This window comes from Bombyx mori, chromosome 16 (assembly GCF_030269925.1).
Source record: "Bombyx mori chromosome 16, ASM3026992v2".
Lineage (NCBI taxonomy): Eukaryota > Metazoa > Arthropoda > Insecta > Lepidoptera > Bombycidae > Bombyx > Bombyx mori.
The window spans coordinates 3,766,566-3,910,744 of NC_085122.1; the positions used below are offsets into that span (position 1 = coordinate 3,766,566).

At 39.7% G+C, this 144,179-nt stretch overlaps 4 protein-coding genes and 2 long non-coding RNA genes across 7 annotated transcripts; 3 read left to right on the forward strand and 3 right to left on the reverse strand.

Moving 5' to 3' along the window:
- Positions 1-4,333: 4,333 nt before the first annotated feature.
- LOC101741819 (nose resistant to fluoxetine protein 6) lies at positions 4,334-40,078 on the reverse strand. The gene is made up of 12 exons (XM_012692674.4): positions 40,008-40,078; positions 35,617-35,759; positions 32,649-32,958; positions 31,069-31,180; positions 30,437-30,524; positions 26,388-26,554; positions 24,835-25,020; positions 21,428-21,604; positions 15,594-15,744; positions 14,141-14,318; positions 6,999-7,138; positions 4,334-4,598 (listed from the first exon to the last, which is right to left on the reverse strand). The coding sequence occupies exons 1-12, from the start codon at positions 40,069-40,071 to the stop codon at positions 4,494-4,496; spliced, it is 1,821 nt and encodes a 606-aa protein (XP_012548128.1). The 5' UTR covers positions 40,072-40,078; the 3' UTR covers positions 4,334-4,493.
- A 3,022-nt stretch (positions 40,079-43,100) lies between these two features.
- Positions 43,101-56,912, forward strand: LOC101741676 (uncharacterized protein F58A4.6). Its single transcript, XM_012692803.4, has 3 exons — positions 43,101-43,667; positions 51,325-51,439; positions 52,173-56,912. Exons 1-3 carry the CDS (start codon positions 43,318-43,320, stop codon positions 52,455-52,457), a joined length of 750 nt encoding a protein of 249 aa, XP_012548257.2. The 5' UTR covers positions 43,101-43,317; the 3' UTR covers positions 52,458-56,912.
- A 6,946-nt stretch (positions 56,913-63,858) lies between these two features.
- Positions 63,859-80,995, reverse strand: LOC101743988 (bleomycin hydrolase). 2 transcript variants are annotated; one of them, XM_004928880.5, is made up of 12 exons: positions 80,760-80,995; positions 79,846-80,003; positions 79,079-79,209; positions 77,292-77,406; positions 76,746-76,883; positions 76,368-76,488; positions 74,734-74,861; positions 72,330-72,457; positions 70,643-70,741; positions 68,950-69,070; positions 67,763-67,873; positions 63,859-65,635 (listed from the first exon to the last, which is right to left on the reverse strand). In XM_004928880.5, the coding sequence occupies exons 1-12, from the start codon at positions 80,770-80,772 to the stop codon at positions 65,513-65,515; spliced, it is 1,386 nt and encodes a 461-aa protein (XP_004928937.2). In that variant the 5' UTR covers positions 80,773-80,995; the 3' UTR covers positions 63,859-65,512. The 2 variants fall into 2 exon arrangements, with proteins under 2 accessions (XP_004928937.2, XP_037872345.1); XM_038016417.2 differs by lacking the exon at positions 80,760-80,995 and adding an exon at positions 80,390-80,496.
- Positions 80,996-82,834: 1,839 nt separating this feature from the next.
- Positions 82,835-88,387, forward strand: LOC101743839 (uncharacterized). Its single transcript, XM_012692802.4, has 3 exons — positions 82,835-83,540; positions 84,825-84,926; positions 86,133-88,387. The coding sequence occupies exons 1-3, from the start codon at positions 83,190-83,192 to the stop codon at positions 86,550-86,552; spliced, it is 873 nt and encodes a 290-aa protein (XP_012548256.2). The 5' UTR covers positions 82,835-83,189; the 3' UTR covers positions 86,553-88,387.
- Positions 88,388-101,448: 13,061 nt separating this feature from the next.
- On the reverse strand, positions 101,449-103,357 carry LOC119629727 (uncharacterized). The gene is made up of 3 exons (XR_005245632.2): positions 103,185-103,357; positions 102,157-102,340; positions 101,449-101,620 (listed from the first exon to the last, which is right to left on the reverse strand). It is a non-coding gene; the product is annotated as an uncharacterized LOC119629727 (long non-coding RNA).
- Positions 103,358-116,353: 12,996 nt separating this feature from the next.
- On the forward strand, positions 116,354-117,773 carry LOC119629712 (uncharacterized). Its single transcript, XR_005245630.2, has 2 exons — positions 116,354-116,548; positions 116,859-117,773. It is a non-coding gene; the product is annotated as an uncharacterized LOC119629712 (long non-coding RNA).
- Positions 117,774-144,179: the final 26,406 nt, after the last annotated feature.

Genomic DNA, 144,179 nt, shown 5'->3' on the forward strand with positions numbered 1-144,179 from the left:
AAATTTGATTAAGCTATAAAATTTGCGGCACACGACGTCTGACTCCTTCATTATCGAAGCCATTCTTATGCCATTCTAAATGTGCGTAGTTTCTAATGAGCTTATTTTTTTTTTTTCCTACCTATTCGCTGATAGCTTATGAGGCTATTCCAGCTACGGAGTCAACCTGAGATAATTTTCTAACACTAGCCCTAGCAAGAGCAGTGCTTCGCAGAATCTACCACAGGATCGGAATCGCGACCCACTTTGAAGGTCCGCCGCGAAACTCAGTGGGCTGTGTCTGTGAGTTAGTTCGTCGTCGAGCCCTTCGTCGCAAGCGACGGGTTCGACGAGCAGGGTGACCGGTGCTTGAGGGTCCTAAAAGCACCGAGAGTGGATCCGGGGGATCCGACAAGACATATTTCGGGCGATGGCGGCTTTGCGTTGCCCCGTTGCGGTCGGATAAGTTCTTATTACGTCAATCCGCACGTGTTTTCTTCCAAAGATTGCTTGCTAGATCTGAACACCGGCGCATTGGTTCGACACGAATACACAAGTTATCTTCTCCTCTAGGCCACGACGATTTATTCCATTAGTCCTGCCTTTAGTTCTCATTTTCGGCACTGGTGGTTGGGTGTGTTGCACCGATGAACGCGCTGGGCTACTACCGGCTCCCCTATTTATGATGTGAAGTAATAACGGGCGGCGGTGACGCAAACGACTGTTATTAATACTGTTACGCCGGTAAGAGTAACGCTATCTTTCGCCGAATAGTCGAACGAATATCGAAGGATCTAGTAGCACCTAGAACGCTCGAGAAGTATAGCGCCATCTATTGTCAGATAGCGGAAACTACTACTAGAGATGTGTGGAATATTCCCAATAATTCTAGGGATGAGGTATCGGCTATAAAATCGTTGTAGAGATGGCACGTAGTCAGCCAGTAATCGGAACTACTCGAAGCGAAACAGCGAACGGATCACCCGAAGCGAAACCAAAGAAGCGAATTGAGAGTTTTAAGGTGTTTGTGAAGTGTTCAAGTGTTCTAAGGGTTAAATTATTATTTTTTGCTCTTGTAATCAGACGATCATACGGCCCACCTGATGGTGAGTGGTTACCGTCGCCCATGGACTTCAGAAATGCCAGGGGCAGAGCCAAGCCGCTGCCTAAAGTGTTACACACAGTTACAAATTAACAGTGTTAACTTGTAATTCGGTTGAATTTTATTAATCCCGAGCCCCAGCGCGTAACAATACAATCTGAAATTTCATTTTGAGTTCGACAACACAAGGACTAGACTTTTAATGTCTATAGGCACATATATATGGTAACATCGGCGAGATTTGATAATCACAAAGACATCAAAATAGAAATTTAAATAAACAAAATTTATTTTTGCCCTTTAAAAACATGTATATTTTTTATTTATAATGTAATAATATATTTTTGGTTAATTCTGTACTCGTTAACAAAATAACAATACTGATCCAATAAAATAACAATGTCCGTTGATAGGGGAGATAATAGTACTTATTTCTGTTTTGCCTAGAAATTAATAAGTCCATTATTTTCAATTGTAGCCTTGGATGTGTGCGTTACTTACCTCGCTCTGTCTTAATTTATTTATTACAGTAATTATGATTTATACTAAGTATTTTTAATACCCGAACCGTGTGTATTCAATGTTACTTAGACAATGCGAAAAAATATATTTACATTTCAACTACGCAAAATTAACTTATATACATTAAATTATAAGCAATGAATATTTATATTTCGTAGTTCAATTATTATTATTTACGAAATGTAAAGAAAAAATTTGAACAAGCGGCATTTATTCAATCCGACGCAACCTTCAGAATGTTTATGAGTTTAGTTTGGTGCGACCATTAAGTTTTCATAAAAAAAAACATGCTTAATAATTTTATGTTCTTTGAAATGTAACAGAAGTTACGCTTGAATATATAATTCGAATATATAATTCGGAAGTTGAATATATAATTCGGAGAACAAACATTCTCAATTTAAATGATTTGATTCTGTATTATGTACGTAGCTGCATAGCCGTGATCTTCAATTCGCGGGCCACAATAAAATTTTAAATTATATTTTACTGTGTTACATGAATTATCGAACAAATGTGTTAGCAACGTCGTCAAGTTTGAGCCCCGTGAGCTCATCTACTCGCACGGAGAATCTAGTATAACCCCTCGAGGTTACCAGAGCACAGGCAGGAAAAAAACGGACGAATAAGCTTCCTTCGCTTAACAATATGTAGTATTATGATTAAGCGCAGGTAAGTATCACAATCGATTTCTACAAAAATTTAATTATTCAATGTTATCCTCTTGTGAGTCCGCACGGGTATATACCACCACCCCGCCTATTTCGGCCGTGAAGCAGTAATGCGTTTCGGTTTGATTTGTGGGGCAGCCGTTATAACTATACTGAGACCTTAGAACTTACATCTCAAGGTGGGTGGGGCATTTACGTTGTAGATGTCTATGGGCTCCAGTTATCACTATTTTTTTTTTACTTTAATTACTTTATCTACTGTTACCGAGCAACACTTCCGGCCTCAAATAATAAATTATTTACGAACCAAGGAAATATATAGAACTTATTATTGTCTTATAATATAATTAGTAATTTCATAATCAAGTAAATAGTTCATTCATATTTCTTTATACTTATATTTTATTGGCGCCTTCCGCTTGATAGCTTCCGGCGCAATAAACCTTACGGCGCAATAAGTCTTAATGTTATTTATGTTACATAATTCGATATTATTAAATAATAATTGTACGTAAATAATCAGCAGAATAATTAAGATGAACAATGTTTAATATTACCTACTAAGTTTGTATTAAAATAGGTCAAGATGATTGTATAAATACCGGCGGTTAGCATATCTCTGTTGCATTCGTATTCTACCCACCGTAACGTGTACAAAAGAGAATATATTATTTCGTATGGATGTAAATTGTCTCAATTGTCGCCGCCACCCTGAGGATCCGTTTATACTACTTTATTTTACTTTATCAACTGAAATAACATCGTGACGTATTCATAAATTAATAATACAACCTTGAGTTACTTAAGTGAAATGCGCTCGGTAATCTTTTTTTTTAACTGAACCAAGCGAAATAAAATTACTGAACCAAGCGAAATAAAATTACTGAGAAAAAAGCTCCAACGAAACATAATTAACGAATACAGTAGGGGATTTTTGGCGGGAACGCGAAGAGCAATGTTTTTTTAATTATTTCATTTTGTTAACTTAGTGTTTCTGCTGGTTTAAATGTTTAATAACGGTGGCTATTGACTGTTTAGCGCTGTGAGAGTGCACAAATGTGGGGAAATTAAACAAACCCACTGGACGTGAGCTTTCGGGCTTTTCCAGAAAGTCCACTGAATTCTTTTTCATTTCAATTTCATCTCAATTGACTAAAGTCACATATTCATCAACTTCATTACATTTCGCTTTATGTAACAAAATATGGATATATGTATTTAATAATTGATGATTTCTATCAGATACATGACACCGAAACTTTGTAAATATAGCTTTTATAGTGCTTTACGGCAGAAATAGGCAGGGTGGTGGTAGCTATCCGTGCGAGCCTACAACATGCCCTAACACCATCATCATCATCATTATCGTCATTCTTTCCTATTACCCTCTGCTGGGGTGTAGGGCTCGAATCAAATCCATCCATTTACAACGGTATGCCTAAGACACGAGTATTTATAATTTTTGCGGGCTTAATTTTTATTACATGATGCTATTAATTCATTGTGGGAAACGTTCGTGAACATTTTGTCAAGTATGTATGTGTTTCTTTAGAATAATTGGTACCTGCCTTCGGGACTCGGACAGTTGTATGGCTCAAAATGAATGCGCTGGGGTCTTGTCGTCGTCAAGATAAGTCGTCGTGCCCTAAAGGAGACCTCATCATAGTAGGTTGCTCTTGGCAGAGCATTCGTGGTCATGTGGAGTCCTTGTTTATTAAAGCCTTGACAGATGTCTTCATAGTTTGCGAACTGAAGCTTGGCGCACGCAGTCGTTAATTGGGGTTTCAGTCAGGTCTTTCACCTGATCAGTTCAGCGCATGGAGATTCGTCCACGAGATCTCTTACCATTGACAAAGGAGATCTAAAGAAAATCATTCAGAAACTGGAGAATGAACTATGGGAAAATGACATAGTAATGGAAAATGAAATGGAAAATTGGATCATAAAAGACAGATATACCAGCGACGAAAATTCAAGCACGTGTAGCAATGCTCATTAACAAGCATATTTTTTTATGATTTTCATTTATAAAATGTTACTTTAAAATAAAACGACAATATATATTTTTTAACTGTAATAAAAAATTACCCGAAAAATAATAATTGTAAAAACAATAAAAAAAAAACAAAAATCCGTCTGACGATGTAGCACTCGACAGAAACCTCGTCGCGAACAACAAATGTATAGATTGAATATTTTAATACATATTTGACCGTTGTTCAAATTATAGTCTCAAAAAATTTCTGGAATGGGTACTCAACCAGTACCGTAACGGGTAATGCTATGGCGTACGACAATACGACGGTTGCTATCCAATCGACCGTCTGAAATAGAAGATGATTGTTTTATTTTTCACATTTTTCACATTTCTGGTGGTAGGACCTTTTCTGAGTCCGCGCGGGTAGGTACCACCACCCTGCCTATTTCTGCCGTGAAGCAGTAACGCGTTTCGGTTTGAAAGGTGGGGCAGCCGTTGTAACTATACTGAGACCTTAGAACTTATATCTCAAGGTGGGTGGCGCATTTACGTTGTAGATGTTTATGGGCTCCGGTAACCACTTAACACCAGGTGGGCTGTGAGCTCGTCCACCCATCTAAGCAATAAAAAAAAATCTTCAATACTGCTAACGGAGTAGCGTGTAGGACTGTAGAGGTAGGCACTACCATTCTGCCTATTAATGCCGCAGCAAATGAAGTTACTGTACACCCGATTACCGAGTTATAATTTCCAAATGGTTCCTTACACGGAATAGTTAAATAAGGTTGGAAAGGCCTTTGCTCTAATTTTGTATTAGAACCAGTGTCGCCGCTTCATCCCCACTATTTTAATTTCTACACATATACACACTGTGATTACAAGTATTTCGCACACAACAAAAACACCCACACATAAATCTCAGGACAGATATTCGTTCGCAAACTAGCACAAAACACCCGTAGACATACACACTCACACACGCAAAAAGGCAATAAAAATGTTCATACACGCTAGTGCTTGATAAAATCGATAATCTTTGTCGATAAATTATCTGATGAATGAATGGAGAAAATGAAACATGGAATAAATATTGAAAAAAAAAACTATTTTACTTTTATTAATTACAAATAGTCACTGTCCCTGGAATAAAACGTATTTGTTAAGCAGTTGGCGCTTGCTATTAATTGCGAATGAATTTTTCAAAATTAAGTGTATTCTGATTTTTTTATGGTAAAATCATTTTCAGTAAAATGTTTAGAGTAGTAGTAGTAAATAGTACTCGTCTTTGTCTCCAGTTACCTCTACCTGTCACGTCAATCCATTGTTCGCTGGCGTTAGGTTCTTTAGGAAACCTAAAATTTTTAATTAACTGCATAAGTCAAATAGCATTTTACTTAGATTTTAATACGTCTAAGACAATATAGTAAATACCCGTAAATGAAAGGTCTACATGTCCCTTTATATTATACCTTCACATTAATTCAATGATAATAATTCAATAATAATAATACATATTTATTTTACTCAAAATACGTCTCACTAAGAATATACTAGGTATCATTAATTAAATATAAAATAATGCAAAAAATATCCATGTCAAATATAAATATAGTCGAGAATTCTGTCAATGATTTTATTTCACCACATGGTCACCTCACTATCGACAACTGCACCACGGCCAATCAGGGCAAACGCCGAAATTTCAAAGATTGAAGTGTAGAGAACGCAATGCATGTAGTACATTGGAAGCTGACTTGGTCATTGCGTTCATTGGGCGAGTACACATCGCGCAATGTATGCTATTTATAACTTGCTGCAATAATATTGTTAATGTTTGGAATTTCATAATGCTCAGTATATTTTTATGTTTTAGACAAATAATATTGTAATTAAATGGTAATTTCGACTTACCGATCGAAAGATATACCTCCTCGCTCTATACTTGAGGTCTGATTTTTTGTTTTACAAATTATAATTGCACAACACGGCACTATAAAGCGGAGATCTGTTCGCCCAAGTAGTCCGAAGCGCACTAAACGCGGTGAATGAAAGAATCGGTCGAGTTATGTTTGTACAAACATTACTGTGGCACGCTTGCCCCGCCTACGTTACCATTCCAACTTTATTTATCTATTCCGTGGTTCCTTAATTAGACCCTAGTTTGTTGACAAAGTTTAGTCTAAATGATAGAGAAGATGTTTAGTGTATTTTTCACATTATCTTTATTTTTCATTCCTTAGGTGGCTGGACGAGCTCACGGCCCACCTGGTGTTAAGTGGCTACCGGAGGCCATAGACAACGCAAATGTCGCCGCCCTCCTTGAGATATAAGGTCGAAGGTCTCAGTATAGTTACAATGGCTGCTCCGCCCTTCAAGCCGAAACGCTTTACGGCTTCACGGTAAAATAGGCGGGACAGTGGTACCTACCCGTGCGGACTCACAATAGGTCCTACTATTAACACTATTGATGATAGGGTTACTATAATGTAATCATTGTAGCTATTTTCGCCGCGACTTATGGTGTTGTCTATTCTCGAGTTAATTTTCCTAGTGGTTCATTGTTTTCGCACCGGTTTGTTAATAATGTCCAGTTTTCGGTAGGCAGCGGCTTTGCCCCTGGCATTGCTGAAGTCCATGGGCGACGGTAACCACTCACCATCAGGTGGGCCGTATGCTCGTCTGCCTACAAGGGCAATAAAAAGAAAAGTTTAGATTCCGAAAATCGGTACGTGTTTCGTTTACTTACCATCTCGATATCGGATATCTCATATACGTATGGCTTCGCGGCTATAATACATCCGACGCACCAATGGCACAGCATCACGCAGAGTGACATTCTTCCAAGGGCCTGCCATCCGCTCCATGCGAAGAACCGTCTTTGCGGACCTGTTTTATTAGCATTTATAATTATAATAATAATGCCCGTATAGTTCGCTGGTTTCTCTCCCAATAGTCCCTAACGCTCCCGCCGATTGCTGCCCACCTCGCCGGAGTGTGTCCTGCCGTCTGTACAGGCGAGGCAGTGTTTAATACACATAATAATAATAGTAAAACCCTTTATTGAGAGGCAAAAGGATATTGACAAATAATAAACTCAAATTAACGATTCTGCCGAGTTGATGACATCGACAACTTCGTCTGTTTGCCCAACTCTGGCAATTAGCATTTATTAGGACTCTAATCCCTGGTGTTAAGCAGTTACTGGAGCCCATAGACGTCTACAACGTAAATGCGCCACCCACCTTGAGATATAAGTTTTAACATCTCAAGTAAAGTTACAACGGCTACCCCACCCTTCAAACCGAAACGTATTACTGCTTCACGGCAGAAATAGGCAGGGTGGTGGTACCTAACTGCGCGAACACACAAGAGGTCCTACCACCAGTAAAATCGTGATTTTGAAGTGCTCAAGAGCGGTATTTTCCGTGATTTCCGCAATTTGGTATTTTGCGTTGTAGATGGTGGTATTTTGGGTTGTAGATGGTGCTCTTTTAGGTCGTTCTTTCTCCATTCGACAAGAACAGTGACCAGTGAACAGTGAACAGTGAGTGTGGATCGACCGAATCCGAAAGGACATATCTAGAGCAACGACGACTGTTTGTTGTCCCATCGTCTGGGTCTGGTATAAAATTTGAGGAGGCCACGATTAGAGACTTATGGCGTCACGTCGCTTTCTCGAAGAAGCGTTCTGACGCTATCTTCAGACACTTGGCGATTCTAATTCAAGGTCTTCCTCGTGAATACTAATCGTCACATACCTCTTCAACGGCTGTCATTCAGGAACGCGATTGAATAGCCTGGAGTGTGTTAATATGGGTTCGGGCAGCACGAGCGAACACTACACTTGCATCAGTCAACAGATGCGTGTGCAAATAGTTTAGATTGTCACCTTGTTACGAAGAGACAGTTTACTTCGATTGCAGATTATTGGATAGAGTTGACCGAGTATGAACCCGTACACACATGCATTTTTTAAATTTTTTATTTCTTGTGAACAGTAAAGCATACTTTCTCTTTCCCTCTCTCCCCCTATCTCTCTCCCTCTCTCCCCCTATCTCTCTCCCTCTCTGAACACCGTTCGGTCGCGAACTGTCACGCTATGAGGACAGAACGTTATTCCTCTATCAAGGGTGAGCCCTACGGTTACTTGATCTTCTTGGTCCAGCTTATGGGCTGGTCATAGAGGCTTAATACGGGAAGAGATGCTTGAAGTTGTGTCGGGAAGCTTGTTGATGTCTACGGGCTCCGGTAATCACTCAATACCAAGCGGGCTGAGAACTCTTTAACCCTTCTAAGCAATAAATAAAAAATATATTGTTACCGAATCCAGGCAACCCCCGACCGAGAGCCAGCGCTAAAACTATAAAAACGATCCCTCGCTGCGCCTTTGTCTCTTTTTTGTACGTGGCGTTCGTGTGTGCGGTTCTTGTTGAAACATGTTTGGTTCTTGTGTAATTTTAACAGTTTTCGTTAATAGTAAATTGAAATCATTTTGTTAGACATTTTGTTAATTCAGTGAAATATAATTAGGCCAGTCCTGTGTTATTTATTTCTTTTTGTTAACTACCTCACTTCTGGTCGATAATATCAGAAGTGGGATAAAACCACGTGCTTTTGGAAAAGTGACGGGACGTCGATGTAGAAAATACAGGCGCGATCATTCTCATCGACGCTGTCATGACCGCTCGAATTCTCGATTTAGGAGTTTGTTGCAATTATTATCGTCGCGATCGTGCTGTGTGTAGGAAGAGCAAGACACCTACACCGCAGGATGTCTCCTGGCATAATTCCGTGGAACCGTTCTTTGGAACATAATTATACTCGTGAGATCGTGAGATTAATGACCACTTTATCTGTACCGTCTACTCGCACTCTTGTACCGAACGCCACGCGCAGTTATTTTTGCCACCAGCAGCAACGATTTCCGTCGAAGGGGGTGACGCATGTGCACCTGAGTACCCTGGAACAGCGTCATGCAAATCGGCGGGTGTGTGTAGCAGTGCTGGTCAGCAGATGGACGGCGTGACGAACAGGATTATTGGAGCATTGCAGGTGCTATCTAAACTTTGACAATGGAGGCGCCTTCTGTCTGATTTGTTCACAGACGCAAAACGTTGTCGCTGACGTGTGAGGTCACTAGCGAGTCGGCGCCGTGCTCCAGCAGGAAAGCGCAGAGCTGTGCATACTGCACGTGTTGATCGCATGCCGCTGCCTGCGCACGCCCATCTACTTCTGGCGTGCATACTGCACGTGTTGCTTGCGTGCTGCTGCGCGCGCTCATCTACTTCTGGCGCGCATACTGCGCGTACTGCTCGCGTGCCGCTGGCTGCGTGCACTGCTCGCGTAGCACTGGCTGCGCGCACTGCTCGCGTGCCGCTGGCTGGGCGCACTGCTCGCGTGCCGCTGGCTGCGCGCGCTCATCTACTTCTGGCGTGCATACTGCGCGCACTGCTCGCGTGCCGCTGGCTGCGCGCACTGCTCGCGTGCCGCTGGCTGCGCGCGCTCATCTACTTCTGGCGTGCATACTGCGCGCACTGCTCGCGTGCCGCTGGCTGCGCGCGCTCATCTACTTCTGGCGTGCATACTGCGCGCACTGCTCGCGTGCCGCTGGCTGCGCGCACTGCTCGCGTGCCGCTGGCTGCGCGCGCTCATTTACTTCTGGCGTGCATACTGCGCGCACTGCTCGCGTGCCGCTGGCTCCGCGCGCTCATCTACTTCTGGCGTGCATACTGCGCGTACTGCTTGCGTGCTGCTGGCTGCGCGCACTGCTCGCGTGCCGCTGGCTGCGCGTACTGCTCGCGTGCCGCTGGCTGCGCGCACCGCTCGCGTGCCGCTGGATGCGCGCGCTCATCTACTTCTGGCGTGCATACTGCGCGCACTGCTCGCGTGCCGCTGGCTCCGCGCGCTCATCTACTTCTGGCGTGCATACTGCGCGTACTGCTTGCGTGCTGCTGGCTGCGCGCACTGCTCGCGTGCCGCTGGCTGCGCGTACTGCTCGCGTGCCGCTGGCTGCGCGCACCGCTCGCGTGCCGCTGGATGCGCGCGCTCATCTACTTCTGGCGCGCATACTGCGCGCACTGCTCGCGTGCCGCTGGCTGCGCGCACTGCTCGCGTGCCGCTGGCTGCGCGCGCTCATCTACTTCTGGCGTGCATACTGCGCGCACTGCTCGCGTGCCGCTGGCTGCGCGCACTGCTCGCGTGCCGCTGGCTGCGCGCGCTCATCTACTTCTGGCGTGCATACTGCGCGCACTGCTCGCGTGCCGCTGGCTGCGCGCGCTCATCTACTTCTGGCGTGCATACTGCGCGCACTGCTCGCGTGCCGCTGGCTGCGCGCACTGCTCGCGTGCCGCTGGCTGCGCGCGCTCATCTACTTCTGGCGTGCATACTGCGCGCACTGCTCGCGTGCCGCTGGCTCCGCGCGCTCATCTACTTCTGGCGTGCATACTGCGCGTACTGCTTGCGTGCTGCTGGCTGCGCGCACTGCTCGCGTGCCGCTGGCTGCGCGTACTGCTCGCGTGCCGCTGGCTGCGCGCACCGCTCGCGTGCCGCTGGATGCGCGCGCTCATCTACTTCTGGCGTGCATACTGCGCGCACTGCTCGCGTGCCGCTGGCTCCGCGCGCTCATCTACTTCTGGCGTGCATACTGCGCGTACTGCTTGCGTGCTGCTGGCTGCGCGCACTGCTCGCGTGCCGCTGGCTGCGCGTACTGCTCGCGTGCCGCTGGCTGCGCGCACCGCTCGCGTGCCGCTGGATGCGCGCGCTCATCTACTTCTGGCGCGCATACTGCGCGCACTGCTCGCGTGCCGCTGGCTGCGCGCACTGCTCGCGTGCCGCTGGCTGCGCGCGCTCATCTACTTCTGGCGTGCATACTGCGCGCACTGCTCGCGTGCCGCTGGCTGCGCGCACTGCTCGCGTGCCGCTGGCTGCGCGCGCTCATCTACTTCTGGCGTGCATACTGCGCGCACTGCTCGCGTGCCGCTGGCTGCGCGCGCTCATCTACTTCTGGCGTGCATACTGCGCGCACTGCTCGCGTGCCGCTGGCTGCGCGCACTGCTCGCGTGCCGCTGGCTGCGCGCGCTCATCTACTTCTGGCGTGCATACTGCGCGCACTGCTCGCGTGCCGCTGGCTCCGCGCGCTCATCTACTTCTGGCGTGCATACTGCGCGTACTGCTTGCGTGCTGCTGGCTGCGCGCACTGCTCGCGTGCCGCTGGCTGCGCGTACTGCTCGCGTGCCGCTGGCTGCGCGCACCGCTCGCGTGCCGCTGGATGCGCGCGCTCATCTACTTCTGGCGCGCATACTGCGCGCACTGCTCGCGTGCCGCTGGCTCCGCGCGCTCATCTACTTCTGGCGTGCATACTGCGCGTACTGCTTGCGTGCTGCTGGCTGCGCGCACTGCTCGCGTGCCGCTGGCTGCGCGCACTGCTCGCGTGCCGCTGGCTGCGCGCGCTCATCTACTTCTGGCGTGCATACTGCGCGCACTGCTCGCGTGCCGCTGGCTCCGCGCGCTCATCTACTTCTGGCGTGCATACTGCGCGTACTGCTTGCGTGCTGCTGGCTGCGCGCACTGCTCGCGTGCCGCTGGGTGCGCGTACTGCTCGCGTGCCGCTGGCTGCGCGCACCGCTCGCGTGCCGCTGGATGCGCGCGCTCATCTACTTCTGGCGCGCATACTGCGCGCACTGCTCGCGTACCGCTGGCTGCGAGCACTGCTCGCGTGCCGCTGGCTGCGCGGTGCTGTACGACTGGCAGTGACGCAGAGGGCGATGTCGCTTAGTCTGCGGCCTGCTGCTGCGGACTACCCAACGGATTATCTATCAGGACGGTCGAGCGGGACGCCCGCCACACTGGTGCAGCCTCGCATCGTGGGAGCAGACTGGAGCTGGGACGGCTGCCCTGCTTCCACATCATCCTTACGAGTGGACCCCGGTGACATGCAGCCTTTTCTTCGAAATTAATATGTGAAGGTCGAGGTGGGCACTTCGGTGCTTTACTTCCCATTTTTGAGGTTGAGGTGGGCACGACGGTGCTTTACTTCCCATTTTTGAGGTTGAGGTGGGCACGACGGTGCTTTACTTCCCGTTTTTGAGGTTGAGGTGGGCACGACGATGCTTTACTTCCCGTTTATTTTTTTGAGCAGTATGGTAGATGCGGATTCGGCCGGATCTTGCGTCCCTACTGTTTAGCTGTGTTGTGTCGGTAATGTTCAGTATCTGTATCGGTGAATATTGCAGACAACAGCGCGCTACTGTTTTAGACGTTTCCTGTACGGGCTAACTCAGTAAAGGAATCGTTCAGGTGTCTCAAATTGCGCAGTTTGGGACAGTTGTGCGATATCTATTCTTCTCACTTCAAATGTTTATCTTTGGCTCGTCCTCGCTGCAGATGTAAGAGTGCACGCTTGCGTCTGTAGTAGGGATTCTAAATTTTAGAAAGTTTTAGAGCATTAAGGTCTGGGTGTAAAATTTTTGTTACGTTACAGAGGGTGACCTTGTTGATGCAAGCTCTGACGTAGCTGGAAGAGATATACTTCTGCTGAGAGATGAAGCGGTCGAGGACGCCTCGCCATCAGGAACGGCCGTGTTACCGAATCCAGGCAACCCCCGACCGAGAGCCAGCGCTAAAACTATAAAAACGATCCCTCGCTGCGCCTTTGTCTCTTTTTTGTACGTGGCGTTCGTGTGTGCGGTTCTTGTTGAAACATGTTTGGTTCTTGTGTAATTTTAACAGTTTTCGTTAATAGTAAATTGAAATCATTTTGTTAGACATTTTGTTAATTCAGTGAAATATAATTAGGCCAGTCCTGTGTTATTTATTTCTTTTTGTTAACTACCTCACTTCTGGTCGATAATAATATATATAATATGGCGAGATTTATGGTGGAAGTAGTTTCTCAATACATGAATATAAATAAAATAATCATAAATCGATATCTGGCAGTAATTGTCTGACTATGAGTAATTAAATAAAAAATATGTATATACCTATTATTATAATATACCTGCTTATATTTATGTGTTTAGTTCTTACGCGGTATATGTGAAACATTCAGAAGGATTTATATCGCATAATTTCGCTGTTTATTTTCAACAGATATGTTGTGTATATATATAGCTATCTCTTTTTAGTGTCGCCATGCGAGTGTCTGTTATGTTTCAAAGAATTTCAAGTCAGAAATAAGATAGGTAAGAAATAAGATTAAGTCAGAAAAGAAGAATAAGTAAGAAAGGAAATTAGTCAGAAATAAAATAGACGCGAAATAAGTTGACTTCAATAATTTAGGAAAATAATAATAATGACCTTTTTTACTTATTCAGCGACCCAAATTGGGAATTTGAGAATACATGTACCAATCAAGAATAAGTACACTCAGATCTAGAAGATATGTATATTTTCCTGGATATATGGAAGATAGTTATGACGAGGACGGTGAAGTTTCACGAGTCGCTATTAAGGACACGACTTACGTAAGTATCTATTTATGTACGCTAACTCACGGTTATAACAAACTTAGGCTAAATGCTTATAATTCAACTAAAATCACAAAAACTTAAAGATTAAAAAAAAATTTCATGTACTATTGCATTTTATCTTTTTGCATTTTATTAGAGGTGAAATTTTCAAATATCCTTAGTACTTCTAATTTCCTCCACCTCCTTGGGTCGTATTCCTCACTGCTGAGGGTCGTGATTATCTTTTTGTATCACCTTCGTACACACGATATTTTCTCATCTATTTTTGTCTTTGACGTCTAATTAAAAAAAAAAAACAATAATTGCCAAAACTTCAAGATCCTAGCTCCAGCGGCTTAGGCCTTACGTTAACGATTCATTAAGCACTAGTAATAAATACACATAAAATTATCGATAAAACAAAACAGTACCTACTTACCGTCAATATTGATGAGTCCCAAAACAAGTATGGAGCTAAGAAAAATGAATACAATTTTATCGACGACCATGAAGACAGTGATCGAAAGACGCGAGCTGATACTGTGTGTATATGTTCCAGTGACGGCTGCCCACAAGATTGTTAGCGGGAAACTGATGTTATGCAAGTATACCAGCGCCTATAAAAAGAAAAGTTAATTTGTAGTTGTTAAGTGTACTATGTGGATGTTCCTTAATATTTCTTTGGTTATATAGAATCAGAAATGAGGCGATCCGTAGAAGAACTAAAGTTGCTGACATAGCCCGTAGGATTAGCACGCTGAAGTGATAGTGGGCGGGCCACATAGCGCGAAGATCGGACGGCCGATGGGGCAAACTGATCCTCGAATGGAGACCACGTACTGGCAAGCACAGTGTGGGACGGCCACCTACGAAATGGATCGACGACCTGGTAAGAACCGTACGTCACGTTGGATGCAGGTGGAAACGGACCGGCCGCACTGGAGATCATTTGGAGAGGCCTATGTTCAGCAGTGGACAGTGGACAGGCTGAGATGATGATAGACATCAATCAACAAATAAATTACAAATTTGTAATTGAGAAAGCTTTCATAATACTCTTTAAAATGACGGTACAGATTAAGCGTTATATGTACGTTCACAATTATCGTTTATATTTCCTCTAATGGGTCCCGGATATGTTTCGCAAATTGTTTTATTTTGAAAACTAAACTGTTGGTTTTTATAGTACACTAGCGACCCGCCCTCGCTTCGCTTCGGAAACATTAAAACACACATGAAACCAAAAAAAAAAAATTAAAAAAAGTAGCCTATGTTCATCAGGGACAATGTCGGCTTCTAATGGAAAAAGAATTTTTCAAATCGGTCCAGTAGTTTCGGAGCCTATTCGAAACAAACAAACAAACAAATCTTTCCTCTTTATAATATTAGTATAGATTGTGCACCAAGGGAGAAAAGTAGGACATTTCCTCCCGCGTGATGAGATGTCCTACTTTTTTCCCGCGGTGCACATACTATTTTTTCTCCTACTAGGCCGAAAGTTCGTGGAGTACCTAGCCGGGGTCCAGGGGCGTAGCCCTGGCCGGGGTAGGGGGGGCGGGGCCCCCCATTCTCATAAAAAACAATTTAACTGTTTTTTTAATTTTTAATTAAAGAGCATCAATCAGCGATCAGCAATCAGCAGCAATGAGAGCAGACGTAGACACTAACGCGCATGCGCACTTGTCAGTACCCGGGGCAAAGTTACACTTTCTTCCCTGTACAGCGGGAGGAAAGGCTTGGTAGGCAGCGGCTTGGCTCTGCCCCTGGCATTGCTGAAGTCCATGGGCGACGGTAACCACTCACCATCAGGTGGGCCGTATGCTCGTCTGCCTACAAGGGCAATCCGAACTTTCGGCGTAGGTAGGAGAAAAAAGAAAATAGATTTTCTTCACCTTGTTCGTGAATATAGTATTGTCCTTTTTCAGCAAGTCGTACTGTAGATGACCGAAGTACAGTCCCGCGAAGCAGCTAGGCAGGGCGCCCCACGTCGAAATGTAATAATGCCAAAATGACGGTAGTTTCTCGAACAACGTACTTATCGCTCTGTTCGAATTGAAAAAAAAAACACTATTAATATTATATTTTTATTGCTTAGATGGGTGGACGAGCTCACAGCCCACCTGGTGTTAAGTTGTTACTGAAGCCCATAGACATCTACAACGTAAATGCGCCACCCACCTTGAGGCATAAGTTCTAAGGTCTCAGTATAGTTACAACGGCTGCCCCGCCCTTCAAACCGAAACGCATTACTGCTTCACGGCAGAAAATAGGCAGGGTGGTACCTACCCGCGCGGACTCACAAGAGGTCCTACCACCAGTACATACGCAAATTATAATTTTGCGGGTTTGATTTTTATTACACGATGTTATTCCTACACCGTAGAAGTCAATCGGGAACTTAGTATGCATTTCGATATTGACATCGTTAATGGCTGGCTATTCATTTAAAGAGCTTGTTTTTCATTCAAAATTATAACTTACTAAGATTATTTTTATCAACACTATCATCTGTTTTCATTTACGGAAATCAAATTCATTTCAATCGCGGCATATAGGTAGGTATATTCCTTATATATATATTTTAAGGGAGATACTCAAAAAAGGGTTGAATTCATATTCGGCCATTTGAAATTCCGTAAAGAGGTGACGAGTTTTCGAACTTACAAAATTTAAAATCGAAGCGGTAAACAAGAATAAAAAAAAAAAAAAAAAAATTATTAGTAGAGTTTTATTACTTTAGTAGAGTTTTTTAATTAGTAGAGTTTTAATTAATAGAGTCAATACGAAAGATGAAAATTAAAATCAACGCTTATGTAATGTCTTCATGGAGTGTTTGTTAAAAATAGATTTCGTGAAGCAAGCGTCACAAGTGCACAAACTCTAAATTTTAAGTCCGTATTCATAGTGTTTTTTAATGGCATAATTGAATGCGTATAGAACATTTACAGTTAATAACCATTGAACATTTTCTTAAGTCTATGCCCACCCCGAGTGCAAGAATCATATCGTTGTAAAACATAATAACCGATGTCATAGTAAAATGCTCCGAGGAATTGTTCGAGATATCCTCTTCATATCCTTTTTCCCATCGCCCCTCCAGCTATAGGAGAAGAATTCATTTATACTACCCGTTTTTTTTTATTACTGGTGGCCCGCAGGTCCTTCCAGTTTTACCAGGACAGGTGGGCGAGCAAGGGCTCAGCCAGACACTATCTGGTTAATCGACAGTGTGTTTCTACTCGGCTTTACAATGCGCTCCCCTCCACGGTGTTTTCCGAGCGCTATGACGTCATACCCTTTTTCAAACGAGGCTTGCGGAGAGTTAGCCGTTGGCAGCGACTTGGCTATACCTTTGGCATTGGTGAAGTCCGTGAGCAACTTATTACCATTAGACAGGCCGTTCGTCCGACAACAATAGCAATTACTGCTGGTAGGACCTCTTGTGAGTCCGCGCGGGTAGGTACCACCACCCTGCCTATTTCTGCCGTGAAATAGTAATGCGTTTCGGTTTGAAGGATGAGGCAGCCGTTGTAACTATACTCGAGACCTTAGAACTTATATCTTACTTATATCTCAAGGTGGGTGGCGCATTTACGTTGTGGATGTCTATGGACTCCAGTAACCACTTAACACCAGGTGGGCTGTGAGCTCGTCCACCCATCTAAGCAATAAAAAAAAAATGCGTACTCAAAACTTCGTGTCTGCCCTGTTGATTATTGTAGGGTTTGTTTTATGCGAGCTATGTGCCGATTCAGTACTTATACGGTTCGTGCTTTCCATAAAAATCCCATTATCTTTGAAACTGAAAGTAAATGCAAAAATTCAATTCTTTATGACAACGGAAAGCGGTGCGAATTTAGCTAACGAAACTTGACTTGACAAACAAACAAATGAAAGCTTGTATAAAGACAGAGACAGAGAGAGACAGAGAGAGATAAACGTGACTTTTTGAGACAGGAATAATTATTACTCAATTAGCGACCCGCCCTCGCTTCGCTTCGGAAACATTAAAACACACATGAAACCAAAAAAATAAAAAAAATAAAAATTTAAAAAAAGTAGCCTATGTTCATCAGGGACAATGTCGGCTTCTAATGGAAAAAGAATTTTTCAAATCGGTCCAGTAGTTTCGGAGCCTATTCGAAACAAACAAACAAACAAATCTTTCCTCTTTATAATATTATAAGTATAAGTATAGATTAAAAAAAAAAAAAAAAAAACGTTGCGAAACTTCAAATAGGAAGCCTTTGAAATCCTCGCGGCAGAGATAGTGTGTACTCTACTACAAGTACTCTACACCACTCGAACATATTAAACGAAGCGAAACAAACACCCTATTTTAGTTTCAGTCATGGTCTTCGAACAATTTGTTTCAAAATATCACGCATTTAAAATTGAAGTGGCGTAACTAAAATTTTTAAGGAATTGAGTTTTATTTTTTTAATCACTTATTCATGTATTCTACTATTAGATTATATATATATTTTTTTAAATTAATATTTAATTTTAGTTAGAAAAGGACAAAGTACACTTTCCATCTCTTTTAAATGCAGTATTTCTAATTAAAGTAATAAAATCAAAACTGTAAATTTACAATTCTTCAATTACAAAGTAAAACCTTTATCATATAATAAACTCTTTAGTTAAAAAAAAAATTAAATAGAATATTCGAGAATGAATTAACAATAAACGACTTAACTGCGTTTTCTGTAACTTAATAAGAAAACAACATTTAAAGCTCTTAAATCTCTTTTTCAAATTAATATTACTAGAGGTCCCGCAGTAGTCGAAATTCGACTATAATTAATTGGAATTGGTAAGTTTGTACACTATCATGGTTGTATTTTATACTTCTATAATCACGAATTTCGCCAAGGCTACACTATTAAAAAATATTAATAAAGACAAACAATATTTAATCTATTCTCAGTTTGAGCACAGACGTCAAGAACAAAAGTTTGACAATAAATAGTATGCATGCGTGGGTGCGTCAAAAACATGGTATGTAGTGTGTGTGCTGTTTTCTTTATTGATTTAAAGTATCTTTTATGCATTATTTAAAAAAAAAATTGGCATTGTGCACTTCTTCTCTGTATTCTCTATAAGTGTGGAAAATTTCATACTCCTCCGTCCGCGCAATTTTTGTAAAAAGGGATACAAAGTTTTTGCTTCACGTATTAATATATAGATAAACAGTCTTATTATATGTACATAGTAAAACTGTACTACTCTCTTCACTGAATGACAGACATGCCAGTGATTCCGTCTAAGAAAAACCTTTTGAAGTGAAACTTCTTTAGAGTCGTTGTGATTTCAAACTCGATGAAACGAAAAAATAAGTCCATAGAAACACAAACACATAAATGTATAGGATTCAGCCGGCGAGAGAATGAGATAGAACACATTAGACGCTCTCGGTCTCCTCTTTGTGCGACTATTCGTAGCATCCCCACTATCCTCTACTAAATATTGTCCATATGTATGCTGCTGTGCAGTGGGATAGTCAGTATATCTATACCTTTTTTTTATAGCTTAGATGGGTGGACGAGCTCACAGCCTACCTGGTGTTAAGTGGTTACTGTAGCTCATAGACATCTACAACGTAAATACGCCACCCATTTTGAGATATAAGTTCTAAGGTCTCAACTATAGTTACAACGGCTGCCCTAGCCTTCAAACCGAAACGCATTACTGCTTCACGGCAGAAATAGACAGGGTGGTGGTACCTACCACCACCAGTGAATATAATATATAAGTTTCACTTCTACCGTGTGTGACTTGCACACACACATACTTTTTTTTAAACTAAATTGTTTTAAATTATATAGGTTTTACCAAAAAACATGAATTTTGGAATAAGCCCCTTGAATTCTAAAGGTGCGCGATACGTCAAGGGGGCTCAACGTGTTTACACAGGTTTGTCTTTGTGTCTGAGTTATTGTTAATTAAGAAAATTGTAATTATTCTCGCACAGTGTGTGCTGACACCGAACGTTATTTATGTGGTCCAACGTTTGGATTGCGAATAGGGTTGTCACCCGTACTTTATATTAAAGTATTGTACGTTATTTCAGGTTATTGTACTCTATGCTTTATGTGTACCATAAAGTACACGAAAATACTTTATTTGGCATGTTTAGGTTTATTTAAGATTTTGAAAAGTTTAGTCATATGTAGTTTTTCGTTAAGCGAAATACATCGATTGCTCAATCGATGTCGCCGCTCGCCAACGTCAACCACATCGCCTAAGCACTTGTTTTTATCTATACATATTAATATAATTGGAGTGTCTGTATATTGAAATAACCGCTTTTTACTACACCAAAATAACATTTTTTACAATTTTTGTCTGTCTGCCTGTCTGTTTGTTCCGGCTAATCTCTGGAACGGCTGGACCGATTTTGACGGGACTCTCACTGATAGGTGGCTGATGATATAAGGAGTAACTTAGGCTACTTTTTTTAGACTAGCTTCGCCCCGCGGCGTCACTCGCGGTACGACAATAACCGTGGGTAACATCGCGAGACTCAGCTATTAATAATAAAATTTAATGTTTCCAAAGCGAAGCGAGGGCGGGTCGCTAGTAACAAATACTACTGAACGCAACTCAACCTCAAATTTCAACAATGTTAGTGTCATTAATTGTCACAATTTCTTGTTTAATTGTAATAAATAAAATACATATTTAAACATAATAATAATAAATAATAAATTGTACTTTATTTTAACACTGTGTACTTTTTTCCTACCTATAATAATAACCAATGTACTTTATCCGCAAAAAAAAGGTGACAACCCTAATTGCGAGCGGCACTTGTGAACACATAGATTTCGTTATTTGCAAATTTTCATGTTTTTGTGGTATAAATATGTATCGATTCAATCGAAATTCTATTTATATGACGTTCTTTTGCGGTAGATAATGGTGGGCTGACGCCCTACCGCTATGTGTGGTTTCGGCAGATTTGCAACTGTTGATTTTTTATTTATTGCTTAGTTAGCTGGACGAGCTCACGGCCCACCTGATGTTTAGTGGTCACCGGAGCCTATAGACGTCTATAACGTAAATACCGCCATCTACCTTGCGATATTAGTTCTAAGATCTCAGTTTTTTACGGTACAATGGCTGCCCTACTCTTCAAACCGAAACGCATTACTGCTCCCGGCAGAAATAAGCAGGGTGATGGTACCTACCCGCGCGGACTCACAAGACGCCCTACCCTCAGTAATTGCGCAAATTATAATTTTTCGGGTTTGATTTTTATTATACGATTTTATTCCTTCACCGTGGAAGTCAATCGTGAACATTCGTTGAGTACGTATTTCATTAGAAAAATTGGTACCCGTCTGCGGTATCGAACACCGCTGCATCTCTAGATACGAATGTACCGGACGTCTTATCCTTTAGGCCACGGCGACTTGATTAAATAATTCGAGAATATAATAAACATGGAAATTGAAATTTCGACAAAATAAACTGATAGAACATCATTCATGTAGCTGAAGTTAATTAAATTTGCATTATTAAAACAACTGTTGCCTGATCTTGGTGAAGTAAAGTTTGTCTCGGACAACACGGGAAGCATCAGCTTTCAAATAAAAAAAGAATCATTAGAATCGGCGAACATACCCAAAAGCTTTGATCCATAAACAAATGAAAGTCGAATTGATAACCTATTCCTTTTTTGAAATCGCTTAAAACGTCTTAACAGAGATATGATACTCACTCAGCCTTACTCAAAAATACCAATGGTTTATATTCGTATATGTAGCACACCAAGAAGTTCACGAATAAAAACCCAAAGAACAAGTGGGTGTAGAGGCGTTTGGCTTGACGGTAGCGCCACAGCAGGAGTGTCAGTAGACAGGTCAAGATGTATAGATGCATGTCAACGGCCAAGTACCTGTGGAGGAACGGTGAAGGTCATAACATTCATAGGAGATACAGCTCTAACTATTGGTACTGCTGTTTGTTATTCGTAATAGTAGCTTTTCTCCTCAAATCGACCTTATCTAAGTTTAGAGTTCCTAACTGGAGCAGGGGGGTGCAGATTTCGGCGTGCACTGTGCGGTACCGTGGGTTTCGAGGAGTCGGAGTGGTGGGGCTCGATGGGGTTTAGTCTGTAGTCGGTTTTGTGGGGTAGCTCTTGGATGGCTGACGCCGTGCAGTGCCTCGCGCGCATTTCTCAAGGCATAGTCTCCCGGGAGGAATTGTAAGAAGACCCCGGTCTTTATTTTCTCCCTCTTCTTCTGTGGAGGCACCGGAGTCCGACATAACCCAGTCTGTTACCCCCCTCCACCGCTAATCCATAAATGGATTCTCCGGCGTTAAAAAAAAGGATGGGTAAAGATAGACAATAATGGAAGATATTTGAAGGCCTATGCCAATAGGCACATTAAATATACAAACATTAAAGCAACAGTCCTAAAAGTTCAGGATAAAGGGTTCATTGATTGATTGATTGAAGTTCACTGTTGGTAGGGCCTATTGTAGTCAAGGACCACGCGTGTTCATTACCACCATTTCATCTATTTCTGCGGCGAAGTGCACTTAAATCGACGATTTTAATGTCTAAAGGTTTTTAGCGATGACGGCCACTTCGGGAATATTGAGGCTTTTTCTTCTTTTTTTAATACGCTTTTATTGGCTTCAGACGTATGTATGTTTGTAACGGAATCTTTGAACATGATTTTGACCCCCTTCAAAACGTCGGATTAACTCGAAATTTGGTATACTTATTAAGGACCGATGAAAATTTAATATTAAAAAAAAAATGAAAAAACAAATTGACAAAAAAAATTAAAAAAAAAAATAAAAAAAAATTGAAATTCAACTAGAAAATAAAAAATAAATAATAGTTTAAAAAAACTAACAAAATACGCTTTTAAAGAAAAGCCAACTAAAAAATAGAAAATAAATTTTAATATATTTGAATTAAAAATTGTCTAAGATAAAATGATTTTATTGTAAAAAAAGCGTGGGGTGCATGGTACAAGGGCGGGATGATAAGTAACTAGCCTAACAATAAAACACTTAACTTTTCGTGATAAAATTTGTTTTATTTTTCGACATAGTCTCCGTGAACCTCTACGCACTTATTCCATCTTCGTTCTAAAGCAGCAATGCCTTCCATAAAATGATTTCTTTCAAAGCCTGCAAAATACTCCTCTACAGCGGCGATGACTTCATCATTTGTGGTAAATTTCTGTCCGCCCAAAAAAGTTTTGAGCTTAGGGAATAAATGAAAGTATGATGGCGCTATATCAGGCGAATAAGGTGGGTGGGACAGCAAATCATACTTCAATTCGTTGATTTTTGCCATAGCTTTAACACATGTGTGAACCCTAACGTTGTCTTGGCGGAAGATGATTTTTGTTTCGCCAAATTTTTATTGTTTTTTTTTTTTTTTTTTTTATTGCTTATTGCTTAGCTGGGTGGACGAGCTCACAGTCCACCTGGTGTTAAGTGGTTACTGGAGCCAATAGACATCCACAACGTAAATGCGCCACCCACCTTGAGATACAAGTTCTAAGGTCTCAAGTATAGTTACAACGGCTGCCTCACCCTTCAAACCGAAACGTATTACTGCTTCACGGCAGAAATAGGCAGGGTGGTGGTACCCACCCGCGCGGACTCACAAGAGGTCCTACCACCAGTAAGATCTGAATCTGAAGAATCTGGTCGTTTTTGCTGAATACACTGATGAAAATTATCTAGAAGATTAGCGTAGTATTTTCCATTATTCGTTTGACCTTTAGGAAGGTAACCTATCACCAAGATCCCATCTGCATCCCAAAAGACGGAAGCCATCACTTTTCCAGCCGACTTTACAGCCATGGCTTTTTTGGAGCCGGGTATCGCGATTGCGTCCACTGTTTTGATTGAATTTTTGATTCTGGCATGTAATAACGAACTCATGTTTTATCTGTGGTTACAAATCGACGTAAAAAACCGGCATTATTACTCTCAAACGGTCCAGACATTCTTTTGACTTTTGCACCCGAATCTTCTTTTGATCGTACGTAAGCAATCGCGGCATCCAACGGGCCGATGACTTTTTCATATTTCATTCCTCACTTAGGATATGATGTACTCGGTCTTTTGAGATACCTGTATTATAAACTGTGTCAGATAACTTCAATCGTCGATCTGTTAAAACCATATCATGTACTTTCACGAGCATTTCCGGAGTCGTGACGCTTTTTGGACGTCCGGGGCGGGCTTCATCTTGTACACATGTACGACCGCGTTTAAACTCCGCCACCCAGTTTTTTTACTATGGCATAAGAGGAGCACATTCACCCTAACTCGTCATAGATTTCTTCCCCTTCATGCCCTTCATATCAAGAAACTTTATCACCGCTCTTTGTTCAATTTTATCCATTTTGAAAACACTTGACGAAATATATTTTCAAATAACAAAAAATCAATAAAATTTTCACGCCACCAAATTCAAATTTAGAACACAGGTAGCCAGAGATGCGAATTTAAAACTGACATATATATTTTTAAAAGTTTAACTTTTTAAATAGTAGAGGCTAATTACTTATCATCCCGCCCTCGAATCAGTAGGTGTAAATATTTTATGAGTAGAAGGGTTATTTTGATAATATCCTGAAAAGCACCTCACGCTTTTTTTACAAATGAAATTTTATTTTCTATTATTTTTTTCTTCCTATTCGTACACTCTTGACAAAGTGGTCGTGGTCATGCATCAGTTGGATACGACCTGCTCATGACTCTCGTGGGAAATTAGTGCAGTGGTTTCCCGTTGCCTTCTGCACCAGCATTTTAGGGGGTATTTGATCCCCAAGGTTTCTGACGCCTCTTCCGTACAGGTTGTCCTGACGGGTGTGTATGGTTATACCGCCATTGCTCGGTCGCCATTGCCCCGTTCGTTCTCTAGCAGGGAGCACCACGGCAACCTGTTGGTCGCCGCCGCCATCCGGCGCGTGCAGGTGGGGTTGACAATAGGGCCGGTGAAGGTAGCATTCCGATCTCCCCTTACTCCTCTATTATTTTAGTTAAATATAAAATAAAAATAATAGTATAAAAGCGTATTTTGTTAGTTTTTTTAAACTATTATATTTTATTTGTCTGAATTTTTTGTTATATTTACAAGAAGTTCCTTACCAAGACGGCATTAAGCATGTCTCCTCTTTGTTTATAACATTATTTAAATAGAAAATGTGGGTCCAGAATTTTTTCACGCATGTCGCGCTGTAGCCTTTGATCGCATAGTCCGTCATCGGTCCGGTTCTTGTGCGTGCGTACCAGGTCGCTCCGTAACCCATAACCAACGCATAAACCGGAGTGATTCTGGAAAAATAAGAACATTGAAATGTTTAAAGATAATAATAATAATAATAATAAATATTTACTAACAATCACGCCACGTTAACTGGTCCCGTGGTAAGTTCGTGAAGAACTTGTGTTACAGGTACCAGATAACGGAAATAAATGTAAGATTTTTATTATACACATACACATATTTAATATACATCCATAACCCTGGAGGAGACATTTTATATTTATGATACAAATATCTTCCCTTGGCGGGATTCGAACCCGCGACCCCCTTGTGTCACTTACCACTACACCAGACGGCCGTTATAATCTTTACTTAAATAGCGTAAAATGAAGTCGCTTCCGCTGTATATTCGCTTAGTTCTTTTAAACTATTCAACGGATTCTAATGCAGTTTTGAACAATAATAGATAGAGTGGTTCAAGAGTAAGATTTATGTGTACTATACAAAAGCCGAAATTCTTACATTGCACCCCTGCGAAGTCGGGACGGAGCGCTGGTTAAAACTAAATTGTACGGTTTAATTTCGCTTTTGTGATTAACGCTATATTATTTCGAACGTTACGATAACTTTGCAGTTTTCGTGGTCGTGAACGAGTGTAATATTAAGAAATAATTAATTATTATTTTTACAAATAAAACGGCAAAGTAAAATTTAGTTTTAATTATAATTAAACATATTTTGTGATCAGTGAATTAAACGTATAACTAAATATATGCTACCTTTGGTACTGAGTATCGAATTTCATTGTGTGTTTGTCTGTTATAACTCTCTTAGTTACAACATATTCCAATTTAGATATATATACATAATGTTAGGAGCAAGGCGTGTTGCGACATGCAACAGATAGCAACTATAATACAAGCATATTTATGGCGTGGAGCACTCATGCCTTCCGGTCTGTGTGATGGGACGACCCTTATTCAGACTTAGACCACTATCTACCTATCAGCCCAAACGACGGCCACCGCTGGACATAGGCCTCCCCAAGACTCGGTAAAATGACCGGTCCTGGACTGCTTGCATCCAGCGGATCACCACGAACCTCAATAGCACGTCGGTCCATCTTATGGGAGGCCTAACCTTTGACCACATGCCTCAATTTATTATTGTTTTCGTTGTCATGTCTATGGTAATAAAATAAATAATTCTAATGAGTGAATTATTGACTATTTAGCGGAGGAAAGCGATGCGAATTGTTTTTATTTTATCAATTCATTGTTTCTTCAGTTTTAAATGGGTAATAGCGGTGGTTTATTTTACCGACAATTTACAAATCTGAGACAATAAAACAATTCCGCTGGACATCGCTTCTCGGTCTTTCCAGCGTATTTATTATCCTTTCCAGTTAAGCGTATTTATTATCTATGGTACGTACCGTATTATTCTTTTGTAGATACAGAGCGGTAGCATTCGGAGTTCCAAAGGCTTCTTCTCCGAATACAGGAGCAAGTTATAAGTGGTCATGTAGCTGGTCAATATTAAGAACATGTGAACCAAATTCGAGCCGTTTGAAAGTATAATTCCTTTTGTGCTTACTGTCAACTGAAAACAATCGGAATCTAAAGCGTTATTAAGCAAGAGTTTTTTTTTTTTAATTGCCAATATGGGTTGACGTGCTCACGGCCAATCTGGTGTTAAATGGTCACCGGAGCTCATAGATATGAACGTAGAGTTTCACGGTGAATAGAAATAGAAAGAGTGGTTTTATCTACGTGTTTGGGCTCACAAGTAATAATAATAATAATAATAATAATATTTCTAACAAATGAAAAACTATTCTACAGAAACCTAATGAAGCCGAAAACTGATCGAGACAATAGTAATATAGATATACCAACAGCAGAAAAATTGGAAATGTATTGGGCTAGGTTATGGGAAAATAGTGCAAAACATAATGACAAAGCAAATTGGATTACTGAAGAAAAAGAAAGATGGGATACAATAGAAGAAATGCAATTTGATGACGTGACAGAGGAAGAAATAACTACTATAACAGCTAGACTACATAACTGGAAATCCCCAGGTATAGATAAAATCCATAATTTTTGGTTTAAAAAACTAATTTGCTTACACAAAACAATAGCCAAAAATCTAACAGATATTATCTCTGGAAATCAAAGTATTCCCGAATTCATAGCGACAGGAATCACTTATATGATACCAAAAGGTGACTTCTCTATAGAAGCATCCCAATATCGACCAATTACATGCCTTCCGACTATTTACAAAATTTTAACAACAGTTATTACAAAGAAAATAAATTCACATATAGAACACAATAATATATTAGCTGAAGAACAGAAAGGGTGTAGACGAGGCCACATGGGCTGCAAGGAACAGCTAATTATAGACTCAACCATCATGAAACACGCCACCACAAAAAATAGAAATTTACACTGTACATATATTGACTACAAAAAAGCTTTTGATAGCATCCCACATTCATGGCTGATCCAAGTCCTAGAAATCTACAAAATTAACCCTATAATAATAAGCTTCCTACGCAATATCATGACACATTGGCAAACCACACTTAAATTAAAAAACCCTCATAATTTTGTAACAACACGACAAATAGCCATAAAAAAGGGTATTTACCAAGGTGATTCTCTCAGCCCTTTGTGGTTTTGCCTCGCCTTGAACCCACTATCCCATCAATTGCATAATGACCGGGTGGGATACCGCATTAAACAACAAGATAACACCGAAACAATAATATCACACCTGATTTACATGGACGACATTAAATTATACGCAAAAAATGACAAAGAAATGAAAAAGTTAATAGATACTACCACGATATTCAGCAACGACATCAGTATGCAATTTGGACTTGATAAATGTAAAACCGTACATATAATAAAAGGAAAAGTCCAACCCGGTGATTATACAATAGATGACACAAACACAATAACGGCGATGGAACCAAGTGACCTTTATAAATATCTGGGCTTTCAGCAGCTCAAAGGACTCGATCATATAACAATAAAGCAATCATTAACTTCAGAGTACAAAAAACGTATCAATGCCATTTGCAAAACGAAATTATCTGGAAAACATCTTATAAAAGCACTGAACACCTATGCAATACCCATTCTAACCTACTCATTTCGAATAATAAAATGGAGCAAAACTGACATAGAACAAATAGAACGCATAACAAGGACTACATTAACAAAACACAATAATCTTCATCCAAAATCTGCAATAGAAAGATTGACAATTAAAAGACAAGACGGGGGTAGAGGCTTGATAGATATTTGGCATCTATGGTGTAAACAAATACACAGCTTAAAAACATTTTTCTACATAAAATCAGATTTAAGTGAAATTCACAGAGCCATAGCACAAAATGATAACAACTACACACCGCTAAATCTCAAACAAAAAGAACTAATAGATAATACAGAAAACCTAAGAAATAGAAACCCACAAAAAGACATGGAAGAAAACTGGAAGAAAAAAGCGCTACATGGACGACACCTCATGACCTAAGCCAATCTCACATAGACAGCAAGGCATCAAACATGTGGCTCAAAACAGGAAGTCTGTTCCCCGAAACGGAAGGATTTTTAATTGCCATACAGGACCAAGTAATAAACACAAAAAATTACAGAAAATATATTATTAAAGATCCCACTATTAGAGACGATAAATGTCGCAAATGCAACACCCAGCCAGAAACCATACAGCACATAACTGGAGCATGTTCAACCCTTACACAGACAGATTACACTAACAGACACAACCAACTTGCTAATATTATCCATCAACAACTGGCTCTCAAACATAAATTGATACAAAATATAAACACACCGTACTACAATTATAAACCACAAACCGTTCTTGAAAATGACTCCTGTAAACTTTATTATGATCGCGCTATTCTTACCGATAGGACGATTCACTACAATAGACCGGATATCACTTTACAAGATAAAAACAATAAAGTCACCTACATTATTGACATTGCAGTCCCGAATACCCACAACATTCAAAAAACGTTTACAGAAAAGATGACAAAATACACAGAACTTAAAGAAGAAATAGTTAGAATTTGGAAACAGAAAAAAGCATACATAGTCCCAATAATAATCTCAACCACTGGAGTTGTCCCAAACCACATCCACAACAGCTTAAAGCTTCTAGATTTAAAAGATAACATATTTATTTCACTACAAAAGGCAGCTATCCTAAATACATGCAGAATAGTGAGAAAGTTCATGCAGCTTGAAGAAAACCAAACTTACTACACGCAATAAAAACTAGCATAATTATTAACTCATAACTAATGTATATTACTTGGCCAAAAGCCCGTATATACAGTTCCACCGGCTCTGTCGACAGACTGAACTGAGAAAGGGGAAACATATATAATAATAATAATAATAATTTATTTATTTCTCTCTTAAAGGTACAAGGTACATACAAATTCAAATGGAAATAAATTAGTATAATACATATGCTTTTATTCTACATGAATATAAAACAAATATAAAAACTAAAATGGGCGGTATTACTAGTGGTAGGACGTCTTGTGAGCTCGCACGCGTAGGCACCACCACCCTGCCTATTTCTGCCGTGAAGCAGTAATGCCTTTCGGTTTGAAGGGTGGGGCAGCCGTTGAAACTATACTGAGACCTTAGAACTCATATCTCAAGGTGGGTGGCGCCATTTACGTTGTCCTGCCTATTTCTGCCGTGAAGCAGTAATGCCTTTCGGTTTGAAGGGTGGGGCAGCCGTTGAAACTATACTGAGACCTTAGAACTCATATCTCAAGGTGGGTGGCGCCATTTACGTTGTCCTGCCTATTTCTGCCGTGAAGCAGTAATGCGTTTCGGTTTGAAGGGTGGGGTAGCCGTTGTAACTATACTGAGACTTTAGAACTTATATCTCAAGGTGGTTGGCGTATTTACGTTGTAGATGTCTATGAGCTCCAGTAACCACTTAACTCGAGGTGGGCTGTGAGCTCGTCCACCCATCTAAGCAATAAAAAAAAAAAAAAAGATGTCTATGGGCTCCGGTAACCACTTAACACCAGGTGGGCTGTGAGTTTGTCCACCCATCTATGTAATAAATAAATAAAATTATTAGATCCCAAGATCTGCTTTCGGTAGTTTTACGGTTCTGCGATTCACAGCCCTGTGATAGTCCTTTAGGCTACTAGTTAATAGGAAGGAAAAAAAGGACTTTGACATGAGTACATTAGCCACCTTTTACATCACGATGACTATATCGACGTTTCCCGGTTAAAATAAACGGAATATGTGGTATCGTATCCGGCGAGATTATCTCTGGTTTATTATGTCTGTGGGAACACAAATACCATGGTAGCGGTATTTTTATGTGCCGTAGTCAGCCTACCGATACGTTCATCAGTGTGACTTCTCACATTTCTATTACCCTTATTCATGAAGAACTTACCTGCTCTAAAGCCTCTGGGTTGGCCACAAAGAACAAATAATGTAAGACAAGTACGTGCGCGTAAAACACGAACAAGAGGCATAATATTCTGTAACAAAAAAAATGGTGCTCGTGAAAGAAGTGAAAGAAGTGAAACTTCTTTTGCGGTGTGTAGTATTGTGGTTTTTCTTCGTTTTTCGATCCTTAAATAAAACTTCTCTTGTAATAGGGAATGCTGTCTATGAGAAATGACATAGCTCGTTTTGTCCTTTCCCTGTCGTCACGGTCGCGTGGTTCTTCATCAGAAAAATTGGTACCCGCCTGCTGTATATAATATATATGTGTACAAAAGATTTTGTCAATTGTCATTTTGCATGGAGCCCGTTGAGATAGCGACGTAAACACCAGCGCGAACTAATTAATTAGGTTAGATACTAAGGTAGGTAATTAGGTAGAAAACATTTATTGACACGATTATTACTGAAATACTCTTCTGAATTTGCAGACTATTTTAAATATGACCGTGAAATTTAACAATTACATATAGTAAAGAATCATCGCTTTTAAAAAAAAGACATAAAGTTCTTTAACAATTGCGGTCGGCGACTATAAACCGATTATAAAAATCTAAAAAAAATAATTGGAATGATTACCTAAATCCTTGCACGGCCTCAAAAGTTGGAAGGCGAGGGTCGCCCGTCGTACGTATAGCGGTTAGTTTGTTCCAGTTAGCGGACATTGACCAGGCCAGTAACAGTTTGTTTCCTAAAAAAAAGAACTTCTTAAAATGCACGTTATCCCAGCCAGGTTTTTCTGTAGGTTTGTAGACGAGGTGATCTTTTTTTCCCTACCTAATCGTCGGTAGCCTAAAGGGCTATTCGAACTACGCGTGGACGGATAGGTGAGCTTACGAGGCTCAACATGAAAGAACTTGAGAGAGTTAACACTAGCCCTAAAGCAGTGCTTCGTCAAATCTACTGCCGGATCGGAATCGCGACTCACTGAGAAGTTCCGGTGAGAAGCTCAGGGGATAATCTCTATGGACATGGTAAGAGAATGACGAAGGTACGAACATGACAACGTGAATGACAATGGGTAGTTAAGCAAGAATGCATGAATGCAAAACACATACATAGGTTGGGTAGTTCTATCTGTTAGCTCATAATCCATAACCAGAAATTTCGCAAATTTAATGATTTTTCGTATTGAGTAGATTCTTTTTTGGGGAGAACTTGAGACAAGAGTTCTAATATTAATTAAAATTCAATTTGATTATTACGATAATTAAGATATGTAGAGATAGTAGATGCATTCGTAATTTTACAAAAAACATTAAAAAACATTAAAGTGGAAGTCGTCGTGGCCTAAAAGATAAGACGTCCGGTGCATTTGTGTTGAAGCGATGCACCTGTGTTCGAATCCCGCAGGCGGGTACCAATTTTTCTAATGAAATACGAACTCAACAACGATTCACGATTGACTTCCACGGTGAAGGAATAACATCGTGTAATAAAAATGAAACCCGCAAAATTATAATTTGCGTGATTACTGGTGGTAGGACCTCTTGTGAGTCCGCACGGGTAGGTACCACCGCCCTGCCTTTTCTTTTTTTTTTTTTTTTTTTATTGCCCTTGTAGGCAGACGAGCATACGGCCCACCTGATGGTGAGTGGTTACCGTCACCCATGGACTTCAGCAATGCCAGGGGCAGAGCCAAGCCGCTGCCTACCGTTTAATACTCTCCACAAGCCTCGTTTGAAGAAGGACATGTCATAGCGCTCGGGAAACACCGTGGAGGGGAGCTCATTCCATAGCCGGATGGTACGTGGCAAAAAAGACCTCTGAAAACGCACTGTGGATGACCGCAGTGGCTCCAGGTAGTATGGATGAACTCTACTCCGGTGGCGGGCGGTGCGATGGTAAAAACGAGATGCCGGTATCATCTCGAACAATTCCTCAGAGCACTCCCCATGGAACATACGGTACAAAATGCAGAGGGAACCGAAGTCTCTCCGCAGACCCAGAGGCTGCCGTGAAGTAGTAATGCGTTTCGGTTTGAAGGGTAGGGCAGCCGTTGTAACTATACTTGAGACTTTAGAACTTATATCTCAAGGTGGGTGGCGCATTTACGTTGTAGATGTCTGTAGGCTCCAGTAACTACTTAACACCAGATGGGCTGTGTGTGAGCTCGTTCACCCATCTAAGCAATAAAAAATAAATAAATAAAAACTTACTTCGAGAACTATCTCTGGTCGCGTGGTCGTAAACTGTCCCGACAATATTCATAGCTAATATCGCGAGAAGAATTTTAACGAACAGTTTTTGTTCTGGTTCGATCGCGTCTTCATCGTCTTTCGTTTCGTGGTACGTTCTGCAGTGTTGTAAGCGATGTAACTTCGCGTTCATACGAAGCGTCTTCGCCCAGTTTTTGGCGCGGTTTTCGAAAATATTTGCCGCGTTGCTTTTTTCTGCGTCGCGGGCGCTCAGGCACCAGCCTCGTCGGATCAACGTCCGATTAAAGTAATACGGATTCGACGAGTGTTCCTAAAGTAGAAAATACATTTGGTTATGTTTTTTTTTAATTTTTTTTATTGCTTAAATGGCTGGACGAGCTCACAGCGTATCTTAAGTTAGTCAATGTTAAGTGGTTACTGGAACCCATAGACAATTACAACGTGAATGCCGCCACCCACCTTGAAATAGAGTTCTAAGGTATCAGTATAGTTACAACGCCTGCCCCAACCTTCAAACCGAAACGCATTGCTGCTTCATGGCAGAAATAGGCGGGGTGGTGGTACCTACCCGTGCGGACTCCTGCCCTGGTAAAACGGGAAAGGCCTCCTGGCCACCAGTATTACATCAATCATAAAAAATATGTATTTATTTATTTATTTTATTTATGTACACACAAAAAAGAAGACATAGTACAGAGTAATAGGAAAATTATGTACGAAGACACTGCTTATTTCTTTAAGAAATCTCTTCCAGCAGACCTGCGAGAGGATTATGTGAATAATAATTAAAAGTGATGAGTGTGTGTAGAACAGCTAAAACAATAAATACAACATGAGAATTATAGTAATGCACATACACATAGCAAATATTGTTAGGTAAACTTGACTACAAAATATTATAAGTAACACAGTATAAACGAAGAGTATAGAACAATGATCATTCGGTCGATGAGAGATAGAATTGTTTGACCGGGCTCCAGTAACGGTTTGTGATAAGCATTTACTTGATACGTGAATTGCTTATCCATCCGAATCAGTTAAAAGCGTACAAAATAAATACTTTCTCTTAATTTTTTTTTTTTTTTACGTTTTTATGATCGAAAATCTACTCCGGTGTTTCCCGAGCGCTATGATATGCCCTTTTTCAAGCGAGGCTTGCCGAGAGTACTTAATGCTAGGTAGCGGCTTGGAGGTACCTCTGGTGTTGCTGACATCCATGAGCGGCGGTAACTATCTACCATCAGGTGGGGCATAACGTCTCCCTACATAGGCCGTAAAAAAAAAGAAAAAAAAAACTAAACGTTTGATTAATGTTAGCCATTAATTTTATTAAGCGCCAAATATCTGTTTTCGATTTTATTATGTTAAACGGTACGAACATTAAGTCAATTATGTTAATTGTATTAATAAAATTACGTTGTTAATTTAACATTAATGTTTTTTTTTTCCTACCTAATCTGGTAGCCTGGAGCGGCTATTCCAGCGTAACCGTGGCTAGTAGGTGAGCTCACGGGGCTCAAACCTGACGACGATGCTAACACGAACCCTAGCAAGAGCCGTGCTTCGCAGAATCTACCACCGGATCGGCAACGCGACCCACTGAGAAGATCCGGCGAGAAACTCAGTGGGCTGTGTCTGAGAGTTAATTTACTCGTCGAGCCCTTCGTCGCAAGCGACGGGTTCGACGAGAGCGGTGACCGGTGCTTGAAGTACCTAGAAGCACCGTTAGTGGATCGGGAGGAGGTTAATGTTAATTAAACATCGAATGCCGAAAAACTCGGAGCCAATCTGCAGCGTGACTCAGAAAACAACGTCTTTTGTTCGATCGCTAGGTAGTTACATCAAAATAACTGATGGAAATGCTAATACGGCTGTGATTGCTTATGCAAAATTTCAAGGAAAGCAGGAGGGACAGTGTATGTAAAATTCACGTAAAAGTTGTAAAATAGACGGAAACGAGTTTTTTTCGGCAATTGAAAATACGGTTACGAAAGAAGAGCAAGTTATTGTTAACGTTTTACGTATTATTATTATTATTATTTTTTTATTGCCCTTGTAGGCAGACGAGGATACGGCCCACCTGATGGTGAGTGGTTACCGTCGCCAATGGACTTCATAGCGCTCGGGAAACACCGTGGAGGGGAGCTCATTCCATAGCCGGATGGTACGTGGCAAAAAAGACCTCTGGAAACGCACTGTGGATGACCGCAGTGGCTCCAGGTAGTATGGATGAACTCTACTCCGGTGGCGGTACTAACAATGTTCTATCTAGTATTTTCTTTCGTTTTCGCATGTCGGATACATTATTAATGTTCTATGCTCTTTACAAGATAGAGGCAAGGCAAAATAGAGGACACAGTTCTAGGAGCTGGTCAGACCAGATTCGATCTGTCTGAACATGCGATGCCGAGTTTCACGAAGCCAAGGTTCGCAGCAGATGCAGGGAGATGATGAGAAAATGATTCAGCGGGGGGAGTCACGACCCTCAGTAATTAGGAAAGCGATGCGGTTAGGAGGAGGATCCTTTTGACATATTGTTGTTATGAATATATGAAAAGCCCTTCACTCACCATTAAGTACGATTGCTAACGTTAAACTGTGTTGAAAATTAAAAAAAAAAAAACTTTGAAAATATTATGTATTATATTTTTTTCTTCTTCTCTTTCCGATAATGGCGCTTAAAATTTTAACGTAAACTATATTCTGTGATTTATACTCTTCTTATCCGATTACTTTTGCCTAAGCATCAAAGTGATCAATCACCAATAAGTACGATTCCTAACGTTAAGCTGTGTTGAAAATTAAAAAAAAAAACAACTTTGAAAATATTATGTATTCTCTTTTTTTTCTTTTTCTCTTTCCGATAATGGCGCTTAAAGTTAAATAGTATGTAGGTATTCTATTTTTTTCTTTTTCTCTGTCCGATAATGGCACTTAAGGTTTCACGTAAATCGGGTATTTAATTTACCTCCATAAGTTCGTAGATGTCATGCGGTCGCTCTGTTGGCGTCAGGTGGATCGTCCCAAAGCAGTATAGCCCATCTACTTCGGCCAAACATGATTTGTATTCGTCAAGCTCATACATACGAGGAAGTCTCGATTTTTCCGCATCTGAAATTAAGTTTTACGGTTCATTCGATATTGTTTGAGGATTATCAAAGCTATACCTACCTAGTCAGAAACTGGCCCGTCTGCTGTCAAGTGGTTACCAGACCCCACATATATCAGCGAAGTAAATGCCGCCACACTTTTATTTTTATAGCTTATATGGGTGGACGATCTCACAGCCTACGTGGTGTTAAGTGGTTACCGGAGCCCATAGACATCTACAACGTAAACCACCTTGAGATATAAGTTCTAAGATCTCAGTATACTTAAAACGGCTGCCCCACCCTTCAAACCGATTCACGGCAGAAATAGGCAGGGCGGTGGTACCTACCAGCGCGGACTCACAAGAGGTCCTACCACCAGTAAAACCCACCTTGAGACATGAGTTTATAATAATAAATAAATAAATATTTACTAACAATCACGCCACGTTAACTGGTCCCGTGATAAGTTCGTAAAGAACTTGTGTTACAGGTACCAGATAACGGAAATAAATGTAAGATTTTTATTATACACATTCATATATTTAATATACATCCATAACCCTGGAAAAGACATTTATATTTATCATACAAATATCTTCCCTTGGCGGGATTCGAACCCGCGACCCCCTTGTGTAGTGACCATGTCACTTATCACTACACCAGACGGCCGTTATTTTTTTATTATTATTTAGTTTGAAATCTCCGTTTTTGTTATAGTGCAAAGGCTGCACCATCCTTAAATCTAAATGCAGTGATGGATCACTGTAGAAATAAGCAGAATGATGGCTAACGAAAAGTGTGTAGCTGTTCTTCGTTTATCTCATCTTGAGTTTTAGAGGTGAGGCGATCGAATGACCGACTTTTCCATCTTTAATGTTGTCACCCTGTTCTGCTCCTCTTCTCCAGAAACAGTTCGTATGATCCCTGCGTTTGAATATCAAGGTCGGCACACATCTTGGTCCAGGAAAACCAAAACAAAAGATTCGTTCTTTACAACCCTGATCCATCGTTACTTTTATATGTGATAGATAATTTCCTTTTCTTTCACACAATACTTGCGTATCATATTTGCGTTTATTAAAAAAACGGAATTTTGTTTTTTTTGTGTGCTTCAAGGTGAGAAGGCGTGTTACCTATTTATAAATGACTAGCTGACCCGGCAGACTTCGTAGTGCCTCAATCGATAAATAAAAGACCTAAACTTTTATATAGAATAAACTTAAAACAAACAAAAGGAATCCGTCCGACGGGGGACACGTCAAAGGGAAAACAAAATTGTTATTTTTATTTAATTCCGAGAATTTTCATATTTTTATACCTTTTAAACCTTCTCTGGACTTCCACAAATAATTCAAGACCAAAATTAGCCAAATCGGTCAAGCCGTTTTCATGTTATGTCGTGACAACGGAAAACGGGTTTCATTTTTATATATATAGATATCTGGTGGCAAAGGGCGCGCGCGGCCGTTCTAGACCGATCCTTGTACATACCTCCGTAACCTAGACATCAACCCAGCGAAAAGTACTGCGGTGCTATTTCAGAGGGGAAGCTCCACACGGATTTCCTCCCGGATTAGGAGGAGGAATCTCACACCCCCGATTACTCTCTTTAGACAACCCATACCCTAGGCCAGGAAGGTCAAGTACCTGGGCGTTACCCTGGATGCATCGATGACATTCCGCCCGCATATAAAATCAGTCCGTGACCGTGCCGCGTTTATTCTCGGTAGACTCTACCCCATGATCTGTAAGCGGAGTAAAATGTCCGTTCGGAACAAGGTGACACTTTACAAAACTTGCATTAGGCCCGTCATGACTTACGCGAGTGTGGTGTTCGCTCACGCGGCCCGCACACACATAGACACCCTCCAATCTTTACAATCCCGCTTTTGCAGGTTAGCCGTCGGAGCTCCGTGGTTCGTGAGGAACGTTGACCTACACGACGACCTGGGCCTCGAATCTATCCAGAAATACATGAAGTCAGCGTCGGAACGGTACTTCGATAAGGCTATGCGTCATGATAATCGCCTTATCGTTGCCGCCGCTGACTACTTCCCGAATCCTGATCACGCAGGAGCCAGTCACCGTCGACGCCCTAGACACGTCCTTACGGATCCATCAGATCCAATAACCTTTGAATTAGACGCCTTCAGCTCTAACACTAGGAGCAGGCTTAGGGACCTCGGTAACCGTACTCGTCGAACTCGACAAAGAGTTCGCCGTGCAACCTAACCCATGAATCAGCTCGCTGAGTTTCTCGCCGGATCTTCTCAGCGGGTCGCGATTCCGATCCGGTAGTAGATTCATTCGCGAAGCAGCTACTCTTGAGCTGTTAGGTCTCCTTCGGAGGCGCTCGGGTAGCTGTTAGCAAATCCCACCTCTCCTGGCTGAGCCTTTGCTCGCCCACGTGTCCTGGTGAAACTGGAAAGGCCTCCGGGCCACCAGTAATCTTTCAACCATAAAAAAAAAAACCTCCGTAACGCGAGTACGCCTTCTATTTAATAATGAACTAGGTTTTACCCACGCCTTCGATCACGGTAATATAGATTTTATCAATCGTTTTAGGCACAGAACAAGTATTATTTTAGGACGCTGCTGTATGCTATGCTGTATATCTTTCCACTGAGATATAGATTCCGGAAATTGGATAAAAGCGAGCATGCACATTAATGACTTTACCTAATGCGCCCTTGCTACGTAATTTCGATTGAAGAGGCACCTAGGCGTCTCAGTCGTTCTTATAGAAGCTTGGCTATGGAACAGTCTAGTCTTTTTTCGCTTTCAAAACGTAGCTCATCAGCTCTCAAAATAGCTCCTCTTGTTTATAACAAATGACCGAATAATGTTGCGATATTGTTGTAATCAAACAATATTTGCCGTAGGAGCTTGTTTGTGGTCAATAGTTACCTCGTAAGCGTTAGGTTTTTTTTTATTGCTTAGATGGGTGGACGAGCTCACAGCACACCTGTTGTTAAGTGGTTACTGGAGCTCAGAGACATTCACAACGTAAATGCGCCACCTATCTTGAGATATAAGTTCTAAGGTCTCAAGGATAGTTACAACGGCTGCCCCACCCTTCAAACCGAAACGCATTACTGCTTCACGGCAGAAATAGGCAGGGTAACGTGGTGGTACCCACCCGCGCGGACTCACAAGAGGTCCTACCACCAGGTTTGCAATGATTTAAAAAAAAGACACGAAAATAATTATACCCTACCTAAGCAAGCGCTACGTTAGCGATGCTTATAAGAAAACGATGAAAAGTGATGTGTAATTATAGCTTAACCAAACATTAAAATAGACAAACAAAGAATTTTCTTTTTAAAGTTGAATTGAAACTAAAACTACCTATCCCTAAAAATAAGTTGTCTTATAACAATGAACGATAAATAATCATTGTTTGAGTGGCACGTACCTATTACATACAACTAGGGTTTTAATGTCGCATATAAATGAAGCGAAGGAAATTCGCGCGGGAAATTTTTGACTTATGAAACTAGTTTGGTCGTATTAATATTCGAAGAATACATGCCGATAATAAAACACTTCAATGCAAATCTCATTTAGGGACCACGTATTTAAATCTCGGCTAGATTCATAGTTTACGGGTCTTGCAACGCAGAATACTGTTTAAGATGAATTACTTGATACTTTGAAAAAAATTTTTTTGCCACGTACCATCCGGCTATGGAATGAGCTCCCACGGTGTTTCCCGAGCGCTATGACATATCCTTCTTCAAACGAGGCTTGTGGAGAGTATTAACGTTAGGCAGCGGCTTGGCTCTGCCCCTGGCATTGCTGAAGTCCATGGGCGACGGTAACCACTCACCATCAGGTGGGCCGTATGGTCGTATGGCAATAAAAAAAAAAAATTCGGAGGTATCGTCAAAAAAGTGGAAGAGAGTGTGACTATTGAGTTGATACCATTAACTGCATTTTGTTCCTTGTGTCCTAATGCCAGTAATTGATATTTCACATCCTACCACATACCTATCCTTTGCGTATTTAAAATAATATGATTGTGTTTTATGGAAGTGTTGAGATTTTCCCAAATACCAGTAAGTTTTATTACGTTATTTAGACATCTTTTATTTAATTTTAACGAAGGTCAACATAATTGGAATAGCTTTTGGTGCGATTTCTACATAATTTTTATAAAAGGCAGCTTTAATGTTCAAAATCAAATCGGTTCGAAGCTCCAGAAATTAGGATAATAAAGGAATTATTTCTGAATTTTTGTCATGTCATAAATATGTATAGTACCTACCTGTAAGTTCCCTCGCTTTTCCGCTAACGAATAGAAACAGAACCGCGTATATCGATTTGTACATTGTTACTGAATCTAGTAACTATGATTTTGATTCATTAATTAGTATTGATTCTCATTTGAATGCGCATATAAATCTAAAAGATGTTAGGAAGGTTAATTGGCTGTGTGAAAATGACGCGGCTTAATAAACAAAAACATAATAGGTATATGAACTTGTGTTTGGCGTCATTTAGGTAATCTGAGTTGAAGGTTGCTATTTTGATATCAAATGAAACTTTTATTTTGTTGAAATAACAATTTTTTGCATACGAAGGAATGAAATATTGATTTACTAGCGACAAATGACGAACGACTTTTCGTGCTGCATACATAAATAGAGGAACATTCTTCTGTATAATCTTGGCCCATCGAGTATCTCGCCGGATATTATCAGAGCGTTGCGATTTTGATGCGGTGGTAGATTCAGCGAAGCACTGCTCATGTTAGGGCTAGTGTTAGCAAATTCTCTCAGATTGAGCCCTTGAGCTCACCTACCCGTAGCTGGAATACCCGCTAGGTTACCAGAAAATAGGTAGGGAAAAAGGAATCTTACGACTCTTTTGATAGCCTTCCTACCTAAAAAGACAACGGGTTCTACTGCTAGGTTCGTTTGGTGTATCGGAATATATAAATAGACTTAATAGACATAATATGTGATAAGGTGGGCTTTAGGACTCTATCGACGACCCATTGGATCGTTCATCTTCATTCTTATTTCTTTTGTCTTATACCATTAAAGGAAATGGAAAGTTTTTATCGTGATTTTTTTCATCGTAATTTTCATAAGCATCAAGATGTCTAGTTACGATCATGACTTATGCAAGTGTAGTTAGTGTCCACAAAGCTATCACACGGCCCGAATCCTCTATCCAAACAAAACAGTACTGTTTTTGCAGGATAGCAGTCGGAGCACCGTGGTAGGCTAGCAAGAGCAATGTAGATAGATCTTCGCAATGAATTAAAATCAATAAGTGAAGACAGTGTCAGTGTGCTTCATCGACAAATCGATGCAGCTTCTGCGTCAGCCGTAAGGTGAGACTATTTGCCCGAAAAATGATCGATAGGATCACCTAACGACAAGTCCATGCCTCAAGCACGCCCGTGATTGACCCCCTGCGTTCATATTATCAAGACACGAGAAATATACATAAATTTAGCCTACTCCTACTTTGACGTAGTAAGTCTCCTAGTTCAATTGAAGTTATTTTTTGTGGTCACGCTAACAGAAAGCTTAAAGCTACCCAACGAGAGCTAAGTTAGAAGTTTTCTTAGCGATCGAATAAAATTTTCGAACAATAGATTCGCAGGAAAATCATGATAACGAATACAGCTCGAAAATATTTAGCATTAGTTAATTTTTGCACAATTGCAACATAAGACAGGAAATTGTTCGAAATCGACAATTTCGAAATCACAATAGATATTACATATTATTATGTTCATCAATTTTTTTGTTGTATTGACTGTAAAAAAATTCCACTTATCCTTTGCTCTTCCTACCTTAACACGTTAGCAGTCCCTATCAAAGCGTTCCGAAACACGCCCTATGTCCAAGTGTGATTATATATTTTTTGGCCATTATTCGATGCCCACTTATCGACTGATGCATTAAAAGTAACAAAATATAGTCGTTGATTCCGGATATACCCGTGTACACCGGGCGGTACACGGACTTATGAATTAAATTACCGTGTACACTTAACGTGTACCACAGACTAATGAGTGTGGCGGGTAGCCATCATACAACGCAAGATAGGATAGGGTCTCTCCAGGAGACACTCCTGCCACCCAGGACCTGTCCAGGAGGCCCTCCATCCGTTCCACGATCAACGCTGACGATGTCAGGGCCACACATCTCCGGCGTGGCAGCTCTGCATCACATGGACTACTCACGACACTCACGCAACATTCAAGCTCAGTCTCGACTCACCGCAGACTTCGCGCAGCACTGGCACTTGCAAGCTAATCTCAGCACGGACAACGATCATTAAATGACACGACCTCCGGTCTCGGAGGGGAGTGATGTGCCGGGTAGCCATGATACAACGCAAGATATTTGACAGATGCCTGAATCTCGCTTACAACATTTTCCAGATAAGCTTGCATATATACAAGTTCCCAACAACACTCGGACCGTCGGTCTACCGAGCAAATCCACCCGCTCGGTGGAAGATCTTCCCTTTGTCGTATACCTACAATGAGTGTTCCAATAGACGTATGCATAGTTAATTTATTACCATATTGATGGTTCGCTTCCGCGGCAGACTACTTGTCCGCCAATACATACCCTCGAACACATAAACATAACATGAAGATCTATAAACTATGGTCTGCATAATGTTACACTTGAAAATTTGATGTATGTTCGTAAACATATTGAGGATTTTCCTAAAATGTCGGACATACATAATAGAAATTCTAGGAACAAACACAAGCTTGTTGTGCCGATGAGTAGGTTACATAAGATACGAAATTCATTCGGATGTTTGTCTGTGCGCCTGTACAACAAAATCCCACAAGATGTTCAGAACCTACATATACATAGGTTTAAGAAAACTATTAAAGAACATCTGTGCAATAAAGTTTACTATAAAGTCAATGATTATCTAGAAGATTGCACAAAGTGGGAATGAGTTGTTCGCTCCGGGCATTTCAATATTGTAATAATTGTTATGTTATAATTACTTATTGTAAAAATGAATATTTAAAAAAATCTAATATTAAAAAAAAAAACTAATATTAAAAAAAAAAAAACATGCCCGCTGAGTTTCTTGCCAATTCTTCTCAGGACGGAGGCTAATTCTTGTGAATTGGCAGTAGTTCTTTTGACGTTCAACAAGTATGTACTTTCATTTATGTTGAATAAAACTTGTTTGATTTGATTTGATTTAACGTGTTAAGTTTTAACTTTGATCCATAGCACTGGTTATTAAAATAATTTAATATCCATAGCTTTGGACCTATGATGAATCGTTTATCAAATGGCTTTGACAGTTGACGTTATGAAGTATTTCGCCAAATGACATATGACATAAACAACAAAATAATGACATTTCCAATTTATCAAAAAAATGAAATTTCTATTTCGAGATATTTTGAGGTTTGCCGACCAATTTTCACAAACTAAGTAACCTAAAGTAACTGAAAAACATTTTCATTACCGTACTTAAACGTACTAAAATAATTATTTGATGTCAGTAACTTTCCACTGAAATGAATATTGTGAATAGTAGCAAATAAAATTATTTTGTAACAATTGTATCTTACGATGCGAGTGATCGTAAATGTTTGGTTGTACCAATGTCCTTTTACGATTTGCTATGTTAGCGAGGATCTCTTCGTTGTACCAGAGGAGAGAATATACAAATCTTTAGGTTTAAAGACTGGAGACTGTTGTGAGATAGGAATGGACGCTGATAATGTCAAGAAAAATTTATTAAAATTGAAAATAGATGCAACTTTTTTGCTGCCATTCGTGAAAGCCTGCATGGGTTCAGATGTCTTCCGAAAAAATTTATCATACAACTTAAACAGCATCTGCGGGTTCCCAAGGCACGGGACCGTAGTCCTCAAGTTAATACTTGAACCACCAGATAAAGAAATCATTGATTACGCTTGGTGAGTTAAATAATTAATTTTTATATTTATCACCTGTTGTAATAATCACATGTTATCAGAAAGTACATTTTATTTTATTCAATTTACAGCTAACAAATGTGAATTTTGTTATATATGCGGTTAGAATTCTAATTCAAAATACAATATACAATATGTAATAGATTATAAAGATTTTTATTGACTACATTAACTTATTACATTGATAATGTTTGTAGCAAATATAGCCATAAATGGAATTTGAATTGTGTTATTGCATTAAATATTGTTAAATTTGCATTATTACTACTATACTTATAAGCTTCTCTTGCGAATTCAGGACCACATCAGTTAAACTATTCCAAATTTATGCAATAATTTTTAAAGGACATCGGGCACCTTTGTATGGGACACTTACCTACAGCGAACAAAAATGAAATTAGGTCTGGTGGATAGGCAATTGAATCTAGTTTACAATGGTATAGGTCCCATATCTGTGAGCCGTGGGAATAAGGAGAAACTGGACATTAAAAAAATATATTTTTTTTTACTTTTTTGTGCAATAATTCAAGAGGAAAAAAGGAATAAAAAAAACATGTTTTTCTCTTTACTTTTATTTTGCCGCATCCAAATCTACAAGAGTTTCGTCTAAAAACGCCGCAGGTGCGTGAAATTCTTCTTGATATATAGCCCAAGATAAAAAGTATACCACACTGGCGATGTGCGCGCAACTCCCTACAGTGCGGCGGCCGTGTATACAGGAACAGTAATACCCTTCGAGGCTTTGTCTTCCTTGCAATGCCGGATTTATTAGTATATATGTATAATAGCGTTTTGCTCTTATGTGACGAGACTGTATTCTGCCTCGTATTAATATTTTATTTTCTACCAACTCTCTGCGATGGTATAATTCCATTATATACACTCCGTTTGGCCGCATGTGTTCATGGCAATAAGATTTGGCCAATTTCAAATGGTATATTCCCAAGGTAAATAAAAATAGCTCGTCGTAAGTTAATTGTGGAAAATCTCTTAATTCGGGATGACGAAGGACTGCGTTGTAGTAAGATAAGCTAGCTACCTGCGCGAGCGCAACCAAACCTGTTTTACGACAATGGGCGAGAAAGAGAACGCAACATGCACACCCACTTATCGGATATCAGTCAGGTTGACTTTACGAAAATACCACGGAGTGATATTTTAACTTACTGAGCGGTCATATTTAGTAATTAGGACAAATAGTCAACTTAAAATATGAATTTCATTTTACTTTTATTTCCATTTTCCCATTGTTATGAATTAAAATAACCACATAATATTAAATATGATTGGAAGCACTATGATTTAAAAGTGTTTTGGTTTATGTTCGCGACTTTAAAAAAAGCGGGTAAAAAACGCCCAATGATCTTTACAGTTGAAATATTTAGTTTGCATTATCAATGTGTTTTATTGCTAAATAACATTTGGAGATACTCAACAACATTTCAATAATTAGTTTACGTAACTTTTCATAAGGATAAAGCCTTGATACTCTCTTTGACACATAAGCTGATGTGGTAAACAAGGGAATATGATCAATAATAGTTATCACATTAGTATTTATTTATTTATTACTTCTAGTGTATATCCAATGAATGCAGTTGAACCGTAATTAAGCATTCTCATTTTCATTTCCAAAGTTTAGAGTCCTTTTCATCCATTCAATTTGTTTTCATTTAATTTATTTATTAGATAAGTTCTTTTGTTGATTGTGTACAAAAGAAAATATTTTTTTTAATAACAAATAACACAATAACACTAAGGCTAAAGCTATTTTGTTCAAAGACAAAGAAGATCTGTTGACAAATGAGAAAATGGTGCTAGCTGTTTTGTGTTTCCCTATTTATATGTACATAGTATATTATTATTTTAATACTTCCTTAAAAAAAATTCTATTATTTCTTCGGATAAAATACATCTTTTGTTTTTTCTTCTTCTTCTTTTAGATAATTTGGCTCCAACGCCTTTGGCATTGATTTTGCCAATGTCAAAGTATTTACAAAAATAACAGGTGCTTAGAGAGGGAAAAAATTACTAAATCTAAATACAAGTAAATTTGGTCGGTTTTTCCATACGCGAATCTGTGGTTTTAAGAACAGCACAAACAAATATATGTTAGACTAACTACTTTAGAGATAAATATTATTAGCAGATAAAAATTTACACAGAATATTTACATGTTTAGAATAGACTAAAGTTAATAAACAATTAATATTAATAGGTCGGGGAATGTCATTGGGAAGGATATCATAAAGAGGGGATACGATATTGGGGCAGTCGAAGAAAATGTGATCCAGGGTACCCTCATCTAATCCACACTCACAAAGAGAATGGTCACGGACTCTAATTTTGGCAAGAAAAACAGGGGAGCAAACATGGCCAAGTCTAAGACGGATTATAGCTGAGACAATTTTTTTAGGAAGATGGCAGTGGGAGGAAAACCAAGGCTTAGAGGGCAGGGTCGGTTGCAAGTTACCATAATGCTTACCTACTGACTGACGAGAAATCTGCCAGCTTTCATTCCAAGATTGAAGCATATCAGATTTTGCCAGAGAATGTAAATCTCGAGTAAAAATTTTGTTATACTTGTTACAGCCCATAACAACAGCCTCCTTGGCACAGGAGTCAGCAAGCTCATTCCCACAAATTCCGCTATGACTTGGGATCCAGACGAGAGTGACATCAAGTCCGGAGCAGTGACATTGAAAAAGAGTTTCTTTAATTTTTAATATAATTTCAAAATTGACTTTTGAATGCGATGGAAATTTAGTTATGTCTTGAAGACAACTTAAGGAGTCCGAAAAAATTACCGATTTACTTAGACCGCGGGTTTTAATAAAAAGAGCTGCTTCTAAAAGAGCAACAGCTTCACCAGAGTACACAGAGGAAGTCTGAGGGAGTTTGTATTTTAGGGAGATTTTAAACTTGGGGATCCATACCGCAGCACCTACAGGACCATTTTGGGATAGTTTAGATGCATCAGTGAATAGGTGATAATGATTAGGCCATTGTAGTTGTACTATGTTCTGAAATTGTAAATTTGCTACTGGGGAGTCTTTATGGATCCCAATATTCAAGAAGGTAGTGGGACGAAATAAAAGACAGTCAAAAGAGAAAAGAAAGAGGGGGAATTTATCATATTGAAAAATTGGAGAAGCTAAATTTTGCAGTTTCTTATACGAGTTGACAAGAGGAGGTACAGATTTATGACGCCAGTATCTAGAGGTTTCGGTCAGTTGAGCAAGTTGGGAAAGTAGAGCTAAAAGGGGGTGGTTTGAGAGAGAAATTACTTTGTAGAAAAATCTATCAGCTAGAAACTGTCTACGCAAGGCTAAAGGAGGTTCAAAACATTCAACTTGTAGGGCATTTATAGGGGAAGATTTCATGGCGCCAGAGATGATTCTGAGGCATTTTGATTGAATACGATTTAGTTTTGTAAGTGCCATTTTATTACAAGGCTCCAAAACAAAGCAACCATAGTCAAAGTGACTTCTAATTAAAGCATTATAAAGAAGCTTCTGGCTGTAAGGATGTGAACCCCACTTAACACCGGAGAGTGCGCGTAGAACATTGATGCTCTTCTCAACTTTATTGCAGATATAGTTTAAATGGTGAACACCGGAGAGTTTAGAATCCAAGAGAATGCCCAAAAACTTAACTTTACTCAAGACTGGAATAGATTGGTTACAAATTTCAATATTTATTTCAGGGATAACTCTCTTACGGGAGAAAGCAACCGCAGAACATTTAGGGATGGACAGGGATAAGCAGTGATCATTCAACCAAGAATTCAGGTTAAACAAAGCAGAATTTAGACAATTACAAGCTTGTGAGAAAGAATTAGATATGGTATAGAGGGCAATATCGTCAGCATATTGGAGGATACGGCAAAAACGGTTCACAGTAGTATCTAAAATAGCAGTGTAAATATTATAAAGCAGAGGACTGAGAACAGAACCCTGAGGTAGACCTTTCCAGGTTCGATGAGAAGAATTTTCACCTAAGATGCGAACTATAATAGATCTGTCATAAAACAAATTGAAGATAAAATTCACAATTCTAGGAGGCATATTCAGGTTAATAAGTTTTTGTCTAAGTAAATGAAGGTCGACATTGTCGTATGCAGAGGAAATATCTAGAAAAACTGCTATAACATGACGATTTTGAGAGAATGCAACACGAATATCTGAAGTGAGGAGGCTCAGGCTGTCCAATGTTCCGTAACCTCGTCTAAAGCCAAACTGACTATTAGGGAGAATAGACCTGTTTTCAACTATCCATTCTAGACGATTTTTTATCAAATGTTCCATAATTTTAGCTAGCACACTCGAGAGAGCAATAGGTCTATATGAACAAGATTGAGCTGGATCCTTGCCTGGTTTTAGAATTGGGATTATCAATTGAGTTTTCCATGAGGCTGGAATAGAACTGGAGAGAAATATATGATTTAAAAGGTTTAGAAAGATTTTTTTAGAAGAGTCAGATAATTTTTTTATAAAAGAGTACGGGAAGCCATCTATACCTGGGGCTGAATCTCGGAGGTTGTCAAGAACACAGCATAGTTCTGCAAATGAGAAGCTGGAATTCATGGGGTCATTAGAGGCGGAGGAGGGAATTAAGGGACAAGGTTTAAAAGGCACAAAGGGTGGGCAGAGTTTGGAGATAAAATCAGGAAGCCAAGACAAGGAATTAGAATTAATATTATTATCAGATTGTGATTTACGAAATGCTTTTATTTTTTTCCATATCAAGGAGGCAGGAGTTCTTGGGGAGAGAGACTCGCAAAAATTACGCCAAGCAAGAGATTTCTTTTGTCGCAAAAATCTTTTAGAGATGGCCGAAATTTTCTGAAATTCTAGGAAATTCTCTAAAGAGAGAATTTTAGAAAATTCAGACTCAGCCTCCTTGCGTTTTTGGACTATTTGGGAGCATTCAGCATCCCACCATGCTGGTGAGGGAATTTTATTTGAAGCTGAATTCTTTAAGGGAATGGTTAGTTCGGCAGCGGAGGATAAAATGGAACAAAATTCTAGGTACAAAAATAGAGTATTTTCATCATTTGCATCAGGAAGAGATTCAAGATTATTTTGAACTAAAGATGAATACTTTTGCCAGTCGGCCTTGTTAAGTCTGAATTTCAAAAGGGGTTCATATGGAATTGAAGATGGGATGGAAGAATCGGCTAGAGTTAGTAATATTGGAAGATGATCACTGCCATGGGAGTTGGACAGAACAGACCAAGAAATCGAGTTAACTAAAGAGGGAGAGGACAAGGACAGGTCTGGGGCACTTGGACTTTGGGATGGGGATACTCTACGGGTGGGAGTTCCATCATTAAGTAGACACAAATTTAATTCATCAAGTTTATCAAGAAATAATGAGGAATTTGAGTCACATAACTCAGAACCCCACATTGTATGGCGTATATTAAAATCTCCTAAGACTAAGAGAGGACATGGAAGAGAGGTTAAGAGTGTCGAAAATTCTAGAATAAGGTTACTGTTAGGGTGAGGGATGTACACTGAGACCACTGTGATGTTAAAGCAGCGAACTGCCACAATGTTAATTGCTGAGGAATGAGGAGGAAGGGTAATGCGAGAAAAAGATATATTTCTTCTGACCAAGATAGCAGTTCCTGCCCAGCCGTCGTCTCTGTCATCGCGGAGACACGAGAACCCGGGCACCCTAAGCAGAGTATCCGGTCTCAACCATGACTCCGCAACAGCAAAGAGGACAGGGTTATATTGATTAGATAGATAAATTATTTCTTGTTTTTTATTTCTGATACTACGACAGTTCCATTGTAGGACCTTCGTCATTATGCTTTGGTTGAGAGTTGACGAGACTAGAGATTAAAGCGTGAATCTGAATCAAGACGTTGTTCGGTAGTATATCATTGAATTTTGATAAAATATTTAGAAGCAGCATTGACATTAATTCCGCGAGATTATCATTTGTAGCAGGGGCACAGGGGGTGGGAGTGCTAAGAGCACAACCATTGGGTAAACAAGAGTTAGGAGGGCTAATAATATCATTGTGAGCATGACGATCATAAGACTTGGAAAGTATTGGTTTAGACGATTTTTCAATAAAAACAGTTTTTTTGTATGAAGTTGACGGAGTATGACGAGAAGATGAGGGGGAGGAAGACGGGAGGGTATTCGAAGATGGAGCTGATCGGCTCAGGAAGATAGGTTTTTGGGGAAGAGAAGAATTGGCAACATCGGCATAGGAGGTGCGGACTGAAGGAAATCTGCGAGCTGCCTCAATATAACTAATATTTTCTTCAGACATAACCATCTTAATTGATCTTTGACGGGCATGTTCGGGGCATTTCGGGTCAGAGGCGGGATGACAACCAGAGCAGAACAAGCAGGTTATGTTATTTTCTGAAACACTACAAGAATTACCTTCATGGGGGCCTGCGCATCGAGAGCAGCGGGCTTGCGATCGACATTGATCACGAATGTGCCCAAAACGACAACACTTTAAACACTGAATAGTGGGAAGAGTATATATGTTTACAGGGAGGGAAACGCTGCAACAATATACATGTTTAGGAAGAACTTGCCCAAGAAAAGAGAGGACAACTGTACCCGTCGGTTCCCATACTGTTTTTCCATCTATTTTCTTTTTCTTATTCATTCTTCTGGCTTTAATGACGGTGGTTGAAACAGACCGACACTCAATCCATGAGACTAGGTCCTCAAGAGACCACTCTACAGGAATTTGTCTCACGACACCCATCCTGGTAACTTGAAAGCGTGGAATAATTGCTGACAATTTGTTAGATGAAAGTAATGGGTTTGTTAAAAATGAATTCGCTTCGTTATATGTTTTAAAAATAATAGCAGCCCTATTTCTACCCATGTTTTTAATTTCATCTATCCCTGAGATCTTACCATTGTAAATAATTTGAGCAATTTTAAGGGTACGGGTGTGGTTCGAAACTGGGGCAAAGTCACCATCTGAACGAGATACATGGACAACAAAAGGGCCAGAGTCAGTTTCAGAGTAATTAAGAACTGAATTGTTATCAAAACCTGGCCGGGTGTAGGTATGTTGATTAGAGGCAGCTGCCGGTAAATGTGGAGCTGATCTTTTTTCTGGGACGCTTAATACGTCTTCCGCAGGGCGTTTTTGTGAAGCTTTTACAGGAGAATTAAGTATTAGAGAAAGATCGTCCATCTCTGAATCTAAAGAAGACCTCCCTCTGTCCGGCGGGACATTTTCGCCCACCGAGGACGACATTGACATAAAAAATACACTTACCAGTTAAATGAAACTTAAACTAATCCACCACCAACAAAAATAGGGCAACACAATTCTTAAAAACACAGAAAAAACGGGAAAAACACTAAAAATAATCGAAACGCGTGTGATCTGACAGATGTCCAACTACCCTCCTAGCTTTTGTTTTTTGTGGACTGAAAAGACAATTTTTTAATTACTGTTACAACATTATTAATGCAAGATGGGAACTGTATGTGTAGTTTGAATGATGATACAGCTCCTTTCTCTAATAAGAATTGGTTTTTACACTTTTTACTGTTTAGAATATTTGAACTTTAACCATGTCAAAAAGAAGGTATTTGAATTTGATGATAAAAATGTCAACGATTATCGTGTTATCTAATTACAGGAATGAAAGGATCGTTAGATTAGTTTGGATGAGACTAGAAATAGAAAATGCCTTTTCTTGGTTATCTACTTTAGGTGGTGCTTACTCTGCCTTAGGAGATTATTTTGAAGACTGTGTAAGTAGTTTATATTTTCTTCAATAACTCAACTCCCTTGCAATTAGAATTGCAAGCTTATTAAAAAAAAAAAAAACACCACACAACACTAACTCACCAGTTTAATAATTTGTTTTCACTGTGAAGTTCTTGTTTTTTAATTATTTTAGTGCATATGGAACGATATTTCAGCAGCGGTAGGTAGCTGTTATTTAACACTGTATCAATTAACCCCGAGATGAGAGGTGAAATTGAAATTACAATTGTTTTTGAATCAGCTTTTCCACTTATCAAATGAGTCCTTATAAATATATAATTTTTTGTTGGGAGTAACAATGCATATTGTAGACTTAAAAGCCCCTTAGATTAGTACAAATATGGCAGTTTTTTTTTTATTGCCCTTGTCGACAGACGAGCGTACGGCCACCACCCTGCCTATTTCTGCCGTGAAGCAGTAATGCGTTTCGGTTTGAAGGGTGGGGCAGCCGTTGTAACTATACTTGAGACCTTAGAACTTGTATCTCAAGGTAGGTGGCGCATTTACGTTGTGGATGTCTATGGGCTCCAGTAACCACTTAACACCAGGTGGGCTGTGAGCTCGTCCACCCATCTAAGCAATAAAAAAAAATAAACCTGATGGTGAGTGGTTACCATCACCCACGGATACGCATAAATACATAATAATTGAACAATGTTCAACAGAAAATTGGTTCTTGAAAAATAATTAAACTAATTAAGGTTTCTAATCCAACAGGCAGAAGAAGCAGGCAGAATATCTATAAGACAATACAAACTATCGAAAATGTTAGGAGACGAAAGCTTAGCGGCCCGGAGTAGACTATATTCAGCACTGTCATACTCGCAGAAAGGACACCTACATTTATCAAGGCATATAGTACGCAATGTAGCCGAGTTCGCTAGAATAACGAATGATAAACGTTTGTTCAGAATGTGCCAGGGAGTTTGGGCGAAATTAAAATATTTAAAGTCACTAAAGAAACAGGGTAAACACCATGTGAATGGTAAGATTAGTGCGTAACATGAATTTTTTAAATTTTCTAGTTTGCATCTGATGAAATTGTAGAAAGTTTTGAAAATTTGTTTTCTTCTTTTCTTCTGTATCTCGTTTCTTTGTAGTCCATGGATATTTTTAGAACTTCTATTATTACCTACGTTTTAACCCTTTGACTGCGATGTGGGTCATCGGTGCCCTAAGTCGATTTCTGTTACTAAAGCGCCCAAATATCTAGTAGACTCTCGGAAAAACGAATCCGAAGATACTAAGTATGAATTATATTTCTAAGAGACCCAAAAATACTGAAACACATTAAAAACAAAAGAAGGCAAAGTTATAACAGAAATCGATATCATTACTTGAGTGGGCCACGTGGGACACCGGTGACCCACATGACAGTCATAGGGTTAATGCAGCAACTACGTCATTCACAATTTTTACCATATACTTATATGGATTTGAAAAATAATCAAATTTTAGAAAAAATGTCTACATTTTATATTAACAATTATTGGGTAAATATTTTAAGATTATTTTAAAATACAATCAGAGAAACCAGTGTCTATTACAATTCAATAAACAATTTGATTTTTAAAATAAATAATAAATTATGTGGGAATAATAGGGTATTTGATTGAATTAAAGATATATAGAACTATATAAACTATTCTGAGAGGTTGTAAATTGAATGTTGTATACTTTCAGCAAAAGTGTACCTTATTTATAACTCTCAACAAATATATATTGTATATTTCCCGTATTCCTGTATGTAATTTATTATGAAACTAAATATCTTCTATCTCCTTCTTCTGTATATCTATATATATAAAAATGAATTGCTGTTCGTTAGTCTCGCTAAAACTCGAGAACGGCTGGACCGATTTAGGTAATTTAGGTCTTGAATTATTCGTGGAAGTCCAGAGAAGGTTTAAAAGGTGAATAAATATGAAAATGCTCGGAATGATATAAAAATAACAATTTTGTTTTTCTTTCGATATGTCCCCCGTCGGACGGATTCCTTTTGTTTGTTTTAAGTTTATTTTATAAAAAGATTAGGTCTTTTATTTATCGATTGAGGCAATACGAAACCTGCCTGGTCAACTAGTCATCGATATAAATCAATTAAGACCATAGTTATCTAAACTGTCTGGTGATGTCACAAATCATAGTTTAGCTGTTAACCATAGTTCATTAATGACTAACAACATTATTCCTGCTCAGAAGTGATTTTAGTATATTAAACATAATGAAAAAATTGGTACACATTTATTGCATGTTTTAATTGTGAAAACTTACCATCTTTTTTTAAAATTATATAGGTACTGAATATGTAAGAAATCGTAAGTTAAATACTTCAATGAAAAATTTGGAATTATTTCCATAAAACAGTCAAATATCCTATATATCGAATTTAAGCAAAAAAATGATAATAGAACTATCAATAATAATGTTCTATAGGACGTAATGGAAATTTGGTGCTCAAAAATGAAAACATTAAATATGGATTTTCTTTGAATATAATTTAAAGGAAGATAAAAAAGGTAAAGAAAACATCTGATTTTAAAATAGTCAATTTTGTATTTCAGCCGTTTTTATGTTTGTTCCGCGACTTCTTTTTTTTAAGTATGGCAATTGGATTATTGTGACGCCACGCCACTGTAGCCACTGTCAAGCTTATAAAAATATAAATTTTTTAAGTAAATACATCTTCTGTTATTTGAAAAATGCCATATTCATCTTGGCTTTCATCTTTCCACATTTGTGCACTACCACAGATTATAAACAGCTACTACCGATAATACACATTTTAATCTGAACAAACACTAAATAAAACAATTCAAGCAACTTCGCGCCAAAACCGCTCGCCACGCACTTAAATAACAATATTCGTAAAAACAAACACGATAAAAACCGTCACAGGCAATTAATTAATGTACTACAGTCGTATACAATTCATATACAATGTCTATATAAAACATGGAGCTTTATTCTGCCAATTTTCAACGAATTGTTCTCGCAACGACTTAAAGTTTGCGTGAAACGAAATCTTCCCTTTAAAACGGGGACCAACACGTAGGTACCACATTCTAAATTTATTTTATAGCAAACACTCAAAGCACTTATGAAACTACAGCAGGCTTATGGTAGGCAGCGGCTTGGCTCTGCCCCTGGCGTTGCTGACGTCCATGAGCGACGGTGACCACTTACCATCAGGTGGGCCGCATGCTCGTCTGCCTACAAAGGCAATAAAAAAAAAGCAGGAGTTGAAATCTACCGTTGTAAGATCATTTTAGGTTAAGGATTAGCGTAATATTTTTAATAGTTGTCACGGAGTAAACTTGCTATAGTTAAAACTAGCCTCACGATTGACCACGGTCCACTAGTGGTTCTTGGATTGTCCATGTAGAATATTATAACACCAAATTGCCTATGAATTTCATTTATTCATGGCTGTTGTATATTCCAGAAATGCACAGTAGTATGGAATATATCAACTTTTTTAAATACGTAATTTGGGTACTACCTGAGAATTTTTTTTTGTTCCTAATAGATCTACTATGAGGTGTTTCAGGATTTGGGACACCCTGTGTAACTCAATATCATCCTAGATGTCACTTAAACCAAATAGCATTTCACCCCTCGATGAGGTGACAACGAATAACACTGGACTTAAACCGTTTTTTTTTTCTTACCTAAGCTGGTACCCTTGAGAGGCTATTCCAGCGTAACCTTAACTAGTAGGTGAGCTCACGGGGCTCAAACCTGACGACGTTGCTAACACGAACCCTAGCAAGAGCCGTGCTTCGCAGAATCTACCACCGGATCGGAAACGCGACCCACTGAGAAGATCCTGCGAGAAACTCAGTGGGCTGTGTCTGAGGGTTAATGGTGACCGGTGCTTGAAGTACCTAAAAGCACCGTTAGTGGATCGGTAGGATCCGAAATGACGTGTTTTGGGCGACGTCGACTGCTTTCCATTCTTTCCGCAGGATCGGGAATGTAGTTACCGGCGGCCACGATGAGAGTGTTTTCGTGTCGTGCCGCTTTATCGAAGTGGGGACTTACACCGTAAAAGTATAGTTTTGATAATTTTTGGTTGTGTCTGCGATACGCGAAAATTTCAGTGGTTTACTCCGGGATCGCTATTAGTAAATATGAAAATCGGGAGCTTTGGGCTCGATTATCCAGTTACACAATAAAAAAAGGGTTCCTGCATTTTTTTAATATCGCATTGCTCATGTTCAGCATTCAAATCTAATCTAAATTCTCTAAAATGTGAATTGGGACGTTTTTCATATCATATTATAAAATAAGAACCATATAATTCGTATGGTTTAATAGGGTAGACAATCAATGAATGTCTGGTGACGTGAGCTTGTCCATCAATCTACACTAATGAAAAAAAATGGAAGAGACACAATTTTGTAGTAGTCCAGTTGGGCGATAATTAGTATGGATGATAGAAGTAAGGGCGCCATCTCTGTGTATTAGAAAGTGTCCGTTGAAAGGGAGAAAATTAAGATGGCGCCACTGTAGCAAGTGGAAAGATTTTAAAAATAACGCCATAAACTATACTTCACTCTGTTTAAAACTGCTTCATATCTATTTATCTATCTATATATGAGTCGACTATTATCAAAGCCGGCAATGTGACTTTTGGACAATTATTGGTAAATTAGAAAAACGAATTATTGACTTTGTATTCCATTGGCAGTCACAAAACTCTTCTGAACGACATCTTAGATAAATAACAGGATAAGTATTAACCTTTATTTAATGCAGGTTTTGAACCGTATTCTTTGAAGGAGACGATTATATTCAAATCAATCTGTATTGACATATCAATAACATTTTTTTGTCCAAATGCACAGATTGCCACCTTTGATACTAGACGACTCATATATAAAAATGAATTGCTGTTCGTTAGTCTCGCTAAAACTCGAGAACGGCTGGACCGATTTGGCTAATTTTGGTCTTGAATTATTTGTGGAAGTCCAGAGAAGGTTTAAAAGGTAGATAAATATGAAAATGCTCGGAATTAAATAAAAATAACAATTTTGTTTTTTCTTTGATGTGTCCGCCATCGGGCGGATCCCTTTTGTTTTAAGTTTATTTTATACAAAAGTTAGGTAATTTATTTATCGATTGAGGCACTACGAAGTCTGTCGGGTCAGCTAGTGATTCATATGATTTCCATTTTCTACACTAGCGGTATTTCGGCGAGTCTTCCAGCAATAACTTACAGGTGGACACTTCAATTTGCCCTCTATAAAAGATGTTCCTCCTTACCTCTACCCTCCATGGGGATAAGTAAAACATCACAGATTCTCTAAATACGCACTTGTTTATTTTGTATTCCACAAATTGTTTATTGAAATCACAAGAAAAATATTATTATGTACCTACATTGTCGTTAATCCAAATGTGATTTATTTGTTAATTTGTTGGTGCTGTAAATAAATCATTTTTCGAAATAAATTACAGTGTGTTTTATTAACAAGGCCCTTGGCTCTCCGTATACATACATACGTGTATACCGTAGTGGGGGGAATCGGGACCCTTTCCAATTTGAAGTCGTCGTGGTCTAAAGGATAAGACGTCCGGTGCGTTCGTATATAGCGATGCAACGGTGTTCGAATCCCGCAGGCGGGTACCAATTTTTCTAATGAAATACGTACTTAACAATTGTTCACGATTGACTTCCACGGTGAAGGAATAACATCGTGTAATAAAAATCAAACCCGCAAATTTATAATTTGCGTAATTACTGGTGGTAGGACCTGTTGTGAGTCCGCACGGGTAGGTACCACCGTCCCGCCTATTTATGCCGTGAAGCAGTAATGCATTTCGGTTTGAAGGGCACATCTAGGCAATAAAAAATAATAATAATTCAACCACCAATAAAATTGAAATTAAAATGGTTCCGGGGGCTTACATTTTTATATACGGTGCGTTATTCTACATGGTTCATTACAAAACATAGGTACACAAAAACAAAAAAAATAGCTTGACCCGATTCACTTGGCTTTGGGGTGAATCAGGTTACGTATACATTCCGATAGAGGCACCCGTCACGTGCGGACGTGCTCATCGTCCACTCGATCGCCCGGTCTTTGTCGCCCGGCTTTTGTTAGCCCGGCCATTGTTCGCGCGGCCTGTGTTCGTGATACATCTGCCGACCAAGTGTGTTTCCTGGAAGCTTTTATTTGTTTTGTTTTAGTTATTTTTGTGTTCGTGGAACATTTGCCGACAAAGTGTTTTCCTGCAAGTATTTATTTGTTTTGTTTCTTTTTGTAATTTCTGTTTTGTTGTGCTTTTTCTTTGTCCTGTAGTAATCGCGCCGCATTGCCACCTGTGTTCAATAGAACCGCTCAGGTCCGAGAAGTTGGGGCCTCGCCGCAAGGCGAGTGTTTTCAAGACCCGGGGCCGCCCCACCTGGGTACTCAGCGATCATGGACGCTGTATTCGCGGAATTCCTCCGACTTCGCCACCCACAGCTCGCCTCAGAGTTTCTGGCCTTCAAGGCCAATCACACTGCGAGCCCTCTCGAGGACTCCGCCGCGCTCGCTGCTCCTGCGTCGCCTGTACCTGCGTGCAGAGCTTCTGCATTGAGCACCACAGCCTCTGTCGTGCCTGCCGCTTCCGTGTCGCCTATACTGGCGAGAAAAGCTGCTGCGTCGTCCGCCGTGACCATCGTTTCAGCTGAGCGATCATCCGCGGCCTCCGTCGCGCCCTCTAAAACACCTACACTTGCTCGTAGGTCGCCTGCACCCGCCTCCTCGTGCTCCGACTCTGACTCGGACATGGAGGTCGACCTCGCCCCCGCCTCATCGACGGATGGATTCACCCTGGTACAGAAGGGTAAGAAGCGTGCCGCGGAGTCTCGAGCTCCCGCGGCCGCTAAAATTAGCAAAGCCGTGAACGCGACGCGCCCCCGCCCTCAGACTCCCGTTGCGCCCCCAGCCCGTGCCACTCCGTCGCCGCGTCCGGTGGCACAAAATAAAACCCAGACCCCTCCCCCGGTTATCCTTCAGGAGAAGGCAGCTTGGGATCGAGTTTGCCTGGCCCTTAAGGCCAAAAATATAAATTTCACGAATGCCCGTAACCTCGCGAACGGCATTCAGATTAAGGTTCAAACACCCGACGACCATAGGGCCCTCTCTTCTTACCTCCGTAAGGAACGTATAAGTTTCCATACTTATACGCTCCAGGAGGAGCGCGAACTCCGCGTTGTAATACGCGGAATCCCTAAAGAGTTAGATGTAGAGCTCGTCAAGGCCGATCTGTTAGAACAGGGCTTTCCAGTGAATTCTGTGCACCGTATGCACACCGGTCGCGGCAGGGAGCCATATAATATGGTTCTAGTCACCCTCCAGCCTACCCCCGAGGGTAAGAAAATCTTCAACACACAGACCGTCTGTAGGCTCTCCGGTATCGCCATCGAAGCCCCCCATAAAAAAGGCACTCCTAGCCAGTGCCATAACTGTCAATTGTACGGGCACTCTTCCCGTAACTGTCACGCGCGCCCCCGATGTGTTAAGTGTTTGGGCGATCACGCCACGGCCCTCTGCGCTCGCGATCAAAAAACCGCGACGGAACCGCCTAGCTGCGTCCTGTGTCGAACACAGGGTCACCCCGCGAATTACCGTGGTTGCCCCCGAGCCCCTAAAATAAATCGCCGCGTCGCCCGCCAAAACCGCCTCCGAGCTTCCGGCCCAGACATCAAAGCCTCGGCACCCTCTGCGTCGCAGGCTAAGCCAGCGTTCGTTCCGGCGGCGGTGCCCAGTTTCTCGGCCTGGGCAAAACCGCTGCCGTACACGAACACGGCTACAACTCCCTCCTCCGCGATTCGTCCCACCACCGCGACTCGTCCCTCTCCCGCGACTTGCCCTCCGACCGCGTCCGAAAATCTCGCTTTAGCGATCGACTTCTTTCAGTCGATCAACTTTGAGCGCGCTAACGCTTTGGGCGACGCCATTCGCGCTGCCTCCACTGCACAACACTTTATCGCCGTTGTGCAGGAATACGCCGACGTATACGCGTCATTAAATACGTACGTCCTCCCCTCACTCCGCCGGTAATCAATGGCGTATATAAGTAGAATAAAGCCCCTATCCGTAACGATAGGATTTTTTAACGCTTACGGTCTCGCAAATCAACGTGATCAGGTTTCTGACTTTTTGCGTGACCATCAAATTGATATCTTTTTAGTGCAGGAGACCCTACTTAAGCCCGCGCGCCGTGACCCTAAAATCGCGAACTATAACATGGTCAGGAACGACAGGCTCTCTGCCCGTGGTGGTGGTACCGTCATTTACTATAGAAGAGCCCTGCATTGCGTCCCGCTCGATCCTCCCGCGCTCGCTAATATCGAAGCATCAGTGTGCCGAATCTCACTGACGGGACACGCGCCGATCGTTATCGCGTCCGTTTATCTTCCACCGGATAAGATCGTTCTAAGCAGTGATATCGAGGCGCTGCTCGGTATGGGGAGCTCTGTCATTCTGGCGGGCGACCTAAATTGTAAACACATCAGGTGGAACTCACACACCACAACCCCGAATGGCAGGCGGCTTGACGCGTTAGTCGATGATCTCGCCTTCGATATCGTCGCTCCGCTAACCCCGACTCACTACCCGCTAAATATCGCGCATCGCCCGGATATACTCGACATAGCGTTATTAAAAAACGTAACTCTGCGCTTACACTCGATCGAAGTAGTTTCAGAGTTAGATTCAGACCACCGTCCCGTCGTTATGAAGCTCGGTCGCGCTCCCGATTCCGTTCCCACGTCACGAGGACTGTGGTGGATTGGCACACGCTGGGCATCAGCCTGGCTGAATCTGATCCACCATCGCTCCCGTTTAACCCGGACTCTATCCCGTCTCCTCAGGATACCGCTGAAGCCATAGACATCTTAACGTCACACATCACCTCGACATTAGATAGGTCATCGAAACAAGTTGTAGCGGAGGACTTCCTTCACCGCTTCAAATTGTCCGACGATATTAGGGAACTCCTTAGAGCTAAGAACGCCTCGATACGCGCCTACGACAGGTATCCTACCGCGGAAAATCGTATTCGAATGCGTGCCCTACAACGCGACGTAAAGTCTCGCATCGCCGAAGTCCGAGATGCCAGATGGTCTGATTTCTTAGAAGGACTCGCGCCCTCCCAAAGGTCTTACTACCGCTTAGCTCGTACTCTCAAATCGGATACGGTAGTAACTATGCCCCCCCTCGTAGGCCCCTCAGGCCGACTCGCGGCGTTCGATGATGACGAAAAAGCAGAGCTGCTGGCCGATACATTGCAAACCCAGTGCACGCCCAGCACTCAATCCGTGGACCCTGTTCATGTAGAATTAGTAGACAGTGAGGTAGAACGCAGAGCCTCCTTGCCACCATCGGATGCGTTACCACCCGTCACCCCGATAGAAGTTAAAGACTTGATCAAAGACCTACGTCCTCGCAAGGCTCCCGGTTCCGACGGTATATCTAACCGCGTTATTAAACTTCTACCCGTCCAACTCATCGTGATGTTGGCATCTATTTTCAATGCCGCTATGGCGAACTGTATCTTTCCCGCGGTGTGGAAAGAAGCGGACGTTATCGGCATACATAAACCCGGTAAACCAAAAAATCATCCGACGAGCTACCGCCCGATTAGCCTCCTCATGTCTCTAGGCAAACTGTATGAGCGTCTGCTCTACAAACGCCTCAGAGACTTCGTCTCATCCAAGGGCATTCTCATCGATGAACAATTCGGATTCCGTACAAATCACTCATGCGTTCAACAGGTGCACCGCCTCACGGAGCACATTCTTGTGGGGCTTAATCGACCAAAACCGTTATACACGGGAGCTCTCTTCTTCGACGTCGCAAAAGCGTTCGACAAAGTCTGGCACAATGGTTTGATTTTCAAACTATTCAATATGGGCGTGCCGGATAGTCTCGTGCTCATCATACGGGACTTCTTGTCGAACCGCTCTTTTCGATATCGAGTCGACGGAACCCGCTCCTTCCTACGACCTCTCACAGCTGGAGTCCCGCAAGGCTCTGTCCTCTCGCCCCTCCTATTTAGCTTATTCGTCAACGATATTCCCCGGTCGCCGCCGACCCATTTAGCTTTATTCGCCGACGACACGACTGTTTACTATTCTAGTAGAAATAAGTCCCTAATCGCGAAGAAGCTTCAGAGCGCAGCCCTAGCCCTAGGACAGTGGTTCCGAAAATGGCGCATAGACATCAACCCAGCGAAAAGTACTGCGGTGCTATTTCAGAGGGGAAGCTCCACACGGATTTCCTCCCGTATTAGGAGGAGGAATCTCACACCCCCGATTACTCTCTTTAGACAACCCATACCCTGGGTCAGGAAGGTCAAGTACCTGGGCGTTACTCTGGATGCATCGATGACATTCCGCCCGCATATAAAATCAGTCCGTGACCGTGCCGCGTTTATTCTCGGTAGACTCTACCCCATGATCTGTAAGCGGAGTAAAATGTCCCTTCGGAACAAGGTGACACTTTACAAAACTTGCATAAGGCCCGTCATGACTTACGCGAGTGTGGTGTTCGCTCACGCGGCCCGCACACACATAGACACCCTCCAATCCCTACAATCCCGCTTTTGCAGGTTAGCTGTCGGGGCTCCGTGGTTCGTGAGGAACGTTGACCTACACGACGACCTGGGCCTCGAATCAATTCGGAAATACATGAAGTCAGCGTCGGAACGATACTTCGATAAGGCTATGCGTCATGATAATAGCCTTATCGTTGCCGCCGCTGACTACTCCCCGAATCCTGATCATGCAGGAGCCAGTCACCGTCGACGCCCTAGACACGTCCTTACGGATCGATCAGATCCAATAACCTTTGCATTAGATGCCTTCAGCTCTAATACTAGGGGCAGGCTTAGGGACCCCGGTAACTGTACTCGTCGAACTCGACAAAGAGGTCGACGTGCAACCTAACCCATGCATCAGCCCGCTGAGTTTCTCGCCGGATCTTCTCAGCGGGTCGCGATTCCGATCCGGTAGTAGATTCATTCGCGAAACAATTGCTCTTGAGTTGTTAGGTCTCCTTCGGAGGCGCTCGGGCAGTTGTTAGCAAATCCCACCCCTCTTGGCTGAGCCTTTGCTCGCCCACCTGTCCTGGTGAAACTGGAAAGGCCTTCGGGCCACCAGTAAACTTTCAATCATTTACGTATAGGGACAATAGTTTCTCGATAGGGCTGGCTATTTACTTCTTAGGTGGGTACCTAACTTTAGGTAATTAACTTTTTAATATCTTTAATGAGTTACAAATTTTTGATGACTAAATTAAATTATTTAGTATTCTTAAATATTAAATAAAAGCCATTTTCAGTTTAATGTTAAATATAACAACTCAACAAGAGTATTGTGACATCCCTGATTTGTCTCTATTTTAACTCTAGTGTCCCTATTCCCCCCAATTTCCTGTAACAATGATTTATTTTCTCTGAATTTATACCGACTTCATAACATAACCTTTGGAGCCGAAGAATTCGATTGGCGATTACTTATGCGTGCGTTAATTGTTCAGCTGGAAAAGATGGATCTCTGTCGCTAATGTAAAGATTAATTAGACTGGCAGAATCGGTGATCTAGTAGTTACACCGAGAGCCGTGTTTTCGATTTCCCACGTCGAACAAACATTTGTGGCGTGGTGTTGGTTCAGTCACGCGCATGCGCGACCCAAAAAATCTAGGAGGCCATGATCGCCGCCATTACAACAAAAAAGCACTGTACATTTTTACACGAAGTAAACATTTTATTTTATTTAGAGCCGCTTTTATTTAAGCGTCCTAAGCATTCGTGTGATGAGCAGGTTTGTTTGGTCTTCATCTGGGTGTTTATTATCTATAAATGTGTATATTTAAAAGTGTATAACTATGTATGTCAGTCTCTGGTACCCATAGCACAGGGAATCCTAATTTGGGGCCGGACGACCGTGTATGATTTGTTCCCAGTTATTATTATTAAGGACTTCAGAATGTTAATGAATCAGGTTTGTAAACTATTCCGAAGAGGACGGAGGACTACATAAAGATCTCCTAAGCTGGGATTAGGTTTTAAATCCGCATGGGTAGTGAACCAGGCCAGCTTGCTTATTTCTGCCGGGAAGCAGTAATGCGTTTCGGTTTGAAAGGGCAGCCGTTGTACCTAACTATACTGAGACCTTAGAACCCATATCTCAAGGTGGGTGGCGGCATTTACGTTGTATATGTCTATGGGCTCCAGTAACCACTGAACACCCATCTAAGCAATAAAAAAATTAAAAAAGGCGTCTTGAGTTCATTTGGATGGCGGCAGTCAGTTTTAAATTATGATTTAGAGTTAACGATAGTTACCTATGATAAAGGAAAATAAAATATGGACTCAAAAAATAAAAATAAAAAACAAAAAGACAAAACTTACATAGTTTATTTATATTAATAAAAAATTGGTCGCATTTATTGCAAACCAAGCCAGACGCAACAGAAGTTTGTTACGAAACTCTATTATGTATCTAAATAAACAATGGGTTTTGGTAACTCGGCTGAACACAAAAAGTAAAATGTAACGTTTATTCATGATTCTTCTGTAGACACATTTATCAAACAGATTAGAACAACATCTGAGATTCTCAAAAGTAGTTTTGGCGACAAAGGCAAACTTCAAACGATACGGTAATGATTTTTAATATTGACCTAACTAACGTGTATGTTCTTTTTAACTATTAACGTTAAGAAGAAACACAATGTAATATTTAGCTCTATTACGATACAGAGGGGTGAAATCCCTCAATTATAAAAAATATATATATATTTATAGCACAAGCATAATTTTAAGGATTCATTCCCAAAGTAAAGTTATTAATGAAAATTAAAGTGAATACTGCCTCATTCTCCTATATTGAAAATGTTTTCGACACGAATGAATAGTATTAAAAAAAAACAGATTAGTGTAAGTTAATATTGACGCTGCGTACATATTCTTGTGAAGGTGTTGCCATATTTCTTTATAATCGACTTTATTTTTTTACTTGTCGAATACAATAGCATGAGTTTTAATATGATTTATACACACGAAATAATAATTATCATTATTAAACCACAGTTATAACACGTTTAAACTTGAAGTAATACAAAATTAATAGAATAAAACAATTCATAAAGCTTCAGTTGTCGCGTTCGTGCCAAAAACAACGACTACCCATGGTAAGTTTTTTTTATTTTTTATTGCTTAGATGGGTGGACGAGCTCACAGCCCACCTGGAGTCAAATGGTTACTGGAGCACATAGACAATCTACAACGTAAATGCCGCCACCCACCTTGAGATATGAGTTCTAAGGTCTCAGTATAGTTACAACGGCTACTCCACCCTTCAAACCGAAACGCATTATTGCTTCACGGCAGAAATAGGCAAGGCGGTGATACCTGCCCGTGCGGACTCACAAGAGGTCCTACCAGCAGTAAAAGTCAGTCGCCAGTCGTGGCGGCATTACATTAATCTCAACAGTACATAACGTCAAGGCTGTCTAGATAACAGTCCCATGGTTACTTTTCACGCGGCCCGCGACGCATGTTTTAATAAATTTTTATTAAATGTTTTGAAATAAAAATCCACGACATTATTTAAAAGGGATTATTATTAGGGGATTTCCCGGAAAGTATTTATTATTACCCTGTTTTTTTTTAAAGTTGAAAAAACTATTTTTTTGAGGTTCTCCAGCATTTGAATTAAATTTAATTAGCCTGTAAAGGTGTACTATAGTTTGGACAGCCCTGCGGAATGTGATTGCCCAGTGAACAATACTGGTTTCACTGGTGGTAGAACCTCTTGTGAGTCCGCGCGGGTAGGCACCTTGCCTATTTCTGCCGTGAAGCAGTAATGCGTTTCGGTTTGAAGGGTGGGGCAGCCGTTGTAACTATACTGAGACCTTAGAACTTATATCTCAAGGAGGGTGGCGACATTTACGTTGTAGATGTCTATGGGCTCCGGTAACCACTTAACACCGGATGGACTATGAGCTCGTCCACCCATTAAGCCATATATGTGGCGGCGCTAGTCGCGTTGCTAGTCGTCCGCGCAGAGCGGGCACGCCAGCGTCCCCATGGGGTCCCAGGCCGGTAATTCCACTAATTCTTGTTTGAACACATCTAGAACTTCTTTCGACACGTACTTCTTGTCTACAACGACCTAGAATATAATAAAATTAATTTAAAAAGAAAAAAATATATAACGAAATAAAGTTTAAATTGTAAAAAGTATATATCGACGCTTGAAAGGCAAACATGACTAAGTGACAATAACTGCTTTGTACATAAATGATAGGCAATAACCATATTCGATGCGCAAAAAATATATATTTCTAGGTCTATTAAAATCATTTCAATCCTACAGCTACTAGCTAGATTCTACTACAGCTAGTTAAAATAAATTTTGTTTTCAGGTATTTCAACTTTAAATTAGTCTACTGTAAAGTTCACGCATTGTCGCTTAATCAAGTTTGCCTTTCAAGCGTTGTTATTATCTATATCGCGTTTCTTCTATTAGTTTTCGTGGCCGAAAGATAATGGTTTTTATTATTATATTGACGACGAAATTATTAATCAATTTTTTCAGCCGACAAAAAAAATTATCATTCGACTGTATGTGTTTAACTTCAGAATACTATAATTTTTTTTTTGTCGTTTCTTGCCGGTATCTGCGTAAAGATATAAATGGATCTTTTTGTGTTTTATTGTACAAAATGTAAATATGTAATGTAATGTAATATCACTGGTGGTAGGACCTCTTGGGAGTCGGCACGGGTAGGTACCACCGCCCTGCCTATTTCCGCCGTGAAGCAGTAATGCGTTTCGGTTCGAAGGGTGGGGGAGCCGTTGTAACTATACTGAGATCTTAGAACTTATATCTCGAGGTGGGTGGCGCATCTACGTTGTAGATGTCTATGGACTCCAGTAACCACTTAACACCAGGTGGGCTGTGAGCTCGTCCATCCATCTACGCAATAAAAAAAAAATGTATAGCATAGTCGGAATTAGTTTAGGTAAAAAATCTTTGCTCTAATATGTATGTAGGTACAATTCCTTTTTGCGTTATTTCTCTTGCCTATCACAATAGTTTACGATTTCTTTGTCAAATCATTTTTTTTTATTTATATTATGGCCTGGTAACAAGACCTTTAAGCCAACCAAATGTACACAAAACAGTTATGTCATCACCTGTTTATCGAACGATCTTTGATCGAATCTTTAGTGTTATACAGACATACAATAACTTATTATATGAGCCCCAATGCAAAATAGTTCGTCTAGTGTGAATATTTTTTTTTAGATAGGTGGACGAGCTCACAGCCCACCTGGTGTTAAGTGGTTACCGGAGCCCATAGACATCTACAACGTAAACTACGCCACCCACCTTGAGATATAAGTTTTAAGGTCTCAGTATAGTTACAACGGCTGCCCCACCCTTCAAACCGAAACGCATTACTGCTTCACGGCAGAAATAGGCAAGGTACCTACCCGTGCGGATTCACAAGAGGTCCTACCACCAGTAAAAAAAATATTCGTTCGTCATTTGATAAGGCACTAGCATGGGGTGTTTTATGAGCTCCGTTATTGATGTGGTCCCCGATGCCCTCTGACCTATTCACTTTAGTTCAGAAAAACAATTTACCCATTTACATTTAAATCAAAAAATCATTCATTACAGCATTACAGATGATTTTATTTCCACTTAAATTAATTTAACAACTTTTTGAACACTAGGCAGACATCTGTTGAAATATCAATGAGCTAAATGAACATGAAAATGAAATTGGTATTGAAAATTAGGCATTAAGTAAAAAATTTTTTTAAAGGGATTTTATGACCTGGTAACTGAGACCTTTAAGTCATGTCTTATTTTAATGTATATTCATATTTTTATGAAAAATGATGTTATGGAGTGAAATGAAATGAAGATGATTAATTTGAGACATTAATCTGGATTGAATTGGGATGAAATGAAATGAAATGAGATGAGATGATATGGGATGAAATATAATCTCAGTAAAATGGTGGTCATTTACTAAGATTTTTTCAGTGGACTTTTTGGAGGATCCCGAGAAGTTACGTCCAGCGGCTTCGTTTCATTTTCCCACATTTGTGCACTTTCACAGATATTAAACAGTTAATAAACTACCATTATTACACATTTAAACCCGAAGAAACACTAAATAGACAAAATAAAACAAATCACACAACTTGACTCCTCGCGTTCCCGCCAAAAAGTCCATTAAGTAACATGTATTTATTATTAGAAGATTAAAAATATAGTTACCTCAAACACAAACTCTCTGAACCAAGGCTCGGTGAGTAGCAGGTAGCCTTTATCGTACTCCTTGTCGCTGGAAGAGTTCTCGACGCGGAACTTCAGCGGGTTGCCTTGCTCCTGTAACGCAAAATATCTGCTTCTCCTTCACAATCTTCACTGAGAATTTTGACTGGCAATTTTACACGTCCCTTTTTTCCTACCAAAGCTGAGAGCCTTGAGAGGCTATTTCAACGTAAACTTAACTAGTAGGTAAGCTCACGGGGCTCAAACCTGACGACGTTGCTAACACGAACCCTAGCAAGAGCCGTGCTTCGCAGAATCTACCACCGGATCGGAAACGCGACCCACTGAAGATCCGGCGAGAAACTCAGTGGGCTGTGTCTGAGGGTTAATTTACTCGAACGGTGACCGGTGCTTGAGATACCTAAAAGCACCGTTAGTGGATCGGGAGGATCCGTAATGACGTGTTTTGGGCGACGTCGACTGCTTTCCATTCTGTCCGTAGGATCGGGAATGTAGTTACCGGCGACCACGATGAGAGGGTTCTCGTGTTGTGCCGCTTTGTCGAAGTGGGCACGTCCCATTGGACTTTCGCTGCTTTAAAGCACCTCAAGCATCGGTTAAGATTGCAACCTGACTAATAAGTCACAATCCACTGAGTTTCTCGCCGGTGGGTAAATTCAGAGCACTGCTTTTTCTTTATTAATTGACCCACCTTGAGATATGAGTTGTAAGGTCTCAGTATAGTTACAACGGCTGCCCCACCCTTCAAACCGAAACGCATTACTGCTTCACGGCAGAATTAGGCGGGGTGGTGGTACCTACCTGTGCGGACGGACCCACTCCCGTGCGGATTTTTTATTTGAAAAATGATATTATGAAATGAAATGAAAACGAAATGAAATGAGATGATATGGGATGAAATATAATTTCAGTAAAACGGTGGTTATTTACTGAGACTTTTTAGTGGACTTTTTGGAGGATCCTGAGAATTTCGTTCAGCGGCTTTGTTTCATTTTCCTACATTTTACTAAACATTTAATAAACCACCGTTATTACATATTTAAACCTGAAGAAACACCAAATAAACATCACACAATTTCACTCCTCGCGTTTCCGCCAAAAAGTCCACCCGCTCTACTATAGTGAGGGGGAAGGGAGGAGGAGCAGGAGGGGGGGTGGTTGCGTCTCACATCGAGGCCGACCGCCGTGAACACCATGGCGTGCGTCATGCACGAGTCTCCGTACAGCAGTCGGTCCTCCTTCGGCATCCCAATCTGGATCTCAGTGTTGAAGACCAAACGATAATCGTGACTGAAAAACGAAATAACATAATAAATCTTTATCCATTTTAAAATTGAACGTTCGTTCGAATGCTATACTACTCATTATATATGATCTATATAAAAGAAAGTCGTGTTAGTTACACTTTATATAACTCAAGAACGGTTGAACTGATTTGGCTGAAAATTTGTGGGGAGGTAGCTTAGAACCAGGAGAAGGACCTAGGATAGGACTTTTTATTGCGTTCCCGTGGGACGTGACATAAAACGTGGAATAACAAAACGCAACTGATATCTATACTAATATTATAAAGAGGAAAGATTTGTTTGTTTGTTTGTTTGTTTCGAATAGGCTCCAAAACTACTGGACCGATTTGGAAAATTCTTTTTCCATTAGAAGCCGACATTGTCCCTGATGAACATGGGCTACTTTTTTTTTTTTTTTTGGTTTCATGTGTGTTTTAATGTTTCCGAAGCGAAGCGAGGGCGGGTCGCTAGTGGAATAATAAAACGCAACTGACAGCTAAACCTAATGTAGTCTATGGTTAATTATAGTAGAATTTTTAAGTTGACCGGTTGATGTGTTTGTTTCGAGTTTCTATTAGCTTATTGTGCCGAGATAATCATTAAGAAAGCCATGTCGCGACCAGCACGATCAAATCTTTCCCGACGAAGCCGTATTGCAACTAAGATTCGAAACATTGCGAGTGAAATGACTGAAGAAGAACAAGAAATAAAAATATAATAATAATAGTAATAATAACAACTAAAATGCATGGCCAATAAATTGAATCATAAATCATTAAAACACTTACTTTTTTAATTTACACTAATTATCCAAATAAAGAATTGATCTTGATAAAATCTAAAGTCTGCTCATTTATTGCCTCTAAGGCGGTACAAAGTTCGTCGGGCCGCCTAGTTGGATATATGTAGGATTGGTAAGAACGGAACGTATGAAAATAATGTGGAAAGGAGCGTTGAGATGTGAATGAGGGAAAACGGAAAGAAAGGGAAAAGAGAATGACAGAGATAAAGAAAGATGGCGGTTAAAAAATGAGCAAGAGCGTAATAAAAGTGTTAATTACTTTTTAATCATTATTATAACAGAATATTTTGGAACAGTGGAAGTTTTATTGTATGCACCGCTATTAATATCTATGGACTTTGGTAATAACCACTTAATATCACATGAAGCTATAAAAAGGCATACACGTCTGTTATCAAAACACGTCATTGCGGATCCTCCCGATCCACTAACGGTGCTTTTAGGTACCTCAAGCACCGGTCACCGTTCGAGTAAATTAACCCTCAGACACAGTCCACTGAGTTTCTCGCCGGATCTTCTCAATGGGTCGCGTTTCCGATCCGGTGGTAGATTCTGCGAAGCACTGCTCTTGCTAGGGCCAGTGTTAGCAAAACTCTCGGTTTGAGGCCCGTGAGCTCACCTACACGTTAAGGAGTAGCTGAACTATCCTCTCAAGTTATCAGCATAGGTAGGAGAAAAAGTTATTAATACTGTCACATGAAGCGTCGCGTCCGACAGAGGGCGCGCAAGTAGTTTCTAGAAATTCCAGTTACACATTAGTTGATAGCGACTCACGCTTCAAGATCCTCCAGGCCGTTCTTCCGTTCGAACCTCTTCGTCACTTCACACCCGAACCACACAGCTTCGCCTCCCTGGATGCTGTCCTTAACGGCCCTGGTTGTCGAATAATCATTCATTAATGACAACTGTTTGTATCCATCCTCTGTGGAGGGTAGAAATTTGGAACACCACCTCAGTGTATTAAAAAGTGCCATTGAAAGGGAGCCAATTAAGTTGGCGCCATAGTAGCAAGTGGAAGGATTTGACTTCACTCTTGCTTAAAACTGCTATATTCATATCATTTTCACTTCCTACACTAACCTTATTTCGGTGAGTCTACCAACAATAGCTTGCTGTTTACAGGTGGATATCTTTTCAATTTGTTCCCTATACAAGATGGTACTCCTTACCTCTAACCTCCATAATATACTCACTTGAGAATGAACAGCAGTGTTCTATATTCTTGTAAAAGTACTAGTAATGCCATCTGTTATTAAAGAGCGAAAACGGATCTCGAAACGACTAGTACTATAAGGAATCTTTTTCTTATTTTTCTCCACTTTATCCCACTAGGTGGGACCGGCACAGCGAATTTCTATATTCCATTCTCTTCTATCAGCCGTTATCTCAACACTCACTCTTTCCTCTGTCTCATATCGTCATTCACACACTCCACCCATATCTTCTTCGGTCGACCTCTACCCCCTCTACCTTGCACTACCGTTTCCATACATCTCCTAGTCACATCCATCTTCTCTCTACGCATCACGTGTCCATACCACGCTAAAAGTCCGCTCTTTAATTTGTTAGTTACTAGGGCTACTGGGATGTTCTGGAAAATTTTAGACACGTCGTGTCCACTATACAAGCGTTGCAGAGACGATATGAAGCGAAACGACGAACCGATCGCTTGAAGCCAAGCGAAAAAGTGAATTCTGCCTTAAGTGTCATAATAATTAAGACGAATTTCGATTTGAATTTGGGTGAGAGTTATGATTTATCCCGAGCTCCATCGCGGAACAATATAATATTGCTGCACCTTGAGTGGCTTGGCGCCTCAATAGTGCTTCGAATGGCACCCGTTACGACTATATTTGGCTAAAAGCTGCAATGAATAATACTGGCACTAGACCGCCAAACAGGGACCATGGCTTTTTAAGGGGTGGTGGAATTACGTTTGGGGGATATAATGTTTCAAAATATACGCTCGAAGGCTAGCAAATTTAAAGGTTCACGAAAGGTATTTTATATATTAATTTAGTCCTTGTAATAATAGTAATAACCGAGGACAAGTCAAAAGTTCGGCCGTTCAAACCACACGACTGCTTCGCGGCAGCAACAAGTAGCATGTCGGTACCTACCCGTTTGAACCCACAATGCCCGCTACCATTTGCACTCATTGTGCAACACACTGTACTTCACTGGTGGTAGGACGTCTTTTGAGTCTGTACGGGTAGGTACCACCACCACCCTGCTTACTTCTGCCGTGAAGCAGTAATGCGTTTCGGTTTGACGGGTGGGGCAGCCGTTGTAACTATACCGAGACCTTAGAACTTGTATCTCAAGGTGGGTGGCGGCATTTACGTTGTAGATGTCTGTGGGCTCCGGTGACCAATTAACACCATATCATTTACGCACATCTAAGCAATTAAAGAAAAAAAACATACCCATGACCACATCAAACATCCTGTACGTCACTTACTTGATCAATACTTCGATGGGCTGATTGTTGTAAACAGTCGTTCGACCTCCGACCATATTACCGAGATACTGTAGCGTATATAAATGACCATACGGATTGTTCTCTCGTGGATCGTTTACTATGCACACCTGAAATGATAATCAGAGCCCTGAAACTGAGATACTTTAAGACAAAAAAAAAAGTATGGAAACTAGCGACATCTTGTAGCGGATGCCCCTAAACTTATATGTTGTTAAAGTTAAGGCATTTAATTGTTGTATGACTAAACACAGAAAATAAAAAAATAAATCATACTAGCCTTTATTTGTTATAGACAAATTGATCAAATTTTATCAATTTGTGGTTTGTGAACATTTACAAAATCCTTCTTCTATACTTAGTCTGGCCATAAATACTGTTACAATTAAAAATAAACAAAATCTTACATTTGAATTTGGAATCTATCATTTTTACATGATTGCTCATTGAGTTTTCTCATTTCGGCGCCAATACATTGTACAATATTTTGCGATATTAAAATGGAGTGGGGTGATAAAGAGAACGGAATCGCTGTGATTGCATTACACAAAGTAAGTATGGAGCCAAATGCAATTTTTAAAACTCTCCAAACGGTATTAGTAAAATGTTTGTGTACCGAGCTATTAATAGGTGCAATGAGACCTCCTCTGTTTATGACAGAAAAAGATCTGGCCGTCCACGTAGTGTTCGTACGAAAAAGGTGGTCAAAGCAGTAAGGGAAAGAATTCGAAGAAATCCTGTCCGAAAGCAAAAGATTTTATCTCGGGAGATGAAGATAGCACCTAGAACCATGTCGCGTATTTTAAAATATGACTTAGGACTTGCAACCTATAAGAGACGTACTGGTCATTTCTTAACTGATAATTTAAAAGAGAATAGGGTGGTAAATTCGAAACAACTACTGAAGCGGTACGCAAAGGGAGGTCATAGAAAAATTTTGTTTACGGATGAGAATTTTTTTACAACTGAGCAACATTTTAACAAACAAAATGACCGTATTTATGCTCAAAGCTCTAAGGAAGCTTCCCAATTAGTCGACAGAGTGCAACGTGGGCACTACCCGACTTCAGTGATGGTTTGGTGGGGTATTAGCTATGAAGGAGTGACTGAGCCATACTTTTGTGAAAAAGGTATCAAAACATCGGCACAAGTGTATCAAGATACCATTCCTGGGAAGGTAGTGAAGCCCCTTAACAACACCATGTTCAATAATCAAGAATGGTCCTTCCAGCAAGACTCGGCGCCAGGTCATAAAGCTCGGTCTACGCAGTCTTGATTGGAAACGAACGTTTCGGACTTCATCAGAGCTGAAGACTGGCCGTCGTCTAGTCCCGATCTTAATCCGTGGGATTATGTTTTATGGTCAGTTTTAGAGAGTACGGCTTGCTCTAAACGCCATGATAATTTGGAGTCCCTAAAACAATCCGTACGATTGGCAGTGAAAAATTTTCCCATGGAAAGAGTGCGTGCTTCTATTGATAACTGGCCTCAACGTTTAAAGGACTGTATTGCAGCCAATGGAGACCACTTCGAATAAGCTTTTTAAACTTTAAATTGTTTTATATTTATGTATTAAACTAACACACTGTAAAAGTAATAAATGTTATTTGCAATAGAAATTTTATTTTTTCCTTTGTAACAGTATTTATGGCAAGACTAGATATATATAAAAATGAATTGCTGTTCGTTAGTCTCGCTAAAACTCGAGAACGGCTGGACCGATTTGGCTAATTTTGGTCTTGAATTATTTGTAGAAGTCCAGAGAAGATTTAAAAGGTAGAAAAATATGAAAATGCTCGGGGAATTAGATAAAAATAACAATTTTGTTTTTCCTTTGAGGTGTCCCCCGTCGGACGGATTCCTTTTGTTTGTTTTAAGTTTATTCTATACAAAATTTTAGGTCTTTTATTTATCGATTGAGGCACTAGGAAGTCTGCGGGTCAGCTAGTTAAAAATAAAATATAGGATTGGTAATATGTTACTGCCATCTACAGGAGCAATGAGAAATTAATTGAAGCGAAGCCATCTAGTGGCCGACACCCGTAAACATTCGCATTCAAGTTACGGTAGCCAGTTAGTACCAACCAGAACTACAACAGTGAAGACAAAAAAATTTTTTCAGGAAACCAGCAATTCCACACACAGATGTTTAGGTTGTAGCTACGCAGTGTGATGTTAAATGCATTGTCGCTAGTTTAGCCCACTGAGTTTCTCGCCGGATCTTCTCAGTGGGTCGCGATTCCGATCCGGTGGTAGATTCTGCGAAGCACTGCACTTGCTAGGGCTAGTGTTAGCAACAACTCCGGTTTGAACCTTACACCTACACACTAGGCTAACGCTGATATAGCCTCTCAAGGATATCAGCATAGGTAGGAGAGCACCTTACCTTGTCGTCCACGTCGTACAGCGGCTTCACGTGCCGCGCGTAGAACTCCTGGGGCGTCAGCGGACCCATGACCTGGTACGCCTTGTCCTTATTGTAATACTCGTACGTGAACTTCTCCGGGGGTATACCTGTTTAACAACAAATTATATATGCATATTTTGCTGCATTTTAGGCAACGGCCTAGTTCTGCTCCTGGCATTGCTGAAGTCCATGGGCGACGGTAACCACTCACCATCGGGTGGGCCGTGCGCTCGTCTGCAAGGGGCAATAAAAAATATACATATACTATCCGAATGGGCAATTAAAATTATTATTTATTGACATTATTATTAGGGAATCCAACACTCATATAAATATTAGCCTATCCATTAGATGCATGTATTTTCTACATGGATACCAAGTTTCAAGTCAATCGGATGCACGGTTCAGTAGTTATAACGGAACATCCGTAAAAACCACTGTATATTTATATATTAGTATAGAGTATAGATTTGTAAACTATTTTTATTGTCTCCAACATTTCGTATAAAGATAACTTTTCTATAACACGGTATTTTAACAACACCCCTTCCCTGTTTCCCTTAAACAGAATCCTTTGGGACTACAATAGCGTCTATGGTAGCGCGGTCTCCGTCAATGTTCATTCGGAGTTGTCCGATTGCGCTCAAGTAATTTTAAGTGAAATAGTTTTTTTTTTTTAATTGTCTCACAACTTACAGGAAAAGTCTGTCGCGGATAATTTTCCAATTAAATATAAATTAATCATAAGTAATCAAATGTAATCAATTTTTAGTTATATATATATATTTTATGTCTGTTGTCAATGCACTGTCGATTGCACCAATAATTGAGGTGACATCTGCCATGAACTTTTGTCAGTTTGTCATGTTTTGTATTTATGAACACTTTGTTGGTTGTAACTTAGCAAATAAATAAATAAACACGGTTGAAAGCTAACACGAAAAGAAAAAATAAATAATAATATAAATATATACTTTAACTACATACATATATAATTGATAATTGAGGATTAATGTGGTGGTCTCTGATATACTGGATCCAATAGTTAAGTGAGCAAAAAAAGGATACGGGTATATTGAAATCAGATATTGTTATAGTTTAATACAACATACATACAGACGCTTGAAAAGCAAATGTGACTGAGCGACAATGCGTGAACTTTACAGTAGACTAATTTAAAGTTGAAATACCTGAAAAAAAATCAATTTTAACGAATCTAGCTGTAGGATTGAAATGATTTTAATAGACCTAGAAATATATATTTTTTGCGCATCGAATATGGTTATTGCCTATCATTTATGTACAAAGCAGTTATTGTCGCTTAGTCACGTTTGCTTTTCAAGCGTCGATATATCATTGACAACATTAACAGCTCCCGTCAATTTGTTTGGCCACTCAGACGATACGGAAAAGTGGTCGACATGGTATTACAATGATTTTTTTGACGAAGCATGTTGCTGATAACTTTATTTCTGTAATCTGACAAAGCATGTTGCGGATAATAACATGTACTTTTAGGTTAGGAATATTGTGTTCTTTTTTATAATAAATAAATTGATTTTAAATTACTTTAATGACTTCTATTATCGACTAGTGAATTAGTGCTCACTCACCCAAGCATATAGCTACGATATTGTACACGACGATCATCTGTTTACTGATCGTGTTCTGTATTTCGTCGTCGGATGCATCTGACGTTACCTTTTCTCGCAATTCTTTGGCGAATTCACGGAGCTGATGAAGAAAAAAAACAAAATAAAAAAAAAAAGACATTAAAGTACAGAAGAAAAACATTCGGTACATTTCGCCGGTCGCTTCGCCGGTCGCCGTGGCGCGTGGCTTGATAAGTACATTGCTATGCGTTTACTTTAGTCGCTAGACGCTTCGCCGTTCGCACCGCGCGAATATTCGTACCGGCGAATGTCCCGTGGCCAGGCTGTTACTGCTTCAAAAACTTAGCTTCAAAGTCGATGGGTAGGTAGGGTAGGTACCTTGGTCCTCAGCAGCGCGTTCATGCGCACACTCCGCCTCGAGCTGTACGACTCCGGGAAGCACTTCTTCGGCATTAAGCCGTATTTGTTCACGAGGTTCACCAGCATGTCCCACTGGCCGCCGTCGTTGACCGGATCCTGAAAAAAAAAACGCAATGGAATCAAAAATGTATTACCCTGAAGAAAAAAAAGGGTATTTTGAGTGGACTTTTTGACCTGATAAAGTCTCAGTAAATGACCACCACTTTACTGAAATTATATTTCATGCCATATCAACTCATCTCATTTCATGCCATGTTTTATATTAATCAACTTCATTTCATTTCATAATATAATTTTTCATAAAAAAAAAGTTTTTATTAAAATCAATATAAGAAGACTTGACCTAACTTACGTTTTCTACCTCACTAGAAAACGTATGTTATTAAAACTTCATTGTAGCATTGTGGCAGATATACTGAAATGATAATGACACACTTAATCTTGAAAAATAAAAAACGAATGAAAAAAAATGATAAAAAAATAATAAATATATTGTGTACATACCTTGAGCAAGAAGTTCACAACTCTTCCGTCAAGTTTCTCCCCCTTTTTAGCGGTCTCCGCGATGTTGTTCAACCAGAAATGTGATCTTTCAATCTTATCCCAAAAGAACAGGTAACTGAAACAAACAAATGGTTTAGAAACATTAAAAAGATCAAACTTTGAGTACAGCGGGACTAAGAAAAATAAACTGGTGGAAGAACGTCTTGTGCTGGTGGTAGGACGCCTTGTGAGTTCTCACGGGTAGATGCCATCGCCCGGCATATTTCTGCCGTGAAGCAGTAATGCGACTAAAACTGGTGGAAGAACGTCTAGTACTGGTGGTAGGATGTCTTGCGAGTCCGCACGGGTAGGTACCACCATTTCTGCCATGAAGCAGTAATGAGTTTCGGTTTGAAGGACGGGGCGCCGTTGTACTGTCAAAAGTGAGACCTTAAAACTCATGTCACAAGGTGGGTGGCGGCATTTACGTTGTAGATGTCTATGAACTCCGGTAACCACTTAACCACAGGTGGGCCGTGAGCTCGTCCACGCATCTAAGAAATAAATAATAATAAAAGTAAAAAGAGTTTTATCAAGACGGACCAGAGTAATATTAGTGAGGTCTTAGTCAGTATATTAGAGAAAAAAAATCAAATCATTGTAATCTCATTTGTTTTTGATATGTGCGTAAATTTTGAAGTTGATAGAAAGCTTGTGAAATATAATTAAAGAGCAGTATTTATAATATAAAATTGAGACTGAACTTATGTTCATGTTGTAATGATAACCACTTAGCATCAGGTGGGCCACGAGCTCGTTCACGGATCTAGTATAATGAGAAAAAGAGGACGCAACGTCCGTATACTATTACTATCGATCGTGGTATGATAGTATGGTCGCCCTATTTTCAATTATTTTTCAAACACCAAACTCTGAGAACTGATCCGGCATATTGGTCCTTCTGTGTATTCACTAGTTAGTAATTTTGAGTTTGTTTATTTATCAAAAGGTTTCACTCGTGGTCCGATGAGACAAACACTGGTCTGGCTTTTGTAGGGAGACAAGCATACGGCTCATCTGATGGTAAATGGTTGCAGTCGCTCAGGGACATCAGTCGCTCAGGGACATCAGCAATATTAGGGGCACAGCCAAGCCGTTAGCTACCGTAATTTTCATGTTAATTTAGCAAAATAAACAAAACTTTAAACAGACAATTGTTCACATTTATCAAGTATATTTTAAATGTCAATGTACCGTTATCATATGAAATTACATTTATACAAGCTATATTATTATGCAATTTATTTTCTCAGTAACAAGTTATCAAACAAACAGTAGATATTCTATTGCGAACAATAAACTGTTCAGATAGCGGTGTGGGTTCGCGATAGCACCGTGTGTGCTTGAACCAGTCACAGTATGACCTTCACAGTTTCGAATCTCTATTAATACTGGCTTTTTATAAATTGGCTGAGATGAGACGCGCTCACGTTCTCATATTAAGTCACACTCAACACACATGCAACACTTTTAACCGGTGACGTCATAATGGGCAGTGCGTTGTGAACAGTAGGTAGATATCTCAATTTTAACACTAATGATACCAACACTTACTGGTACCTCTACTACTATTTCTACCATAGCAGGTAGATAATGGTACATGACAAGTATCAACTCCTTCCAGTAGCGACGATAAACGTCTCATCTGAAGAACACAAGCAGTCTTGGCTTCTCTAAAGCCATCCTATTAAATATCTTTTTCAAATATAAAAATTTACTGGTACATTTAGAAAAGAACTCATTCATACCTTTGTGAGAATTCAAATTCTTCAATTCCATATTTCTTCATGAAAGGCAAACGCATCACGTTGAGTGCTGCAAACAGCCAGCATCGACCGGAGCTCTCTTGATTGGTGACAGGTTTCCCTTCAGTCTCAATCTGATATAATATTTAAAAAAAATCTATCTTGCATTTTGTAAAATAATGTACATATTTAATTTTAGCATCTGAGAAACTTAGAGCAAAAATTTATCACAGAATGCGGTCCGAAACAAAAAAAATATAATGGATTCAGTGGGATGGTGAACAACGAAAGGTTGTATGCGTTGTATGATGGCTACCCGCCAGATTCTATCCTTTATATATGAAGGACCAAGCAGGAAGACATCATAGCCCATGTAGTAGCTATGCCTCTGGTGGTCTCTAAGAATGACGGTACCACCCGTGGCCTAAGCTTGTCTGTCTATTAAGACAGTTTTATGAGCATTGGAAAATTTTAGTGTTTCAAATGTTTATATAAAATATCTATTTCAGTAAAACAGTGCAATATTTAGAGGCAATTGTTCAATCTAACATTAACTTCATGACAAATACCCTTCCCAGCCTTATCATTGTTATATAAATATTGGAGGTAATTACTGTTTTTATTGCCTTTGTAAGTTATTGAGCATAATATCTGACAGTGAGTGGTTACCATGGGTTTTTTTCGATATACATTTTGATTGTGTTTGAAGTCTCCATAATTGCAACATACACCTCTACAAAGTAATGTTACATATTGTTTGTATTTAATACCTTAAGGTTGAAAACATGAAGTGAAGTATCTGTCTTCCGTCTGTTGATGGCTACTTCGAATGGATCATATCGAGTACAAACATTCTGAGCCAATTCATTTTTTGGTTCTGCATAAAAATCTTTGCGGATTTTTGATAGCTCATCTAATGTTAGAGGTACTGAAATGAAAAGATAACATCCTAAAATTTTTATCATGCTTGTGAGTGGCGACAGAAAAGAAGAATTGCACATGGCTATTTAAATAAATAAAATGTTTTGTTACAAATACATTCTTCCTATTTAGTTGTGTGAGCTATTATGTTCAATTTTCATCAGAGGCTTGGCAATTCTTTTTTTTTAATTCGTAGTAAATTACAAAACCGAAAAATAATAAGTGTGATTAAATAAGAAAAAGAAAATCTTTTTTTTTATAATGTAGGTATTTTTATATCAAATGAAGTTTTTGTCAATACAAATCTAAGTTGCTTTACAAACTTATCAATTCATGTACATTGTTCATTAGATAATTATTTTAATATTTAATTCTATTCTCCATTCCACTCACGTTTTTTTATATCAGAAAAATATCTTATAAATTTGGGTGCATTAATAGAACGAAATTTCAAAATTTTAATCATTTCATTTTGATTGACAAGTCAGCCTTTTTAATTGTTTTTTTTTAAATAGCAACTAAATAAAAAAGGGTTAGTGTTCAATCATAGCTTATTGGTAAATTTCAATAGTTCGTTTGTCGTAAAAATATATGGAATGATAATGCAATTTTGTTTTCGTAGTAACGTGATGCAGCATAACTGTAAGTGAACTGGCTATTACTTGTAGTAAAAAAAACCCTGTAATAAATCTAAAAAAACAGTTTATCGGACGAAATCAAGTTAAAAACAAATGAGCTAAATATTTAATTTGATTTTCTTTACCTGAACTCGACATCCTGTGTTTATTTTGCTAGCTAGATAAAGTACACAGTTGACACTATTTCTAAAGTTGTTTCGAAAATTAATTTAAATTTTATCAAACAAAAAGTTCACGTTCACTCAGAGTTATTTTTAATTAGTCTGCATACATCATAGTACTTTAATGAAAAGTGAAAACTTTTAGAGGCGCTTTTATTTATATATTTCAGCTGAGCGTAGTTTTGTCTTTTCTATATTTGAATTTGTTTACGGCCATTGGCTAACTGACTTTTTAGTCAATTTTAGTTTTTTAAAACGGTATTTTTTCTTTTGTTAAAATAGGTGTAATGATGAGGTTCGAACGAGCTATTGTTGAAAAAAACAAAAAGAATATTTTCTACTGAGCTAAAAAATCTACTAAAATCGAATGGAATTGTTGTTAATTGTTTTTTGCTTACATAAGCTGGAACCTCATGGGGTTGTTCTAGCTTCACTGTACGTGTGAACTCACTCACTCAGCCTGGCGATTTTTGTAATACTAGCCATAGCAAGGGCTGTGGTTCGCGGAATCTACCACCGGATCGGAATCGCGACCCGCTGAGAAGAGCCGGCGAGAAACTCAGTGGGGTGTGTCTGCGGGCTTGAAGAAAATGTTGACCGGTGCTTAGAATGCCTAAAAGTACCGATAGTGGATCGGGAGGATCCGAATTGAAGTGTTTTGACCGATGGGGACTGTTTACCGTTTTGTCCGCAGAATTTGGAATGGTTGTAGATAAACTTATTTGTCCCTAGCATGATTCAAAACTTGTCAAATATCTTCCTACATGCTTTTTGAATGTAACATCCGGTGATTTTGTTCTATTACCCTAATGAATTTAGTACACTAATGCTTTTCACGGATACTAAACAATTACGGACGTTATTATCCTCATAAGCCGACACTAATCCTAAATCACCATATAAAAAAAACTAAAGTTACTCTTTAGGCTCAAACTAAAACCTCCTTAATCATTACTTAGCTTAAAGTCATGTGAAACGCTTAATGGCGCACCTAGGCAGTAAAACCGAACTGTATGCTATGAGGGCAAACGGGATGGGAGAGGTTCTGGCGTGATATCCTCTCCGCGCCGCCGAGCCGCCCTTGCCTTCCTTGGATATGGGTGCGATTTTTTAATTTATTGTATAGTTAATTGTTAGTTCTAAAGCTTATTGCTGCTGTGAGTTTATTGCTGACGAGCTCACAGCCCACCTGGTGATAAGTGTTTACCGGTGCCCATAAACATCTACAACGGCGTCTTATCCTTTAATTCACGACGAGGCTATATCAGATCATTCGGTTTTCTAATTTGCTTTGATCATAGCTTTTATTAATCATAATGCTTTGATCATAGCTTTTATTAATCATAATGCTTTGATCATAGCTTTTATTAATCATAAATCATACTTTGATGTTTTACATCTACGAGGCACCCTGTGAAGGCCAGTTATTTAATAATCAACCAAGTGAAAGAACAGTTGGGACAAATTCGCTATGTAAAAGAAAGGTGAAGTATTTAAAAATTACTCAATTTTATTTTTAAACCAGAAACCAGAGGAGATGCAATAATATCCTACTAAAATTGTGGGAATTTACAGACACTTCAATAGAATTTTTGCGAGAATCCGATCACTTTGTCACCTAAAGTGAATTTGTTTCATTTCCCCATACATTAGGCAGTTTCACAGACACTAAAAGGTTAATAATGATCCCTTGCACTATTAAACATTCAAGCCTAAAAAAATAACAGAATTAATAATTCACTCCACTTCGCTCCTCGCGTTTCCGAGAAAAAGCCTATAGCTTCATCAGATAGTGTAGAGAAATTGAGTCTTGAAACAGTATTTTTTGACAAAAATGATCTAATAATTAATTGGTTTTAATTGCTTGCAAAATTTATTGAAACGATAGTATTATGTACCTACATTACCTCAGCTGAACGCTTGAGTTCGTCTTTTCGTTCTGGTGAAGTTGGAAAACGTGCTGGTTCATCACGTATTCTTCCTTAGTAAAAAAAACTACTATTGTATGTGGGATGGGTCAGGATACTACTTTACGATTAAATTTTACTCACTGCGACGGAGTACCATAAAACCAGGGTGTCTACGTTATTCTTTTTACAGAATAAAATTAAGCTTGGTAGCTAATTCATTTGGCATGTATTTATTACCAATAGAAGAAACAGGTAGTGTTGCCATTGTAAAACATACTGTTTTCAATTTTGGGGTTTATTATGGCAAGAAAATTGTTATGGAGCGCGAAATTTCAATAACAAATTTTAATAATGTTGAATAAGCTTTATGTTTTTGAAATTTAATGTGATATTAACATTATATCTGGAAATTAAAATTGATTCAACACAGTTTAATTAATCGAACTCTTAATAAAACGAAAGATGTGTTTGTTAATTGACAAAAATGTTTTCGTTCGATGGAGTAAAGTTGAAAATGTCCTTGACAAAAAATCAATACGCGCGATCCAATGTTAACTCCATCAAGACTGATGTCATCTACCCAGTAAACTTTACACACTTTACAGTATTTTTCAATCTCCGACTTAGTTGTGAAATATTTTTTCCTCATAGTAGTTTTACTCTATCTCTCTTTATATTTCACAAAAATCATAAAATGTCACTGAAAGCTTACGAAGACGCCTGCTTAAGAGCGGAGCTGTTCGGTCAGCCTTTACCGGACAAAGATGAATTTATCAGGAAAAATAAACATTTAGATATTGTTGAATTCGAAGAAGTGGAAATAAAAACTGCTGAGGTATGTGTCCTGATTACTTTGCTTATTATGTACTTACTTGATAATATAATAAAAAAAACTATTAAGTACTAAAAAGTAATATGTCACTCTTTGATTAAATCAAAGTAGATTGACCGGAAAATAATAAAGTCAATTGATATACAATTTATAAATGTACATTTTTTTCGTGATTATCACCCGGTTTTAAATTTACGAATTATGTTCCTATAGTTATAACTATTGGATTGGAGATTGGAAAAAGTTCTATTTACAATGAAATTAGTTCATTTATCGGGTGGCCCGTGAATTTTGTTGAGGATATCTGAAGGCGACTGCTGCTTTTTTCAACTTTTTTCGAAATGACACAATGTAGAGACACCGTGGGCTTTACTTATAGGCGGCCTGTCATGCTCCGTAGGTCGATGTGGGAATCCAGTAGTAGAAAAGAATACTCGCTGTTATTTGGGAGGCCCGCCTCAGAGATTGGCGCAATAGTCCACATGAGGCTGTATCTCTGATTTGTAAACTCTGTTGTCTTGCTTAGTGTCGCGAAATCACTAATTCCATCTGTAGACCCGATACACTTTAATGTATTTCTCACTAAAAATAAGTAACCACTTAACACCAGGTGGGCTATGAGCTCGTCCACCCATCAAAGCAATAAAAAAAAAAAGTGAGCCGTCACGGGACGCCTGGCAGATGTGAAACATCGACATTATTTTGTAAAAGTAATATGCAGAAAAGAACAGATTGTGATAGGAATTAAATATATCATAATGATAAAATAAAATATTACGAAAAATAATTTGTTTTCAAGTAAAACATAGGCTATGTGTACTGTAGTGAACAACACTGTATACACTACGGAGTATACACTATAGGTATAATATCCGAGCTCAGTGTAGCGAGAGAGATGGCTTAACGCCGGATCGAGTGGGAGAGAATCGCACAGACGATTGCGCATGGCGACGCGTCGCCACACCAGAAATTGGTTTTACGTGCGGCTATAGATGTTTCACATCAAAAATTAAGAATCGTTTTATTTCAAGTAAAACATAGGTTATGTGTACTGTAGTGAACAACACTGTATACACTACGGAGTATACACTATAGGTATAATATCCGAGCTCAGTGTAGCGAGAGAGATGGCTTAACGCCGGATCGAGTGGGAGAGAATCGCACAGTCGATTGCGCATGGCGACGCGTCGCCACACCAGAAATTGGTTTTACGTGCGGCTATAGATGTTTCACATCAAAAATTAAGAATCGTTTTGTGTTATTAGTCTGTTCTTTCTCATATTTCAGAATACGGCTATGCTTCATGATCAAATGAAGGAAGGCACGACTGGTCTCACGGAACTCAACACTATCCTAGATTCAACTCAAACGAAAATAAATCGACTAAAAGTGAGTTACGCTCAACTAATTATCGATCTTCTTTAACTTCGGAGTGAAAAGCTCTCAAACCGCTTTGCTATTTTATATGGTCCTTGTGGCATACTCTGAAACAGTTCTAAGCCGTTACTTAAATCCCGATCATCTGTAATTAATAAATTAATTCTTACCTTATTCAATAGTTTATAATTACTTTTTTTTACCCCGATCATGCCTTTTCCAATTGACGTTTTCCCAAGGAAGGGGCTTGATATAATTATCGGGGTAGTAGGTACTCGATGTAGCCAAAATCCCATCTTTTTAGTTGCAGGCATCTGCATAGGTCTTAGGATTTAGTTCGGTCTGTTGTTGCACGGACGTTGGACCTTCATTTTGCGTTTATTTCGCGATGGTCTCGTCTCCGACTGAAGACGACGCCTGGCTTTTGTCAATAGTGTTATTATATCTCCTAATTTTGTGTCGAATTATTATATGGGGTTTATTGACTCGATTGCTCTTTATCAATGCTCTTTAGCAAACCCCATTTAATAATCTAAAGAGATACGGAAAAGGCCGTGTTGATTCTCCATCTTGATTCTGTTAAGCAAAGGAAGTAGCTTGTGATGTATTGTGTCATTTGTACACTTTGCTGCGATTACAATTTTAACCTATAGCTATAGGGCTAAGAGATTCTGGCATTGTCTTCTTTGTGTGAAAACCCACACCGCTTTGGACAATATGCCCGGGGGAAATAAAGTGGAAGACAACGTTTTTCCCTCGTCGATCAAGTGAGATCGATTTGCCGTAGTCTGTATGATAGGTGTTCAATTTTTGCGAATGCATATTCTGGCGGAGCGGTTTAATGAAATCAGCAATGAAATGAAATCATTTAATTCTATCATCTTCATTATCTGTGTGTAATATATTTTGCTTATGTTTGGTTTTTTTTTAATTGCTTAGATGGGTGGACGAGCTCACAGCGCACTTGGTGCTAAATTGTTACTGGGGCCCATAGACATCTACAACGTAGATGCGCCATCCATATTGAGATATAAGTTCGAAGGTCTCAGTATAGTTACAACGGCTGCCCCACCCTTCAAACCGAAACGCATTACTGCTTCACGTTAGAAATAGGCGGGGTGGTGGTACCTACCCGTGCAGACTCACAAGAGGTTCTGCCACTAGTAAAATCATACGTATTGTTAATATGTAATTTAATATGAATGTTTACATTCGCAGGGCGTTTGCGGTAGCATCACGAATTTCTTCCGAGTCAAATTGAATTCCAAAGATAATATTTCGTATTCTAGCGACCCCAGTTACGTAGGTCAAACGAATTTCCAAAGAGACTACGTGCCGGTTTCGAACCGAATCGACTCTGTGAACGCAGGGCTTGGCCCCGACGATACAGAAATGTCAGGAAGCGCGCGAAATGAAAAACATGGCGGTCAACAAAATGGCGGCGACATCAATACGGCTCTGAAACATTTAGATGAGATGCAGCAAGCCGATAAGAATGTCAGCAAAGCGATGATTTGTGATATTAGTAAACAAGTTGATACACAAATGAGTAAATTAGATCAGATGATTTGCCAAGCGGATCGCGCTCAGAATTCCTTGCAGCGACAAAATAAGCAGTTGAGGTCTTTCTTGCGATAGTAGTAAAGACTGTTCCTGTTTATGTGCTCAAAATTTATTGTTAAAATTAATGTTATGGTTATTGGCTTTTCGTAATCCCCATAGTTAATAAAGCTACTGTGCGTAATCACTTACGTGGGTTATATGAGTCGTCTATTATCAAAGGTGGCAATCTGTGCATTTGGACAAAAAAATGTTATTGATATGTCAATACAGATTGATTTGAATATAATCGTCTCCTTCAAAGAATACGGTACAACACCTGCATTAAATAAAGGTTAATAGTTAACCTGTTATTTATCTAAGATGTCGTTCCGAAGAGTTTTGTGACTGCCAATGGAATACAAAGTCAATAATTCGTTTTTCTGATTTACCAATAATTGTCCAAAAGTCACGTTGCCGGCTTTGATAATAGTCGACTCATATGTAGGTTTGGATATGAATTTTTTTGGTGAAATGATAAATTTGGATCTTTTCATATTTGCCTAAAATTATACATAGGTAATACGACATCCCAGACATTAATATAACAAGGATGATGGGTTGCATTGAAATTATAAAATAATTAGTAAAGCGTCTGCATTGAGTAGCAACAATGATATTTTTTAGCCACAAAAAAAGGTTAAATATCAATTTAATTTAAATTTTAAATGTAATTTATGCGTGATAACTTTTTTTTGTGGTTAACAAAAAAATGACATTACTGTTAGTGTGAAAAGAATGATATAAATTTTATATATGTATGCAATTACTCTGGATGTTTTCGTGGTTTTGTTTACTGATTGGCTTCATTCGTAATAAAATTACGAACTGAATTTAAAATTGCATAGAAAATTCAATAAAATCTCGTTTTGGAAATTACATTTCTTGGTGCTATAAAATTATGTATTATATTAAGCCATTGTTTTGTTTATTTTCATTGCTTAGGTGGGTGAACGGGTTCACGAACCTTTCGGTTTTAAGTGGTTACCGGAGCTCATAGATAACCTAACTTAAATGCCGCCACTTTGAGACGCAAGCTCTGAGTCGTACCTTTCAAACCCGAACGTATGACTTCTTTATCTAAATTTGTATAGAGCTACAACGTTTGCCGCTAGGGGCGCTGTTCCAACTGCATACAAATTAGAGTTAACTTTTACGTTATCGAGAACGTTAAAAAAAAACTCGCACTGAGCACTCTGACGTAAAGGAGTAATGCGTTCGGGTGGTGTGACACAGACGTGGACAGAGCGGTGGTGTCTACATATGCGGGAGCAAAAGTCTCTCTACCACCAATTTCCGCGTGTGCGTATTACGTAGTTTGTTAGTTGAAAGAAAAATCGGACATTCTGTTATCTATATACCGTGTGTACTCGTGAAAAAGCAATCTTCTATCCGAGTCTGTAATGAATATACATATTATTATTATTTTATGAACATTTAGTTCAATAATTAAAATATGGTTTCAAAAAAAAAACACGCTGGTACAGTAAGCTTAACTATTTTTTTTATCTATCCCTAAAATATTAACCTAATGACCAAGGTATTATTAGGTCGATAATATTATAATAAAATTATTATCGGTCATCCGATTTCGATAGTTGGGTAAAGTTTCAACTTGTACGCTCGTCTTGAAGGTGCTGAAAATTACGTTGAATGATTTCGTTATATAGATAGATATATGCAGGTCGAATAATAAAAAAAAATACGCGATTAAAAGTCACAAAACAAATCTTCCAAACTCATAAAAACAAAACGAACGTTAAAACGCTTCAGAACGCCTGTTTATTTTTAAATCGTGATCTGCAAATGCGTCGCGATACGCAATAAAAATGAAATGTATGAAAAGAACAAACGGAAATAAAGCTGTGAATATTCTTGTGATGTTTTATTGTCTTACGTTTCCTATGTTTTTGATACTGGCTTTGAAAAAAAAATTTTTTTTTTTTGCTTATTGGGTGGAAGTGCTCACAGCCCACCTGGTGTTAAATGCTTACTGGAGCCTATAGACATTTACAACGTAAATGCACCATTCTCCTTGAGATAAGTTCTAAGGTCCATTGGTCTTCTCAATCTTTCTTTATGGCGCCGAATCCTGGACGATAAGACGAAGTGAGAGAGCAAAGATCGACGCTTTTGAAATGTGGTGTTGGAGACGGATGTTGCGAGTTCCATGGATAGCATGCCGGACCAACCTGTCCATTCTGAAGGAGCTGTCCGCTATCTGCTTCCGACGTATTCTCGCGTATTTCGGCCACATCGCTCGTAGAGGCCCCGATAACTTGGAGAAGCTGATGGTAGTTGGTCAGGTTGACGGGAGAAGATCACGCGGACGCTCACCTATCCGCTGGTCTGATCTGGTTATGACGCTCACCGGCCTGCCAATAACCGAGGCTATAAAGACCGCCGAGGACAGGAAGACGTGGGGAAGCATTGTGCATCGAGTGGTCCACATTTTAGATTAGACACGACCTTCAGTAATGAAGAGACCGGCTCAGAAGAAGAAGAAGATTATATTATTAACAAGATCTGTGCCGTGGCTTAGCTGAGGTTAATTAGGAATTTAAAAATGCATTGTTCCAAAAATGGAATTGGAATAAAGAGTCGCTTGTGTCACAGTTTTTAAACTACCAATCAATTTATCATGTAATAATAAACATTATTGATGCCCATTAATAGGGGATTCATAGCCATATCCCAGGGTTCTAAATTCCTCTGGTATTCTTCGTATAAATTCCTCCCTCTGCTACAGGATGATCTACGGTAAATACATGGATTACTAGGAAGTTCATCTCAACGGACCCTCTAACTTGACCCTCCTGGATGAGCATTTGCTCACCCACCTGTCCTGGTGGAACTGGAAAGATCTCTGAGCCATCAGTAATCACACATTCAAAAAAAACTTTAAGACTTTTCTTACTGGTGGTAGGACCTCTTATGAGTCCGCACGGGTAGGTACCACCACCCCGCCTATTTCTGCCGTGAAGCAATAATGCGTTTCGGCTTGAAGGGTGGGGCAGCCGTTGTAACTATACTGAGGCCTTAGAACTTATATCTCAAGGTGGGTGGCGCATTTACGTTGTAGGTGTCTATGGGCTCCAGTAACCACTTAACACCAGGTGGGCTGTGAACTCCTTCCACCGACTTAAGCAATAAAAAAAATCAAAGTTTCAGTTTTATCGTACTACGGCTGTCCCATTCTGTACGCTTAGTGCGTGCTTTTTAACGTTTTCGATAGCGTAAAAGTTAGCTCATATTTGTATGGAATAGGATCGTTTGCGTACGTATGTCGCTAGGGACGCTTTTCCAACTGCATACAAAATTGGCTTAACTTTTACGCTATCGAGAACGTTAAGAAACTCGCACTAAGCACATAGCAAACCGAAATGCAATAATTATGCTACACGACACAATTAGGCATTGTGGTGGTACCTATCCATGCCGATCCATAAGACGCCCTACCATCAGTAAACATAGCTATTCCGCTATTCAGTTCTTCAATTCGGACCGAATAAATAATGGGTTCTGATTCTAGTAACGACATATGATCAGGTAGTGAGCTCGTGTGTGGGGTACAAAAAAAAACATACGATACTACCAGTTATTGCGTCTTACCTGCAGGTAAATGTGCATTCAGTCGTAATCACGAAATAGATTGATTTCAGTAAATATTGTGACAAAAAATGTCCTAAGCGTGACGACCTAAACGCAAAAAAAAAATGAATTGAAACATAATTAAAACACTCGCATTCTCGACAATACAAACAACGAGTTTTATTTAGCGACATTCTCAAAAAAAAACCGCTCTGTGTTTTCGGAAGCCGTGTTTAGTTATCATTAAGGAAATTTACTTAGTACTTTTCCTGATCACGCTGTTCAAAAGAAGATACATTTGGCATTGGAATTGTCACGCTCACAGTCACGGCCGGACAAAAACGGTAACTTCAACCGTAACACAGCGTTATATAAGATACAGATTAATGTACCATGACCTGTCTGTCATAGCTGTTTCGTGGTACCGCGATGTTGCTGCCAATCGTGTTTTATCTCTTCGTCGTGACAGCGGCGAATCCATTTCACAAGTACCCCTATGTGTTCTTATTAGACGTCGGAAATGAAGAATTGGAGAAGTCCAACACTGAACAGATAAGGATTTCGGTTCCCGGAGGCTCCCTCGCTCTTCGGTATCCAGCCGTGGGAGATGGAGATACTATAGGTCATGTCAGAGTGAGTGGAATAGATTTTGGAACAGATTTAAAAGCTAATATTGTTGATGGTGGCCCTGGGTATAAATACGTAGTGTTGGTATTCATGGGCAACCCAGGAGTAACCTATGACGCGGTACTGACGTTACAAACCGTCCCCAATGAAACTCAAGCCTCTTTTTATCCACCTAATATAAATTATATGACAAATTCACGAGTCAGTGACCCAAATGATAGTTCCGAAGATTTTAATGATGCATCAAGTTATGGTTCTTCTCAAGGCACGATACAGAGGAAGAACGCAGAGCTTACGCAGTCCAGTTCGAATGTGTACAGATTTGCGCAAAACGCACAAGTACATAATGAATATAATGACGAATACGAAGAAGACGATAGCACAGGAGACGATAATACTCAAGACGACGACGATTATGGGGAAAATGATGACCAAAATGAAGGCAGTCATTCACATGATACCGAAGAACAAGAGATTGATGACTCAGAAACACAAAAATATTCAAGTAACCATGACTACGAAAATAATGACGTTCCTTTAATTGCGTCTGATGATTCGAAAGAGTACGACGAGAATGTATTAGAAGATACGGTAGACGATGAAGCGAACGAGGAAGATCAAGTGGAAATTAAAAGATTGTTTAGTAATGACATTCACAATGATGGAGATAAATACAAAGATTTAAACAATAATGATTACGTAGATAGTGAAGATAGCTTCGCAGTAGCTTATTAATCTTTGATTGGTTGTGGCTTATTAATTTTAAATTTTCTATGCTAGTAAATCGAATTGTTTAGAAATAAGTTATAAAACAATTGAGTGTAGTTTGAGAGACCTACAATAATTGTGTAAAATTCAATACTTCCAGTAGATAATAAATTATAATATAATAATTAATAAATAAAGCAACCCTGTTGGTTAAGCTATGACTTTGTTGTTTCTGCTATTTACGTGAATAGGTATATATCAGGAGTGAGTTACCCATGCGTCAGCCCGCTGAGTTACTCGCCGGATCTTCTCAGCGGATCGCGATTCCGATCCGGTAATAGAACATTCAGAAACCAGCTGCTTTTGAATTGTTAGGTCTCTTTTGGAGGCACTTAGTTGTAAGCAAACCCCACCCCTCATGGCTGAGCTCACCTGTCCTGGTGAAACCGGAAAGGCCTCCGGGCCACAAGTAATTCTTCAACCACAAAAAAGGTGCGAAGATAAAATAAAAAAAAGTATATTAAAATACTAGTATATCAATAACACATGATTTGCGTTAAGTCCTGCAGCAAATGAGATTGTTTGTATTTGTCACGTCTATTGGAGGTTCATAATAAATATGGTGAAATCCTGCACGCGTTTATAGCCTATTCACTTCTGCCGTGAACCATATGTTCCGATTTAAAAGGAGAGGAAAATCGTTACAGAATATAATATGTAATTAGTTGAGCATTCGATATCATCTCTTAAATTGGGCCGACGCGTAGCGATTTCATTGGCTTCAGTAACCATTAACACTGTCTATTTAATAAATAAAATAAAAAAATTACGATGTAGTAGTATGTAGGTATAGACATGGGTGAAGAGGTCAATATCGCGTCTATAGTGAGAAAGAATATTATCATTTACGATTCTCGAATTTCATTGCACGGTTCAAATGCATTTATCGCCCGTACTTATCGACGATCGGTAAATACTATAAATAAATAGTGAAGGCTTCAGGATTAAAATTAATTGTTGAGTCTATAAAACTACTGTTTTTGTTGAGCATGTTTAATGCCTATCGGCAATAGCTTATTGATAGATGATTACACTTAATATAATAGATTATATGTTTAAGCCGATACCTACTTAGTTAACAGCGGTTGTTTTTAAAAATAATTGATGCTCTATTAAATTTGACATATGTTTTTTATTTTATTTCTTAGATGGGTGGACGAGCTCACGGCCCACCTGGTGTTAAGTGGTTACCGGATCCCACAGACGTCTACAATGAAAATTTCGCCACCCACCTTGAGATATGAGTTCTAAGGTCTCAGTATAGTTACAACGGCTGCCCCACCCTTCTAACCGAAACGCATTACTACTTCACGTCAGAAATAGGCAGGGTGGTGGTACTTACCCGTGCGTACTCACAAGACGTCCTACCACCAGTAATTACGCAAATTATAATTTTGTGGGTTTCGTGTTTATTACACGATGTTATTCCTTCACCGTGGAAGTCAATTGGAAACATTAATTAAGTACGTATTTCATTACAAAAATTGGTACCCGCCTGCGGGATTCCAACACCGGTGCATTGCTAGATACGAATGCACCGAACATCTTATCCTTTAGGCCACGATGACTTCAAAACGTTGTTTATAGGCTCCGGTAACCATAGATTATAATATACTAATAATAAAGAAATAAATAACTAGGAACGAACTACGCTCGGTCATCCGGCCCAAAATTAGGATTCCCCTGTATTGTCAAAAATACTTATATACATTTAAATGTAAACATATATAGAAAATGAGCACCCAGACACAGAGCAAACAAACTTGTTCATCATACGAATGTTTGCCCGATGTGGGAATCGAACTCACCGCCCTCGGCACAACAATCGGGAGTGCTAACTACTGGATCATCGAGTCAATCTAATCTATACTAATATATAAATCTACAGTGGTTTTCACGGATTTTCCGTTATAACTACTGAACCATGCGTCCGATTGAACTGAAATTTGGTATCCATGTAGAAAATAGATGTACTTAATGGATAGGCTAATATTTATATGAGTGTTGGACTCCCTAATAATAATGACAATAATTAATAATGGTAATTTTAAATGCCCAATGAAGCGGGCGAGTACGGCTATTATATACATATTTTCGTTGTCTATATTATCTATATTTAATACCTATATACCTATTTATTAAATATGTACGCTACTATATTGTTCTCAGTCGTTTACGCTCTTGGCAGAGTGGTCGTGGTCATCATTTCGGCTGGTGGTGCGCTTCACAAGACATCGCCATTCCTCGCGTAGCGCGGCCTTTCTAGTGCACTCCTTGACAGGACCGCTTAGAGCTGCTTTTATCTGGTCAGTCCATCGTAACGGTGATCTGCCGTTCGGTCTTGTACCCTCTATCATGCCCTGCTATAAACCATACATAAATGTCTATGGCATATTAAAACTATTACGCAACTACAGAGTATATCAGAGGAAGTGTGAAAGTAGCCATGGAAGTACACATGGATGGAGTGTTGATATGACGCCTGATAGAAGAGAATGGAAGAGGAAAATTTGCTGTGCCGACCCCACCTAGTGGGATATGGTGGAGAAAAAGAAGAAGAACTACAAAACCAAGCACCGAAACTTACCAAAGCCACCGTCGTCAAAACTAGACAGCAAGTTCCATTATAAAAACACGTAGGAATATCATTAAGCTTTCGTCCGGTCATCATTCTCGTCCAAACTGTCGCTTGCGACGAAGGGCTCGGCAAGTAAATTAACCCACAGACACAGCCCACTGAGTTTCTCGCCGAATCTTCTCAGTGGGTCGCGTTTTCGATCCGCTGGTAGATTCTGTGAAGCATGACTCTTGCTAGGTTTCGTGTTAGCAACAACGTCAGGTTTGAGCACCGTGAGCCCCCCAGCCCGGTGACGCTGATATGGTCTCTCTAGACGATCAGCTTTCGTACGCAACAGAGAAACGATTGCAGCTTACTTTAATTGGGTTCGCATGAAGTGATCAAACCGTTTTATATATCAATATTTGTGACAGATAATGCACGGTGGAATAAGTGGGCGTACACGAGCCACACGCCACGAGTAATGATGAATTACGGGTATACAGTACGACAACAATAATAAGTCACGTAGTTTTCAATGGTCGATTATAAAATATACAATTTAAGGAACTTCCAGTTCTGTAGAAACTGCGCAGTGGGATGGTACTGTATGACTTAACAACGCGAAATGTATCATTTAGGGAACTTCAAGACAGTTCTGTGAAAATAGGGAAGAGGGATAGCAGCGTATGAGTTAACAACGCGAAACTTTAAGGCAACAATCACTAAGCAATTCTATTTACAAAAAATGCTCTTTTGCTTACGTATCTGAGAACAATTCCTCTCAACCTCTCACGAGCGATTTAACATGCCGTTGTATTGGTGTGTGAAAAACTGCCTTACGCGGAAGACAGGGGATTAAAAAAAAGGGGAGTAATTGTGCAACTATTGTTATCTGCTATCTAATATTAATTCACCATGGTATTAGACGTATAGCGCTTCATGAAAATTTATTTCTTTAGTAGCTCACTGGATTTTATGACTTGCTTCAATTAAAATTAGACTGTAGCTTTATTATACGCTTGCCTTTAAATGGACCAATGTTTAGGAGAAACCCTGATCTATCTACTCAATAAGGAAATAAAAACTTTCCTTATTTCTTTATCCCGGTTTGAACTGTGAGGACAGCTGTTGAAAGAATTGAAACGGCGACTTCAAGGTCGGTAGCATTATTCACATTGTGACGTTTCGGTGATCTTTGCAGCCCATTGAGTTTCTCGCCGGATCTTCTCAGTAGGTCGCGTTTCCGATCCAGTGGTAGATTCTGCGAAGCACGGCTCTTGTTAGGGTTCGTGTTAGCAACATAGTCAGGTTTGAGCCCCGTGAGCTCACCTACTAATTCGGCGAATCCAGAATAACCCCTCGAGGCTACTAGAATAGGTAAAAAAAAAAGGTGATCTTTATTGTGGGGTCTGAATTATTTTATGCGACTATGTAAAAAAAAAAACATGAACAACGTAACATCGCATTACGGTCGTATCCCAATCAAATACACGTGAAAGCAATTTTTGTCTCAAGGATTGAACGCTAGCCCAATTACCTTAGTAGGTGGCGCGTTTGTGAATGAAAAACATGAAAATTAACATAATTCCCGTATCGGGGAACACGTGTACAAATGACGAGCCAAGTTGGTCAAAACGGAAAGCACACGTGTATGTGCTTAATGTGTAGTTTTATCTTTTGAGATAAGTTAATTTCCATTAATTTAGAAGTTTCCAACGTTTGCGTGTATGATATCAATAAACGGAATATGGCTGTTTGGTTTGGTTTTCTTACTGGTGGTAGGACCTCTTGTGAGTCCGCGCGGGTGGGTACCACCACCCTGCCTATTTCTGCCGTGAAGCAGTAATGCGTTTCGGTTAGAAGGGTGGGGCAGCCGTTGTAACTATACTTGAGACCTTAGAACTTATATCTCAAGGTGGGTGGCGCATTTACGTCGTAAATGTCTATGGGCTTCAGTAACCACTTAACACCAGGTGGGCTGTGAGCTCGTCCAATCATCTAGGAATAAAAAGAAAGAAATGTATGTCCGTGTTATTGTTAGTAAAAAATATATATTTTTTCAAAGTCATATTATTTTTATGTCTCCATCTGTCACAGACAGCATTGCCATCACAAAGCAAAGGACAGTTTTCAAACATCGCTTAAAAACGATCATATCGTCAAAAAATAAAACACCATTTCAGTTATACAAAATATGCATTTTGGTATTTACAGAATAAATGAATACACTCAGGTCTTCCAATAAATCTGGAATATTCCACAGAAAACATATAATTTGATTCGGTCTGCATGAATTTATTCTATAATATTTCAGTATTATCAACTTTAAAATCGAGTATTGCTTCGGTTTAACGTAAGTCGTAGAAATAATAAAAATTGCTTTAAAGTTTTAAACTCCCTCTTTCTATTGTCATCCTATTAAATATCTCCGACGCTTCGAATACTTTTACAGTTTTCGTGGTCACGTAGAATTCTATCGAAGAACATACTGGAATGACCTTTCTTTGAATTAGCTCAAATACTTCATTTACGTAAATGCGTAATGTAGTGTATTTTTATTGCAGTAAGATCACTTCTATTAAAGATGTTTTTTTTTGTAGCAATTGGAGATATTTTATGAGCGCTGTTTATTGGTAAAATGTTAATCAACACGCGATGAAAGTTTTGTTAAAATCGCGATGCATTACGTTAGGTTGTTATGGAGAGGATTTGATTTTTTTACGAATTTATTTAATTTTAGTTTTGTTTTGTATAATGGCAGCACACTTCGTAAAGTTATAAGAAACACACTGGGTGCAATAGAGTGATCGTATAGAAGCCGAAAATACAAAATTAAAAAAAATACAATTAAAACAGATAAAACTGTGTCTTAATAATTATATGTTATTAAAAAATTAAAAACACACTCTTAAATAGCTAACCGAACTATCAATTGATATCCGATTATTTTTTATGTTATTCTGTTATTACCGGATATTAAAGCGAAGTTGTAAAATTGTTGTAATGTCATCGGATCTTGATGCGTTAGTCGGATGTCTTTTGAAGTTTGTGAAAATGACGTTCATAGAATCCATCCCATACATTTATTCGCGAAGCAGCTGCTCTTGAGTTGTTAGGTATCCTCCGGAGGCGATCGGGCAGTTGTTAGCAAATCCCACCCCTCCTGGCTGAGCCTTTGCTCACCCACATGTCCTGGTGAAACGCTTTCGGCCTAAAAGTAATCGTTTCGTCATAAAAAAAAACATGCATCAGATATCAAGCTAATAAAGGTGACAAAAATACATATTATTGAAGGAAAACGACAAATTTATAAAAAAAAAAGTTGAACGTATTTCCCACTGTAGATACGTTGTTTTTTAATCTACATTTAGAACAAACAAATACATATAACCGTTTCGATTAAAATTTTGTAACGGTCAACGGAATTTTAAATTTCGAACACGAAATGTTCCATAATTCTAAATTCAAATCTGTAAAACGGTACGCTGCGTTCGATTTGAACCGAATACATTTTGATTATTTTGTATTGTGACCGTGCGTTACGCACAACATTTCTTACGTTAAATATTTTGTATTATATTGCACTAGCGACCAGCCCTCGTTTCGCTTCGGTGACTATAATTTATTAATTATTTTATTTAATTTTCTTTTATACATTTTTTTTCCTGACAGTAATAAACACAATAAAAAAGAACATATAAAACAAAAAAAAACTTTATAATATTGGTTAACATTAGTTTAGAAGTATTTATTTTGAACATGAAACAAATTATAGCGCCCATAATGATAAGCATTTAAATTATATGGTATACAAGAGGTTAATAAAGTGCATGAAATGCTTAGGGCCTATGACGTATTTCAAGTGAAAAGGAATAATGCTGTACCTATTCGTCTGATTAGTTTTGCAATTACCGCATTGTACACTCATGATCGGCATAAAATAAGTAGCTGAAGAAGAATATCCCACTAATACATTGTTTGATTATATCTCAAAGTTTTTAGGCAGCGTGTTCGTTAAAAGATCCCGGGCGCCTAGGCCGCCTAGTTGTTTTTCGACATCTCCAATGAACATCGCTACATTTTAGTCATAAAAATTTAACAAATTATATACCAAACAAAGTCTTCCTAGAGAATCACTCTATCTATTGGTGACAACGGCAAGAAAATCCGTGGGGTAATTTTTGAGTTTATCGAGAACAGACAGACAGAGGTGCCGGAGAACTTTATTCTTTATTATGTATGTAGTGATTACACACATTAATAATTCCGAAATGGCTCCAGCGTTACACAACTTGGCATTGCCTATTTCCAAAATAGCGGTAACCGTTTTACCGACGGGTGATCTTAATCATTTCAATTTCATCCTAATATAAATAAATATTTAGGATGTAGCTTAATATTATTATTTCACGTTAAATAGTATAATACACAAAGACGAATTTCTTTTGCCGAGATCAATACATGATCGCCATTGAAAAATAAATGCTAAAAACTATGGTTTTCCTATATTTCTATGTAAATCATATTTGACTGTTTAACATCTACTAAATAAAAGAAAATACAAAATATCGTTTCTGTACTTAATAGCAATGGCGGCAGGCCGCAGCGGCCGTTGCATATTTAGCGCGTAAACGGTCGCTGCATCCGAATTCGAATTTCAAATGACATTTTCGAAAATAGAACGTCGCCATCTCGGCGGGAACGAGAGAACCTAGGAGAACATGTCTCTGTAGAATAAATCAACTGAACGAATTATAACATTGTTTGATCTTTTTGCTTTACAAAGTAAATAAAACATGTTTTAATAATTCGGCAGCTTAGCTTTGGAATTCGTTAGTTTAATGAAAATGCAAAATTCTGTTGAAGTTATTAGCCAATATAGGCAAAGAGTTCCCGGTTTGTGTTAAAAATCTAAGAAAGTTCGCAATTTATCTTAATGTTAGTCTAAAACTTACTACGGAATCAAAAAACCAAGTAATTATTACTAAGTAAGCAAGCTCCCAATTAAGTAGTTAGTATTTTATTTATGTCAACAATCTGTAATACACAATTGTTTTATTTATTATCCGTATCTTGGCAGATGTACTTGTGGTGTACTGATGTTAAATGGTTTGAAGAGTCCGTGGACATCACTGTCCGAATGCTGCCATTTGGGCAGTTGCTGAAATAAATATCAAAGACAAAGAAACATTTTTTTTAAATATCAAAATGTCATTCAATCAGTGAAGTCACTCGCACGCAGCCATCGTTCTGTAAACATTAAATAAATTTCTTTTTTTTATTTCTCTGTTGGTAATTTGAGTCAATCATCAGCCACGTGTGGTTCGTCCCGTTCAGGATTCGGATATGTGAGAATCGAAAGATTCCTTCTGTCGTTACATACCCGCGCATTCAGTTTAATCAATGTTTTTCATACCATTGCTGCTCTGAGATCATATCCATTGCTCCGTGTTTTTTTTTTTTTTTATTAAGCTGCTTGTGGTTAAGCTGTTACCGGAGCCCATAAACATCTACAACGTAAATACCACCTTGAGATATAAGTTCTAAGTTCTCAGTACAGTTACAACGGCTGCCCCACCCTTCAAACCGAAACTACTTCACGGCAGAAATAGGCAGGGCGGTGGTCCCTACCCGTGCGGACTCACAAGACGTCCTGCCACCGTGTACATAGATTACATCGATCGCGCACTATTTACAAACAGTGTACTACCGAATGCAATAGCTAATCCCGATTTAGCTACACAGTGGTGGTGCTTAATTTTTTGCGAACGCATTTATTGCGTCCTTGACATTTAAATTAAATGCTATCGGAGTTTTAACGAGTGGAGTTTTGAAAACATTGAACGTATTTAATCGTGCCAATTAATAAGTAGTGTTTGAACTACGTACAAGATTAAGTTTGTAGTAAAAATTTAAATACGATTTTCGATGTTGTATACGCTAAAATGCGCAAAGATGCTTCTGGAAGGCAGTCAGTACCGAATGGAGTTTTGAAAACATTGAACGTATTTTAACGTGCCAATTAATAAGTAGTGTTTGAACTACGTACAAGATTAAGTTTGTAGTAAAAATTTAAATATGATTTTCGAAGTTGTATACGCTAATATGCGCAAAGATGCTTCTGGAAGGCAGTCAGTACCGAATGGAGTTTTGAAAACATTGAACGTATTTAATCGTGCCAATTTACTGGTGGTAGGACCTCTTGTGAGTCCGCACGGGTAGGTACAACCGCCCCACCTATTTCTGCCGTGAAGCAGTAGTGCGTTTCGGTTTGAAGGGTGGGGCAGCCGTTGTGACTATACTGAGACCTTAGAACTATATCTCAAGGTGTGTGGCGCATTTACGTTGTAGATGTCTATAGGCTCCAGTAACCACTTAACACCAGGTGGGTTGTGAGCTCGTCCACATATCTAAGCAAAATAAAATAAAATTAATAAGTACTGTTTGAACTACGTACAAGAATATATGTGTTGTAAAGAAAAGATATTATTGCGTTACGATTTTCGAAATTTTATACGCTAAAATGCGCAAAGATGCTTCTGGAAGGCAGTCTATCTGATATTTAGCAGTTAGCGGCGCTCCTGAGCACTTGAATGCGAATTTTATAACCTAAATAAGGCTGAATTCTATTTTTCAAATAATTCGATCAGAACAAAGACGTCTTTAATAATACATATTTGTTTTCCACTTTATAGAAGAAAGAGCTCACATATCATGTGTTATTAAATGGATATTGGAGCCCATGGACATCAGAGCATAAAGCTGCCGCCGACCACGAGACGTTAGGTTGAAGTGTATTGTATAACGACTGGCTTACCCACCTATCAAACGAATTACTTCTTCTCTTCGTAGTAGAAACAAGTAAGCTGATTCCTAGAGACGGGGGGTTCAAATAAAATTTACTAGTAAAATATTATTAATCACAAAAGACTGGAACACTACCTTTTTTTCAACCTTGAGAAATCCTTTTTTGGATACCCAGTCAAGGGGGGTTGGAAAATCAACCTGGTGTCAACCCTGGGAAATCCTTTTTTGGATACCCAGTCGACGTGGGCTGGAAAATCACACTGATGTCTTTGACATTTGATACGTTCCTACGGTCTGCATCAGCATCTACATATTTTATCTTTTATTTCCATGCGAAACGATTAAGCATTCCTATTTAATTGGTTCCGGGACAGCCGCCAATAGAATATTTGGCCGCATGTGTCAAGGTATGATGATGTTCTGGTAAAAACAACATTCGCATAACCAGATAACCGGACCGTAACCTAGCCTCGTAACAGGGAAGAAAGGATAAAAAACTTTAACAGCGAACCGACTTAATTATTAAACCTTTTTTACTCGGGTCAAGTATTAGGCCGAATTAAAAAAAAAATTGTCTTGCCATCGATGTCATCCATAGGTCCATAATACGTGATTTTCAAGTTAATCGGACGTCCTGGTCAAATTACTTTGTGAATTTCAATAGGCTTGTAGTCTGCTCCCAATATCTGCAGCATGTCAAGTCCCACATGCCCCGTGTACCCCCTAGGCACGGATATCTCGTAGGATCGGCCCCCTGCCCGAAAAAAAATATGGATAGACAGGCTAATAAAAAAAGCGCGTAAACAAGCTTCGTATTAGACAAAAGTTTTAAGCGTTTTCTTCACTGTTCTTTAAAGCTAAATAACGAGACACAGTATTGATTTATTCCTAAAATATTATAAGCGTCTGTACAGTCTGTACTGCGCTTTATAAGCAATCCAACGACGGCCCGAACCCTTCGGCAATCGAAGTGATTCATATTCGTGATCCGGAGCGAGGTTGTTGCAAATGCGGTTGCCGTACACAGTTTCGTTACGTTTTATCTTAATTTATCATAATGGTATTGTGCAGATGTAACTCGATTGGTTGCCGTGATAGCATACAACTGTTGACCAATGTTGTTCGATTACTGAATCTGTTACACTGTATGATAATGCAGTCCAAAATCCCTAATTATAATAGTCTTCTGCTTCTCCATGCCCTTATGCCACATTACGCGGGGTCAATACAGCATGTGTCAGTGCCTCTTATAATACTGTGCAGGGATTTGGCAGGAGTTTTATGACCAACCGTCTGCCTGACGTCGATCCTCTTTGGCTCATATCTCCGTATATCCATAGTATATCCATTTTTTCCATTACTCAGATGGGTGGACGATCTCACAGTTAAGTGGTTAAGGTTAAAGACTCCTTCGCGCCAGAAATAGATAGGTAGCCGCTTGTAACTAATGATGGTTCGGTTTTAGTTTTCGATTCTGGAATGCAAGATGAGACGTGAGCAAGTCTACTTATCCAAAATAAGAAAAGTACGGAGCATATTCTCTCAACTAACACACGGTATATACTCCCACACGGGGCCATAATTCGTGTGAAGTTTGCTCTTTGCCTGGGTGTTTTATAACTATGTACATATAAACATACCTACATATGGAAGTCGTCGTGGCCTAAAGGATAAGACGTCCGGTGTAATCGTATCGATGCACCGGTGTTCGATTCCCGCAGGCGGGTACCAATTTTTTAATGAAATACGCAATTAAGAAATCTTCACGATTGACTTCCACGGTGAAGGAATAACCTCGTGTACCTAATAAAAATCAAACCCGCAAAATTATAATTTGCGTAATTACTGGTGGTAGGACCTCTTGTGAGTCCGAACGGGTAGATACCACCGCCCTGCCTATATATCTGCCGTTAAACAGTATTTCATTTCGGTTTGAAGGGCGGGGCAGCCGTTGTAACTATACTGAGACCTTAGAACTCATATCTCAAGATGGGTGGCGGTGTTTACGTTGTAGATGTCTATGGGCTTCAGTAACCACATAACACCAGGTGGGCTTTGAGCTCGTCCCATCTAAGAAATCAAAAAAAAATTGTACATTGATTCCTAATTTTTCGGTCAGTATTTAAAACCTAATAAACTCGAATACTCCAAATATTATTCCGAATATTTCCGTTTGCTTTTAGGTTTTACTCTCAGCATTCTCCTGTAGCGATAATTTATCAAATCACTCGTCCAGCAATAGTCTCGCGCGCAGGCGTCTGAATTCGCCTTTAAATACATCGGCGGGACATTAGTGGGTCCCGCCGTATTTAGCTCACCCGGATCATTGAATCTTGACCAACTTGGTAAATCAATGTGTTTTTGTTTTGCAGTTTAGTTATTCATACGAGGAAAACCAAATATTCATGTGATGCTTTAAATTTGGTCGAATGATTTCTAATTTAGAATCTCCATCGATTTGTTTTGCACTAAATCGTGTAACAATGCTCACGATTTTGACACATGTTGTACTTGGAGTCCATAGACAAAACAACGAATAGAAAGTGATATTTTTACATTTTGGTATTTGGTAAATCTAAATTATGATGAAAAACGTATATATAGTAAAATAAAATGTGAATCTTAGAACGAAACAAGGATGAAATAAAAGAACTAAAATAAAATAAAAAATTTAAGGGATTTTTCACCTGGTTAATGAAAACTGCACTATATGAAAAATTATAATATGAAGTGAAATGAAATGCATTTCCATACATCTCCTAGTCACATGCATCTTCTCTCTACGCATCACGTGTCCACACCACGCTAACCGTCCGCTCTTTAATTGGTTGATTACCGGGGCTACTTTCACATTTCCTCTGATATATGTATCATTCGTCTTAACAAAGAAAGCAGCTGCTAATCTTTAGGGCGCTGAATGTAGAATGAAAGTGAGTTTAAAAATACTTTATTGACAATCATTTTTTTTTAAAGAAACATTTTAACTACTGCTGCTTTTTTTAAGATTCAATAAAACGTCTTAAGAAACATACTGAACGACCGAATCAAATGATTATTGACAAGAAGAACTCTTTGTTTTTAAATTAACCAGCAATGAATCACTCCGTGTTTGAAGCTAATTAATCGTTGCAAATATTTTATTTGGGTAATAAAAAAGCTTCGTAAACATTTTGCGATATATGTACTTGGGAAGGATAATGCGAGGTTTTATTTCTGAGAGCTGTGTGCTTTTATTGACGTTCTCGATAACGTAAAAGTTAACTCAAATTTGTATGGAGTTGCAACGTTTGCCTACATTTCTCTACAAAACTTGTATACGCCCCGTCATGACGTATGCAAGCGTAGTGTTCGCTCACTCAGCCCGCACCCACTTGAAATCCCTTCAGGTTATTCAATCACGATTCTGCAGGATAGCCGTCGGAGCGCCATGGTTCCTTAGGAATGTGGATCTCCACGATGACCTGGAGCTCGACTCTCTTAGTAAGTATCTACAGTCGGCATCACTGCGCCATTTTGAGAAGGCGGCACGACATGAGAACCCTCTCATCGTAGCCGCTGGAAATTACATACCCGACCCAGTAGACCGAATGGTAAACCGTCGACGTCGCCCAAAGCACGTCATTACGGATCCTCCTGATCCATTAACGGTGCTTTTAGGCACCACAAGCACCGGTCACCGTCCTCGTCGAACCCGTCGCTTGCGACGAAGGGCTCGACGAGCGAACTAACCCATAGACACAGCCCACTGAGTTTCTCGCCGGATCTTCTCAGTGGGTCGCGTTTCCGATCCGGTGGTAGATTCTGCGAAGCACTGCTCTTGCTAGGGTCAGTGTTAGCAACTCTCCGGTTGAGCCCCGCGAGCTCACCTACTAACGTTAGGGCGAAGCTGAAATAGCCTCTCAAGGCTATCAGCATAGGTAGGGAAAAAAAAAAATGCCTACATTTGCCGCTAGGGGCGCTGTTCCAACTGAATACAAATTTGAGTTAACTTTTACGTTATCGAGAACGTTAAAAAACTCGCACTAAGCACACTGCACAGTCCGCCCAAACATGAACCGTATTATCTGTGGCGTTAGCTGTCATGGAAAACAAGGTATTTGAAACAGACGAGTGAATAACGCGCCAAATAGTCCAAGATCCCAGGGCCCCCAGACGTCACGTATTTTCTGACGAACGAAATGTGGCTGCTTGCGTAGTGTTAGTATGTACTAAGAGCGCATGTCTACCTGCTACCTTGCTTAGAAGGCCAATTTTCAGGTATCAGGTACTCAAGGTACATAAAATCATGACCTACTTCACGTATTTTCTGAAAGCTGATTTTTACGTATATTTTAGGCAATATCCTTAAAAATAAGTCGCCAATACTCCCAGACATTTTCCGTCGGCCTAATTGCTTTGCAGACGCTTTAAAGCTCCCAAAATAATGATTTAACTTCACGTAAATTCTGAAAGCTGATTTTTATATATGTCCACCTTTATTAATGACGACATTACGTAACAAAACGAAAAGTAGACCGGCCACTGGGAATCACCACTTTTTTAATCTGATCGCGTATCATAATCTTTTGTATTTTTATCAAGATTTGTTGTGGTACATTGTCATGAAAATAGGCATATGGTAATATAAAGTTAGATTCACACTCGAGTGAGGCGTGCATTATTCTCTTTTATGACTTTTGGCAGAAGTGCATGACGAAATTGCGCGGAAATACCAACATTATGTTATTGCGAATTCAGCAGCACACGAACATGACATGAACATAAACGAAATAAATAAATAAATAAGAAGTACTTACCCCTTGTATTTGGATCTCTATTGCATTTTAATTTATTTTTTCCTCCCTATGCTGACAGCCTTGAGAGGCTATATCAGCGTTACCTTAACTGCTGCCCAATACGCAATTAATGCGTTTTCAGGTCTTAAATAATATTATTATGTATAAATGATAATACCCTTCTAGAAAGCTACTCGCAATATCTGTGCGGGACAGGTATGACGCAAGTTGAAACTAGGTAGGGTAGAACTAAAGCGATTTGTATTAAGGAGAACATTAAACTTGCACTGTATTTATCTACTAGAATTAATTTTCACATTATATTCCAATTATATTGGAATTTTCAGAATCAGAACTGTAATTGACCAATTGCAATTGCAAAACAATTTTATGGTTTGTGTTGTATTCGTGTATAGTGGCTGTTATCTTATTCTATGGATAATTGCATGGTGAACCCCCTACTCTGACCGGGTTTTGACCCCGGACGGAGATCGGACGCCGGGTGTAAGAGTGCAGGGGAGTCGTTTAGTTGGTGGGCCCTAAATTCCTTGGGCCCGCGGTCTGCTCTCAACACCTGCAGATCGTTGAGTCTCACATACCCCGCGCGCCCTCTAGGCGCGGGGACCTCGTAGGAGGTACGGCCCTCGGCCCGGAAAAAAAAATAAAAATTTATAATTGGATGGTATGATAATTTTTTTAACAATTGACACATTGTGGCGCCAAAAAATGTTAGGTAATTTGATTTTGTTAGGTAATTTGGTTAGGTGTGTGGCGCATTTACGTTGTAGATGTCTATGGGCTCCAGTAACCACTTAACATCAGGTGGGCTGTGAGTTCGTCCACACATCTAAGCATTGAAAAAAAAAAAAAAATAGCATATAAAATCTCAGACGACTGTTGCTAACAAATCAAACATTTAGCACACTAACGTTTTTTTTGCCGGTGCCTTTGTAGGCAGATGTCCCACCTGATCGTGAGTGGTTACCGTTGCTCACGGACGATAATAATGACAAGAGCAAATAAGGGGTATATTTATATGTATGTGTTGTGTCAAATACATGGTAGTGTGTGTAATGTATTTTTAATTGATTTAATGTATTTTTATGCATAATTTAAAAAAATAATAGCATTCTGTACTCCTTCTCTTTATTCTCTATAAGTGTGGGAAATCTCACACTCCTCCTCCGTCTGCGCAATTTTAGTAAAAATTGATACAAAGTTTTTGCTTCAGGTATTAAAATATAGATATGCCTTGTGTACTTCGCCTTAAGAGACTTCCTTTGCAGATGTCTCTTTACAAAGGAGACAACCGACATTATTCTGTTTGTGCGGTCAATGACTAACAACGATTGACGTGATACTAATGTAATATAATGGCCGTCTGGTGTAGTGGTAAGCGACATGGTCACTACACAAGGGGGTCGCGGGTTCTAATCCCGCCAAGGGAAGATATTTGTATGATAAATATAAATGTTTTTACCTGGGTTATGGATGTATATTAAATATATGTATGTGTATAATAAAAAAATCTTACATTTATTTCCGTTATCTGGTACCTGTAACACAAGTTCTTTACGAACTTATCACGGGACCAGTTAACGTGGCGTGATTGTTAGTAAAATATTTATTATTATTATTATTATTATTTGAATTCCTTTAAATATTACTATTAATGATGTAATCAGAAAATGGCCCTCAGAAACAGCTCACTGAGTTTCTCGTCGGGTCTTCTTAATGGGTCGCGTTTCTAATCCGATGGTAGATTCTGCGACGCACTGCTCTTGCCGGGGCTAGTGTTAGCAACGTCACCAGGTTAGACCCCCGTGAGCTCACCTACTCGTTCGGTGAATCTAGTATGACCCATCGAGGTCACTAGAATAGGTAGGAAAAAAAACCTTATTATCCCCTAATAATATCTAATTAATTGTTTTTTTTTTATTATAATTACCCTACCAGAATTCGTGCACCGGTGAACCAAATTAATGTGCACGGTATTAAAATCTTGGAGACACAATATTTTAGGAATTGGGTAGTCGTGGATATTCGTGGGTAATCTGCACATTCTCTATTTTGATTTGTGCGATGTATTGTTGATAGAAGACAGCAGAAGCATTTTATAGTTTTAAAGTTCGGGACAGCCAGCAAAAAAAAAAGATGCGAACGAAGTTCAGATTATGAAAAAAAAAACTATTAAATTTTCTTTACAAGTTTTCTGTTTTTTGTTACCTTAATAGGCAGATGAGCGTGGTAAGGTTCATGAATGCCAGTAATTCCAGGGTCACAGTCAAGCCCACCGTTGCTTAATATACTTGAGCATACATGAGCATACTTGCAGCAGAAATGCGCAGCAGAATATGCCTATGTCTGAAAGCGCGTACGAATAGTGGGAAAATACATTTTTTTTATTTATAGTTCTTGCCAACAATGACTATGTTAATATATTTTAATTTCTTAGACGGACCGGAACCAATAGACATCACAACGTGAATACCATCTTGAGACTTGAGGTCTGTCTCAATTGTACCATTAAGGACGATCCCGAAAAATAGCCAAGATGGTGGTACCTCTGTGGTGTAGAATATGCCCTACCACAACTTGTGTAGTCTAACTGTATTTTATTTTGCAGTGACATTAATAAATACAGTTCATTAAACAATTTAATGTATCTGTACTTGTTTATCTCTTTGTGTACAAATAAAAACTTAATTCACTGTCTAGATCTTTCTATATCTATAAAACTCTGTAAACAAATAATAAAAAAAAAAGTTGTTTACTCTAAGTCTAATGAAAAATGTGTCCTTTGGCAAAAAATACACGTTTTACTTGCAAGAAATTCAAGGGCTCTGAAAAAAAAAAACGATTCAAAGCTTGATTCAAAAGGTTGTATGTTTCAGTGTTGCCCAGAACAAAAATACACCTTATTAATTTTATTATAACATTGATTTTGTAAATCGGGTAACTGATGCCAGGGCTGGCTTAAAGAGTTTCGTCGTCTTCTCAGCTATTTAAACTGCAAGTAGGAATTTATTTGTTTCAACAATTTGCTCAGTCGCCGTAACGCCCTTGGTAAGTAGCTCCTTCCTCGATGAAGTTTTTATGAAGCTACACGTGTAAGTTTGGTAATGCGACGCTACTGCCTAATTTTAAATATTTTTTTTTTGTCTGACCACCTCCCCGCCTATTTCTGCCGTGAAGCAGTAATGCGTTTCGGTTTGATGGGTGGGGCAGCCGTTGTAACTATACTTGAGACCTTAGAACTTATATCTCAAGGTGGGTGGCGCATTTACGTTGTGGATGTCTATGGGCTCCAGTAACCACTTAACACCAGGTGGGCTGTGAGCTCGTCCACCCATCTAGCCAATAAAAAAAAAACTATAATATACATGATGATTTATTCTTCCTATTTCGCGAGCCGCAGACACAATTGAATATATTTACGGCTCCATCTCGCGTTAAGTCGTCCGCGACTATAAAAAATAATAATTATGTTGTATGTATATAATCCAAAACGTCAGAAATAATATAATGTAAAAAAGTAGATTTTTAATTGAATGTGCAATTTCGAAAAGGGCATATCTCTGAAAATGTAAAATGTTCAGGAAATGAAAAAAAAAACTGATTATTTTCTAAAGCAGTGTAAAATTTAAAATATTATCTTTTGAGATACTATATTTTAGTGTTAATTAGCAATTGAAAATTACTGGAATTATTATAAAATGGGTATAGGTTAAGCCTCAAAACTACATGTATATGAAAAAAAAGATGTGGTGTCGTGGGACACCAGGTAGGAACGAAGTTCCTTCGGCTAACGTAGAATCGACACAATTTGCAAAAAAAAAATCGTGCTCAATTTTATGTAGGCTTTCTTGATTTTTCTCTTAAATTTTGCTGATTAGTTTTTATTTAAGTACAGGAAAGTATTTAGGAAATTCAGTATTTTAGGAAATAATAAATTACGTAAAATAAATAAAAAAACGTAATTCAAATTATCAATTAAAGTAACAAAATATGTTTCTTTATTTTTGTTTGACAACATAAAATTACATAGAAATAGAAATAATTACAAAAAGGAGGAGAAAAAGAAAGGTATTATACACTACTCGCTTGTGTATACGACTGTCGCGCATGCGCACGTCTCATTTAACGGTTTTATTCCACGGACTTTTTCTTACGGTTTTACTATCACATTTTTTTCAGTTCGGTCGCGCAGCAAAATCCCTATCTCCTCCGAGCCTGCCGTAAGGAACTTCGTTCCAAAAACGTATTTGACAAAATATACGACATGTGCCCTTTTCGAAATTGTATATTCAGTTATGTCGACGTCTCGCCGACATCGTTGAAAATACTATACGTAAGTAAACCGTCGTGCAAAATGTAAACAAACATTGGAGCTTTCTGGAAACAGGTCGGAAATGCATTTGAAGCCAAGTGCATCGCTATAAACGTTACACAACACGGTCACCTTGTCCGGTTCTGAACGATTGTGCTCTGGATTTTACGGAGAACACGATCTGCTGTTATTATTATTAATATTTTTTAATGCTTAGATGGGTCAATAAGCTCACAGGCCACCTGGTGTTAAGTAGTTACTGGAGCCCATAGACATCTACAACGTAAATGCACCACCCACTTTGAGATATAAGTTCTAAGGTCTCAGTATAGTTACAACGGCTGTCCCACCCTTCATATCGAAACGCATTACTATTTCACGGCAGAAATAGTCAGGGTACCTACCCGTGCGGACTCACAAGAGGTCTTACCACCAAAAACATCCTATATTACGCTATTTATTTTATTATTCGGGAAACCAACAGTACAAAACAAACATATCTATGCTAATACCTAAGTAATTATCAACTGGCTATTATTAACGTGGACGATGGCCCCAACTTAGTTATCATTTCGCGGAATCTTACTATAACAAAAAACAATGTATTGTTACGATACACCCAATGTCTTTTAATGTTATGTACTAGAAAGACCTACCTACTTCCTACCATCCTAACTGCAGACTTAAGTCTTGCGAAGAAGGGCCCTTTTTGTCATAGCGCCGCAATTTCAAGGAGTACCACTATAACCTTTCGCAAGTATCAGAATACTTTGGGCCGACGTGTCGAGCGATGTCCAATATAGGAGTCATTTGGACGGCAAAGCCAAGTTGGGCTCCTAGAGTGAGTTCTCAATAGAGAGGAACTGTACTTCACGTCCAGACAAAGACTTTTGCTTTACAAAGCACAGGTCTGGCCTCGTCTGCAGTATTGCTTCCACCTTTGGGCCAGAGTTCGTAAATACCGGTTACTTCCATTCAGAAGAGGGACGTTCGGATTATCGATAATTCCATTCTTACGGATCGTTTGGAAACTCTGGGTCTACGAAGGGACTTCGGTTCTCTCTGTATTTTGTACCGTATGTTCCATGGCAAGTGCTCTGAGGAATTATTTAAGATGATCCCATCATCTCGTTTTTATCATAGCACCGCCCGTCGACGAAGTAGAGTTTATTCATACTACCTAGAACCCCCGCTTTCATCTACAGTACGTTTCCAGAAAACTTTTTTGGCACGTACCATCAGGATTTAGTTTAAGCTCCCCTCTCCATAGAGGTTAAACACTATTGTTTCCCGAGCGCTATGACATGTCCTTTTTTTTATTGCTTAGATGGTTGGACGAGCTCACAGCCCACTTGGTGTTAAGTGGTTACTGCAGCCCATAGACATCTACAATGTAAATGCGCCACCCACCTTGAGATATAAGTTCTAAGGTCTCAGTATAGTTACAACGGCTACCCCGCCCTTCAAACCGAAACGCATTACTGCTTCACGACAGAAATAGGTGGGGTGGTGGTAGCTACCCGTGCGGACTCACAAGAGGTCCTACCACCAGTGTCCTACTTCAAACGAGGCTTGCGAAGAGTACATGATAGTAGGCACCGTCTTGGCTCTGCCTGTGGCATTGCTGACATTCCTGAGCGATGGTAACCATTCACTATCAGGTGGGCCGTATGCTCGTCTGCCTATAAGGGAAATAAAAAAAATCGTCCTTGGCGTTGACTTATAAAGTAATGTCGAGAACTAACTAAAACTATCAAGTTAAGACCTGCATAAAAATAGTAGTTGTAAAAAAAATCATGGCTGATCCCAACCTGACCCAGAGTACCTAACACGATTCAGATCCGACGGTAGATTTAGCGAACACCGCTCTTGCTAGGGCCAGTATTAGCAATTCTGTCAGGTTGAGCTCCGTGAGCTCAGCTACCGTTCCGCGCATAGTTGAAATAGCACTTTAGCCTACCAGCGACCAGTTACCGTCCTTGTCGAACCCATCACTTGCGACGAAGCGCTCGACGAGTAAATTAGCCCATAGACACAGCCCAGTTTCTCGCCGGATCTTCTCAGTGGGTCGCGTTTCCGATCCGGTGGTAGATTCTGCAAAGCACTGCTCTTGCTAGGGCCAGTGTCAGCAACACACCCGGTTTGAGCCCCGTGAGCTCACCTACACGTCAAGGAGAAGCTGATATAGCCTCTTAAGGCTATCAGCATAGGTAGAAAAAAAGATTACCAACGATTTGGTAGGATTAAAACTTCAAGTTCGCTCTCTAATCTCAATTTTTATTGCTTTCTCAGAAGTTAACAAAAATCGGTAGCTAGCATAGTTTACAAAAAAAAAAAAAGGATCAAGGTTATTTTTACATAACATCAGGCCCTAGCGCCTCGTGAGAAACGACAATCAACTGAAACAAGTTCTATGACCCTTCAGACACTTACACAAACACATACAAAGACATAACCATGAAATAACTGTTTTACAGCATAGACATACATAAATATAGAAAGTCGGCATTGAATTAACCTAAACTGAATCAATAAAACCGAAGGAGAAATTGATGATAATATAATCTACAAGTTGATGAATCATAAATGAAATTTTGCAGTGTCAATAAATTTTATGATCGTATGTATTTCGTGTATGATGTTTTTATTTTTATTGAATGTACTAGCAGACCCGACAGACTTCGTAGTGCTTCAATCAATAAATAAAAGACCTAAACTTTTGTAAAAATAAACTTAAAACAAACAAAAGGAATCCGTCCGACGGGGAATACATCAAAGGAAAAACCAAATTGTTATTTTTATTTAATTCCGAGCATTTTCATATTTATCTACCTTTTAAACCTTCTCTGGACTTCCACAAATAATTCAAGACCAAAATTAGCCAAATCGATCCAGCCGTTCTCGAGTTTTAGCGAGACTAACGATCAGTAATTCATTTTTATATATAGGTATATAGAAGATTATTTGCGTTAAACTTTAGCGAGTAAATTAGTAAATATAATAAATAAAAACGCAAAACTTTAGGGACTTTTTTGCTGTCAGCTTTTAAAACGTTTGTGATACTTGATATTTACATACCATGAGTACGAGATGTGATTTTAATGTGTGAATGTGTTGCGTGGGCACAGAAAAAAAACGTGCTCTCATCGTCTGTCTACGATATATTACATACTATCTGAGTCCCGCGATGTTACCCGCGGTTGTTGTCGCACCGCGGGTGACGCCGCAGGGCGAAGCTAGTCTAAAAGAAATAGCCTAAGTTACTCCTTTTATCATCAGCTGCCTATCAGTGGAAATGGACTCTGAAGAAGGTTGATCGAAGTCGGATCGATGCGTTTGAGATGTGGTGCTGGAGGAAAATGCTGCGGATTCCCTGGACGGTGTATCGGACGAACGCATCAATCTTGGAAGAACTAGGCGTCTCCTTAAGACTCTCCACCATTTGCCTACGTAGGATTTTAGAGTTTTTCGGTCACGTTGCGAGGAAAAAGGGTGACAATCTCGAAAGATTTCTCATCAAAGTGGAAGGAAAGAGGCCTAGAGGGCGTGGTCCCATGCGCTGGTCCGATCAGATTAAGACGACTTTGGAATCTAGCATCAATGTCGCTATCCACTGCCCGGAGGACAGAAGTGAATGGAGGAACATAGTCCTAAAAAGTGCTCAGTAAAGGTCACGACCCTCAAAACTGAGGAATACGACGCACGTAGGAGGCCTATCAGGGAGAGTCTCGTCAAAATGGTCCAGCCGTTTCAGAGATTAGCCGGAACAAACAGACAGATAGACAAATAGATACACAGACAAAAATAAAAAAATATAATATTTTGGTATATGTACTGTATCAAGAAGGTTATTGCCAGGGCGAAATCGGAGCACGTTGCTAGAATTGGCGAGCGACTGAAGAGCTATCCCTCTGGGAGCCGTGCTTTTTGGTCGCTCGCCAAAGCTGCAGAAGGTAACTTTTGCAGGTCTAGTCTCCCACCACTACGCAAGTCCGATGACAGTCTGGCCCATAGTGCGAAAGAGAAGGCTGACCTTCTGGTCAAACTCTTCGCCTCGAACTCGACTGTGGACGACGGGGGTGCCACACCACCGAACATCCTCCGGTGTGATAGTTCCCTGCCGGAGATCTGCTTTACACAGTGTGCAGTCAGGCGGGAACTCCGACTCCTGGACGTCCATAAGTCGAGCGGGCCAGACGGCATCCCTGCAGTGGTTCTGAAAACGTGCGCCCCTGAGCTGACGCCTGCGCTAACGCGTTTGTATCGCCTCTCTTATTGCGCTAACAGGGTTCCGTCTTCATGGAAGACTGCCCACGTCCACCCTATCCCCAAGAAGGGTGACCGGTCGGACCCATCGAGCTACAGGCCTATCGCGATAACTTCCTTGCTTTCCAAGGTGATGGAGCGAATAATTAATATACAACTCCTGAAGTATCTGGAGGATCGCCAGCTGATCAGTGACCGACAGTACGGTTTCCGTCACGGTCGCTCAGCTGGCGATCTTCTTGTATACCTTACTCACAGGTGGGCTGAAGCCTTGGAGAGCAAGGGCGAGGCTCTTGCTGTGAGCCTTGATATTGCGAAGGCCTTCGACAGGGTCTGGCATAGGGCACTTCTGTCGAAGCTACCATCTTACGGAATCCCCGAGGGTCTCTGCAAGTGGATCGCTAGCTTTTTGGATGGGCGGAGCATCACGGTCGTTGTAGACGGTGACTGTTCTGATACCATGACCATTAACGCTGGCGTTCCACAAGGTTCGGTGCTCTCCCCCACGCTTTTCATCCTGTATATCAATGACATGCTGTCTATTGATGGCATGCATTGCTATGCGGATGACAGCACGGGGGATGCGCGATATATCGGCCATCAGAGTCTCTCTCGGAGCGTGGTGCAAGAGAGACGATCAAAACTTGTGTCTGAAGTGGAGAACTCTCTGGGGCGAGTCTCCAAATGGGGTGAATTGAACTTGGTTCAATTCAACCCGTTAAAGACACAAGTTTGCGCGTTCACTGCGAAGAAGGACCCCTTTGTCATGGCACCGCAATTCCAAGGAGTATCCCTGCAACCTTCCGAGAGTATTGGGATACTTGGGGTCGACATTTCGAGCGATGTCCAGTTTCGGAGTCATTTGGAAGGCAAAGCCAAGTTGGCGTCCAAAATGCTGGGAGTCCTCAACAGAGCGAAGCGGTACTTCACGCCTGGACAAAGGCTTTTGCTTTATAAAGCACAAGTCCGGCCTCGCGTGGAGTACTGCTCCCATCTCTGGGCCGGGGCTCCCAAATACCAGCTTCTTCCATTTGACTCCATACAGAGGAGGGCCGTTCGGATTGTCGATAATCCCGGTCTCACGGATCGTTTGGAACCTCTGGGTCTGCGGAGGGACTTCGGTTCCCTCTGTATTTTGTACCGTATGTTCCATGGGGAGTGCTCTGAGGAATTGTTCGAGATGATACCGGCATCTCGTTTTTACCATCGCACCGCCCGCCACCGGAGTAGAGTTCATCCATACTACCTGGAGCCACTGCGGTCATCCACAGTGCGTTTCCAGAGGTCTTTTTTGCCACGTACCATCCGGCTATGGAATGAGCTCCCCTCCACGGTGTTTCCCGAGCGCTATGACATGTCCTTCTTCAAACGAGGCTTGTGGAGAGTATTAAGCGGTAGGCAGCGGCTTGGCTCTGCCCCTGGCATTGCTGAAGTCCATGGGCGACGGTAACCACTCACCATCAGGTGGGCCGTATGCTCGTCTGCCTACAAGGGCAATAAAAAAAAAAAAAAAAAAAAAATCCATACTGACGCATTTAATAAAAAGTGATTATTTTATTATTACAAACAGACACTCCGAATTTATTTATTTGTATAAATAATATAAATTATACGACCCGAATCCATTCAGAATGTCGGGATACGTGGAATAAAAGCGTGCCACTATTATTAGAAACATATGTAGGTCGATACCCTTAGATATTGTTTGAAGGTTTGTTTTCTTTCATCAATGTGACTTTGATAAAAATTGGTGATAAACTGTGATGGTAACGATAAGTGAAGTAACCCTATTGTTTTGCGGTGAGTGTTATGCTATATATTTCTTTTTTCTTTTTTTCATTATGTGAACTACCTCATAACCTTTTGACAGGTCGTCGTGGCTTGCCCGGTGCAGTCGTATCGAGCGACGCAACGGTGTTCGAATTTTTCTAATGAAATACATACTTAACACTTTCGCTGACAGTACGTCGTTAGACGGGAAATTAACATATTGCGGTATAACAGTACGTCGAAGGACGGGGTACTTACTTTTATGAGCATTGGCAGTACGTCGTCGGCCGACAAATTCTAATAGAAGCAATATGAAAAATAGCATTCACTGTCATATTGTAAGCAATCTCACATTTCTTACTGTCGTAACATGATTGTTTTGTGAGTAGTTTAATATTGCTGTCTCAGTTGTTCACGCACACACGTAAATAGTTCGCATATAAGTACTACGTCCACCGGCGTGAGCGCACGCTAATTTCTCGATCAATCAGTGCGGCCACTGCCATTTTGTGAACAACCACGTGTTTACGTCACTCAAACAGTAAGTAAATTTTGCAAAAATGATATTTTGTGTGTTTATTTGTATTGAAACATCGTTATGTTTATGTATTTATAAGATTTTGTGATGTTAGTATTTCCTTAGGTATTTTTATTTACTAAATAACAGACTTTCCTTGAAATACTTGGGTCAAAGTAGTATTATTATAGTGTCGGATTAGAATAAAATTCATGACCTTACGTGTAATTAGCCGTTGCTAATTTACTCCTCTAATGTGATAAAGCTTGTGCCCAGCTTGGAAATTTTATAGGTTGTTGATTGATTTACCAATTGAACAATTTGTTAATTTTAGATGTCAGCAAAAAGTTCAAAGAAACGTCCAAAAATACGCTTGTGCGACGATTTTTCATCAAATTCGCCATCTGAAGCAGATTTAGATCCCTTCGAGGATAATGACGGTGAGTATGGTTCTGACACGAACTATGAACCACAAAATATAGAAGAAACTGGTGCATCCAGTTCATCAGAGGAAATATTTTCTATAAGACCTTGTCGAAAATACTCATTTCTGATGTGTAAAATGTGTTCCAAAGAATAAGAAGAGGGTCGAAACTAGCTACAGGTGCATTGGTTGTCCAGGACTTCCTCCATTATGTCCTGAATGTTTCCAGGATTATCACCAAATCCTTGAACAGCAAGAACAATAAATCGTAGTCTGACTCTTCAAAACCTTATTTTGCAGATTTATTTTCATTTTTTGAGACTCTATACGTTCCTATTTTTATAATTATTTACTAGGGTATGTTGAACTATTTTTTTGTTACTTTGGTACTTATATGTTTAATATTGTTTTCTTTTATTGAGTTAATTATTAGGGTTTTTTATTGTTTGTTAGTAGCGTTGCCGTAGTGTCGAAACTTTGTATATTTATTATGTACAAAGATTGTTATAGAAGATTTCCGATAGCGCATTAAAATATTATAATTTATAATAATTTAAGCGTTAAACATATGATATAATCATTTGAATGTTCCTAATTACAATACCAAATAATTTGTAATTATTGTGTAAGAAATGTGTATTTGAATAAGTTTCAGACTATATCTGTTTTTCATCGTACAGATATTGAAAAATACCATAACATAGCATTTGATGTTATAATAATTAATATATTTTTTTGTTTTTTGTTGGGAAATTTCGTTTATTTTATAAGTCACAAATTATTGTAGGAGGTTTAATATTTGAAAATATTTGATTATTTTACAAATATTATGTGTTTTATTATCTTTCCTCAGAAGATCCCAAGTATATAAGATATTTTTCGACGTAGTGTCTCACTTAGGCAGGCGAACATATGACCAACTTGAAACTACGTCGTGCAACGTCCACGTCTTTAAACGTAGTGCCAGCTTTAGGCAGTCCAATATGTGGCCAATATGACACTACGTTGAGAAACGTTCACGTCTGTGAACGTAGTTTTGCTATAAAACAGGCAAGCATGTATTCAACACAAAACTACGTCGACAGACGTCCACGTCTGTAGACGTAGTGCCAGATTGAGGCGATCGAATATGTAGCCATTATGACACTACGTCGTAAAACGTTCACGTCTGTCAACGTAGTGTCACATTTAGATAAGCAAACATACATCCAATACGAGACTACGTCGGGAGACGTTCATCATTTTGTATAGAGAATTTCACTGCCTTTTGGTGATGTCAGGGTAAGTGCTCACTGTCAGCGAACGTGTTAACAAATGCTTAAGAGTACGGAGAGACTTCCACGGTGAAGGAATAACATCGTGTAATAAAGATCAAACCCGCAAAATTATAATTTGCGTCATTAGTCGTGGTAGGACGTCTTGTGAGGCCGCACGGGTAGGTACAGTCACCCTGCCTATTTCGGCCGTAAAGCAGTTATGCGTTTCAGTTTGAAGGGTCGCGCAGCCGTTGTACTGTTAAAACGGAGACCATAGAACTCTTGTTTTAAGGCGGATGGCAGCATTTACGTTGAAGATGTTTATGGGTTCTGGTAACCACTTAACACCTGGTAGGCAGTGAGTTCTTCCACCCATCTAAGCAATAAAAACCTAGCTGATGTAAAAAGGTTATCGAAGTCTATATAATAATATAGTACCATACATAGACCACAGAATATAATCGGCCCCTGTGTCTAGCATTCGTGGATTATGAGAAGGCTTTCGACTCCATCGAGACTTGGTCTGTTCTGGACTCTCTGCGACGATGCCAGGTAGACCATCGCTATGTCCAGGTGTTGAAATGCCTCTACGACTGTGCCACGATGAATGTTCGAATACAGAATCAGCAGTCTAACCCTATCCAATTGCGTAGGGGAGTGAGACAGGGGGATGTCATTTCCCCGAAACTGTTTACCAACGCATTGGAAGATATGTTTAAGACGCTGGATTGGAAAAAGATGGGCATAAACATTAATGGCCAGTACATCTCACACTTGCGGTTCGCAGATGACATCGTTCTCATGGCGGAATCGTTGCAAGATCTGCAGCAGATGCTGAACGGCTTAGCAGATTCTTCGCGACGAATTGGACTCCGGATGAACATGGATAAAACCAAAGTGATGTTCAATTGTTACATTAGCCCGGGTCCGATCGTCGTGAAGGGCTGCCCGCTTGAAGCTGTTGATGAATATTTATACCTTGGGCAGACGCTGCAGATGGGTAAACACAGCTTGGAGAGGGAAATCAAGAGAAGGATCCAACTGGGCTGGGCGGCGTTCGGCAAACTACGTGGAATCTTTTCATCGCACATCCCACAGTGCCTGAAAACGAAAGTTTTTAACCAGTGCGTCCTACCGGTAATGACTTACGGAGCCGAAACGTGGACACTCACAGTACGGTTGGTCCGTCAGCTCAAAGTCGCTCAGCGAGCCATGGAAAGAGCCATGCTCGGAGTTTCTCTGAAGGATAAAATACGGAATGAGATTATTCGACAGAGAACTAAAGTCATCGACATAGCTCAAAGAGTCAGCAAGCTGAAGTGGCAGTGGGCTGGCCATATATGCCGTAGGACTGACGATCGCTGGAGCAGACGGGTCCTCGAGTGGAGACCGCGCAGCGGAAGACGTAACGTGGGACGCCCCTTGGCTAGGTGGTGCGATGACCTCCGCACGGTGGCCGGCAAGAAGTGGATGAGGAGAGCCGCAGACCGGGCTCAGTGGGCTGTTGATGATGATGATGATGATGATGATACAAAGTGAATTTCGCCATTAGTGATGCATTTATTTCCATTGTTGAATTTAATCACATATAAATTTATGTATGTTCCTGTTTATTTGTGGTTCGCTATCTACCTGCCCTGTGTACAAATAAACACAAAAAGAAATTATCCTTTGAAATATTAGAAAGTAAAACTGAAGCCGATATTTTCGATAGAAGTTCTTTTCAGGGTACTATGTCAACCTATGTCTAAATTTTTTTAATTGTCTGTGTACTCTAGCGAATTTTATTGATTTATTGACTAAAGTTAAGAGGTAAATGTTTTCAAAGTGCCTTTATTGCTGACGGGCGCTTTATTTTAAGTTTGTATTTGAGTTATTAAAGTACCGTCTATATGTACTGTCCCGCACACCATCGGAAGTCGTCGTGGCCTAAAGGATAAGACGTCCGGTGCATTCGTGTTGAGCGATGCACTGGTGTTCGAATCTCAGGTGGGTACCAATTTTTCTACTGAAATACGTACTCAACAACTGTTCACGATTGACTTCCACGGTGAAGGAATAACATCATGTAATAAAAATCAAACCCGCAAAATTATAATTTGCGTGATTACTGGTGGTAGGACCTCTTAGGAGACCACACGGCTAGGTACCACCACCCTGCCTATTTCTATCGTGAAGCAGTAATGCGTTTCGGTTTGAAGGGTCGGGCAGCCGTTGTAACTATACTTGAGACCTAAGAACTTATATCTCAAGGTGGGTGGCGCATTTACGTTGTAGATGTCTATGGGCTCCAGTAACCACTTAACACCAAGTGGGCTGTGAGCTCGTCCATCCTACTAAGCAATAAAAATAATAATTGGAAAATTAACTAGCTCAAATTGATATTCTTTAAAAATATGAATCAAACGTTCACGTTACATGAAGATACTTCGCTCCTACCAAGGGAATCACGTTGCTACCAACATAATGTTGAACTTCATTGCTTATTGATCTGTTCGTTATTATGGATGAGTGATGCTCTGCGCGTCAGAACGTCGTTTGGTTCCACGTGAATCAACCGCGCTTATAGGCGATCGCCTATGTGATTCGATCTTAGACAAGAGCGCGTCATTACTTTGTTATTACGAAGGATTTGTTACGGAAATAAATCATCGCGAAACATCCCTTCACATCCCTTCAACATCCTTTCCTTAATTTTTAAAATCGATCAAAAGAATTATTTTGTCATTTAATTTTAATAGTTAGTTATATTTTAGTTTTGGTAAGTTAGTTGAAGTGGTCGTGGCGTAACTAGTGCTTAGATGGGTGGACGAGCTCACAGCCCACCTGGTGTTAAGTGGTTACTGGAGCCCATAGACATCTACAATGTAAATGCGCCACCCACCTTGAGATATAAGTTCTAAGGTCTCAGTATAGTTACAACGGCTGCCCCACCCTTCAAACCGAAACGCATTACTGCTTCACGGCAGAAATAGTCAGGGCGGTGGTACCTACCCGTGTGGACTCACAAGAGGTCCTACCACCAGTAATTATAATTTTGCGGGTTTGATTTTTATTACACGATGTTATTCCTTCACCGTGGAAGTTAATCGTGAACATTTGTTAAGTACGTATTTCATTACAAAAATTGGTACCCGCCTGAGATTCGAACACCGGTGCATCACTCAACACGAATGCACCGGACGTCTTATCCTTTAGGCCACCACGACGACTAATAGCCGCCTGAGTGCATCCAGAGAAGGGCTAACAGCTCAAAAGCAGCTGCTTCGCGAATGCATCCACTACCTAATCGGAACCCGACCCGCTTAGAAGATCCGGCGAGAAACTCAACTGATGGTTAGGTTTCACATCTTTGGCGAATTCCACCGAGTATGATTAGGTACACGTGTATCTGCAATACATTAATATGTTTAACCGAAAGACATTTCGACGTAACTCAATAGGTAATTGTGTCAAACAACTACGTCACAATTTGTTTACTTTTCTGGTAACACGTAGACGTACAGAGCCTTGAGGAAAATTAATTAATAAAGCTTCTTAAATTTGATAAAATTTTATTGGCACGTGCAAAATTACATTGATCATTTTTATGTGTTTTTTTATGTTTATTTCGTAGCTTTATACGTACCTACTACAGTGATACGTTTTTGAGCGCGTCACCGATATGAATTAGGAATGTGAATATATGTATTACTAAAATATTGCGTGAAATAGTAATTAAATTTGTAATCTAAGATAACATATTTTTGGGCATGGCGGCATAACAATGATAATAATGAACTTCATGGGCGATGGCTAACAAGACCGCGAACTTATTTTTTAACGATAAAACGTACGCTTGAGGGTAGTTGAACAAAACGCTGTGTTAGCTAGCGCCCAGCGTAATTCACATGTATGGAAGCTACATCAGACTTTGACAGAAGCAACGACTATACGCTCTCATAGAAACTGTTCACTTACAGGCCCGGGTCATTAGAAACTTGGAACGTCACATCTTTTTTTTTATTGCTTAGACGGGTGGACGAGCTCACAGCCCACCTGCTGTTAAGTGGTTACTGGAGCCCTTAGACATCTACGACGTAAATGCGCCACCCACCTTGAGATATAAGTTACTAAGATCTCGGTATAGTTACAACGGCTGCCCTACCCTTCAGACCGAAATGCATTACTGCTTCGCGGCAGAAATAGGCGGGGCGCTGGTACCTACCCGCGTGGACTCACAAGAGGTCTTACCACCAGTAATTACGCACATTATAATTTTTGCGGGCTTTTGATTTTTATTACACGATGTTATTCCTTCACCGTGGAAGTCAATCGTGTACATTTGTTGAAGCATAATGAGTGCACTGACTGCGAACATGTAAATTAAAATACTACATTTATAGGCTGGGTCACGTTTTTGTTAATAAAAGTCGGAGCTACACGAGACTTCTGTCCTTTCATTGGGGCGGGATACGCAAAGCCAAAAGTGTTAATGAAATTTAAAAAAAATAAAACAAAGCCAACTAAGTATTTTGTTAGTATGGTAAGTAAATGGTCATTTTTATGCGTAAATTATTAAGAATAATCCAATCGATAAGAATGGATAGAGTTCGGAATGAATACATACGGGGGAGCTTTAAAGTCACGTCATTCACAGACAAAATGACGGAAAATCGCCTTAGATGGTATGGCCATATCATGATACGGGACGAAGATCATGGGGTGAAGGTCGCATTGGGCTTGCCAGAACAAAAGAAAGGTAGAGGCCGCCCGCCATCGACCTGGTGGTCAAACATCGAAAGAGACCTAAAGAAAGTCCAATTGCCAAAACCGACATCCCAGGACAAATCAGCCTGGCGCCGTAGAGTGAGTAGACCCAACCCCAGATAACGGAAACAGGGACGGATAGTAGTAGTAGTAGTAGTAGATAAGTACACCGCGGTTTATTTATTCCCTGTAATGATTCTTGTACAACTGACGATTGTCTGGAAAAGATCGCTGAAAGGTTTGGATCCTCGACGAGCTCACAGCCCTCCTGGTGTTTAGTAGTTACTGGGGCCCATAGACATCTACAACGTAAATGCGCCACCCACCTAGAGATATAAGTTCTAAGGTCTCAGTATAGCTACAACGAATGCTCCACCCTTCAAACCGAAACGCATTACGGCTTCACGGCAGAAATAGGCAGGGTAGGGGTGTTTACCCGTGCGGACTCACAAAAGATCCTACCACCAGTAAAAATTACTAAGAGCAATGTGCCCTCCCCACAGTCTCTTCAACGTCGCAATCCTTTGGGATATGTCGTTTACCATGGTTTTCCTGCGAATCTCTTCATTTCTGATTTGATCTCGTAGGGAAACTGGTCTCCATCTTTAGGTGCAACGAAAGGACTGATCAGATGTGGGCCGAAATGGGAGAAAAGTAACGGTTTAATGTGAGCTATATAACGCGCACTCAGTCAACGACTGTACTGTAGCTTTGAGGGCGCCGGCACTTGGGATTCGCGAAATGTATGTCAATGCTGTATGTTACATTTCACGTTGACCGAACTCATCACAATGTTTCAACGAACGAATTATTTATGTTCTGGTTACGTGCGCAAACCGAATAATATTTATATCGAATTGTTAGATAATTCAGTTTTTTTTAAGGCATGCATTAAGCGAAGATAACGGTACCACTTTCAATGTTTTCGTCGAGGATTCTGTAGGTAAATTTTAAATTGAAATACTTTCTCTCTTTGTTTTTTTTTTGTTGTGTAATAATTTCAAAGTTGATTGCGAGAGCAGTGACGTTGCGATGTTCGTAGATCCTGGAATACATAGCTGAAACCTATCAAGCTTCTTAATCGACTTCGACGAAAAAGCTTATCAATGCGACTGTTTGTTTAAATGTTACTTCAGGACTTTTTTCTACGAATATATTATGTAGAAATCAGTTTTCTTTTGTTAAAATTTTGTACAATTTATTTAGATGTATGCCCTACGTAATGGCTGTCCCGATGATGATGTAATTTCAATGAGAGATAAATAATTTCTGCATTTATATTTTAAATAATTTTATCTTGAATTCATATAAGGCTCTTGCGTCAAGACTGAAAATCTCCATCAGGAAACATCTGAAGGCAGAGTCGGTACGTACAATAGTACTTTGATAAGGCCATGCGTCATCACAAGCCCTTCATGTTACCACCGCTGACTACTCCCCGACCCCGGTTCACGCGTGAGTCACTCATTCCTTATGAATACACCTGATCCACTAACTCTATTATTAGACTATTATTAGCTCCGGCAGTTGTTAGCAAATCCCACCCCTCCTGAGCCCACGCTCACCCACCTGTCCTGGTCAAACTGGAGAAGCATCTGGGCCACTAGTAATCCTTCCTTCCCTAATGAAGTCGTCGTGTCCTTAAGGATAAAGCATTCGTATGTAGCGATGCACCGGTGTTCGAATCCCGCCGGCAGGTACCAATTTTTCTAATGAAATACTTACTTAACATATGTTCACGATTGACTTCCACAGTGAAGGAAAATAACATCGTGTAATAAAATTCATGGTGGCAGGACCTCTTGTGTGTCCACACGGGTAGGTACCACCACCCTGCCTATTTCTGCCGTGAAGCAGTAGGTAATGCTTTTCGGTTTGAAGGGTGGGGCAGCCGTTGTAACTATACTGAGATTTTAGAACTTATATCTCAAGGTGGGTAGCGCATTTATGTTGTAGATGTCTATGGGCTCCAGTAACTACTTAACACCAGGTGGGCTGTGAGCTCGTGCACCCATATAAGCAATAAAAAAAAATCATTTTTAAATTTTTTTTAAGGGAAATACGTTACCAAGATTAATCTACTTCCACTTGAAATTCTCAACCATAACGATTCTATTTACAAGTACAGGTTTCTCCGAAGATCAACGGGCGATTTTCAATCTGAAAATATACACGGCTCGATTTTATCTCTTATGCAGGTGAACGAACTCACCGGTTCGCCTTGTGTTAATCTGTTTCCCGATCCCACCAAACATCACAGTGTAAATGCAGCCGGTTACCTTGAGACACGGGTTCGAAGTATCCACTGTAGGGTACATCTGCTGTTCATTACTTTAAACTGAAACTCACAATTGGTTCATAGCCAGCAGACAGGGCAGGCTCCAGTGAGGTAACGATTTAGAATATTTTTTTTACTGGTGGTGGGTTCTCTTGTGAGCCCACACGGGTAGGTACCACCACCCTGTCTATTTCTGCCCTGAAGCAGTAATGCGTTTCGATTTGAAGGCTGCGGCAACCGTTCTAACTATACTGAGACCTTAGAACTTGTATCTCAAGGTGTGTGGCGCATTTACGTTGTAGATGTCTTTGGGCTCCAGAACTACTTAACACCAGGTGGGCTGTGAGCTCGTCCAAACATCTAAGCAATAAAAAATAATAATTCAAAACCACTTTTACGTTTTAGGTAACTTCCCATTTATTTATTGTCATCATAATATCATTGCACACACGACGACCGGAATTAATGTAACTAGAGGTCCCACAGTAGTCGAAATTCGACTATAATTAATTGTAATTGTAAGTTTGTACACTATTATGATTGTATTTAATAGTTCTATAGTCACAAATTTCGCCAAGACTACACTATAAAAAATATTAACAAAGGCAAACAATATTTAATCTATTCTCAATTTGACAACAGACGCCAAGAACAAAAGTTTGACAATAAATACTATGCATGCGTGTGTGCGTCAAATACATGGTATGTAGTGTGTGTAATGTTTTCTTTATAGATTTAATGTATCTTTTATGCATTATTTAAAAAATATATTCACATTGTGCACTTCTTCTCTATATTCTCTATAAGTGTGGAAAATTTCATACTCCTCCATCAAAGATACAAAGTTTTTGCTTCACGTATTAATATATAGATTACAAAAAATTATGTATAACGCCCAATTAAACCGTAAAAGTATTTTTGTCTTGTAAGTTTTCGACTCGCGTTAATCAAAGGAATTATAGTAATCGGCAAACTTCTTGAGCAAATGACCTTGACTGCGCAGAACCGAATTTTAGATCCCTTTGGTGGTGAGGGTGAGGCGCGACGGCAGGGGAAATCGTATCGAGCGCGTTATTGGTAGATCAGTCGAACCTTGCGTCCCGCACCGCGCCCTCGTTCCGCTTGCTCCCAAAAGTACGCTTGCGTACAGTGGAAAGTCTATCGTTATTAATCGTTAAGTTATTTGTTATAATTGCTTGTGGACTTTGTTGCCATTGCTATTTGTTGAGTGTTTGTTGATTTTTTATAAAACATACACTATGCCGTGACAAACTGGTGTAGTACTTAAAAGAAAGGGTAGAAAATTTGTGTACGACGTATATTGCTTCATTATAAAACAGGGGAAGAATGATATGGAAAAATTAAAACAGACTTCGGAAGCAACAAAAACATCAGTGAGTACTGTTAGGTGCATTATTAACGAAGCTAAAGGCTCTGGCTTGCTCGCCGTGTTGCGGACTCCGGGTAAGAAAAGATCAGGGAAGAAGAAAGTTACCGGAATGGATAGTTTCGTTCAATCTGTAATAAAAAGATGTAATCATAATAACTACATAACAAGCAGCGAAACTCCGTACCGTAGAAAGGCTTCGAAACATTACAAGAAGATTTAAATTTTAATGGCTCGGAATGAAGCTTACGACGAATTATGAAAGAGCTAGGCTTCAGATGGAAAAAAAGAACAGAAAATAATCGGAAGCTGGTAAATGAAAAAAGTAACATTCGATTACTACGAATCGAATATCTTCAAAAAATAATTAATTATAGACAAAAAAGAAGACCGAATCGACCGAGTTGTAAACTACGCCGATGAGCCCTATGTCGACTCATCACGATGATAGCGACTCGGGTGATGAAAACAGTGATGATGATGATGGTCAAGATTATGATAACGAAAAAAAATATACAAATACCAGCTTCGCTTCAACTGAACCAAGACCTGGCAACAGCTCTAGTTTTGACTTAATAGAAGGAATATCTATTTTACCCCAAGATTAAATTATTACAATTATTAACCTATATGTTTTGTTAATGTTCTAATAAATATATAAATAAATACATATTATGTTGATTTTAATAAATAGCATTATGACGCAGAGTAAGTAATGTTTTTGCACGTGAGTGTACCATGCGCAAACTTACCCCCACTACGTCAACAAATGCTCAAGAAGTTTGCCGGTTATTATACTGTGATTTAGAAAATGTTTAAATACTCTAATCACAATTAAAACATCGGTTTTGTGGCGGAGTTGGTCTTTTTAATTAATGAAGTATAATAGTTTAATTAATTAAGCACTTGAGCTGCAATATCACGAGCGTATTCATACACTCGACATTATTTATCTACATTACAAGTGAAATTGCATTAAAATATACGTATGATTTCGCCTTGTGTATAACCTCGCTTTGCAAGAATGTCCATATCGTCAGTGTTGTGAAATAATATAATAGGTATGTTGTCGATAATTTTAGAATTTTTAACACTTTAAAATGAAAGGGAATGGCTAAATTCGTTAATGAGCGGAAATGTGTGTGCCAAAACATAGGGTCTCTTAATTAGATACTTGTTCAGTATCAGGTTGGATGGATTTTTATAAGAAAAAGGTGGGGGTCGTTTTTATCTTTGATTCTCGACTTTTAATACTTTGAATAATCTATCTATATATATAAAAATGAATTGCTGTTCGTTAGTCTCGTTAAAACTCGAGAACGGCTGGACCGATTTGGTTAATTTTGGTCTTGAATGATTTGTGGAAGTCCAGGGAAGGTTTAAAAGGTAAATAAATATGAAAATGCTCGGAATTAAATAAAAATAACAATTTTATTTGTCCTTTGATGTGTCCCCCATCGGACGGATTCCTTTTGTCTTTTATTTATCGATTGAGGTACTACGAAGTCTAAAATATTCTATACTTCGCGTGCCCTGCGAAAACTATTTATGATAGAATAAAATAATGTACTACGACTTCGTAGAACACGTTATTATTTGAGAAAAGTGTCGCGACAGCATATGTCTAACTATTATAGTTATGCCGCAATAGATGTTTTTTATTGAAAAAAATAAAACAACGTCAAAATTTAATATCGTTGAAATTTTTGTTAATGACCCGAGCGGAGCCGGAGCGGGCCGCTTGTAATAAATAAGGCACAAAAAGTTATTTAGTTAAGTTACAAATAAACCAAATCTTAACAAGAATCCTAATTATTTCTTAGTAATAACATTAATTCGTTGCATACAAACTTGTAAATCGTATTTAAATAGTTATGTTACGTAAATTCTTTAATTGTTTTTTTTTTTTTTTCAAGTTTTCGTCATTTCCTTATACAATATACTATTTAACAGAGTCTGTGCTCGTAGACGAGACGTTGTTTCACAAGCTTAAATCGATTCAGAGAAATTGAATGAAATCGTTCATAGTCGATTATCGCTCTAAACGATTGCAACAAAATTTTAAATCAAATCTATGAAAATGATGATTTAGTAGTAATCGACTTGGTACTTTCCGTTCAATGGCTAAACTCATGAGGCGGTGGTAGGACCTTTATGAGTCCGCACTGGTCAGTATTACTACCTGCCTATTTCAGCCATGAAGCAGTAATGCGTTTCGGTTTGAAGGGTGGGCAGCCATTGCAACTATACTGAGACCATAGAACTCACGTTATCTCGAGGTGGGTGGCGGCATTTACGTCGTAGATGTCTATGGGCTCCGGTAACCACTTAACACCAGGTGGGCTGTGAGCTCGTCCACCTACCTATGCAATAAAGAATTAAAACCTGGATAAGATTTTTTCGTGATATTTTCGTCAACTCACAATCCCGCTAAAACTTAGGGAGTTTCTACGTTGGTAGGTTGTTTGTAGCCCGACTTCTTCATGCAAAAGCCTGGGCTATGCTTCCTGTGTAAGCTGCCGAGATAGGGCCTTTCCCGCTTACAGTATGATGCTAGGGAGGAGGACAACATGCCCCGGACATGAAAGTCGGCTGGTCACAGGTAATATGCAGCGGGAGCCTCCACTTCCAGAATCCAGGTTGGTATTCCCGCTAACACGCATATCAAAGGATGGGGTAGTAACCACGATGGGTCTTGACCGTGATTTTGGGCAGATGGACTCTTCGAAGCATTCGATATCATCATATTGCCTGGGTTTTTCTGAGCGTCACGTCTAGACCTACTATTCGAATCCTATTCATTCGCGAAGCAGCTGCTCTTGAGTTGTTAGGTCTTCTTCGGAGGCGCTCGGGCAGCTGTTAGCAAATCCCACCCCTCCTGGCTGAGCCGTTGCTCGTCCACCTGTCCTGGTGAAACTGGAAAGGCCTACATGCCACCAGTAATACTTCAATCTATATATATAGTATTAGAAACCAGAAGTGAAAGAGGTTTTTTAAAAATAAGAAAATGATACTCTAAGGATGATTTATCAGAACGAAAAACAATTACGACAACTAGGAATTAATTAATCACGACACCACAATAATTAGCACTAGATTACACGTCCGTTGCATCCGAGCGCCCGCAGCCAAGTGACCGACGATCTAAACCGGCCCGCTAGCCTGGCGCGATGACGTGACTCTCGCCCCACCGCTTGACGTCACTGAGTAGAGGGGCTGGGTAGTGACAAATTCTCTAACACGGCCTCTCCTGACAGCTGAACGGCCTCGTCAGCTTGGTTCCCCTCAGGCTGGTCTCCCTCGACCACCCCAACCTGGTCTTCCTGCTCCTCTTTAACAAGATCACCATGGGACTCATTCTCATTGGATAAGTGCCCATCGTATTCATCGTCATCTAAAACAGAAAACTCTTAGTAAGCTGCTCAATGTTTGTTCTTGCTATTATTAGTAGTCACCCACTCCAACCAGACCACAAGTGTGCACTTCAAGTGATCATATCAGAATAGGCGGCCACCAATATCCGTATACGTTAGGCACATACGGTATAGAAAAACGCTTAAAGTTAATTGTTTCGCCAATGAATGAGTCCGGATTCTCAGACACTGAGTAAACAATCACTTGCGTCATTGTCAATTGCCAAATGCCAACAAACATTGAAACATAACAGTTAGCATTACCATCCAATAACCACTATCGGGGTTATTACCATCCAATAACCACTATCGGGGTTATTACCATCCAATAACCACTATCGGGGTTTTTAGAGGGCAATATCAACTACGAAGCATTGCCACAATGTCGGGGCACTGCCACAATGTCGGGGCAGAACAACAGCCACAATGTCGGGGCAGAACAACAGCCACAATGTCGGGGCAGAACAACAGCCACAATGTCGGGGCATTGCCACAATGTCGGGGCAGAACAACAGCCACAATGTCGGGGCATTGCCACAATGTCGGGGCATTGCCACAATGTCGGGGCAAAACAACAGCCACAATGTCAGGGCATTGCCACAATGTCGGGGCAAAACAACAGCCACAATGTCGGGGCATTGCCACAATGTCGGGGCAAAACAACAGCCACAATGTCGGGGCATTGCCACAATGTCGGGGCAAAACAACAGCCACAATGTCGGAGCATTGCCACAATGTCGGGTGCGACTAACGCCGGGTGCTGATCAGTAGGGGCGTCACCAGCAGGCACACCCACCAAGCAGCGGATCAGCGAGACGCCTCTGTGCGCCTCGGCCAGCACGCACCACCACTGCCTCTGGAGACCACTTGCCACGCTAGGGCACCATGTGCAGTGCCGCAGCCTGCGTTGTCTTCCCGTAGTCCCCACTGAAATCATTGAACAGAGGCATCCCGCTCGGCCATACTGACCGGATCGTATTAAACCGAAAAACTGAACCATAACAATTATTGACAACACAAGGTCAAAACACAATAATCAGAAACTATAACAACTCATATCGTATAAAACGTTCTTGGCCTGGCTGTCTGCGCAGCTAGTGTCATTTATGACACCCATATTATCATTACTACAAATGATAAAACCAATACACATCACTTCACAATATAGAGTCAGCGACTCTCAGGTCATTACTAGACCAACACAACAATAGTCTCCTTTGAGACCAAGGTATCCGCTATACCACCAGCCGCCCATCGCCCTCTGAACAACTCACAAGTGAATCGCAGTTATGACTACGGACAAGTGCGTACAGTACGACTAAATAGTGATGGTATCAGCTATACCACTCGATGGAGGTACTCTCACCTCACTCATCACAGTCTTCTACGTTTAACTCGTCAGTAGCACTACTTAGAGGCAACTTTTCTTTATGTAATCATGAGTGTTATAGGTTCTATTACCAGATTCAACTACATCATCATCCAACATCATCATTATTATCATCAAATTTTACTAACTTAGCCACATTGCTTCTATCGGTGTCGAAATCATTCAAACTTCTGTGAAGTCTTGCTTTAATGTGACGGGACTGATCCAAATAAAAATAATTCGACTCACCAGATTGTTCTAATTTTCCCAAAAATTACCCGATATTACGCAGCTACCGGCACATCGCTTACGTGAATTGAACGTGTTAGTGTTTGGTGGGCGAACAGGATTGCAACAATCCTGTCCGCCGTGCCAACGCTCTCATCACGCAGCGCCTCGGAAGCTTGGCCCGTTCCGTGCGTCTCCGCATCAGCCACGGACACCTCGTCGGCCCCCGAAGCCGACGTCGGAGTGCGCCCTCCAGCGCTCGGATGCAGTAACGGAGTCGACGTTAATGGTGTCGTAACCGGCAACCGGCCCTCTAGTGCATTTAACCTCTCGAGTATTTGATTTAACGGATCGCACCGCACACTATCACGACGGCCAAATGAACTATCGCGGCGCCTGCGCCGAGTTTCTAAGTAAGGAGATCTACTGCGCGCATGGCGCGAACGATTGCGTCTACTCGAACCATTATCATTACTACGCGATTCACCACGACGTTCACGTGAATTCCGTCGATTATCTTGTCGCCTGGGAGGAGTACGGCGACTCATAGATCTAAACTCGCGATCCGACATGATGATCACACCCGAAAACAAACACTCAACGGAAAATAATTAATTTAACGGGTAGTTGCAACTTAAAATCACACGAAAACTATTTTCGATTATAAACGATGGCGAACGATAAAAAGAAAAGCGCGCGTACCGATCCCACTTCTGATATTAGAAATCAGAAGTGAAAGAGGTTTTTTAAAAATAAGAAAATGATACTCTAAGGATGATTTATCAGAACGAAAAACAATTACGACAACTAGGAATTAATTAATCACGACACCACAATAATTAGCACTAGATTACACGTCCGTTGCATCCGAGCGCCCGCAGCCAAGTGACCGACGATCTAAACCGGCCCGCTAGCCTGGCGCGATGACGTGACTCTCGCCCCACCGCTTGACGTCACTGAGTAGAGGGGCTGGGTAGTGACAAATTCTCTAACAATAGGTATATAAAAATGATTGCTGTTCGTTAGTCTCGCTAAAACTCGAGAGCGGCTGGAGCGATTTGGCTAATGTTTGTCTTGAATTATTTGTGGAAGTTCAGAGAAGGTTTAAAAGGTAGATAAATAAATGAAAATGCTCGGAATTAAATAAAAATAACAATTTTGTTTTTCCTTTGACGTGTCCCCCGTCGGACGGATTCCTTTTGTTTGTTTTAAGTTTATTTTATACAAAAGTTTAGGTCTTTTATTTATCGATTGAGGCACTACGAAGTCTACCGGGTCAGCTAGTTATAAATAAAAATCTTCTAATCCTACTAACAATGAGCGTAATTGGATAAGCAGCAAGACCGGACTCACAGATGATATCTCCCATGGCCGTGACATATGTGTCATCGGCATAACAAATTAAAGGCATGTTCGAGAAAATGCTTCTCCAAACTTAATTATACCAGATGTGAATCGATCCTGACGTTTCCATACTTAAAAAAAAAACTCCGCCTAATATTACTAACTAATGCCGATAATTTAACATGTACCAAAAACCATTATGAACACGAGGAGTAACACGTGAGTAGTTAATTATTTTTTCCGCAAAAACTTTTTGTAAGCGATTTTACGACCAGTGAAAAACATTTGAATTCAATTTAAAAATAATTATTTAAACGTGTTTTTGAAAATCACATATATACCTATACATACATACAATAAATAGTGTCGGGCCAGGTTATGTGTAATCAGAAAAATGCGACGATAAAAACAACTCACACTCCAGTTTGATATGGAATTGTGATCGAAAGATTACTTCGAGATTATGATTATCGATAGTTTTCATAAGTGTACATCACTAATGTTGATAAAAGCGCTATCAATGAAGATTCTACGCGATCCGGCGTTGAAGTAGCTATTGCCAATGTAATCCTTAGCCTTGCCAGTGTTGTTAGATGCTTTCCACATGACTGGTAGGGTTACTACGTAGTAATGGTTTGTATGTAGGTAAGGGACTATAGAAACAAGATTTTCATCCACTTCTAATATGTTTACGAAACTGGGTAATCATAGTTAAATGTAATTACAATTACAATTACACTAATATGATACAACTGAAACTTATGCTATTTAAAAACTCATATTTTGAACACACTTTTATTATGCCTAGTACGTATATTTGAGTCGACTATTATCAAAGCCGGCAATGTGACTTTTGGACAATTATTGGTAAATCAGAAAAACGAATTATTGACTTTGTATTACATTGGCAGTCACAAAACTCTTCTGAACGACATCTTAGATAAATAACAGGTTAAGTATTAACCTTTATTTAATGCAGGTTTTGGACCGTATTCTTTGAAGGAGACGATTATATTCAAATCAATCTGTATTGACATATCAATAACATTTTTTTGTCCAAATGCACAGATTGCCACCTTTGATAATAGACGACTCATTTGTATGAATGGAGTGTTTGAATTTTATTTTCAACAACTTCAAACGTCCAATTAACTTGAAAATTTGCACATGCGTCAAGGGCAGATGAAAATATTATATCTCGACTATTGGTTAGAAGTTAAAATAAAGAACAAAATGAAACTATTTGTTAGTTTGGCTTGCTGTTTAAACATAAAGCACAATTTCTTATTATTTTTTGTACGGGCGCAACAGCTGACGCCCTATATACTCTAAATAATTTTTTTTTAATTTTTTTATATAGGAAATTGTCTCCAACGCCTTTCGCATTGATTTTGCCAATGTCAAAGTATATACAAAAATGACAGGTGCTTAGAGAGAAAAAAAATTACAAAGAAATTTAATCAGTTTTTCCATATGCGAATCTGCGATTTTAAGAACAGCTCAAACAAATATATAGGTGTGTTAGACTAACTACTTTAAAGATAAATATTATTAGCAGATAAAAATTTATAGAGAATATTTACATGTTTAGAATAGAGTAAAGTTAATAAAGAGTTCATATTAATAGGCCGGGGAATGTCTTTGGAAGGATATCATAAAGAGGGGATTCAATATTGGGGTGGTCGAAGAAAATGTGATACAGGGTACCCTCGTCTAATCCACATTGACAAAAAGAATAGTCACGGAATAATAGAGAAGTTAAGAGAACCCTCAGATATCACAGCGTAAAAACCAATCCTATCTCGAGAGATGAGCTCGAAGTCTGTCTGTTTCGGCGAACTTCTTTTCAAAGTATTTAATTAATTGGCCGAAAAAGTACAGTGTAACATGTGAATTATTATTTGGATCATACAGGGTTTTTGAAGTTATACTTCTTTAGGCGTGTTACGAAAATTTGATGAGAGTGAAATTTTACGATGCGCCCGCACCGTGACACAAAATTAACAGAAATGAAGTTGCCCACTAAATCGCTCATTACAATACGACCGACGTAACTTGGTGAGTCTGAATATAGCCGCAGGTGAACTTTCCGAATCGTACCGAGAATTACCGAATTTATACGATGTCAAGAAAAGGGATGTCCAATATGCGTGTTTGAGGATGTTGTTTAATCGATTTTTTTTCAAATTGATTAAAATTTAAATAAAAAAATAAATGAAAAAAAAAGTATAACTTCTTATGCGCGTATATAAGTACATGCACCCTTTTTGTTTTAATAGGCAGGCGAATTAAATAAATAAAAATCCGGTAGTGACTATTCAAAGAAAACGCTGTGAAAACCTTGTTCACGAATCAGTCACTCAGCCAGAACAAGTAATATATATTTTTTTACATTTAATTCTCAACACCGCTTAAGAGAGTAACAAAAAAAAGACAGGTAATGTCACGGAAGAGGTTAGAGGTCGCAAAAATAAAGGATAGTACACACTTAAACGGACTCTTATCGGTAACCATCTAAAATTAATGTACTCTACGGATAAATGTCGTTACATACAGCGTGGTGTATTCCGGCACTTGACATGTGCTTTTTATAATAAATTAAAACTTTCATTTCTTTATGACCTCTGTCGAAATGTCATGTTGACCTCTGCAGGATTTTCGACCGATACCCGGTGTCACAATTATTATTTCATTCATGATCATTATCATATCCCAAATACATGATATTTCTAGAGAGTGACTAACAATACATTCTATATATTTTTTTTTTTTTTTTATTATTGCTGTGATGGGTGGACGAGCTCACAGCCCACCTGGTGTTAAGTGGTTACTGGAGCCCATGGACATCTACGACGTAAATGCGCCACCCACCTTGAGATATAAGTTAATTTTTTCCTAAAATAAATTTACTCGTATTGATTTTTTGAGTCTTTTCTTGATAATTATTATACTGCTAGTAAACGTAGACCTGAAATACAATCTCAAAATAATAAGGGTCAGATTACAACTCCACCCAACAGTTTTTAATTTATTTTTATTGCTTAGGGCTCAAAAAACGATATACAAGTAAATTAAAAAAAAACTAGTTTGAGCGATAATCGATATGATATCGATATGATTCATTGATACTCTAAATTGGTATTGCTGACGACTATTAGCGATGATGAACCCAATCAGACGTAAGATCATCGGCTTCATAAGTTGATCTAATTAAAATAAAATAAGTTTTTTTCAAACATTAATTCATAAATTACAAAAAGTAGAGGTCCCGCAGTAGTCGAAATTCGACTATAATTAATTAGAATTGTAAGTTTGTACACTATTATGATTGTATTTTATACTTCTATAATCACAAATTTCGCCAAGGTTACACTATAAAAAAATATAAATAAAGACAAACAATATTTAATCTATTCTCAATTTGACCACAGACGTCAAGAACAAAAGTTTGACAATAAATAGTATGCATGCGTGTGTGCGTCAAATACCTGGTATGTAGTGTGCGTAATGTTTTCTTTATTGATTTAATGTATCTTTTATGCATTATTTAAAAAAAAAATATTAGCATTGTGCACTTCTTCTCTATATTCTCTATACGTGTGGAAAATTTCATACTCCTCCGTCCGCGCATTTTCGTAAAAAGGGATACAAAGTTTTTTCTTCACGTATTAATATTACAAAAATACACAGCCCGAACCTCATAATCTTCTTTAGCAAAAAAATGTAACTGAGTTCAACTATTTAATAATATTACTATTGTCACAATGACTAAACATAAATGTTGGCATCGTATCCGCTCTTGAACTACTCGTGTCGGTGATCCCGACACCTGCTCTGACTCATCTCATTGAATCATTACAGTATTGGCATTAAAAATGTTTTGGGCTGTGTGTTTAATAATGAATGAGAGCTCAGCCGTGTAGTATCTACTTAGAAAATCACTACCCCATCTCTAGCCCTGGGGTTCGTTAAAGGTAAGCGACTCAGGGGAGATTGGACAGTATTAATCCCCGAATGTCATACCAGCGTCCTGCGATCGCAAACCAGTTTTTCTTGTTGTAGAGAGTCTTCTAAATCCCACAGTTACGTATCCTAGTCTATTAAGCGTATCAATTTGTATGGTTGGCCGTTAAACAATACAATTAAATAAATAAATAAATAAATATTTACTAACAATCACGCCACGTTAACTGGTCCCGTGATAAGTTCGTAAAGAACTTGTGTTACAGGTACCAGATAACGGAAATAAATGTAAGATTTTTATTATACACATACATATACATATTTAATATACATCCATAACCCTGGAAAAGACGTTTATATTTATCATACAAATATCTTCCCTTGGCGGGATTCGAACCCGCGACCCCCTTGTGTAGTGACCATGTCACTTACCACTACACCAGACGGCCGTTTATTAATTGAGTTGGCACTCATGTTTTAGGGTAGCATTCTCGTTGTGAAGCACTGTCGGTGCTTTTAAGCGTTCCAAGCTCCGGTCAATGTTATCTACGAACTCGTCGAAAAGTCCGACGTGCAACTTAACTGCAGAAGTCATGCCAGTAAGTTGGCGATATTTGTGCTGAGAATAGCTTGAATTTGCTATGGCTGCCAGAGCTTTGGTAAGTCAACACTATATTGATTTGTGTCATGAATATTATACCCAGTACAGAGCTGCTGATGAATGAATGATGCTGATCGTTTTGGTGAAAAAACAGCCTAGGAGCATAGACCTCCAGTGGTAAAATCAATTCAAACAATATCAAAGCTCATCAATCTTTTTTGTAGTTTTTCACTGGTGGTAGGACGTCTTGTGAGTCCGCGCGGGTACGTACCATCACCCAGCCTATTTCTGCCGTGAAGTAGTAATGCGTTTCGATTTGATGGGTGGGGCAGCCGTTATAACTATACTGAGACCTTAGAACTTATATCTCAAGGTGCGTGGCGGCATTTACGTTGTAGCTGTCTGTGGGCTCTGATAACTAACTACTTAACATCAGGCCGTGAGCTCGTTCACCAATCAATGCAACAAAAAAAAAAGTTCAACTTTTGTCTCCTCCCACCTATAGGGGCTGAAGATCACCAAGCTTATGTGCAATTAGGATCTTATTATACACAAGCCAAACGACTTTCTCAAGTGATATTTTAAATTATGATTTTTCATATCCTCCATACAGCCCGATTTGTCTGCTATTTGGAAGTATCTTGGTTAATTTTAATAAGATTCTCAACGCTATCATTTGCTATCTATCAATCTATCATTCCCTTGCTATCATTTTAGTTGGATGCGTTCAAAAGAAAATGTTCGTAGCATTTCTCGTGAACTATATTTCATTATGAAAATTAGGTTATTTAATTCAATGTCAGAGTGAAGGAGTTATATTTGAACGCTCAAAGCGTTTTGCAATGTGTCAGCGTCTCGTGAAATCCAGATCATTTTAAAACTCATACCCCAAAGTAGCTGTTTGTCAAAATTTAATCCCGTAATAAACACATAAGTGAATTTGATTTCGATTATGTTTTTAATAATTTCGGGTGTGTCACCGATTTTCATTTATTCATTTGCATTAAAAATATTTGGCGAGGTAGCTGTCATTAAACACAAAAATATTTAACAGATGTCTGAATTTTGCTAAATACATCTTCAAGGCAAGGTTCCGAACAATAACATCCAGACTTCCCGTCTGTCCTGGTTAACTGGAAAGGCCTCTAGGTCAGTAATTCTACCTTCCTATAAAATAATAATATTCAGGTCGTCGATCTGCCGATAATTTTCACTCGCTCGGTGAAAGATCTTCACTTTGTTTACCTCCTATGTATGTAACTAGAATAATATTTTTTTTTCTTACTAATATCGTTGGCAAGATTCAGAAATCTGTCAAATATTTCTTTGTTGTGCAATAGCTACGTGCTGCGAAAACATTAAATTTTATATGCCCCTGAGAACTAGTTGAACTATTGAGATTTAAAAACCTGGTAAAAAAATTACGTAGGCTCTCTTGGAGATTTCCAAAATACAATGCATTCCAGTTTGAAGGTTTGACCAAATCGCATACTATACAAATTGAGGGATAGACTTCATATCTAAGATGGTTAGCAGCATTCCCTATGTGATCTATACACTCTGATAACCACTTAAAACATCCGAGAGACGACTAGGGCTTCGCCTACGGTTGCAATAAAAGAAGAAGAAGCCTCTGGGTATGCGGAGGGACTTCGGTTCCCTCTGTATTTTATACCGCATGTCCCATGGGGAGTGCTCTGAGGAATTGTTCGAGATGATACCAACGACTCGTTTTTACCATCGCACCGCCCGTCACCGGAGTAGAGTTCATCCATGCCACCTGGAGCCACTGCGGTCATCCACAGTGCGTTTCCAGAGATCTTTTTTGCCACGTACCATCCGGCTATGGAATGAGCTCCCCTCCACGGTGTTTCCCGAGCGCTATGACATGTCCTTCTTCAAACGAGGCTTGTGGAGAGTATTAAGCGGTAGGCAGCGGCTTGGCTCTGCTCTTGGCATTGCTGAAGTCCATGGGCGACGGTAACCACTCACCATCAGGTGGGCCGTATGCTCGTCTGCCTACAAAGGCAATAAAAAAAAGGTAGGTTTTTTTTTTTTTTTTTATTCTTTAAGTGGGTGGACGATCTCACAGCTCACCTGGTGTTAATTGGTTACCGGAGCCCATAGCCATCTACAGCGTAAATGCATTACTGCTTCACGGCAGAAATAGGCATGGTGTTGGTACCTACCCGTGCGGACTCACAAGAAGTCCTACCACCAGTGATTACGCAAATTATAAATTGGCAGGTATGATTTTTATTACACGATGTTATTCCTTCACCGTGGAAGTCAATCGTGAACATTTGTTAAGTACGTATTTCATCAGAAAAATTGGTACCCGCCTGCGGGATTCGAACACTGGTGCGTCGCTAGATACGAATGCACCGTACGTCTATTAGGCCACGACTACTTCATTTTTCGACGACATTTGAAGCAATATGACACATGGCAGGTACATATTTCTACTATGCCACGAATCAATAATAACATTAAATATATACATCTAACACAAACGCATTTATTTATTTACGAGTATTTGTAAACTGAAGTTATTCGTTAATTAACATTGTAAATAAATTTTGATTTACAGCCAATGCAATAAAATTTAATGCTTTCGAAATTTGGCAACACCGCATGTTCTATATTATGTGATACGGAAATTTAGTACATTTAAATGTTGCCCGGAATCGTGAAAACTGATTTAGGGTTGATTTTCTAAAAAGGTTTGTTTTTGTTTTCGTAATGAATGCTCTTTTGTTTGAGTTTTCCTCTGATGATGCCATCAGAGAGTTAGCTATTAATTTTTAAGATCATTATACGAATTTTTTTTTGTACGATTTTGCTGTAATCCATACTTTTGTATCTGGTTATGTGTCTAGGTTCAATTTGCGGTCATAGACAGCGTCTCTGTACTCTCGTACGTATCTTCCATACCCAGACAATAAGAAAAACTAAAAAAAAATGCGTCGATTCTGTAACATTATTACAATATCCTATTCCTATTCTCTAACCTGAATCCTCAATTTTCGCAGTTTCTAAGTTAAAGAGCGTTAGTATCTCCACACGTGCGAAATCACATCAAGCCCTACTACCACATAATATTCGAGTTAACTGCCTGCCTCAATGGTGCATTAGTTAGCATTTCTGACTGCTGGACTAATAGTTGTAGGTTCTACCCACTTCGGGCAAACATTTGTGTGATGCACAGGCTTGTTTTGCTCTTTAACTCTAATATAAATGTCCATATAATTTTTCTTTTACTTATTGCTTGAATGGGCGGACGAGGTCACGGCTCACCTGATGTTAAATGGTTATTGGAACCCACTGACATCAGTTCGAATAACAACCATGAAACTTGGCTTAAAGTCTGAGTTAATAATGCAACATTTGCCTCGCCCTTTAAACCGAAACGCATTCTTGCTTGCAGAAAAACGCAAAATGGTGGTACAACCAGTAAAATTATACTATTGTACTGTGATCGCGAATGGGCATTTACCATGTGTAGATCGTATGATGAATCAGCACGGATTAGAACCACTATCCTGTCTAATACCAAGAAAACATGCATTTCTGTTTGAAGAAAAGCATAGCTGTTATGAAATGTAAATTCTCAATTGTCTCCTCTTAGAAGTCTTCTTTGACCTTATGTCTCATGGTAAGTGACAGCATTTACGTTGTAGTGCCCAGACTCCGGTGAACATTTAACGCCAGACAGGAAGCTTGCATGTCAAAAACCATAAATCACTACTTTGAACTAAAAGAGATGTCCAAAAAACGATTGCAAAAGTAAGTTTAGGAATTCTTCGCAAAAAGTTAAACACCAATCAAATGTAAATGAATATAAAAAAAACTTGAGACTATACAAAAACTAAGATAATAGGTAAGGAAGTGTTGCCGATCGATTTAAAACAAGCCTGATGATTATTTGAAAAAAACAAAAGCCAACAAAACAACGAACACAAAAACAAGGTAGTTTGAAACAATTTCAAATGACTACGTAGAGAAACGGCGCATCGAATTGTATAATGTTTTTTTACAAGAAAGAAAATTGTGATCAGCTATCCGTTATTGATGATATCTGTTTTATTATCTATTAGCCTACAAATGTCGACTGCTGGACATAGGACTCCTCCAAAGATTGGGGCAAAAATCGTTCCTGTGCTGCTGGCTACATTCATCCGATTCCCGCAATCTTCAACAGGTCGTCATTACACCTTGTGAGGTACGAAGTCGTCACTCAAAACATTTTTGGTCCCGTACGAGTAATGCGCTATCCACTGTTACTTCAACCTCGTGATTCTTTGGGCTATATCATTTATCACGGTTCCCCTGCGAATCTCCTAATTCCTAATTCGAACTCGCAGGGAAACTCCGAGTTTAGTCCTATCGTTGAATGCGCTTCAACTTTCTCAATACAAATGACGATCTCGTATTTTAGCTGCAAGAAATCGAAATATTACCTTTTGTTGAAATTCGCCAGCTCCAAAAATCGCGTTATGATTACTAGGTATATGAACCTTTGAAGTTCCAAGAACAGCTATTTAATTTATTTTATGAATCGTACTAAGGTCACTGGTATGCAAATGCATACAACACACAAACAAACAAAAAGCAGCTTATAAATCAGGAAATGTTTTTTTGTTGTTGAGTTTCGCAATGAATGTCTATGCATTGGCTACAAGTGTTTCTGATAAAAATATGGGTTAAATAGAAACAAAGAGCTAGGAAAATTTATTTAATTATTGTTATAAATTGCCATTTAATATAGATTATATTTCGGCTTATTCATAAACGGTCCATAAGGTCTGACATTTGATAGTTCAAAAGATGCACTGTCTTTTTTAGACTTTGTTTCTGTTCCTCCATCACCCATCCACATTATTGTCAGTCCATCTATCAATCTTTCTATAAAGGAAGCATATTCTTGTATACCATCGGCAGTAAATAGCAAGAAATACAACAAAACGTCGTTATTAATTTTTTTATTATTTTTTTTTTATTGCGTAGATGGGTGGACGAGCTCACAGCCCACCTGGTGTTAAGTGGTTACTGGAGCCCATAGACATCTACAACGTAAATGCTCCACCCACCTTGAGATATAAGTTCTAAGATCTCAAGTATAGTTACAACCGCTTCCCCAACCTTCAAACCGAAACGCATTACTGCTTCAAGGCAGAAATAGGCACGGTGGTGGTACCCACCCGCGCGGACTCACAAGTGGTCCTACCACCAGTAAAAAAAAAGTCTACTTTTTCAAAACGGCTATCGCAAGTAAGTCAATCACCCGCTCTTCGCCTATAAATCGACGTGACGCATATTTGAATGTTTGCCAGATATGTCAGCGTTTGTACTGCAAAACTATTTCGGCGTGTCTTGCGAAAATTCAATGAATGAACGATATCTCTACGATTTATCGTAACGTTTTTACGATCTTGTGTAACTAAAGTATTGAATTTATACGGTTTTGTAGTTAGTTAGTCGCTTTTGTTTTGTTTTTATTGGCAATTAGCAGTCGCTGTTTTATTCAGCTCAAGTGATTTTCATTTGTTTTTCTTAACAGTAACTAACAATCTAACTTTTGACTAATGTCAGACTCGGCTCGCTTTGCCGGTGGATCTTTGGTTTAACTCCGATTTAAACGCTACCATAATTTATAGAATCACCCGCTAGGTAAAGCTGAATATCTCTTGAAAATCACATCTAAATTGAACACGTGGTTTTCGAGTTTACAGGGAACATATACACGCTTCGACTTTTTGTACATGTATATATAGATTTGGTCAGTCCATTGGGTTTTTTTATTACTTAGAGGGGTGCCGAGCTCACAGCCCACCTGGTTTTAAGTGGTTACCGAAGCCCATAGACATCTACAACGTAAATGCGCCACCCACCTGAGATATAAGTTTTAAGGTCTCCAGTATAGTTACAACGGCTGCCCCACCCTTCAAGCCGAAACCCATTACTGCTTCACGGTAGAAATAGGCGGGAAGGCGGTACCTACCCGTGCGGACTCACAAGAGGTCCTACCAACAGTAATAATGCAAATTATAATTTTGCGGGTATGATTAAGTAATTATTTCATTAGAAAAATTAGTACCCGCCTGCGTGAGTCGAACACCGTTGCATCGCAAGATACGAATGAACCGGACGTCTTAACCTTTAGGCCACGACGACTTCAAGTTACTTATAACTACAAGTCAACTACTACTACAAGTCACTGTAAGTTATCAGTTTCCAAAGCATTATCTTTTTCGCATATTACTTATGTGACGTTACTCAGCTGTTCCCTAATAATAAGTGAGTTAGTTGGCGATTCTCGTTAACATCTGACAGTATTTCGTACGACAGAGGTAATGCTCTACAAAGCCGAAATTAACCGATGGTCTCTTTTCAAAGACCGATGTGCAAAATTTATCGCCGGGTACTGTATTTATGGTAGACTAGCATTGTCAAGTCCTTCTTGAGGTTGTTTACGAAACGTGCTAGTGAAGAAAATACTTTTTAGGGAAGACGTTTTTTAACTTACTTTAATTTCCAATACAAACTCAAAAACTCCCTAAAACAATGATTTACATTTCAAACTTTCCTCATCGCATTTCTGTACGTATCCATTGTCGTATTTTTTTTGTTCAAAACTAATTTT

What these genes read in the sequence shown, in the direction of transcription:
- LOC101741819 (XM_012692674.4), bottom strand. Translation starts at nt 40,071, where the DNA reads ATGTACAAATCGATATACGCGGTTCTGTTTCTATTCGTTAGCGGAAAA. An exon ending in ACATGCTTAATGCCGTCTTG is followed by an intron (nt 21,605 to 24,834) that starts GTAAGGAACTTC and finishes GTTCCTCCACAG; the next exon opens with GTACTTGGCCGTTGACATGC. An exon ending in AGATATCCGATATCGAGATG is followed by an intron (nt 4,599 to 6,998) that starts GTAAGTAAACGA and finishes CTTCTATTTCAG; the next exon opens with ACGGTCGATTGGATAGCAAC.
- LOC101741676 (XM_012692803.4), top strand. Translation starts at nt 43,318, where the DNA reads ATGCGAGTGATCGTAAATGTTTGGTTGTACCAATGTCCTTTTACGATT. An exon ending in GAAATCATTGATTACGCTTG is followed by an intron (nt 43,668 to 51,324) that starts GTGAGTTAAATA and finishes ATCTAATTACAG; the next exon opens with GAATGAAAGGATCGTTAGAT. An exon ending in GAGATTATTTTGAAGACTGT is followed by an intron (nt 51,440 to 52,172) that starts GTAAGTAGTTTA and finishes CTAATCCAACAG; the next exon opens with GCAGAAGAAGCAGGCAGAAT.
- LOC101743988 (XM_038016417.2), bottom strand. Translation starts at nt 80,462, where the DNA reads ATGATTAAAATTTTGAAATTTCGTTCTATTAATGCACCCAAATTTATA. An exon ending in TTTTTCTGATATAAAAAAAC is followed by an intron (nt 80,004 to 80,389) that starts GTGAGTGGAATG and finishes TTTTCATTTCAG; the next exon opens with TACCTCTAACATTAGATGAG. An exon ending in TTGTGAACTTCTTGCTCAAG is followed by an intron (nt 76,884 to 77,291) that starts GTATGTACACAA and finishes TTTTTTTTTCAG; the next exon opens with GATCCGGTCAACGACGGCGG.
- LOC101743839 (XM_012692802.4), top strand. Translation starts at nt 83,190, where the DNA reads ATGTTTTCGTTCGATGGAGTAAAGTTGAAAATGTCCTTGACAAAAAAT. An exon ending in TGGAAATAAAAACTGCTGAG is followed by an intron (nt 83,541 to 84,824) that starts GTATGTGTCCTG and finishes CTCATATTTCAG; the next exon opens with AATACGGCTATGCTTCATGA. An exon ending in CGAAAATAAATCGACTAAAA is followed by an intron (nt 84,927 to 86,132) that starts GTGAGTTACGCT and finishes TTACATTCGCAG; the next exon opens with GGCGTTTGCGGTAGCATCAC.